This window comes from Salvelinus fontinalis, chromosome 6 (genome assembly GCF_029448725.1).
Source record: "Salvelinus fontinalis isolate EN_2023a chromosome 6, ASM2944872v1, whole genome shotgun sequence".
Classification (NCBI taxonomy): Eukaryota; Metazoa; Chordata; class Actinopteri; order Salmoniformes; family Salmonidae; genus Salvelinus; species Salvelinus fontinalis.
In genome coordinates, this window is record NC_074670.1 from 27158319 (window position 1) to 27301460 (window position 143142).

At 42.4% G+C, this 143142-nt stretch overlaps 9 protein-coding genes and 1 pseudogene across 13 annotated transcripts in view; 5 read left to right on the top strand and 5 right to left on the bottom strand.

Annotated features, from left to right (window-relative positions):
• Positions 1 to 8693: 8693 nt before the first annotated feature.
• LOC129857514 (uncharacterized) lies at positions 8694 to 12237 on the bottom strand. Its single transcript, XM_055925838.1, has 8 exons — positions 12102 to 12237; positions 10708 to 10906; positions 10482 to 10595; positions 10188 to 10244; positions 9769 to 9993; positions 9364 to 9486; positions 9117 to 9214; positions 8694 to 8851 (listed from the first exon to the last, which is right to left on the bottom strand). The coding sequence occupies exons 2-7, from the start codon at positions 10879 to 10881 to the stop codon at positions 9149 to 9151; spliced, it is 759 nt and encodes a 252-aa protein (XP_055781813.1). The 5' UTR covers positions 10882 to 10906; positions 12102 to 12237; the 3' UTR covers positions 8694 to 8851; positions 9117 to 9148.
• A 145-nt stretch (positions 12238 to 12382) lies between these two features.
• On the bottom strand, positions 12383 to 15057 carry LOC129856697 (1-phosphatidylinositol phosphodiesterase-like; annotated as a pseudogene).
• A 3053-nt stretch (positions 15058 to 18110) lies between these two features.
• LOC129857516 (transmembrane protein 176A-like) lies at positions 18111 to 21731 on the bottom strand. 2 transcript variants are annotated; one of them, XM_055925841.1, is made up of 9 exons: positions 21586 to 21731; positions 20887 to 20940; positions 20152 to 20350; positions 19931 to 20044; positions 19615 to 19671; positions 19196 to 19420; positions 18792 to 18914; positions 18534 to 18636; positions 18111 to 18268 (listed from the first exon to the last, which is right to left on the bottom strand). In XM_055925841.1, the coding sequence occupies exons 3-8, from the start codon at positions 20323 to 20325 to the stop codon at positions 18571 to 18573; spliced, it is 759 nt and encodes a 252-aa protein (XP_055781816.1). In that variant the 5' UTR covers positions 20326 to 20350; positions 20887 to 20940; positions 21586 to 21731; the 3' UTR covers positions 18111 to 18268; positions 18534 to 18570. The 2 variants fall into 2 exon arrangements, with proteins under 2 accessions (XP_055781816.1, XP_055781815.1); XM_055925840.1 differs by having other exon boundaries at positions 18111 to 18636.
• Positions 21732 to 25063: 3332 nt separating this feature from the next.
• Positions 25064 to 31261, top strand: LOC129857515 (ubiquilin-4-like). The gene is made up of 11 exons (XM_055925839.1): positions 25064 to 25467; positions 26482 to 26633; positions 26732 to 26883; positions 27017 to 27279; positions 27589 to 27747; positions 27844 to 28069; positions 28234 to 28373; positions 28502 to 28585; positions 28731 to 28846; positions 28950 to 29130; positions 29359 to 31261. The coding sequence occupies exons 1-11, from the start codon at positions 25321 to 25323 to the stop codon at positions 29515 to 29517; spliced, it is 1779 nt and encodes a 592-aa protein (XP_055781814.1). The 5' UTR covers positions 25064 to 25320; the 3' UTR covers positions 29518 to 31261.
• Positions 31262 to 31854: 593 nt separating this feature from the next.
• On the top strand, positions 31855 to 35037 carry LOC129857518 (ragulator complex protein LAMTOR2-like). Its single transcript, XM_055925843.1, has 4 exons — positions 31855 to 32072; positions 32241 to 32403; positions 34246 to 34335; positions 34522 to 35037. Exons 1-4 carry the CDS (start codon positions 32005 to 32007, stop codon positions 34576 to 34578), a joined length of 378 nt encoding a protein of 125 aa, XP_055781818.1. The 5' UTR covers positions 31855 to 32004; the 3' UTR covers positions 34579 to 35037.
• A 104-nt stretch (positions 35038 to 35141) lies between these two features.
• On the top strand, positions 35142 to 41251 carry LOC129857517 (ras-related protein Rab-25-like). The gene is made up of 5 exons (XM_055925842.1): positions 35142 to 35832; positions 38911 to 39106; positions 39822 to 40015; positions 40489 to 40569; positions 40850 to 41251. Exons 1-5 carry the CDS (start codon positions 35796 to 35798, stop codon positions 40975 to 40977), a joined length of 636 nt encoding a protein of 211 aa, XP_055781817.1. The 5' UTR covers positions 35142 to 35795; the 3' UTR covers positions 40978 to 41251.
• A 1510-nt stretch (positions 41252 to 42761) lies between these two features.
• Positions 42762 to 51588, top strand: LOC129857520 (ras-related protein Rab-11A-like). Its single transcript, XM_055925845.1, has 5 exons — positions 42762 to 43096; positions 46250 to 46445; positions 46919 to 47112; positions 48064 to 48144; positions 49863 to 51588. Exons 1-5 carry the CDS (start codon positions 43057 to 43059, stop codon positions 50000 to 50002), a joined length of 651 nt encoding a protein of 216 aa, XP_055781820.1. The 5' UTR covers positions 42762 to 43056; the 3' UTR covers positions 50003 to 51588.
• Positions 51589 to 51748: 160 nt separating this feature from the next.
• Positions 51749 to 64916, bottom strand: LOC129857519 (RNA-binding protein MEX3A-like). Its single transcript, XM_055925844.1, has 2 exons — positions 64399 to 64916; positions 51749 to 60704 (listed from the first exon to the last, which is right to left on the bottom strand). The coding sequence occupies exons 1-2, from the start codon at positions 64820 to 64822 to the stop codon at positions 59575 to 59577; spliced, it is 1554 nt and encodes a 517-aa protein (XP_055781819.1). The 5' UTR covers positions 64823 to 64916; the 3' UTR covers positions 51749 to 59574.
• A 19967-nt stretch (positions 64917 to 84883) lies between these two features.
• LOC129857523 (lamin-A-like) lies at positions 84884 to 110871 on the top strand. Its single transcript, XM_055925850.1, has 13 exons — positions 84884 to 85173; positions 87245 to 87636; positions 104418 to 104574; positions 105027 to 105152; positions 105447 to 105620; positions 105846 to 105971; positions 106166 to 106386; positions 106549 to 106885; positions 107102 to 107209; positions 107392 to 107511; positions 107714 to 107770; positions 108122 to 108325; positions 108574 to 110871. The coding sequence occupies exons 2-13, from the start codon at positions 87281 to 87283 to the stop codon at positions 108607 to 108609; spliced, it is 2022 nt and encodes a 673-aa protein (XP_055781825.1). The 5' UTR covers positions 84884 to 85173; positions 87245 to 87280; the 3' UTR covers positions 108610 to 110871.
• Positions 110872 to 110970: 99 nt separating this feature from the next.
• Positions 110971 to 143142, bottom strand: part of LOC129857522 (platelet endothelial aggregation receptor 1-like) — a 41297-nt gene continuing 9125 nt past the window's right edge. For 3 of the 4 annotated variants that reach the window (XM_055925847.1, XM_055925848.1, XM_055925846.1), the window contains 22 exons: positions 125169 to 125279; positions 124810 to 124911; positions 124608 to 124708; positions 124230 to 124322; positions 120839 to 121085; positions 119327 to 119432; positions 119027 to 119163; positions 118578 to 118790; positions 117941 to 118115; positions 117634 to 117754; positions 117004 to 117167; positions 116547 to 116649; positions 116253 to 116399; positions 115978 to 116109; positions 115701 to 115829; positions 115430 to 115555; positions 114959 to 115168; positions 114664 to 114770; positions 114412 to 114535; positions 114187 to 114249; positions 112274 to 112477; positions 110971 to 111776 (listed from right to left, as the gene is read on the bottom strand). In XM_055925847.1, coding sequence (XP_055781822.1) covers positions 111634 to 111776; positions 112274 to 112477; positions 114187 to 114249; positions 114412 to 114535; positions 114664 to 114770; positions 114959 to 115168; positions 115430 to 115555; positions 115701 to 115829; positions 115978 to 116109; positions 116253 to 116399; positions 116547 to 116649; positions 117004 to 117167; positions 117634 to 117754; positions 117941 to 118115; positions 118578 to 118790; positions 119027 to 119163; positions 119327 to 119432; positions 120839 to 121085; positions 124230 to 124322; positions 124608 to 124708; positions 124810 to 124911; positions 125169 to 125275 — 3054 coding nt within the window. In that variant the 5' untranslated portion in view covers positions 125276 to 125279 and the 3' untranslated portion in view covers positions 110971 to 111633. The remainder of the gene's footprint in view (positions 111777 to 112273; positions 112478 to 114186; positions 114250 to 114411; positions 114536 to 114663; positions 114771 to 114958; positions 115169 to 115429; positions 115556 to 115700; positions 115830 to 115977; positions 116110 to 116252; positions 116400 to 116546; positions 116650 to 117003; positions 117168 to 117633; positions 117755 to 117940; positions 118116 to 118577; positions 118791 to 119026; positions 119164 to 119326; positions 119433 to 120838; positions 121086 to 124229; positions 124323 to 124607; positions 124709 to 124809; positions 124912 to 125168; positions 125280 to 143142) is intronic. The other variant, XM_055925849.1, reaches the window with a different exon arrangement.

Consider the following 143142-nt stretch of genomic DNA (forward strand, 5'->3'; position numbering starts at 1 on the left):
TGATAGTTGAACTAAGATCATGCGGCATAAAATATTATTCAGGAATCAATTTATACCATTCATTCTTAAGTCCAAAAATGTATGTAGCAACTGCGGATTGCCCCTTTAAATATAATATTTTATATATAAAGTATTTGCCCACTTTTTTTCTCAGCATTACAATTTTAGATTTTACAGTATAGGACCAATGATTTACATCTGGGTTTATTTACACAATTGAGTAGCACACATACATTTTGGTCAAATGCAATGACACCCCCACACCACTAGACTTCAACGTTGCAAAGACCTCAGGTAATACTGCTTTCATCTCAGCTTGAGAATCTTGTTAGCTGGTTTTGTGATGTAGCAAAGATTGTTTATTATATTGACAAGATAGTAAAGTGACCGCTATAACAATGGAAATACATGTCCTCAACGATTGAAGGTGGGTGATGCGAGAGCAGGTGGGACCATTCTAGCCAATGAGAGGGCCGACACATGTGAACAACATGCTTGAACGTGTATATGATGAGTCCTCTATCTATCTCTATGACAACAGGCACAATTCTGATATTAAGTCATTTTTTTCAAAGTTGCCAAAATGCCACGTCCGTATGTATGTATATATATATATATATGTTTGTATATAGCAAGCATGAGCTAGCTAACTACGTAACTAGCTAACGTTAGCTTGTGAGTATTTTAGCTACCATGGTTAGAAGTGACTGAAATAGGGGCCTCCCGAGTGGCGCAGTGGTCTAAGGCACTGCATCGCAGTGCTTGCTGTGTCACTAGAGGTTCTGGTTCTGTCGAGTCCAGGCTCTGTCGCAGCCGGCCGCGACCGGGAGATCCATGGGGCGGTGCACAATTGTCGCAGCGTCGTCCGGGTTAGAGGTGGGTTTGGCCTGCAGGGATTTTCTTGTCCCATCGCACACTAGTGACTCATGTGGCGGGCCAGGCGCAGTGCACACTGACACGGTCGCCAGGTGTATGGTGTTTCCTCCGACACATTGGTGCGGCTGGTTACTGGGTTAAGCGGGCAATGTGTCAAGAAGCAGTGCAGCTTGGCTGGGTTGTGTTTCGGAGGACGCACGGCTCTCGACCTTCGCCTCTCCCGAGTCCGTACGGGGGATGCAGCGATGGGACAAGACTGTAACTACTAATTGGATACCATGAGATTGGGGAGAAAAATAAAATCGGCACAAAATCGGGTGTAAAACCCGAACCCATCATTGAAAGATGAGACTCTCACAACAGTGTCGGTTGTTTGACTCTTTGACATCAACAAGCTTTACATCTGAACTCTCTGTCGCAGACGTCCTCATTTCGAAGAGGTCTTCTCACAAAACCGACACTCATGAACACAAAGGTGTCGGTTGTTCTGCTCTATGAGTCACACAAGCTTCAGTGGAGTCATTTGAAGGTAACTCTGTAAAAATGGCAAAAAGTGCATAGGGGGTCAAATGTGCCACGAATAACATGACCAAACATGAGTCTAGATTATTTTATTTATTTGTTTTCCTATATTTCTCAGATATAGGACCACTGGCGTACCGGACACCCCTCCACAGTTACAGAGAGGGTTAAAAAACGCTTTATTGCCATAGCAACATCAGGGAAACTGGGCAGAAGGGAGTGGTTCTTCAAATATAGCAGTTCTGCAACATCTTTAATTGAGTCTCTTATTCTCTTTAATTGTGGTGCAAACACGTTACAGAAAGATATTAACTGTAGAGGATGCTCTGGGACAGGTCATCTGGATACTGGACAGCCAACAAATTGGTAGATGCAAAAAGATTACCATCTTTGTTGAGGGCGTTGAGGGTACAAACTCAAAAATCGGTTTGCGATTTATCTTCATACTGGTGAACCAGTGTTTGAGTTGTGTGGTTGCAATATCAACAGTCCTTTATCTCTGGTATATCTTGGCATGCATCATTCGAGACTAAGTTTCAATATAAGACCAGAGGAGTCTCTCAAGTTGGATTTAATCTAAATGACTTTGATTGCCGTCCATTTGTGAATAATATTAGCCAGACAGATCCTGCTGAGTTCAACAATAAAAAATGGCTACATTTATCCTCAAGCTGAATACTTTTTTCCTCATTGTTAGGCTATTTAATGTGTAATTTTTATAAAAAGTGTATAAATAGCAGCTAAATAATGTATATAGCTATAGAGAGTAGGCTACACTGCTAAATGAAACAATCCATAGTAAACTAGTGTTTTGAGGGTGGACTGACTGTCATTTGGCATTATTAGACTGGTTTTTACACCCAACAACTTTCTATCCAAGCTGGGAGAGAGCACGAGGACTGCTCATGTCATGCGGGTTCAGGTAGGATATACAGGACAGTTGTATGTCTTTTTAAATAAATTGGTTGCTAATTAGTATTCTGTTGTGTCGAAAATAAATTTTACAATCTGCAATGTTTAACCTTTTCACAGTACCAACAAACGGGTGTGATCATTCTATAGTGGTCCCTGTTGGGTACGATCAAACCGGTGTGATTAGAACGCTTAATTAAAATGTTCATTTTCGATTGACGCAACAATCAGCATTTGAGCTGGCAACACTTTTTTTCACAGAAAAATTTTGCACAAACACGGTCTTTACAAAGTTATTTCCAGAATGTGACCAGTTTATTTTTGGATGCAATGTTCAGACATTCACCGAAGTAGCTAGAATATAACACAATCATCCAAACAAGAAAATGTAGGCTACATTTGTCCTAGCGCTAACTGAGGAAAGATTGACATAACACAAGCGGTCATATGTTTATAAGTCTTGGCTGACAGAAACTACAATATGAATTAGCTAATAGCAATTACTATTTAGAATGAATCATATCACGGGTGAGCTCACCATTGACAAGATGAGTTTGGTCTGTTTACAGTATGCATGTTGAAGGGGGTGTGTCGTCTACCATCATTCACTTCCCTTCATTCACTTCCGTAAGTTTACCCGAAAGATGACTGAACCATTCCTTCACCTCATTATAACATCTATGGTCACCCAGAATGCTTTGAATAATGTCAACAATCATGGTAGCTGGCAAATAGCTTATCTCATTATAATCAGTACAACCTTCAAAAAAGTATTTTACACACATCATAGGTGTCCATTACAATACATGCAATAATCGGAATGCATTATTTGTCACCAGTACTTGTGAATAAAACTGAAAATACATCATGCTACATCCATACAAAAACTCAGCAAAAAAAGAAATGTCCTCTCGCTGTCAACTGCGTTTATTTTCAGCAAACTTAACATGTGTAAATATTTGTATGAACATAACAAGATTCAACAACTGAGACATAAACTGAACAACTTCCACAGACATGTGACTAACAGAAATGGAATAATGTGTCCCTGAACAAAGGGGGGGGGGGGGGGTCAAAATCAAAAGTAACAGTCAGTATCTGGTGTGGCCACCAGCTGCATTAAGTACTGCAGTGCATCTCCTCCTCATGGACTGCACCAGATTTGCCCGTTCTTTGCAGTTCTTGCCTGCAATGACAACAAGCTCAGTCCGATGATGCTGTGACACACCGCCCCACACCATGACGGACCCTCCACCTCCAAATCGATCCCGCTCCAGAGTTCAGGCCTTGGTGTAACGCTCATTCCTTCGACGATGATTGTGAATCCGACCATCACCCCTGAAGAGACAAAACCGTGTCTCGTCAGTGAAGAGTATTTTTTGCCAGTCCTGTCTGGATCAACGACGGTGGGTTTGTGCTCATAGACGACGTTGTTTCCGGTGATGTCTGGTGAGGACCTTCCTTACAACAGGCCTACAAGCCCTCAGTCCAGCCTCTCGCAGCCTATTGAGGACAGTCTGAGCACTAATGGAGGGATTGTGCGTTCCTGGTGTAACTCGGGCAGTTGTTGCCATCCTGTACCTGTCCCGCAGGTGTGATGTTCGGATGTACCGATCCTGTGCAGGTGTTGTTACACGTGGTCTGCCACTGCGAGGACGATCAGCTGTCCGTCCTGTCTCCCTGTAGCGCTGTCTTAGGCATCTCACAGTATGGACATTGCAATTTTTTGCCCTGGACACATCCTTGCAGCCTGCCTAAGGCACGTTCACGCAGATGAGCAGGGATCCTGGGCATCTTTCTTTTGGTGTTTTTCAGAGTCAGTAGAAATGCGTCTTTTAGAGTCCTAAGTTTTCATAACTGTGACCTTAATTGCCTACCGTCTGTAAGCTGTTAGTGTCTTAACGACCGTTCCACAGGTGCATGTTCATTAACTGTTTATGGTTCATTGAACAAGCATGGGAAACAGTGTTTAAACCCGTAACAATGAAGATCTGTGAAGTTATTTGGATTTTTACTAATTATCTTTGAAAGACAGGGTCCTGAAAAAGGGACATTTATTTTTTTGCTGAGTTTACATACACACATACTTACATACATACACACAGTTGAAGTCGGAAGTTTAGGTACACTTTAGCCAAATACATTTAGACTCAGTTTTTTCACAATTCCTGACATTTAATCCTAGTAAAGATTCCCTTTCTTAGGTCAGTTAGGATCACCACTTCATTTTATGTCAGAATAAAAGTAGAGAGAGTGATTTATTTCAGCTTTTATTTCTTTCATCACATTCCCAGTGGGTCATAAGTTTACATACACTCAATAAGTATTTGGTAGCATTGCCTTTAAATTGTTTAACTTGGGTCAAACATTTCGGGTAGCCTTCCACAAGCTTCCCACAATAAGTTGGGTGACTTTTGTCCCATTCCTCCTGACAGAGCTGGTTTAACTGAGTCAGGTTTGTAGGCCTCCTTGCTCGCACATGCTTATTCAGTTCTGCCCACAAACGTTCTATAGGATTGAGGTCAGGGCTTTGTGATGGCCACTCCAATACCTTGACTTTGTTGTCCTTAAGCCATTTTGCCACAACTTTGGAAGTATGCTTGGGGTCATTGTCCATTTGGAAGGCCCATTTGCAACCAAGCTTTAACTTCCTGACTGATGTCTTGAGATTGATTCAAAATATACATAATTTTTCTTCTTCATGATGCCATCTATTTTATGAAGTGCACCAGTCCCTCCTGCAGCAAAGCACCCACAACATGATGCTGCCACCCCCGTGCTTCACGGTTTGGATGGTGTTCTTTCACTTGCAAGCCTCCCCCTTTTTCCTCCAAACATAGCGATGGTCATTATGGCCAAACAGTTCTATTTTTGTTTCATCAGACCAGAGGACATTTCTCAAAAAAGTATGTTCTTTGTCCCCATGTGCAGTTGCAAACCATAGTCTGGCTATTTAATGGCAGTTTTGGAGCAGTGGCTGAGGCTGAGCAGCCTTTCAGGTTATGTCGATATAGGATTCGTTTTACTGTGGATATAGATACTTTTGTACCTGTTTCCTCCAGCATCTTCACAAGGTCCTTTCATGTTGTTCTGGGATTTATTTGCACTTTTCGCACCAAAGTACGTTCATCTCTAGGAGACAGAATGCATCTCCTTCCTGAGCGGTGTGACGGCTGCGTGGTCCCATGGTGTTTATACTTGTGTACTATTGTTTGTTCAGATGAACGTGGTACTTTCAGGCGTTTGGAAATTGCTCCCAAGGATGAGCCAGACTTGTGGAGGTCTACAATTGTTTGGATTTCTTTTGATTTCTCCATGATGTCAAGCAACGAGGCACCAAAGTTTGAAGGTAGACCTTGAAACACATCCACAGATACACCTCCAATTGACTCAAATGATATCAAAAAGCTTATCAGAAGCTTCTAAAACCATGACAGAATTTTCTAGAATTTTCCAAGCTGTTTAAAACCTTTCTAGGACACACGTTCCGCTAGCGGAACCCCCCCCAACATTCCGCTGAAAAGGCAGCGCGGGAAATTCAAAAATATATTTTTTAAATATTTAACTTTCACACATTAACAAGTCCAATACAGCAAATGAAAGATAAACACCTTGTTAATCTACCGATCGTGTCCGATTTTTAAAATGTTTTACAGCGAAAACACAACATATATTTATGTTAGATCACCACCAAATCCAAAAAACACACAGCCATTTTTCCCAGCCAAATATAGTCACAAAAGCAGAAATAGAGATAAAATTAATCACTAACCTTTGATAGTCTTCATCAGATGACACTCATAGGACATCATGTTACACAATACATTTCTGTTTTGTTCGATAATGTGCATATTTATATCCACAAATCTCGGTTTACATTGGCGCCATGTTCAGAAATGCCTCCAAAATATCCGGAGTAATTACAGAGAGCCACGTCAAATAACAGAAATACTCATAAACTTTGATGAAAGATACATGTTTTACATTTAATTAAAGATACACTTGTTCTCAATGTAAGCGCTGTGTCAGATTTTTTTTTAAACTTTACGGAAAAAGCATACCATGCAATAATCTGAGACGGCGCTCAGAAATACACAACATTTCTCCGCCATGTTGGAGTCAACAGAAATACGAAATTACATCATAAATATTCCCTTACCTTTGATGATCTTTCATCAGAATGCAGTGCCAGGAATCGTAGTTCCACAATAAATAGTTGTTTTGTTCGATAATGTCCATTACTAGTGTCCAATTAGCTACTTTTGCTAGCACGTTTAGTTCACATGTCCAAACGCTGGCGCCGGTCCAGGCGAACTCGGACGAAAACTTAAAAAAGTTATATTCCAGGTCGAATAAACTGGTCAAATTAAGTAGAGAATCAATCTTCAGGATGTTGTTATCATATATATCCAATAACGTTCCAACCGGAGCATTCGTTTTTGTCTACAGAGTAATGGAATGCATGGCGATATCATGAGTAATGCGCATAACCAGGAACTAGCATTCTGCCAGACCACTGACTTAAATAGCTGCCATCCGGCCCCACATCACACTAGAGGCTTCATTCCACGTTCTACTGACTGTTGACATCTAGTGGAAGGCGTAGGAAGTGCGAGCAGATCCATATCTTACTGGGATGTGAAAAGACGATGGGTTTAACATCAACCAGCCCCAGAATTTCCACTTCCTGTTTGGAAGTTTGCCTGCCATATGAGTTCTGTTATACTCACAGACATAATTCAAACAGTTTTAGAAACTTCAGTCTTTTCTATCCAATAGTAATAATAATATGCATATATTAGCATCTGGAACAGAGTAGGAGGCAGTTCACTATGGGCACGCATTTCATCCAAAAGTGAAAATACTGCCCCCTATCCCTAAAAAGTTTTAAAGGCACAGTCAGCTTAGTTTATGTAAACTTCTGACCCACTGGAATTGTGATACAGTGATTTATAAGAGAAATAATCTGTCTGTAAACAATTGTTGGAAAAATTACTTGTGTCATGCACAACGTAGATGTCCTAACCGACTTGCCAAAGCTATAGTTTGTTAACAAGACATTTGTGGAGTGGTTGAAAAACGAGTTTTAATGACTACAACATAAGTGTATATAAAATTCCGACTTCAAATGTACATGCAGTATGCGCCTACAGTAGAAACGACAACACGATATACAGAGAATAAGGAACTTACTTTGATAGGAACTCACACATGTCCAAAGTTATTATTTGTAAGGAAAACAACAAGTTAGGCAAAGCTAGCACCAGCAAGAAAATGTTCCAATTCCTGCAAGACTGAGCAAATATATGCATACATGATTTGTGCAAACATGAGTGAAGTGCGGTGGGCTCTCCTCGAAGAGAGAAGTTTATCTGGCTCAGTTAAGCCTCAAACATAAATTGTACGCAACACTGAATGTGAATTAATGAGGAGGCTTAACAGACCTCTATTTAAACGGTTGGAAAATACAACTTGTTTGAAAATAATTTGAAACTGACAAGTTGAAACACAGCCTATAGATAGGCAGTGCATGTTAACTGCCCTGTTGCATAATAATCACATTTTGGAACAGTGAGTGCATTCTGACATCACGTGCATAAAACAACTCACGCTGGGGCGACCGTTTCAGACTCACGTGTGAAAAGGTTCAATTTCCAACTTTATTTACATTGTTGCCACAGCCAGAATGTTAAATCATGACAGCCTTGCGGCACTGTGTACAGCTTTGTGAAATGTTAAGCTTAACATGAGAAAATGACAACCAAATAGGCCTACCAATAAACATGTATCCATTTGCTAAAGCAAAGCTATACGCTACATGCCCTGGCACCACAGAAAGCCTATCATCGATCCGATAGGCAACCGCATAGATATGTCCCAATTTCAGCACCATGGACAGTGGTTGGTAGTCTAAACTTTGTGAGTGGCTCTCCGGCTGATGCATTTTATGTTAATTGTAGGGAGTGGGGGGCCCACTCCAACCTTGCGGGGGTCCAGAGAAACTGCATAACGCCAGGGTATAGGACAAATACTTCAAAACATTGATTTATTTTTGGACTGTCTGTTTTGCGAATATTAAATGTGTTAATGTTTCTATGGATTATAGCAGTAAAGGCCAAATTCAATGTTTCATCAAATATATATTTTTTATATACCTACAGGGGTCCTCAAATTCAAGTGGCTAAATTATCAATTTGATGACGACCATCTTAAAACAATTGCATATATTAACTTAGTAGATAATGCAACACTTTATGTTGGTGTTGTCTTTATTTTGGCAGTTACCTATATTTACCTCCAAGAAAACCTATGAGCAACCAATGGTGTATGTTTGTATGGGAATGAATGCCACCTGACAGTACAGTTTCAAAACAGTAAAACTGTTGAGCTAAGAAAGTTTGTTTATTTTTTTTGAGGGGGGGGGGACAACAGAATAAAAGATACAGTAAGAAATTATCAAAATGCAGAAAAAAAATGAATATACAACAGTCAATTCATTGATTAACTTGATATAGTCCCCTTTATAACTGTCCTTTCAGTTCTGGAAAAATGACAAATACAAAAAGCATGAAGACATACAATCAGTGTCAGTTGTCATTTAAATAAAGCAAAATCACAGTAGGCGTTACAGTAAATTAAGGAAGTTAACTATATGTACTACATACTGTATGTATAACAACAAATGTGTGGGTGTGGAGGGGGGTGTATGATGATCAATTTATGTAGAATACATTTCATTCTATTTATTTATGTATTCCATGTGGAAGCAGCATCACTCTTTGATCATGCATGACAAATTTCCCCACCTGGTCAATAAAGTAGATCAGATCAGTGCTCTTTAAGCTGCAGGGTTAGTCGTGACCTCCTCCAGCAGAGGCTTATACTGCTCCAGGTCCCGGATGTTCTGCAACATATCAGAGCAAAGTTACACATTACTTGGCAGGACACAACAAACATTACCTTGGTTGTGTGTGTGTGTATCTACATATCCGTATTCTACTTCCATTTGTATGGCCGTTGTATTCGCTCTGTTCAAGGGTTCTCTGTTCATACCTCTTTTCCCTCCTTTCCATTCTTGTACAAAGCCTTGATACCCAACAACGCAGAGCTTATGGTGACACAAAGCTGAAGGACTGCAAGGACGATGAGCACGATGTCCAAGGCATTCATCAACATCTAATGGTAGAACAAACACATGGAGGATTTGAACATATTGACCGGATTCTTAAGCAAGAGGGCTGTTGGTGAACACTGGAAAATACAGAAACAGACTGGCATACCAGCTATTAGAATGTGCTTTAAACATGGTACCCACTATCTCTCTTTAAGGACACATGCTCGTTGCTAAAGCAGTTTGATCCTTCTAATCAAATGTTCATATATTTGACTTAGAACAGACAAGGGACACCTTCCTCACATGATGGATATCATTAAAAAACTTCATTCAAAAGCATTCACCTGCGCAATCTGCTTGGCATCTTTGCATTTCGTCAAGAGTCTATCCCTCTCCGGATCACTGGGTGGTTTTGTCACCTGGCCGCCATAGTAGTCATCTCGCCAGTTGTAGTTGTCATCATTGCAAATCCACCAGAATTTGTAGTGTGCCAGGTCTATAGCATACAGCACAATTCCAGTAATGGCCAGAGCAGCACCTGACAGGTTCATCAACACACTGATGCCCACCTAAAACACAATCAGGGAATATAAAACCAGTTTGACTCAACTGAGTAAACCACAGAGGTCTAGATATCTCAGATATTCAGTTGATGATTATAATTCAGCTGGATCAGATTGAATGATTGTTCAATGGAGGAAGGGAATGAGGCTAAGGAATGACAGGAAAGAGTTAAAGGTATGTGCATCAGTGAACAACTCACCAAGCAGGGACTGGGGAACTTCTCAGCCAAGATACACATGATGCCAACTGCTATAAACTAAGTAGAAGGCACACATATCAAAATCAAATACGAACAACCTACACATTATTTGTCCTAATAAATAACAAAAACATTCGACTTTAACCCTGCTTTTTTTTTTTTTAAGACTAAGTGTGGGTAGGCCGCTACTTATGTTTCCTGGTTTTGTTTACTGTGGTTATAACTCCAAGTGAAATCACGTGCTTCCATACTAAACATGATGACATGGTAAACGATAACATAAAGTAAGCTTACCACACCACCAAGCCAATAAGGAACCCCAATCCATCGCAGTGAGCTAGAATAATCCGTGCTAACAAGGATTGCTCCCAAACCAATGTTGAGAACTCCCACCATGATCTGTATAGTCTGTGAAAGAAAATAATACATTTTAGAAAACTCTCTCTCACTTCCGATGACAAATGACACCCAGTGATGATAGACATGTATGTTGTGATGTGTGTTATTTTAGTTCACCCACCCCCAGAGCTGTCTGGGAACTTGTTTGGAGCCTCCTCAGTGCCTGGGACACAAAGCATGATGGGCTGTAGCACAAGGTCCCAAGTATTTGACACAGCAGGGGCCAACTGCTTCCTTCTTTAGAGTTCACAGTAAATACAGTCACCCCTCCACCTTTGGTCACAGTCACTGACATGCTGGCCACTCTTGGTTACACAGCTCTAAAACAAAAGGTAGAACAATCACCTTAATGTTAAAATAAGTGTGTATGCCTTATACTGTCATTATGTTAAAAGGTGCACATTCATTCCAATAACATCTGAAAAAGTCTGTGTTGTATCTGCAGGATACAACTTTTTCTTTAAAGGACCAACTATCCTTCCGTTAGAGAATTTATTGCATTGTACAGCACTCTGAATATGACCTAAATAAGGGCTCTCTTACTGTCACTGCTACAGTGTGTATTGGGTCATAGTGACTAACAGGTTCCATCCCACGTGGACAACATTAAAGTGAATCTACCCATTATTTTGTTGCTTTGCTTTCCTTCATTGCGGTAATCTCTTGCCTCATTGAAAGATGATAGGGCATGTCATAAAGTGTGGTGATGAGTGGATATAGAGCCTCTGCTAAACATGAGCAGGAAGTGCACAACATAACTCCCCCCTTCTGGGAAATGACTTGAAACAGCAAATGTATTACCATGTTGCTCAATTAACTTATGAATTCAAGCAAATCAGTACAGCACAACAATTCTGCATCACTTCACCATAAAGCATTTATGCCACTGATTGTTTACTTAGATATGGGGGAAACTCACTCATCCACTTACAATGTATAGCACCCACCTGGGCGATGCCATCAATGGCAGCCATTTTGAATTAGAAAGAACTCCACCCATTTTGTACCAGTAGGCTACAGGTATTTACAAATAGTGTTTATTTTTAGTTAGCAGCAGAAAGTACACATACCATATACTGTCCCAGTAAACCAGATTAAACAGTACTGTAAAATACAGTACTATCCAGAAGTTACACATCCGTGTGTCAGTGGTGGAGTTCGTTTGGCATGTCCCGGTGCCCCGGGTGTGTAGAGATTTCACTTAAAGACCAATGGAATGGTCTAAAATACGCAAACTCCGCCCACCAGGAGCACCAGGCCATGCAAAACAAACTCAACCATTGGGTGTTCTCCAATCAAATCCATCCCCTGACTCACGAATGTAAACCCTAACAAATGTTTGCATAGATTATAACTGCTGAACTTTGCAGTGTGAATTGTTTAATATAATCTATTTATTTACTATTTTGTAATTACATCATTTCATTTTGAGAGCATGAAACTACTACACACAGATTTAAGATTTAAATTCACTCAAAACGTATTATTCAACATGTATTTTAGAGAAAAGCTCACCCGTTCCTGCAATTGAAATGGACACCTCTACAGGTCCTGTTAAATCACAGTGGCACACCAGTCTGCTTGTTGCGCAGTTTGGTTTCCTTACAGGGAAGTAGCTGGTAGGGAGCGCTCAGCCAGTCTCAGCTAGTTCCCAACAGGCCCTCCTCCTCACTTTAAAGAGATCCTGAGAGGTTAACCCTTCCCTCACTGAATAATAAACATATAATGGATTCTTGTCATTTCCTGCCATACTGAAGAACCCCCCCACCACACACACACAAAGCAAGGACTCCATAGTTGTTCTTTGCCATTTTAATGATTTTCTTTGTTTTTAATAGAGCAAGCAGGGGCAAAGTACAAAGACGTGTAGTGCCAAGTCTTCATTATTGTTGTTTAAGAGCGCATGCCAATACTATGTTACAATCACAAAATTCTTTACTTGATCATAGTCCTCTATCTCACTCCTTTTCAATATGAGCACAATCAAGTATAGTATGTATTGTTGCTGGACTTAATCTAATGCTGTCAACTAACATTTCAGAAAGCAATATAATTATGACTTCCATGGGTGAACACTTCACCAACCATTGATCTTAATGACTGTTTGAATGAGGTCGATACCAGGAAAGTCCATGGCAATCACCCCGAAACATGCACTGCTGTGGTCACTGGAGAACTGTCTCAGATACTGATCGAGCCATGGGTCAATCTTTTCAGCCACCTTCTTGGGAGTTAGAAACATGCCCAACAGTGTGCCAATGCCAGTGCCACTGGAGTAGCTCAGAACGATATAATCCCCACCACAATCACCTGAAGCTTGTGTCAAGTGTTTCACAATTTTGTTCTCCTTGTCTGCAATATGCGTAACTTCATAGTCACCCTTGCTGTCTGTTTCCAAGAGAGGAATGCCCAGCTTAAAGCTGGATTTCTGTACAAATATCATCTTTCCTCTTGCCTCAGCCATAGTTGGCATGTCAGACTTCACCCATACATCTGTATCATCAATAATCATTTTTCCAACCAGCTCCTCAACATTCTCTTTATCAAACAAATCAGGCTTTACTCTAATGAGAACCGCCTCACTTCTGAATTCGGACAAAAATGCTCTGATCGTGTCAAGGACCTCATAGAACGACTTGTGTTGGTAGACAACCCCGTGCATGACAGTTTGTTTTCAAAGGCGAATATCCTGACATCCAGATAGCGTATGCCGGCCCTCAGCTGATCCCCCAACTCCCAGGCCTGACACTCTGCCGCTGGGCCTCCATAGAGAGCCATGGTGTAATGGGTACCAGGTATGGTGATGTCAGAGATTAATTTGTCGTCATCAATGGCCTCCATCCAGCCAATCTTGTAGGATTCTGGGAGTAGGAGTCCTTTGTCATTGAAGAAGAGGTCATTTCCTTGGCAAAAACCTCTAAAAGTAAATCATACAACAAAGGATTGACTCATCATTTGTTTGTCATTGAAATATTGGTGTTTGAGGGTTTTGAATGGTGTATAAGCTCACAGTAAAAAAAAGATGTGTCACCTTGCACTTTCCTGACCAGTGTACTCACTTTACCAAAATCAACTTGTTCTGCAACTAATGTCATACCATTTATCAAAGGTCATCAGCTAGATAATAGAGACTGAAAGGTTGAAGAGAGGCTTTACTTAGGTACCATGCTTTTTCATACACAGATGGGAGAATATAATCAGTCAACGGAGCATGGGATTGAGGGTGGTAGTGTTTGTAAAATATTGAAAAGCCAAATAAAGAAACCATGATAAAAAAATATATTAATATATATTTTTTTAAACAATCAGTCCAGACTATGCTTACTTTTTCTTAAATATCTGTGTATCCCTGTGAATTACAACTTGCACCAAAGCCATATGTCACGTACACTCCCTCTCTGGCGTTCAGGGTCGTCAGGCTGCTCATTATTAAGCACACCTGTCATCAGACTCACCTGGACTCAATCACCTGCCTGATTACCTTACATATCACTCCCTTTAGTTCAATCGCAGGCGTCAATGTTTCATGTCGGTACGCCACTCCTGTTTCTTGTTTTGTTCCATATTTATTTATTAAATACACTCCCTGAACTTGTTTCCCGACTCCCAGTTTACACCATATGTATGGTATACCACAAAAACATCAATTGACTCACAGCATTTTGCTCACTTTTCATAAACTTTTTTACTACTTCCATTAAGTTTAAACTAAAAGAAGAAATGTTAGGTTTGATTCAGAGTGGACAATGTAAACCCCTACAATATACATTCTGGAATTAATGGGGACTTATTTTAAATACCTGTAGCCATACTTACACAAAAAGCAGTAACATGTAGAGGTGGCAAAACAAAGCTTTCTCAGTGGTCCTCATGGTCACGTTAAAGGAGGAAAACATTCAACAACCTGCCAAAAAACATGAATAATATAATGCAAATCCAAAAATCATACTCCTGATTTTCTATATAGCCTACCTTTTCTAGATGGCTTTCCTATACCAAGACTGAAATACTGAAATGTTTCACCTGGCTAAAGACTGGGATACTCACATACTGCTCTGGACTAAGGAGTTTCACACAGGTGCTGGTGTTTTGACCTCTGCAGATTGGCAACAGAATTATAGCATACTGATAAAGGATAGGTGTGGCCTCGTAGTGTTTACCTACTGTTTTTCTTTTTCTTTGAGAAAGGTTAACCTGTCTGGCCCAGGCGTTCCGCTAGCGGAACTCCTCCCACATTCCACTGAAAAGGCAGAGCGCGAAATTCAAAAAATATTTTTTAGAAATGTTTAACTTTCACACATTAACAAGTCCAATACAGCAACTGAAAGATACACATCTTGTGAATCCAGTCAACATGTCCGATTTTTTCAATGTTTTACAGCGAAAACAGCACGTATATTTATGTTAGCTCACCACCAAATACGAAGGACAGACATTTTTCACAGCACAGGTAGCATGCACAAAGCCAACCTAACTAACCAAGAACCAACCAAACTAACCAAGAAACAACTTCATCAGATGACAGTCTTATAACATGTTACACAATAAATATATGTTTTGTTCGAAAAATGTGCATATTTGAGGTATAAATCAGTTTTACATTGCAGCTACCATCACAGCTACCGTCAAAAATAGCACCGAAGCAGCCAGAGTAATTATAGAGACCAACGTGGAATACCTAAATACTCATCATAAAACATTTCTGAAAAATGCATCGTGTACAGCAAATGAAAGACAAGCATCTTGTGAATCCAGCCAATATTTCAGATTTTTTAAGTGTTTTACAGCGAAAACACAATATAGCATTATATTAGCTTACTACAATAGCCTACCACACAACCGCATTCATTCATCAAGGCACGTTAGCGATAGCAATAGGCACGTTAGCGTTAGCGAATAAACCAGCAAAAGATATACATTTTCACTAACCTTCATAAACCTTCCTCAGATGACAGTCCTATAACATCAGGTTATACATACACTTATGTTTTGTTCGAAAATGTGCATATTTAGAGCTGAAATCAGTGGTTATCCATTATGCTAACGTCGCTTCCTTTTCCCAGAATGTGCGGATATTTCCTATAGACTCTCACCTATTCTGACCAAATAGCTATTCATAAACATTACAAAAAAATACATGTTGTATAGGAAATGATAGATCCATTAGTTCTTAATGCAATCGCAGTGTTAGAATTCTAAAAATATCTTCATTACGACATAAGGCTTATGTTATAGCGAGAGAGTGGCCAAAACCTGGGCGCAAAAATATATGTATATATGAAATAGCATCATAAAATGTTTCTTACTTTTGGTCATCTTCCATCAGAATGTTGGACAAGGGGTCCTTTGTCCAGAACAGTCGTTGTTTGGATTTAGAACATCGTTTTTCCCTCTTGAATTAGCAAGCACACTGGCCAAGTGGCGCGAAGCTCTCCTTTCTGAACAAAGGCACACAACGCAACACGCCTAACGTCCCGAATAAATTTCAAAAATCTAATAAAACTATATTGAAAAAAACATACTTTACGATGATATTGTGACATGTATCAAATAAAATCAAAGCCGGAGATAGTAGTCGCCTATAACGACGGCTTTTCAGAAGGCAATTCCAGGTCCATCTGCGCGCTTTCCAGAAAACAGGAAATGGATGACTCGTCGTGCCAAGAGGATATATTCCACCTCAGACCAAGATAAACACTTAATTTCTTCTCTCACTTCCTCTTGACATCTAGGGGAAGGTGTATGACGTGCATGTATACTCATACGTATCATGCCCATTTATAGGCAGGCCCTTGAACAGAGCATAATTTTCAGACTTTCCACTTCCTGGTCAGAAAGTGTGCTGCCAAATAAGTTCTGTTATACTCACAGACATAATTCAAACAGTTTTAGAAACGTCCGAGTCTTTTCTATCCAATAGTAATAATAATATGCATATATTAGCATTTGGAACAGAGTAGGAGGCAGTTCACTATGGGCACGCAATTCATCCAAAAGTGAAAATACTGCCCCCTATCCCTAAAAAGTTTTAAAGGCACAGTCAGCTTAGTTTATGTAAACTTCTGACCCACTGGAATTGTGATACAGTGATTTATAAGAGAAATAATCTGTCTGTAAACAATTGTTGGAAAAATTACTTGTGTCATGCACAAAGTAGATGTCCTAACCGACTTGCCAAAGCTATAGTTTGTTAACAAGACATTTGTGGAGTGGTTGAAAAACGAGTTTTAATGACTACAACATAAGTGTATATAAAATTCCGACTTCAAATGTACATGCAGTATGCGCCTACAGTAGAAACGACAACACGATATACAGAGAATAAGGAACTTACTTTGATAGGAACTCACACATGTCCAAAGTTATTATTTGTAAGGAAAACAACAAGTTAGGCAAAGCTAGCACCAGCAAGAAAATGTTCCAATTCCTGCAAGACTGAGCAAATATATGCATACATGATTTGTGCAAACATGAGTGAAGTGCGGTGGGCTCTCCTCGAAGAGAGAAGTTTATCTGGCTCAGTTAAGCCTCAAACATAAATTGTACGCAACACTGAATGTGAATTAATGAGGAGGCTTAACAGACCTCTATTTAAACGGTTGGAAAATACAACTTGTTTGAAAATAATTTGAAACTGATAAGTTGAAACACAGCCTATAGATAGGCAGTGCAGGTTAACTGCCCTGTTGCGTAATAATCACATTTTGGAACAGTGAGTGCATTCTGACATCACGTGTATAAAACAACTAATGCTGGTGCGACCGTTTCAGACTCATGTGTGAAAAGGTTCAATTTCCAACTTTATTTACATTGTTGCCACCAGCCAGAATGTTAAATCATGACAGCCTTGCGGCAATGTGTACAGCTTTGTGAAATGTTAAGCTTAACATGAGAAAATGACAACCAAATAGGCCTACCAATAAACATGTATCCATTTGCTAAAGCAAAGCTATACGCTACATGCCCTGGCACCACAGAAAGCCTATCATCGATCCGATAGGCAACCGCATAGATATGTCCCAATTTCAGCACCATGGACAGTGGTTGGTAGTCTAAACTTTGTAAGTGGCTCTCTGGCTGATGCATTTTATGTTAATTGTAGGGAGTGGGGGGCCCACTCCAACCTTGCGGGGGTCCAGAGAAACTGCATAACGCCAGGGTATAGGACAAATACTTCAAAACATTGATTTATTTTTGGACTGTCTGTTTTGCGAATATTAAATGTGTTAATGTTTCTATGGATTATAGCAGTAAAGGCCAAATTCAATGTTTCATCAAATATATATTTTTATATACCTACAGGGGTCCTCAAATTCAAGTGGCTAAATTATCAATTTGATGACGACCATCTTAAAACAATTGCATATATTAACTTAGTAGATAATGCAACACTTTATGTTGGTGTTGTCTTTATTTTGGCAGTTACCTATATTTACCTCCAAGAAAACCTATGAGCAACCAATGGTGTATGTTTGTATGGGAATGAATGCCACCTGACAGTACAGTTTCAAAACAGTAAAACTGTTGAGCTAAGAAAGTTTGTTTATTTTTTTTGAGGGGGGGGGGACAACAGAATAAAAGATACAGTAAGAAATTATCAAAATGCATAAAAAAAATGAATATACAACAGTCAATTCATTGATTAACTTGATATAGTCCCCTTTATAACTGTCCTTTCAGTTCTGGAAAAATGACAAATACAAAAAGCATGAAGACATACAATCAGTGTCAGTTGTCATTTAAATAAAGCAAAATCACAGTAGGCGTTACAGTAAATTAAGGAAGTTAACTATATGTACTACATACTGCATGTATAACAACAAATGTGTGGGTGTGGAGGGGGGTGTATGATGATCAATTTATGTAGAATACATTTCATTCTATTTATTTATGTATTCCATGTGGAAGCAGCATCACTCTTTAATCATCCATGACAAATTTCCACACCTGGTCAATAAAGTAGATCAGATCAGATCAGTGCTCTTTAAGCTGCAGGGTTAGTGGTGACCTCCTCCAGCAGAGGCTTATACTGCTCCAGGTCCTGGATGTTCTGCAACATATCAGAACAAAGTTACACATTACTTGGCAGGACACAACAAACATTACCTTGGTTGTGTGTGTGTGTGTGTGTATCTACATATCCGTATTCTACTTCCATTTGTATGGCCGTTGTATTCGCTCTGTTCAAGGGTTCTCTGTTCATACCTCTTTTCCCTCCTTTCCATTCTTGTACAAAGCCTTGATACCCAACACCGCAGAGCTTATGGTGACACAAAGCTGAAGGACTGCAAGGACGATGAGCACAATGTCCAAGGCATTCATCAACATCTAATGGTAGAACAAACACATTTGAACATATTGATTGGATTGTTTAGCAAGATAGTGCTGTTGGTGAACACTGGAAAATACAGAAACAGACTGGCATACCAGCTATTAGAATGTGCTTTAAACATGGTACCCACTATCTCTCTTTAAGGACACATGCTCGTTGCTAAATTAAGCAGTTTGATCCTTCTAATCAAATGTTTATATATTTTACTTAAAACAGACAAGGGACACCTTCCTCACATGATGGATATCATTAAAAAACTTCATTGAAAAGCATTCACCTGTGCAATCTGCTTGGCATCTTTGCATTTCGCCAAGAGTCTATCCCTCTCCGGATCACTGGGTGGTTTTGTCACCTGGCCGCCATAGTAGTCATCTCGCCAGTTGTAGTTGTCATCATTGCAAATCCACCAGAAATTGTAGTTTGCCAGGTCTACAGCATACAGCACAATTCCAGTAATGGCCAGAGCAGCACCTGACAGGTTCATCAACACACTGATGCCCACCTAAAACACAATCAGGGAATATAAAACCAGTTTGACTCAACTGAGTAAACCACAGAGGTCTAGATATCTCAGATATTCAGTTGATGATTATAATTCAGCTGGATCAGATTGAATGATTGTTCAATGGAGGAAGGGAATGAGGCTAAGGAATGACAGGAAAGAGTTAAAGGTATGTGCATCAGTGAACAACTCACCAAGCAGGGACTGGGGAACTTCTCAGCCAATATACACATGATGCCAACTGCTATAAACTAAGGAGAAGGCACACATAAATACGAACAACCTACAATCAACACATTATTTGTCCTTATAAATAACAAAAATGTCATAAGAAAAAAACAGATATTTGACTTTAACCCTGTTATTTTATTTTAAAAAGACTAAGTGTGGGTAGGCAGTTACTTATTATTCCTGGTTTTGTTTACTGTGGTTATAACTCCAAGTGAAATCACGTGCTTCCATACTAAACATGATGACATGATAAACGATAACAAAATAAAGTAAGCTTACCACACCACCAAGCCAATAAGGAACCCAATTCCATCGCAGTGAGCTAGAATAATCCGTGCTAACAAGGATTGCTCCCAAGCCAATGTTGAGAACTCCCACCATGATCTGTATAGTCTGTGAAAGAAAATAATAATTTTAGAAATCTCTCTCACTTCCGATGATAAATGCAACTCAGTGATGATAGACATGTATGTTGTGGTGTGTTAATTTAGTTCACCCACCCCCAGAGCTGACTGGGAACTTGCTTGGAGCCTCCTCAGTCCCTGGGACACAGAGCATGATGGGCTGTAGCACAAGGTCCCAAGTATTTGACACAGCAGGGGCCAACTGCTTCCTTCTTTAGAGTTCACAGTAAATACAGTCACCCCTCCACCTTTGGTCACAGTCACTGACATGCTGGCCACTCTTGGTTACACAGCTCTAAAACAAAAGGCAGAACAATCACCTTAATGTTAAAATAAGTGTGTATGCCTTATACTGTCATGATGTTAAAAGGTGCACATTCATTCCAATAACATCTGAAAAAGTCTGTGTTGTATCTGCAGGATACAACTTTTTCTTTAAAGGACCAAGTATCCTTCCGTTAGAGAATGTATTGCATTGTACAGCACTCTGAATATGACCTAAATAAGGGCTCTCTTGTTGTCACTGCTAGAGTGTGTATTGGGCCATAGTGACTAACAGGTTCCATCCCATGTGGACAACATTAAAGTGAATCTACCCATTATTTTGTTGCTTTGCTTTCCTTCATTGCGGTAATCTCTTGCCTCATTGAAACATGATAGGAGATAGGGCATGTCATAAAGTGTGGTGATGAGTGGGTGTAGAGCCTATGCTACACAGGAGCAGGAAGTGCACAACATAAAACCCCCTCTTCTGGGAAATTACTTGAAACAGGGGAAACTCACATCATCCACTTCAAATGTATAGCACCCATCTGGGTGATTTTATTTTACCTTTATTTAACCAGGTAGGGTAGTTGAGAACAAGTTCTCATTTACAACTGCGACCTGGCCAAGAAAAGGAGATATACACATACAACAACACAGAGTTACACATGGAATAAACAAACACACAGTCAATAATACAGTAGAAAAAAAACACCAATGGCAGCCATTTTGAATTAGAAAGCACTCCACCCATTTTGTACCAAATAGGCTACAGGTATTTACAAATAGTGTTTAATTATTTTTAGTTGGCAGCAGAAAGTACACATACCATATAATGTCCCAGTAAACCAGATTAAACAGTACTGTAAAATACATTACTATCCAGGAGTTACACATCCGTCTGTCAGTGGTGGAGTTCGTTTTGCATGTCCCGGTGCCCCGGGTGTGTAGAGATTTCACTTAAGGACCAATGGAATGGTTTAAAATAAGCAAACTCTGCCCACCAGGCCATGCAAAACAAACTCAACCATTGGGTGTTCCAAAACATTCAAATCCCTCCCCCTGACTCACAAAAGAATGTAAACCACGACAAATGTTTGCATAGATTATAACTGCTGAACTTTGAAGTGTGAATTGTTAAATATCAACTATTTATTTACTATTTTGTAATTACATCATTTCTTTTTGAGAGCATGAAACAACTACACACAGATTTAAATTCACTCAAAACGTATTATTCAAAATATATTTTAGAGAAAAGCTCACCCGTTCCTGCAATTCAGATGGACACCTCTACAGGTCCTGTTCAATCACGGTGGCAGACCAGTCTGCTTGTTGCGCAGTTTGGTTTCCTTACAGGGAAGTAACTGGTAGGGAGCGCTCAGCCAGTCTCAGCTAGTTCCCAACAGGCCCTCCTCCTCACTTTAAAGAGATCCTGAGAGGTTAACCCTTCCCTCACTGAAAAATAAACATATAATGGATTCCTGTCATTTCCTGCCCATACTGAGGAACCCCCCCCCCCCCCATCCTCCCCATAAAGACGTGTAGTGCCAATTCTTCCTTATTGTTGTTTAAGAGCGCATGCCAATACTACGTTACAATCACTAAATTCTTTACTTGATCATAGTCTTCTTTCTCGCTCCTTTTCAATATGAGCACAATCAAGTATAGTATGTATTGTTGCTGGACTTAATCTAATGCTGTCAACTAACATTTCAGAAAGCAATAGAATTATGACTTCCATGGGTGAACACTTCACCAATCATTGATCTTAATGACTGTTTGAATGAGGTCGATACCAGGAAAGTCCATGGCAATCACCCCGAAACATGCACTGCTGTGGTCACTGGAGAACTGTCTCAGATACTGATCGAGCCATGGGTCAATCTTTTCAGCCACCTTCTTGGGAGTTAGAAACATGCCCAACAGTGTGCCAATGCCAGTGCCACTGGAGTAGCTCAGAACGATATAATCCCCACCACAATCACCTGAAGCTTGTGTCAAGTGTTTCACAATTTTGTTCTCCTTGTCTGCAATATGCGTAACTTCATAGTCACCCTTGCTGTCTGTTTCCAAGAGAGGAATGCCCAGCTTAAAGCTGGATTTCTGTACAAATATCATCTTTCCTCTTGCCTCAGCCATAGTTGGCATGTCAGACTTCACCCATACATCTGTATCATCAATAATCATTTTTCCAACCAGCTCCTCAACATTCTCTTTATCAAACAAATCAGGCTTTACTCTAATGAGAACCGCCTCACTTCTGAATTCGGGCAAAAATGCTCTGATCGTGTCTAGGACCTCATAGAACGACTTATGTTGGTAGACAACCCAGTGCATGACAGAGTTTGTTTTCAAAGGTGAATATCCTGACATCCAGATAGCGTATGCCGGCCCTCAGCTGATCCCCCCAAATCCCAGGCCTGACACTCTGCCACTGGGCCTCCATGGAAAGCCATGATGTCATGGTTACCAGGTATGGTGATATCAGAGATTATTTCGTCGTCATCAATGGCCTCCATCCAGCCAATCTTGTAGGATTCTGGGAGTAGGATTCCTTTGTCATTGAAGAAGAGGTCATTTCCTTGGCAAAAACCTCTAAAAGTAAATCATACAACAAAGGATTGACTCATCATTTGTTTGTCATCGAAATATTGGTGTTTGAGGGTTATGAATGGTGTATAAACTCACAGTCTAAAAAGACATTGGTGTCAGAGAAAGATAAGCAAACTTTTTTTTAAATCAAATAGTACATTCTCAGCCTTGATCTGCGATCCCCAATGTGAGACGAGCCTCGTTAATAACGTCTATAGCTAGGTTTGCAGCCAATTGGCAACAGATTTTCATAAGAATATTCTCAAATACACATAAAGAAAAATATACACATTTTCCCACCAGTGGTGTTTCCACCAACCATGCTTGTTGTGGATAAAAGTCCATGCGTGAGGATGTAGTGCACACAAAATGTACTTTTTCGCTTAAAGCTGCAATATGTAACTTGTTACTGTCATTCCCATTGAAAGCAAGTCTATGATGTTTTACATGTTAGTCATATCGCAAAGACTTACAGTAGTGAGTGCATTATTTTTCCTACTAAGAAGCGGTAGAACAGTTTTAGGTGGGCTGTGGCTCCCGGTTTAAAGGTTAGTTTTTGAGTCTTTTACTTTCAGTTTTGTAGGCTATACCAGCTTCAAACAGCTGAAAATTCAACATTTTTGCTTATGGAAAATGTATTTTACAGCAGTTTAGATCACGTGTCAAACTCATTCCACGGAGAGCCGAGCTTTCGCTCCACCCTTGTACTTGATTGACTAATTAAGGTTAGTAATTAGTATGAAACTCCCCTCACCTGGTTGTCTAGGTCTTCATTGAAAGGAAAAAACAAATACCCGCAGACACTCTGCCCTCCATGGAATGAGTTTGACACCCCTGGTTTAGATAGTATGCCTACAATCATTATCTACACCAGTGGATCCCAAAACGTTTTCACTCGGGACCCCCTTCCCCCTGCGCGCGCCACATCCAAATGTACTTTCATAAGATAATTATTATATCAAATCAATATTTGCTCATAAAGGCGTTTCCACCGCCATTTCTCGCGTAATTAATTTTACCGACACAAAAAGATCCCGCCATGTCCAATGAACAAATTATCTGTTGGGATTTATAACATTGAAGCCTACCGACACGTCCTGTTTCCATCACAGCTTTCATTAATATTTTTTTATAAGATAGGACTTTAGGTCAAATGCATTAGGGTCGTGCAGTGCTTTGATTTAGTTATTAGGCCTAATAGGCTGTTATTCACCTTCTAAACCTAATTTTCATGTCATTAAAGAATTAAATGAATGCATGTGGGATTTTATGCTCATTACCGCACAAAAACTCCAATAATTTAAAGGGCCAATCTGCAGTTAAAACAATAACAAAGTAGACACCCCAACTCTGTAATGTTATGGTAAAAAAAGCTGAGGGATGGGCCTGGAGAAATGTAACCACTCTCACTTTCATAAACATGACGGTGCAAGGACTGACCATCCACGATATTAACATTTTCTTTTCAACCAAGTTTTTAGAATGCAGTGTCTGTTTGCATTGTTTACAAACATTGTTTTACTCCAATCTTATATTTTGGGTTTTGATAGGGTGTGACAGTTGAACTAAGATCATGAGGCATAAATTATATTCTTCAAGAATCAATTTATATCATTCATTCTTGGGTTTATATACATCATTGAGTAGCACACATACATTTTGGTCAAATGCAATGACACCCCCACACCACTAGACTTCAACGTTGCAAAGACCTCAGGTAATACTGCTTTCATCTCAGCTTGAGAATCTTGTTAGCTGGTTTTGTGAAGTAGCAAAGATTGTTTATTATATTGACAAGATAGTAAAGTGACCGCTATAACAATGGAAATACATGTCCTCAAAGATGGAAGGCGGGCGATGTGAGAGCAGGTGGGAACATTCTAGCGAATGAGAGGGCCGAAATGAGTGGCCCTAGAGATAGATAGAGGACTCATCTTTGTATGTGCGATTATAGTGTCTGTGACAGCGCCTTTGAGGCTATCTCCATTTTAAAGTTGTAAATTATCTTCTTCTTCATCGGCTAAGTGCCTCCAACTCATAGGAATCCCCACCTAGTTGACGGCTTTAATGGTAGAAGCCCTCAATGGCAATGTCCATGCTTGAACGTGTTATATGATGAGTCCTCTATCTAGCTCTATGACAACAGGCACAACTCCGATGTGAAGTCGTGTTTTTCAAAGTTGCCGAAATGCCACGTCCGTACACCATTACGAAACTTCTATTGATAAAATGATCCTCCACATAGCAAATAAAATATACAACATTTTGTCATTGAGTGTCGAACCAAATTCGACACTCAATGACCATACAAACAAATCGTATTTTCGTTGACAGATTTTGGGCTGAGTAAAACCTCTCGCTTCACCTCTTCCTCTCTGGATGTAGTGAATTTGAAGAGGAGTAAAGATGGCGGAGAACAGCGGCACAGATCCCACTGTGGATTCCAACGTTGTTGAAAATGCTGCCTCAGACGGGACTATGATCGTGGTCACGGTAAAAACCCCGAAAGATAAAGAGGAGATAGCGATCTCGGAGGATTCTTCTGTCGCACAGGTATTTGCATTTATTTACACAGTCAGTTATGCAAGTCATGCTGTGGCTAACAAGCATACATCGAAGTTAGCTAGCCAACTATTACCTAGCTAGTTTACGATGATAAGTGGGAAGAATTATCCCAATTTCCCGACTAGTAATCTTTCTTTTCACCTTGTCCATTTCCTTAAATCGGTTCCTAATAGTAGTTTGATTGTGCAAAACACGAATCGGCATTGTATAAAGACATATATAGCAAACATGAGCTAGCTACGTAACTAGCTAACGTTAGCTTGTGAGCAAGCTAGCCAGCTACGTTTTTTCGCTGTCAGGCTCATCTAGCTAGCTAATTTGAGCTGCGATCAGGCTAGCTGATAACCGGCTAGCCAACGGAGGCTCCGGCCATTGCGAAAGCCAATTGGGAAACGGATTGGTATAATTTGTGTAACGTTCCAACAGGAATCTGTTAAAAAAAACTTCGTAAAGTACAACGTTGCCCACAAACAACGCATACAGTAGCATGATCCATTTAACTAGCTGCCGAATAGGCATCAACTCACCACGTAGCTTATTCTTAGTGTTTGTCCACCAGAGTGAGGACAGACATTTTTTGGAGTAAATCTGGTGAGTGAAAATTTTTGTAAAATAGCTCACACCCTACCCGGTATCTTATTCTGCCGATATACAACTTTATATGCGTTGTTTGTTGGCAACTTTCTTATGGAACATATTCATGTTGGAACGTTCCACAAATTATACCCACCCTCGGGAAACTGATCGTAATCTTACGCCTTGCGACATGGTTAATGCTGTATTTGGTGACTTCCTAAACCATTAACATTTGACCTCATGGTTCTTATAAAACTAAAAGCGACAGCTAGCAGATTCACATAGTTAGCTAGCTAACGTTAGATTTCGAAATAGCTAAGCCAAATAGCTAAGCCAATATAACCCACTGAATGATTTTGGTGTGTACCTATCGTCTTTATTTCCATTTGTCTTCACCGGCCACTTCATTCTGTCTCTTGCATACAGTTTAAAGAGGAGATATCCAAGAGGTTTAATGCCAAGCAGGACCAGCTGGTGTTGATTTTTGCTGGCAAAATCTTAAAAGATGGAGACACACTGAACCAACACGGCATCAAGGACGGACTCACTGTTCACCTTGTCATTAAGACTGCTCCCAAGTAAGAATATTTTCTTGTCCACTATTCTATTAACATCATTGTGTAAGTGATACATAATGGGAACATTTAGGTTGTTAATGACCTCGCATTTTCTCCAGGGCCACAGCTGGTGGCACATCCCAGTCCTCTGCATCCAGCTCTGGGACCCCCCAGGCCAACAGCAGCATCAACCCCAGCGCAGTGCCCAATACCAGCACAACACCAGGCACTGGGCCTACCCCAGCCTCCACACAGCCACCCAACTTACTGAGTTAGTGACCCAGTCCCCACTAAACCATCTCACAGAAAGATGACTATATCGCCTTACAACTACTCAACATCCACACAACTAGGCATTAACCTATATCCTTCCAGTAATCCACCGCCCCCTTGTGTCTGCATAGGTGGGTTTGGTGACCTATCTAGCCTGTCAGGCATGGGCATGGGCTCGGCCAACTTCATGGAGATGCAGCAGCAGATGCAGAGACAGCTGATGTCCAACCCGGAGATGCTGTCTCAGATCATGGACAACCCTCTTGTGCAGAACATGATGTCCAACCCAGACCTGATGAGGCAGATGATTGTGACCAACCCTCAGATGCAGCAGCTGATGGAGCGCAACCCTGAGATCTCCCACATGCTCAACAACCCTGAACTTATGAGACAGGTCAGGTCTGGTGCTCAGATGGGTCCTTTGCCCAAGGTGTCATAGACTTGGTTTTGGGGAATCATTGTGTGTCTTGTCTTTATTTGAATCCCTCTATAGAACCGACGCTTGAAGAGCATATTACTCAAACCATTTTGCTTGTTTATGTAGTTAGCTTGCAATGTAGTTTAAGTCTAAAAGGGTGTCTATGTAACATTGCAAATGTACATAGGCTTAAACTAGACTGCACCACTCTCAAAACGGTGGGAGGAATGGATGTGAGGAGGCTCATGCGCAGATGCAGAATGTTAACTCCCTTCCTCTCTTCAGACCATGGAGTTGGCAAGGAACCCAGCCATGATGCAAGAGATGATGCGTAACCAGGACCGGGCGCTTAGCAACCTGGAGAGCATCCCTGGGGGATACAACGCCCTCCGGAGGATGTACACAGACATCCAGGAGCCTATGTTTAGTGCCGCTAGAGAGCAGGTAGCTATTATTCCTGTGAATACCATATGTAGACAATCGTCTTGAATCAAATCCGGTTGTGTGACTTAGTCCACTTTTCTTTTCTTTTTTTCATAGTTTGGAAACAATCCCTTCTCTGCTTTGGGGGGCAACTTAGACTCTGGCGTGCAGCCCTCCAGAACAGAGAACAGGGAACCCTTACCAAACCCCTGGGGACCCCCTGGAACGACCCCCTCAGAGAGCAGGGGGACTGGCGCCTCCACGACAACAACCTCCTCCACTGGCGGGACTGCACCCAGTGCCTCCAACCCCCTGGGCATCAACGCCTCTGGGCTGGGCAACGGTAAGACCACTACCTCAGAAGAAGCACTTTCACCTTTTAGTCAATCTGCAAAACTATATTTCCCCTTACACCTGTATTAACATACCACCCTTGAGTATAACCCATGTTTTGCTGCTTAGCTGATCCGTCTGTTTCTTACATTCCACTCCCTATAATCTGTCCAGGTATGTTCGGTAGCCCTGGCATGCAGAGTTTGATGCAGCAGATCTCTGAGAACCCCCAGCTCATGCAGAACATGCTGTCTGCGCCCTACATGCGCAGTATGATGCAGTCGCTGGCGCAGAACCCTGACCTCGCCTCGCAGGTCTGCACAACTTTATCCCTCTCCGCAGTAGGATTCAGAAGTCCTGAATCCTACTGATAAGATGAATATTCTAGGCTATTTTGTTTGACAAGTAGAATCATTGCTTAATCCTATACTATTTTCCTCAGGCAATGCTGAACAACCCCCTCTTTGCCGGAAACCCCCAGTTACAGGAACAGTTGAGACATCAGATGCCGGTCTTTCTCCAACAGGTCAGATTTCTGTCTCCAGTTATGCACTTTAGTTCCACATAGTGACAAAAAGAAAGACGACAGAGTGTTATGGAAGGCATTGAGTTTCTAACTGTGACTAAATGGAACATCATTTGGATTGACCAAATGGATGGTTATTTTACAGATGCAGAATCCTGAGTCACTGTCCGTGATGACTAACCCCCGGGCCATGCAGGCTCTCATGCAGATCCAGCAGGGCCTGCAGACCCTACAGACGGAAGCCCCCGGGCTCATGCCCAGGTACTGTACCAACTGTTATCCAGTAGATGTTTACTGGAGAGACTCGTGCTTTATACATTTGATTTTCTTGATGATGCCACTTTAACTATGATTCTTCTCCTAGTTTGGCTCCTGGTGAGATCCCAGTGATTCCTCCAACCACAGGAGGCAGTGTGGCCCCAGAAACCCTTCCTCCCCCAACACAGGGCTCGAATCCCACCGCTGCCACTAACCCATCCCAGCAACAGCAGCAGCTCATGCAGCAGATGTTACAGATGTTTGCTGGGGGAGGAGGCGGCTCATCGGTATGTCATTGAGCTGTAAACACAATTTCTGACTTTCTACTTGGTAACTATACTTTGCTATTGTCCAGTGGGTTAGCATTAGCTTTGTGTTTCTACTGGCTTCATTGACCCAAAACAATTAATACTGGCACTGAGACTTGTCTCCTAACAGTCACTCAAATAGGACCCCAGCACCATTTTCCATGCAGGCTCATATAAAAAGGACTTTGGCTATGCTCCCTTTCACAGACCCAGACCGGAACCCCGGAGGTGCGGTTTCAGCAGCAGCTGGACCAGCTCAGCGCCATGGGCTTCATCAACCGCGAGGCCAACTTGCAGGCCCTCATCGCTACTGGGGGAGACATCAATGCTGCCATTGAGAGACTGCTGGGTTCCCAGCCATCCTAACTCCCTTAGCCCCCTGAGATTACCGGGAGAGAAGGGTTAGGAGGGGGGGCTGGAGTGGGAGATTACAAATGAACACAGTCCATCACAGTCTGACAAGCCCCTCAGATAGACTCAATTGAATTCCAATTACTATTCATCTCTTTGGCTGATCTGTGAATCGTAGGAAAGATATGGGGGCAGGAAGTGGGTGTTCAGATTCAAGTTTCTATTGGAGAGACCTCATATCAACCCTGTGGAATGATGACATCGCTGCAAAATGACGCCACCACTAACATGACTACTTCCTCTGTTGACTATGGGAGACTATTTCTGAAATGACTGTGCCCATTTGCTGGAAATGCATGAGGTTGCCAACTTAACCCATCTTAATGGATTGTGTTTAGCCGGTAACAAGTTGAAATTTGGAGGAATATGAGTGTTGAAATCATAGGTCAAAGGAATCCCTCATTCTTTCATTTTCATGAGAGCCTGCTTGTTTTTACTTAATTTCACTCTATCATGCCTGATTGGCTAGTATTTATTACAGGGGCTGTAGAAGTTACCTTCTCTTTTCTTTACCACTCACCTTCAGTTTACCTTCTGCTTTAAGAATTTCTTGACATTTTGATGTGTTCCTTCAAAACTGATACAGGCTGTTGGATTCTCTGTTTGAGCACTATAGAGCCCCTGGTTCAGCTGTTTCCTTACACTTTCAGCTTTTTTGGAAGGGATGATTTTCAGATTGGAAGGTCAAGCAAGGTAGCTCGGTGAGCTCTGTAGTTAATGCTACATTGAGTCAATGAATGCTATTGAGTGTAAATTCTTCAACAGTTTAGGCTCTGATTATGGGTTAAGTGATCAGACCTCAATGGTTTTAATCTGAGCAATGATAAAAATGCAGACACCATTTACGTTAACCATTTTGTCTATTTTCATACAAGCAGTGATGTAGTGCCTGATAAAAATGTATGTATTGTTTTCAGCAATATATTCCAAAAATAATTTGAGTCTATAATGAAAAGGTGTACTAATGGCATAGAGAATTATTTTTCTTAAACCCATACATATTAGTTGCAGTACCTACATTTAAAGTAAATCTGTTCAGCTCTGCCTTTTTCTCGGAGTCCCTTCATTCTGTTATCTATTCTAATAATAACTTTCAAGAAATGTGATCAAGTGTGTGGTGGTGATTCATTTAGTTCAAAAGCATGGTCTACACCAGTAGTCTTCACTCCTGATCCTGGAGGGTTGTACCCTATGTCCTATGATGAATTCAGATTATCAATCCTTCTCAAAATGCACACTTGTTCATCACACCTCAGATTTAAAAGCACTGGACTGGACTGCAGTGAGAAATGTGGTGGAAACTCCATTTAGCCCAAGCTTACGCCAATCCGCACCCTTTTGGCAAAGTAAAATTGGAATTGAGTGTAAGCCCAGCACAAGCACATCTGATTCAGCTTTTCATGATCTTGATGAGTAGGTAGTGTTGTAGACTTAGCCTGTTCACACTGACTGCAACCCTCTAGGACCAGGTGTGATTAACACTAGTCTACATTGTCAATGTTATGGAATTACATGAACTTGATATGGATGATTTGTTCAACTTGTACGGGAATTGTTGTGTGTAGTCTGAGGGGTGGGAAAGTTAGTGGTGACCATGCATATTTGGTAGCTCATTAAAGGACCAAGCTTGAAAATATAAATTGTGAACTGTAATAAACATTGAAGTATCTTAATGGCAATTAAGCTGTTTTAACATTCACCAGAGTGGAGATTGGATTCGTTTATGTTCCTCCATGATGACCAAATTAATAATAAGCATGGATATCTTAGATCTTCAATTTATGATAATTTCATATAACTTTGAAGATCCTAGTCTAAAATGGTGGCTAAAGGAAAGCTGTGTAAGTTATAAACAAATGACTGGGGCTAGTTCAGTCTCATCAATTATGCTTGGGCTGTGACGTTGAAAGCAATGCAAGTGTTAGACTCATCCGGCGTCTCTGCAAAGAGATTACTCGGGGTAGCTATTAAGATTTTTTAACTGATTGGAATCCCATGTCTGAAAATATGATGGGGATATATGCCATTTTGTGCCCTTGATATACCATCTTGTGCCTTTCAATAATGGCAATTAGCCACAGTCAGGATATTGCAGTTAACTCTGTTCTTCTAATACAGATTCCCCCCCAGTCCCCTTACTCAGACAAGTGTTAAACATCTTAGGAGCAACATGAAAAGGATATCAATTCTATAATTGGGGCAGATCTGAGCTGAAGAAGTGCACTTTGAATATATTATTCCAGTGACCGGTTTCAATCGTCTGGAACGCACCCAGTGCCATTCCCATAATGCATTACGATTTGTATCAGGAAGTTGAAGGAGTCAGCTGACTGGATTGTATTTGCGTTGTTGTTGAAGAAGTCACTGAACTGGATGATAAAATACACTTCATAATTTCGCCTAAATTAATTGAGTTGCTGCAAAGTATTGCTCACTCCAACCATGTTGCGGCCAAAAGCATTGACGCAAGTTCTCAGCCAGGCAAATACAAGCGGAGTACAAAGCACACTGTAAGTACTGAGTGGCAGAGGCGCGTGAATATAGCGTTATTTTCTTCTAACTAGCTAAATCGGTTAATTATTTGTTCTTAAGATGACTTGTAACGACAGCTACCTACATGTAGGTAAGTCTTAGCTAACACTCTCCATGGCTAACTTATTTACATGTTCTCCCCGCAGATTGTTAAATAATGAAGGGTCTCTTTTGGCTTACTCTGGCTATGGGGACACTGACGCTCGAGTGACCGCTGCCATCGCAAGCAACATCTGGTCGGCCTATGACAAGAATGGGCATCAAGCTTTTAACGAAGATAAACTGAAATTCATTCTGATGGATTGCATGGTTAGTTTGAACTAAATGGTCTAGTTATTATGCATGAACCAAATGTTTGTTACATAATTCTGCCTTGCGTTGGTTATCCATTGAGTATCAGAGTCAGAGGCTCCAGAGAAAGTATGCTGTATGCCCTATAACGTTAGTTAAAAAGTGGTAGAAAAGGATGACCTAGGCTAGTTGGCAGCTTGGGAGGTAGTATCCCCAAAGGTCAATTGAAATTCAATATACAGTGGGCTCCAAAATTACTGGCACCCCTGACTGGCAATGCACAAACAATACTTAAAAAAATATAAACAATATAATTATAGAGATAAACTCAAATTACCAACATGTGAAAAATACTGTGCTTTATTAATGTTTCAATGGAACCCACCAAAATAATTTATTGATTTAATTAAAAGTCAATGTCCTCCAAATCAAGGTTTCACAATTAATGGCACCCTTAAATATTATTGTAAATAACATCTACCAAAATTAAACCAGGAATTATATTCCACTTATTTAAGTGTATCTAAGTGTTAAGGAACTATATTGAGCCATTACATCACTTCCTTTTTCACTAGGGTATAAAAATGAGGTAACACACATGCGATATCCCTTTGTCATCCAACACCATGAAGAATAGAAAAGAACTGGCAGTTCAAAAGGGGCAGATGGTCGTAGACCTTCATAAATCTGGTAATGGCTACAAGAAGATCCACAAACGATTGAATATATGACTGAGCCCTGTCAGGGCAATTACTAAAACATTCAAAAGATATGGAACAGTTGAAATCCTCACAGGTAGAGGACACAAATGCATTTTTCCCCCTAGGATAGGGAGGAGGATCGTGAGAGAAGCAACAAAATTCCCAAGAATCACAGTGAAAGAATTCCAGGCCTTAGTGGCGTCTTGGGGTCACCAGGTTTTAAAAAGCACCATCAGACGCCACCTCCACAACCACAGGCTCTTTGGAAGGATTGCCAGAAGAAAGCCCTTAATGACCCCAAGACATAGACGCAAGCGCTTGGAGTTTGCCAAACGTCATTTAAATTATGATTGGAAGAAGGTGCTCTGGTCAGATGAGACACAAATTGAACGTTTTTGGTCAGATACAGCATACAAGGAGAGGCACCTCATACCCACGGTGAAATATGGTGGTGGGTCTGTGATGTTTTGGGGCTGTTTTAATTCCAGATGTCCAGAGGAACTAGTTAAGATTGATGGCATAATGAATTCCACCAAGTATCAGGCAATTCTGGCTGACAATCTGGTTGCCTCTGCTAGAAGTCTGGGACTTGGCCGTTTGTGGACTTTGCAACAAGACAATGACCCAAAACAGACCTCAAGATCCACACAGAAATGGTTCTGTGACAACAAAATCAATGTTATGCCATGGCCATCTCAGTCACCGGTCCTCAATTCAATCGAAAACCTGTGGGCTGAGTTGAAGAGGGCAGTTGATAAGCGCAAACCCAAGAATGTGAAGGATCTTGAAAGGATCTGCATAGAGGAATGGTCCAAAATCCCTCCAAATGTGTTCCTTAACCTTGTCAAACATTACAGCAAAAGACCATGCTGTTATCCCTGCCAGAGGTGGTGGCACTAAGTACTAAATGAGGAGTGCCAATAATTAAGAAACCTTGATTTTGGTGAAATGTATTTTGTATTAAATAATTGTATGATTTTGGTGGGTTCCATTGAAACATTAATAAAGTACTGTATTTCTCACATATTGGTATTTTGAGTTTCTCTAGAATTATATTGTTTATATTTTAAGTATTGTTTGTGCATTGCCAGTCAGGGGTGCCAGTAATTTTGGAGCCCACTGCATTTTTATCTATTCCTTTCTTATCTTATCTTTGCAGGAAGGCAGGGTGGCCATCACACGGGTAGCTAACCAACTGCTGTGCATGTATGCCAAAGAGACAGTGGGCTTTGGAATGCTTAAAGCCAAGGTGAGGAAGAATACTTTGAGTGTGGATGACATTGGTGTGCAAATTGTGTTGTATTTGAAAGGACAAAACACCAATGACTATTTCCTGAAGAGAACAAGTATGTATGTCATTTTAAAGAGCCATGAGCACAGACCATGTCTGCATACCATACTAAGCATATATCTCCTGTCTGTATGGTATTTTTAGGCTGAAGCGCTGGTACTGTACCTGGAGGAACCTTTAACCCAAGTTGCTGCATCATAGGGGAAGTCTGGCTGGAGCGTTGTCTTCAATTTTGTCTCCCGTCATAATACATGAACACTTGTTGCTTATGTGAATGCTTCACCTGGTCTTCATGAACCACCGCAGTCTGTGTATGAATGAACTGAGTATTTGTCTTCTGATTACTGTATTTATACTCCGTGTGCTCTAACTTAATGCTTGAGTTTAGTAATTTGTCCATTTGTGGCATGCAGTTCAAATGTCAAGTTCACACATTGTGTAAGGCTAGCTATGTAAATCTTCAATGAATTTCACTGCCTGTAAGAGGACTCCTTTCCCAGCTGCTGAAAATGCTGACACATTAACTTTAAGGCATTCACTGTTCACCCTAGTCAGAATATTACATTTGTCTGTTGTTGCCACGCAATACCATTTGTGATATCCTTTTGTAACAGGCTATCCATAAACTGTATTTTTTTTCAATTAAAAATCTATACTTTTTTTGTCTTCAAAGATATGAAATACATAAAACCATTTATTTGATTCATACATTAGATTTTTAGTTCTAGTGGTACCAAGGAGTTTTTTGCAGAACTGACATTACAGGTTTGCTGAACAGAACTAAGATTGCATTACCTTGTCAGTTGTTTGACAGTATTGTTCTTACTGATATGTATTTGTGTTTGACAATTCAGACCTTTATCAACACTGTTTCTATGTCCCTTTTACTGTTGCTTTGTGTTCCTGGTAACAGAACCAGGGGTTTATTCATTAGTTGCATACCGTAGCAAAACGTTTTGCAATAAATTAGGTTCTATTTGACAGGTAGGTCCCTCCCTGTTTTGTTTGCTTCTGTTTGGTTCGTAGTGAATACACCTCAGAGGAAGCAATGATTGTCTCTCGCCATGTAAAAGGTCAAGGGAAACAGTAATTTCATGAAGACAATCATTTGGTTTGTCCAGCAGGTGGCATGTAGCTATATTTTTTTCATACAGTTGCTCTTGTAGTTGTCCTACCTGTTCAACCTGCCATAGACTTACACCAAGCCACTCCCCCAACCCCCATCATTCCGCAGCAGAACTACCTGATGACACAGTGGAGCAAGTTCCTTGTAAACAATCTAGGTTTCTATTAAACGTAGAGGGGGACAGGTGACTTGCAAAGTGTTTGTGCGGCTCTTTTAAATCTGAAGATTAGGGGAAGTGTCATCTTTCCTTTCTCCCCTCACACTGAGAGCTGGACCACTGAAGGTGTACCTCATGGGTTCAGATGAGGCCTACAACTTTGTCTTTAAGGGTGAGTCCTTGTTCTTTCACATTTAACATATTGATTTCTGAAATCTGTTAAATTCAGTAGTGATTGCATACATTTTCAGACTTTTTTGCTTACTGGTCTTTTATGGGAATTGAAATCACAACCTTGGTGTTGCAAGTGCCATGCTCTACTAACTGAGCCATCATGATGATATAGTGTATATGTCAACAGAGTGACTCTGAAACCTACTTTTTCTGTAGTTAGAGCTAGTGCAGTGTTGCTCAGTACAGACAACCATTGGATTCTCTCACTTGGTGTGTGTATGCTAAGGCTAGAAGATAAGTGCCAGCACAGTATCAAAAGCACACAGTAGATTGTTAGTAACACATCTGCCACACAGATAGGATGCAGGTCACTCCCACCTGTGTTGAAATTACAGAAAAAGTCTAGGGTGTGTCCTGGAACAGGACACCCCCTGTTTCAGAAGCAAGTTGCCTTGCATAGTGCATACACTCAAGAAATATTGGCAATTATGTTTACGTCAGTCCTGTAGTACAGGGCGTCTCAGAGTAGGAGTACTGATCTAGGATCAGTTTAGCATGTTAGATCAAGATGAATATGACTGTATGAACAGATCCTGATCAGCACTCCCAGGTCTAGGAGTTTTATCCAGTACTTTTAAGAATGCATCTAACCTTGAGGTTCATTAATAAGCTACTGTTGGTATTTTACAAGTCAAGACAGTGCTACTTCAAGAATGTTGCTATTTCTATGAACTTGAATGCTATTTCTCTGTAACTGAATACATTCTCGACCTCCAACTGTTATTGTGGTGAGTTTCACAAGCTTGTCAATATCATTCCATGAAAACACACATTCCTGAATATTTGATCCTATCACTCTTTCCATTATGTCTATAGTCACACCAGAGAAGCATGTGTGCTGTTTCACTACATGACTTACTAAGTCCTATATGCTACAGGCATGGAAGAGGAGGTGATGTTGTGCATGATGAGGTGAAGTGATTTGTCGATTAGGGAAACAAGAAAACCCGGTTAGTTGGACCAGGGGATGTTGATGAAGTCAAATTTTGTGTTTTCACTGAACCACATCGAAGTTTCTGCCATTCATTCTGGAACAAAGAACTAGGCTTAATTCTACTATAGCTTTATTTTTAAACCATCCAGACATCATAAAGTAAAATCGAAATGATTCCCTGCTTTGATTGTCTAAAAGTAAATGCAGCTTTTATATGTAAATAAGTTGAGGGAACTGCTCAGTCATAAATCAATTCAAGTAAATCTGATGAGGAGTTTTTCCCGCAACTTACTTAATAGCCTTTTGCCTCAGAACAAAGTCAAACCAGGCCAGTAGAGTGCTTCAAGGCCTCTTATCCTATTTGCCATGGAAACCAGGGATATTGTTTGCATAAGAGGTTACTGAGTATGGGAGGGGAAATGGCAACATTTTCATCTCACCTAATAAAAACCAAAAGCAGAACAATGATCTGCCAATGGAGTGAACAATTACCCAAAACAAACCAAAGTAGAACATCTCGTAAACATTCTTTCCTGCTGCCTGTTTTACACCTCAGGTTAAATCTATACTGGGTTCGGAGACCAGAAACTGGATAGTTGCTTTAGAATGTAAGTCTGGGAACATGAACAGGCATGATCCCAATATTTTTGCTTTTGACAAATATCTTATCGCCTGTTAAAAGCTCTGCAGCATAAATCAGCATGCAGGGAAGATAATCAATACTTGCATATCTTATCCCCACTAGTGTTTTGAAGGGCAATACATAGAATATGTATTAGGTGACCATACTGAATAAACATGTCACTCTTTTTTTTTTAACCTTCTGCACACTGCCGTTTATCACATTCTTGGTTTCCTGGGTACTTACTTCTTAGATCTTTCTTGCTGGTGTGCCATTGGAACTTGGATGCCTATCTTGGTTCAGCTCACATTCTCATGGTTGAGATTAAAGCAGAAATTGGTGTTTGGCTCAGCTCAGTCGGCTGTGTTGAAATCACGGTGTCATTGTGACATGTGGTCAACTTTTCCTATATGTTTGTCAAGTAGGCCAAGGCTGGCTTTCTGAGTCAGCTGCTCACATAGAAGCAAACACATGAGTCACTGAAACATACAGGGGGGCTTCATTGATCCTTGTACCTCATCTGTTTGGACTCAGTATTGCTCACAGCAAGATAGAGTATCAGTGTAAACTGTACCACCTGATTTTATTCGTTGCTCCCTCTTTTGAAGGCCTGTTTCATTACAGGAAATTCCCCAAGAGCAATGCAATAAACCCCCCCCCCCCCCCCCCCCCCCCTCGCTGGTTCTCCTTTGGTTCTCTTCAACAACTGACCCCTCATCACTGTATATACTACATATCTCTTATCTCTTAACCTACACAGCATAATAATAACATATTAGCTCCCATTTCCTGGATGATAATTAACACGAACAAGCATGATAATTTATTTTAAAGACACCTGAGCCATGATTTTGATGCTACTTCTCAGATGGTTTGTGCTACATTCCTCACTTAACATAATTATCCCAGTAACTATTTGCACGGGTGTGGTGCTGTTTCTGTCATAGAACACCGTTGTGAAGAGAGTCCTAATGATACAATGGGAATAATGCACAGCAGACTAAGACTGAGGGTTTAGGGTAGGGTTAGTGATATTAAATGGGCTGTTTGATGACACACCGAGGCCTCACCTAAGAGTTACGCTATGTGCAGGAAGTTCAGGGAGCAGCCTTATTGTAGTTATGAGGTGGTGTTAATCAATGGGATGACATGAGTGAGATTATTACAGTAAAGAAAGAGATACATTGAAGAATTATAGTTTTTGTGTGAAAAAAACATGACTTACTCTCATTATTGTAATTCCATATGTGTTGTGCCCTGAAATGGCACCTTGAGGCTCTACACCTGATACTATTGTGCGTCTGCACTATGGCAATATAAAGTGTTCCCCGTCTAGGATGAAACAACTAGTCCGCTTCATTCACATTATAGAGACTCACTGGGGATGTAAAGCACATATTCAAACATCTTTCTGGTGCACTAGAACTTATGCCCTCCTCTCCCCCTTCTTTCTTCTCCAGTGGTTCTCATAGGTGAGTCCGGCGTTGGCAAGAGCAACCTGCTCTCCCGCTTCACCAAGAACGAGTTCAACCACGACAGCCGCACCACCATCGGGGTGGAGTTCAGCACACGCACAATTCAACTGAAAAGTCTCATCATCAAGGCTCAAATCTGGGACACGGCTGGGCTGGAGCGGTACAGGGCCATCACCTCTGCGTGAGTAATCTGGGTGAAACTGTGGATCCACATACACACACACACACACAAAGGGACCATTTCTCACTATTGTGTGGGCATCTTGGGTGGCATTATAGGCCCAAACACTCCACGTAGAGAGGCACTGGTTTCACATTTTGCCCAGATAGTCTGGAGGAATAAACAGCAGGTTCACTGTTCCAGTCATTTACTACTTGTGCATTTTGGTCTAAATATCCATTATGGCCGGGCATATTCAATACACATCCAGACCCAAACATTTTTCTTCTCTGACTTAATAAGAAATTCCTGACTTGTTTTTTTGTAAAGACTCTGGAAGGGTTAATGGCATGGAAACACGTTTCAAAACAATAAAACTGTGTCCATTCAATTTAATGACATGGAAAATCTGAGAATATGCTATACCACAGCAGGATTAGTTCTTCTCTGTCCAGAGTTTAGTAAATACTTTACTGAATAATTCTCTCATGCACATTTACTTCCCTAGAAATGTCTTTCTGCAATCAAAAACCAAGTCTATTAGAATGTTATAATGCTTTTGTCGGTTCAATGTCTCGTACTATGGAGGCCTACAAGGCATTTCAAGAGAAAAATGGGATATGGATATGGAGGCATCACCTTTCACATACTTTATAAATATGAATAAAAACATCAGGTTACAGGTAAGGTGTTGACTTATCTCACCACCTCTTTCGCTTTCATATTTTCTCCCTAGCTATTATAGAGGGGCTGTCGGAGCACTACTGGTCTATGACATCACCAAGCATCTGACCTATGAGAGTGTGGAGCGCTGGCTTAAGGAGCTATATGACCATGCAGACCCTCACATCGTAGTCATGCTGGTGGGCAACAAAACTGATCTGGGGTCAGAGCGATCAGTGCCCACTGAGGATGCCAAGGACTTTGCAGGTACAGCTGCCAAGACTCTGGCACCATGAATATATCCTAGGATAATAACAATGACTCCATTGTAATAAACATAATAAATTGCATAACTTCAAACTTCAAAATGTTGTTCCCTTATATAGTGAATTGTGGTTTTGCCTAGCTAATATACTAATATTCACAACAGCCAATAGGCCAATAGCCTTTATTGGTCCAAACTTGTGGCTTGAGCAGTGCTTGACTTGGGAGCTGAGTACCGCCACCTCAAATGTTCTACTGCTTGAGCGCCTGTTCCTCTTATAGAATATTAGCTCAAAGGTATTGTTGAGCTCCTGCACCTACTGTAAATATAAACAGTATCGGCACCCAAAATGAGTACCAGAACCTATTTCAGTCCATGTCAAGCACTGGGCTTGAGTCACTAGTTCACCCCAAATTTGACAAACCTACATTTTGAGAAAATACTCAGTAAACACTACCTCTCTTGCTCTATGCAGAAAAGAATGGCCTATTGTTCTTAGAGACATCAGCCTTGGAGTCCACAAACGTTGAGACTGCATTCCAAAATGTCCTTGGAGGTAATTGACTTTTATATATTTACAGTACCAACCCTATTATTGATTTGTTTGTTTTTAGCTCTCTAGCTAACCTTGTTTTTTGGTGTAATAGTAGTGCAATTAATGCTCAGTAATTCATCAGTTAAACTGAGTGGAAAGTTGGCATTGCAGAACAAAATGCTTGTGCCACGTTTATTGTTTTGTGTAAGCAGTTGTGTCACTGGCAGTTTGTGGTCAATGTTTTTTTGTCACTGTTTGTTGCACCAGAATTCACACTGTATCCCTGTGCCTCTTCCATCAGAGATTCACAGGAAGGTGAGCAGTAAAGAGGTGACCCGGGGGTCCATTAGTGCTGTGTCTCTGGCCAGCCCCGTCCCCAGAGCTGCAGGCGACCCTGAAGAGAAGAAGCCCTGCTGTAGTTACCTCTGATGGGACAAACCACCCAGTGATGGGGGGGGGGGGGGGGGTGACTGTGGAGCAGTATGGAGCTGCAAACCCCACCCACCCCCTTATGTGGAATAGAGCACTCCATCTTCCTCTAGTTAGTGTGCCCAAAGGGTGCAAGCTTGATTGAAAAGAATGATGCTGAGCAAGACCACTCTGATGTGACATAGTTAGTTACATGTTGGCAGACAGAATGAGTTTTACATTCCTAAAGATGATGTAATGTGTATGTACATGGCTGTGGGTCCACCCCCCCCCCCCCCCCCCAAAGAATCCAGCAATCATTTGAATATAAAAATATATCAAACAGAAATGTTGTGTAAACTTCTAAGATTCAACGTTGCTTAGAAGTATTATTTTATTTTATTTTTAAAGGTAGTCAACTGATGTACAGAATATTTTTCATTTTTAGTGACTGTGAGGTTTGACAACAGGTGCCAAAACCATGTTTATCACTTTACACAAAGCATGATTAATTCAATTTGCTGATTCTTATTGAGGTGATTTTACAACAATACAGGAATCTTTTTTTGCACTCAAATGCCAGGTTCATTATTACTTGCCTTATAATTATCACTTTTTACATTAGATTTCCTTCACAATAATAGCCAATTCATCATAATAATACATCTAAAAATGCATATGCCAATAAGTATAATACACAAACAGCAACTGATAGACAAGAACATAATGGAATAGCCTACATTTTCCATCTGTGAGGATTACTTTTGAATATAATTAAGTTATCCCATTAATGATCAGACATTGACCATATTGATCTCATAAGTAGCCCTTAGCTAAACCTATAATAATAATGATTCGTTTAATTTGTAAAGTGCTTTTTTCAGACCCAGGGTGCAAAAAAATACAATAAATAGGCCGATAGGCCTACATCCAGACACAAAAGTACAAACTGGGAACTTTCCAGACACAAAAGACAACTGGGAACTTTGAAAGAACGTGGTCAAATCCTGATGTCGGAGCTGTAGAAAGAGGTCCGAGTTCCCGACCTGGAATTCCGAGTTGGATGACCGTTCAAAAAGATTTTTCCCAGTCAGAATTATTTTTTTCAGAGCTTTGTATTTATTATGGATCCCCATTAGCTGCTGCCTACTACTGTGGTCCAGCAAAATTAAGATAGTTATACATTTAAAAACATTACAATACATTCATAACATATTGTGTGCCCTCAGGCCTCTACTCTACTACCACATATATAACACAAAATCCATGTGTATATGTGTGTATAGTGCGTATGTTATCGTGTTTGTATGCACGTGTCTATATTTGTGTTGCTTCACAGTCCCTGCTGTTCCATAAGGTGTATTTATCTGTTTTTTTAATCAAATTTTACTGCTGACCTGAGTTACTTGATGTGGAATAGAGTTCCATGTAGTCATGGCTCTATAGTACTTTGCGCCTCCCATAGTCTGTTCTAGACTTGGGGACTGTGAAGAGACCTCTAGTTGCATGTCTTGTGGGGTATGCATGGGTGTCCGAGCTGTGTGCCAGTAGTTCCCAGTTGTCTTGAACGCACTGAAATCCGAAGTCGGAGATTCCCGAGATCCGAGTTCCCATTTGTTTTGAACGCGGCATCAGCATACCTGGAAAGGCTTGAGACTGAAGACATCACCCAAGAGGCGATGAGTAGGATCAATGGAGGAAAATCATGAATGACAACAAAGTAGACCAATCACAGGAAAGCCAGTGACAGGTATCTGTCGTCGATTGGCCAGTCGAAACTGGGTAAAGGGCGGGGCTAGAAACTCGCTGTTACGTCGCTCACAAATGGCAAATTACAAGTGGTAGGGAAGAGGAGTCGAAAGTTTGTGAAAGGTAGTTTCTTGTCTTTTAAAATTTCACAGTGAAATATGAGACCTATACTCGAATAATATATTAGAGGCGTTGACAATAGTGAGAATTTACCTTTTTGACTCGGTTGTTTGTTCTACCGAAGCGGTCGGTTGCGAGATAAATGGTCAAGAAGTTTTGTCGAATTGAACAGAGAAACCACCACGGGAGGGTTTGAACATTTCACATTCCATAGGTAGAAACGTTGAAGAAATGACGAATAGAGAAGACGAATATGACTATCTTTTCAAAGGTGAGTGTGTTTACGATACTTTACTAGGACATTGCCATTTCGTGAGTGTAGTCATTTCGACCTAGAGTCGGTTCAGCACCACACCGATTTCAATATAATACATTTCATTTGTCGCCGCTTCCGCCCTGTCAAAAGTAATCGGACTGTGTTGCTGCAACTACGTAACGAGCGCTGCCAAAATCAATTCTCGATAACATGAGGTAATGCGTAGCAGTACCAGTTACAACTTCACTCTGAATTTCTGCAACTATTGTTTCAATCCAGTAGAAATATGGATACAACTGTGTAGTAGGCTAGTTGATTGCAACAGCACTGCACACTGACATTTAATAAGCACCAAGTAGCTATCCAAAGTGATATCTGTTTAGTCATCTTGTGGTGGGCCTATGACGCAATCATCAGGAGAGGAAGTATTGGTAAACAGGAGTCATATAGCGCACTGACTATGGCAGGATGACACCTCAAAATACATTTACTCAAACCGATTGCCCCAAGGTGACCAGGGACCACATGGTTTAGCCTTTAAGCACCATTCTGTTTGTAGGGATTCCATTGATTTGGTGTAGTGGTGGGTCACTCTGGGTTTAGAGAAAGCGGTCATCTCCACGATCTGTTTACATCTGAATGAAGTGGAGTAAAGATGACCTTGGCCAAATGAAATCTAATTCATCTAACAGATAGCATAGAGTGAAAGCTTATTGGCCCCTTCTCAACATGACTTGTCAGGACCTTGTGTTCTATGTTGTCTAGTCGTACCTTTCCCAGACTTTTCTGTGCATATGCACTGTACCTATTGTTAGGCCTACACATGAGAATGTGTAGGCCTAAATTTGTAAGAATACAGCAACAATTGGTATGTTACAATGATAGTGGATACTTACTGCTCCCCTGTACTCACTTACACGAACTACTTCCATTGTGGGTTGTTTTGTCCTGGACAAGGGAAATAAAGTGCACAGCATCCTTTGTTTGGGGTTCTACATTTGAACATGCATTGTCAAACTGGAAAGACCTGCATGAATCAAGTGAGTGTGTGTTTGTCTGTGTGTGTCCCTATACAGAAGGGCTCTGACAGTAAGGAAGATAAGCATAACTTCACTTTCAGATAAAATACCTTGGTGCTGGCCAAATAGCACAATTATCTGAATTTAGTGGTACACAGCTAGAACGCACTGCCCCATAGAGCCTAAAATGAGGACTGTCAGTAGGTCACATAACCACTAGGTTCCTCTTCCTCCAGTTTCGTGTGTTAAGTTGCTTTCTTTACTGCACCCTCACTGTTTAGGCATGAGTCAGTCAGGTGAGTGGTTGAATCACTGCTCCTGACTAGGAGCCTGTAAATGTTGCACAGCAAGTTGACCAGCTTTCTTGTTTAAATGACTGTGTACTTTTTAAACTGAGTGCTCTCTTTACAGATAATGAAATGCTTTCTTGTTGATTCGACTTCTAGATAAGATGGACCTAGTTAAAATAACTTCCTTATACTGTATTGGGAAATAGAATTTAGATATATATATTTTTTTACCCTGTTATCTCCCTCATTTTGTGGTATCCAATTGGTAGTTAGTCTTGACTCATCGCTGCAACTCCCGTATGGACACGGGAGAGGTGAAGGTCGAGAGCCGTGCATCCTCCGAAACACAACCCAACCAAGCCCCACTGCTTCTTGACACAATGCCCACTTAACCCGGAAGCCAGCCGCACCAATGTGTCGGGAAGAAACACCGTGCACCTGGTGACCGTGTCAGCGTGCACGGCGCCCGGCCCGCCACAGGAGTTGCTAGTGCGTGATGGGACAAGGACTTCCCTGCTGGCCAAACCCTCCCATAACCCGGACAACGCTGGGCCAATTGTGCGACGCCCCATGGGTCTCCCGGTTGCGGCTGGCTGCGACAGAGCCTGCACTCAAACCTAGAATCTCTAGTGGCACAGCTAGCACTGCGAAGCAGTGCCTTAGACCACTGTGCCACTCAAGAGGCCAGAATTTAGATTTTTAAGGAAGAGCGACTAGACTGTTTAGGCCTAAATTATGTGATGATGGCGTCCAATAATGAAACAATGGTTGTAGCATTAGAACTCTGGAATGCAGCTTACACAATACCGTAGCCTAAATTGGTGATCTTATGTTTCTGGTGACAAGTCCACTGAAAGTTGCATGATGCTTTTGTTCCTTCCTCAGCCACCGTATTATCACGGTTACCAGATAGGCTAGTCTAATGGAATTGTAGTTCAGAGTTTTTCTTGACAAGGATATTCTTGGAACTACAAAGTCACAGTTCTCATGTTACTAACTTTTAAATGGAGAGTTGCCGATGAATTGCCTGGGGAACAAGGTAACTTTTGTTTGGTTCTCCTAGCTTGAGTCAGTCGGCGCAATCGTCAATTGGTAGGCAGGTTTCTACCTGTGTCTGTTGCACCACTAGTATTTTCATGTGATGAGCTTTGCCTACGTTCTGTGGGAGATGTGTCAATAAGGCCTCGTCAACACACAACCAGTTCCTATTTCCTAATAACAGGGTGGTGAGCTTATGAGTTAGGATTTTCCTCCTGACTCACCTGGATTTCAGTCATTGTAAAATCCTCTTTCCCAACACACCCCCATTTGTGTTTGGAAATGAATGGGTGTCAAAACGGGAACATGTGCCAAATGTTTCATTGCTACATAATGGCAGGGTTCAGAGGTGGTGCCGCTAAGTGAATAGGCTAAACTTCACAAGGCATCATCTTCTTGGTCAATTAAATCAATCTTTGGTCATTCATGACAATACTTAGCCTAGGCGCTACCTCACAAAGTTTGAAACTTCGCCTCATGGGTCTTTTGTCTATAGCAAAAACAAGCCAGATGGCCTGTGTTTTGCACAAATATTGTTTATTGAACTACAGTCAAGTACAGTCAGGCCCTCTCAGTAGACCGTTAATCACTAACAGAGCAGCAGACACATGGCGCAATGCTCTTAGACCCAATCAGGAGCTGTCGTCTCTTCTACCATGATTTTTCTTTGTCAGACCTGTTTTACCCCCACTGAGTGTTCCTGTTCCTACATCGTAGAAAACAAGTTGATTGTCGACCCCTGTACAGTGGGTAACATACTGTATTGTTATTCTGGTGGTGTCTGTCTGACTCATGCCCTCGCTCCTCTCTCTGTGCTCCAGTGGTGCTGATTGGGGACTCTGGAGTGGGGAAGAGTAACCTGCTGTCCCGCTTCACCCGTAACGAGTTCAACCTGGAGAGCAAGAGCACCATTGGGGTGGAGTTTGCCACGCGCAGCATCCATGTGGAGGGCAAGACCGTCAAGGCCCAGATCTGGGACACGGCAGGACAGGAGCGCTACAGAGCCATCACCTCCGCGTGAGTATTAACACAGCTAGAGATTTGTTTGTTCTGTCTGCCAGGCATCTTTTGACATATTTGCAGCATTTAGACAGGCAGCCCAATTCTGATCTTTATTTAACAAATTGGTCATTTGACCAATCCGTCAGATCCTTTCACAAATGAGCTCTGAATGATCTTATGTATAAAGATCTGATGGGATTGGTCAAATGACTGACTAATAGAAAAAATATCAGACTTGGGTTTCCTGTGTAAACCCAGCCATTGAGGATGTTTGTTCATACAGAACATTCCAGCCTACTTCTGCAAATTTACTAATGTTCTCATCTTGTTGACAACTTTGAGTCCTTTGCTTATGATGTATGCAATAGCATTTCATGTAGGGAACGACAAACTAAATCTACCACTCTATTGACTCAGCCAATGCTCAGGTGTTCTGTCCACCGCTGCTCCCAGTAACACTTAGTTCCCTCCTCCTGTCCTCTGTGTAGGTACTACCGTGGGGCAGTGGGGGCTCTGCTGGTGTACGACATCGCCAAGCACCTGACGTACGAAAACGCTGAACGCTGGCTGAAGGAGCTGCAGGACCACGCTGACAGCAACATCGTCATCATGCTGGTGGGCAACAAGAGTGACCTGCGCCACCTCAGGGCCGTGCCCATGGACGAGGCCAAGGCCTTGGCAGGTACCCTCACATCAACTAGTTTTTATAGCTACTTGATCTGTTTGTGTTGATTCTACTACAGTATTACAAGCCAAGGAGACAGTACAGGAGAGTTGTTTCTCCCTCAATAATTTTCACTTTTATTCTCAATAGCAGTGGACATAAAGCGATGCGGAAAGTTGAACAACACAATACAATTTTTTTTGATAAGTATTACCATAATCTTGCTTTCAAAATTGGAACAAGGGCATTTCAAACACATTTCAAAAAGAATCTGGGCCTGGGGAAAGTGATGCACCTGAGCTTCGCAGTGGACAAGGGAATGCTCTTCACTCTCTGTCACTGTCTACTTCCCCCTTAGGGCTGCTCTTTGATGTGGAGACAACAGAGCTCCTATCAGGCTGCCACTGTCAGTGATTAACAGCCCATGGTTCTGAATGCACATCCCCAGCAATTGGGGAAAAAAGCCAGTTGAGTTGGCTCCATTATGACTTGTGATTTTAGCTTCTCTACACACTCCAATGTGACATTTCCAGCTTATCACACTTCTCCTTTGTAGCTCTGCATAATGTTTCAAGTGTTTACTTATGACCTTGAGTCTTATTTCATGCATGGAATACACTTTGACTCGTAAATTGCTCTTGATAAGAGTGGCTATATATGAATGAATGGAATTGTTCTAGAAGACATCATTGTGTAGAGTAAACAAGCATGCCATGTGATACCACAGGCTCTCGTTCAATTTCTGCTATTGATTTGTCACCAGGGTTGGCTCATGCAGCACGACTACAAAAGGTCATCGACATCATGTCATTTTTATCAGTTAGCCTATTCTGTGGTGGCTGTTGCAAATAGCCTCATTGGTGACGTATAATGACTGGATGGCTGTTTTATGAAGTGCCTACTTGTACGGACACTGAATAATGCCTGTGAGTGTTTTTTATTTTTTATTTTTTTCTCCACTTTCCACAGAGAAGCATGGACTGTCTTTCCTGGAGACCTCGGCGTTAGACTCCTCTAATGTGGAGCTGGCTTTCCAGACCATTCTCACAGGTTAGTGTACACTGCCTACCATATACACTAGAACTGCTTGTGATTTTAACAAGGGGCGATTCCATCGTTACGGAATTACACTGTGACTCCGATTTTTCACTTTAAAATGGATGCCAAACTAAAACCATTGATTTAAAAATGTTGAAGTAAATTATTGGAAAAACTGCAGAATTACGGTAAAATCTCCCGCAGTTTTATTCTGTTACCAAACTTTGTATCTGCGCAGTTCTTCCTGTAAATGTGTTTTTGTAGAATTGCCGGTGGAAATTATTACATTTAGTCTTTATGTATAGGGTTCTATGTTTTGTTCAACTTTGAAATCAATGTTTTTTGTTTGGTATACATTTTAAAGTGAAATTGCCCCAAAGCAACTTGTATTCACCCTGTAGTGCACACAGAATCATGCCATCTTGTGAAAGAGCTGGCCTACTCTCACTTAAAAGGCTTAAAGAGTCACTTGTCCACGTAAAGGCCTCCCCGTCACACATTTTATATTAACGGCCATACCAAACGTTCCTTTAGTGTATGTTTATTTATTTATTTGTACTCTTGAGAGCTTTGTAATCCATTTGTTCAGCGGTGACTCATCTTCCACCAATAGATGGCAGCAAAATCCAGGTTATTACGAGGCCTCTACTGTAAGATTACTCTGCAGTAAATTGAACAGTACCTGACATTTTTCTATTAAGGTCAAATGCATCTGTAATTGGCAGGCTCAAAGGACACTCAGACAATCACACTTTGTGTGATTCTCAATCAGATCTGATGTTTGACAGAGAACCACAAGCATTTATTTTGGGTCTGGCCGCAATATGTACATTGGAATGCAAATATGAGCTTTCCAGATGTCTCATCGTTTTAGGAAGACACAACTCACATTAAGTACCTCTACAAGAGCAACTTACTGACGTATTAGCCACACCTTAGAAAGGCCCTTGTTAATGCGTGGCCGCTATAACATAGAAAATGAGCAACGGACAACTCAAAAACCCAAGAGTGTCTGAGGAACAAGCCTCTCACTGAGCGAGGCCTTCAAATCAGTTGATAAAGTGCTGTCCGCATGCTCCCTGCTATTTGTGTCCTGCTTTCCCCCTCCACATACAATTCCCACTGCCTGCATTTGTACAATTAGTAATTCTACTCTTCAACAAATTTTTCATTCATAGAAACTTGCGCTAATGATAGTTCTAATTAGCTAATTTAAGAGAGGAGAACAGAGTGCATAGCAGTGCTCAAACACAGCCATGTAGGAATTGAACTAGAGACTCCCTGACCCGGGAAGCATGCTGACTGTAGCTAGTCGTTGAAATACCAGATCAAGGGTTAGTTGAGGTCATCTTGTCTGCTTGTTTTCAAGCTCTTGCTAACTTAGAGGCAGGGAAGTGACTTGGGGATTCACCATCAGTCAGTGGCATGTATGAGTCAGTCTGAAGTTAGTTTTGCGTGCCAGACTCGAGTAATCCTAGGGAAGGTGCAGAACTTCAGGAGCCACAGGGTGCTGCTGGTTTCTATGACAACTTGTCTCCATTTTATGTTTGTTTTGATATTTATTTACACAACCCTGGAAAGTGAAATGCTGTTAGGTCCCCATTGCATTACCATCTTGTTCTGAGTTTTGTATCCACTGTAGTCTTTGACGAAACACGCTCCCTTTCTCATCACCTAACAACCCAACAGCGACTGTTGTGTTCTCACTTGCCTCTGTCCATCTCCTGCAGCCATCTACAACATCGTGTCCCAGAGGCAAATGACGGGCCGCAGCGACACCGACTTCTCGCCCAACTCCAATGTGGTGCCGATCACGGTGCAGCCCACGCAGAACGCTGCCAAGTCGAGTGCCTGCTGCCAGAACAACTGAGGCCTCACCACCGCCAGGGAGAGTCAGGGACAGACAGGTAGACGGGGAGGGAGGACTGGGAGATGAAGAGAAACCTAGAGACAAGGATACAGGCAGACAGAAACAAGGGGAGAGATACAAAGGGGGGCAACCAAGTGTTTCTGTAGCCTCTTTGCATTGTTTCTTCTGTGAAGTCTGTCCCCATCTAGTTCAATAAGCTTTATGGTTATGCCTTGGCTTGATCGGTTTTAAATATGAAAGAGGACATGATTTGAATTCATTTACATGAATTGAGAAATTGAGCATGTTAGGGTATGGTCCGCCATGTCTTTACACAGTTTTTGTCTCACTCATTGTGAACTGATCCCCCATTGTCAGCTCAATTTAATAAGCCTGTGAACACACCCAATTCCATAGCACAGAAAAAGGGCAATAAGATTCGGCAGTGAAGACCTGGCTTCACTGAAGTGTAATCGCCCCTCTCTCCATTGTCAGTCAGCTCCTCCCAAACGTATTTGAGTTTGTCCCAATGATATTTATTTAACACTATATTGAGGTCTTGTTTGACCAAAGGGTTTGTGCTAACATGCAACACTGGGTGGGTTTGATCTGAAGCTGCTTACTATATATGAAGGGTGTCTATCTTTTTGTTCTTGATTTCACTGGTAATTAAATCCTTTTATGATGGAGTTGTTAAATGTAACTACCCTTGGCTAATGGGAAACGAGGAGTTAAGCCATCTCTTCCCAAATGTACCTGGTCGAATGTCAGGCCAATCTAAACTGCACAAAATGGGGGTCCGTGGAGAACTTTTCATGTCCATTTTATCAGTGCACTTGGACTTCCCTTTGTCTTTACACAGAATAAAGTTTGCTCTTCTGATGAAACCCATTACAAAGTACTTTGTGCACAGCAATTTTTCTCACATAGGCCTATGTCTTCATTGCTAACAAACCAGTCTTGCTCCTTTACTGCCGTGAACCATCTTTTTTTTCTGGTTTAACTGAATTGCTCTCGTTTTCCCCGTGGCTGTGGAGATATGGAAGGGTGATGAGGGGATAGTGTTTGTAGTGGTGGTGGTCATATACCATGGTCTCAGTGGAGCCCTCCCTGCTGTCCTGGATGGGTGGACAGCTCATGTTTCAAGAGATGGGTAGTAAGGGCAATCAGCCTTGCCCGCTGCTGGGTCTCTGATGTACACAAGACGGCTTGTTTTACTGTAAATGAACTCCATTGTAACTGGAACAGTATCATGCTTTCTGGGATATCCCATAAGAGTATCCCAGGTCTCTTTGTATGGTTTTATTTTCTCTTTTTTCTGGGTGTGTTTAGTTCTGTCAGGTTGGTTAGAGTAAGCACTATGGAGGATGCTAGCCCTTATAGATCTGCTAGTTTGGCAAAAGAAGGGAGGTGTGGGGAAAGTTTCAGGGTGCCATTACCACGGCCAAAAGGTCAAGTGTAAACAGTCATTATCCTGCTGAGTTTTTTTTTTCCCTCACTTGTGGCATTCCCAATAGTAAATTGGGTAGTAAAGGTTAGGTTTTTAAAATGTTAATTCTCATGTGTATATTTAGATTGCATATGTATAAATAAATGTAATTTCTTAAGTCTTGCTCCTTATTTTATGCCTTAACCATATACCTTATTTGTGCCTACTTTTCATTGAAAAATGGCATACTGTGGAGTTACTGTATGGTACTTGTTTGCCATTTCACAACTGCAACTTTTTTTAAACTCATGCGACAAAGCAGAGCATCCATCTGGAAATTATTTCATTTTTGTTTTATTAGAAACATTTACAATACATCTTGAATCTTAAAAAAACAAAAAAAAAAACAGAAACAAACTAATATGGCGCAGATACAATAATAAAATATCAAATTATTCACAAAAACATGTGCTAAGAAATAAACCTGCAATATCACATGCCTCTTGCGGGCATGACACACTGTAACAGTTCAAAAAAGACTTTATTTTATCAAAGTGACGGCCAGCCACATGGCAAACCCTCTCTCACTGATCACAGAGAAACCAGAAACTAAAGCCAGGAGATGCTGACTCAACTAATGCACTAAGACCACTATAAGACCGGTATGAAACACTTCTACGGTGCCGGGAGAATCTGAAGAAACACTACCAAAGACAAACTGTCAGACTGCGGTGGTCCCTTCAGAAGAGGACGACGTGAAGGCCGGAAGGTCATTTCAGTCCCCGTGCTTCAGTCAGTTGTGGCGGAAAATATGCCGTCCTGACATGTTGAAATGTACGACAAATATTAACTTAACTACCTAGTTTTGAGATTAAATAAATGCATTTTAGGTTCATCCATATGAGAAGGAATGACAATCAAGCTTTCCTTCCCTTTTTATAGAACTGGGATGAGAAAATGAAAAGGGTAAAATACTGAGTGTCACATGGGGACAGAAACGGCCTCTCTTTGCTTCACCTGAAACACTTGACCTTTTCTGTTTTCTGAAGGGGCGCCAACTATGAAAATCTACAAGGAACAACCAGCCCCAGACCCCTTGTGTTAAAACCAAACACATAGGATCTGTGGTGTTTATCCAGTCTAGGTGACCATACAAGATACATGCAAACTAGTACGGTTATGAATGTGTTGGTGTGTGTGTGTGGCTGGTTACCATAGATCTACTACACAGTGTGCCTATGTGCTAAACTATTGATCACTCAGCTCAGTTCTCACCCTGTCATGTTTTCACAAAGAAACTTGAGCCCAATTTTCAGGTAATCATTCATTAAGGCTTTGATGATGTCCTCTCTTGCCTTACCAATCACAAAGGGTCCCAAGTAGTAGACATATGAATGTGTTTATCTGAATGTGTTTAACATGTGCCCCTGCGGGACACCTGAATCACTCATTCTCAGCATTGCAATCACAACTGAAGCTGTGTTAGCATAAAAAGTTAGAGATTAATAAAAGCAAGTTAAGACTCCAGAGGAAATGTGTAATGGGGCCAGTCAGTATGGGGTTAGTCAAAGGGGAAAAGGTAAGCAAGCAGCATAGAGAGAGTGCTGATGCAAGAAATAAATGTGTAATTGAGGCACAATATTGATGCTCAGTGACTAAAATACCTCCAAATCCTAAAAATATTATATTATTTTCTGTCATAATTCCACTGTGAATGCACTGATGTTCTTTGAAATAGTGCATATCGGAAGTTAAAATATAAGCTATGGGGAACCCACATCAGCTCTTATTTCATTTACAATGAAATACAGTGGAGGTGAGTCCATAACTTTCATAAATAAAACGTATTTAATTTTTTTAACTGTTAGTAGAAACCAACTTCCCTGTGTTTAGAAATATATTAACTTCTTGTATTTTTATTTAAAAACAAATTTCTTGAGGTTACTCATAAATATGTTTTCTTCATTTTAAGATTTTCATAAATAACATCCTGAAACTGACTTAATCCTCGTCTTTCTATGAAATAATAACCCATGTTAGCAAAATAGATTTAAGAAACTGTAATAATATTCATTTTTTAAAGTTGCTTTCTATAAATGTATGTGGAAGAACTCTATAGACTGCGGTGAAACCTTCTCACAAATTCTTTCCAGCTCACTTTAAAATGTATAAACCAAAAGGTAAAAAGAGTGCAATGGTAATTTATTTTACATTCAAATGCAATACTTGCTCATCTTGTGATTATGATAGGTCAGAATAATTGCTTAAGTGCATCAATATAAAGGATTTCCTATCACTCCTTGAAAGGGGTGCTATTATTGTTATACATGATGCATAAAGAGTTGTACATTTGTTAAAGAGAAGAAAACTGTTCAGAGTTTCTATGGTTACTTTAATATATTATAAAGAACACTAACAATTGAAAGAAATAGTTAATGAAATAGACACCCCCCTAAGAGTTCTCACCGCCATCTTTGTTTCGCCACTAAAGGAAGTGGAGTACTTCATATACTGGGTGCATATATCAAGCTATACCTCATCTTATAAGACAGTCATTATTTGAATATCTATATCAATTACACCTCAAGGTAAATATATGGAATGAAATAAGTCCATCTTAATTTCTTTAAAGCTTTTTATACACCTTGTGGTTATGTTGATGAAATATGTTAATGCCATGGGATCTTCATTTTACTGTTACTCTTATTTACTGTACTAAACTTCAGCTACCATACTTCGACATGGAGAATAGAGTTAACTAGAAACAATATTAAATTAAAACCGAAGTATTATTTTTGAACGCTAACAAAGGTACTGCAGGGTATTTGTGTAATCTTAACAACTTTCTTATGCATTATTCAACTATTGTTCAGTCTGGGGTCTTTGAGACAAATCTAGCACTTCAGCTGAAGTTCGAGACAAATCTCGAACCCTTATTTTTCTCATTTAGTATGTGTTCCTGCCCCATTCTGAAGAAACATAAACTTCCCAAGACAAGTCTAGCGTTTTCATATTAAGAGCTGTGATGAGGAAACAAAACTTATTGACATCATTATTCATAAATCTAAGTTGGCAATAATACCAATATAAATAAAACTTAAGAGGGTGATGCATTAGGACTGGTGTCTTTGGGCAGTGATTGGGTACTCGATCACTGAAGCTACTGTAGCATTAAAAAAAGACCAAACTGAAACAGGATGTCTTTATTGAGACAAGCTCCATTTCACAGATATTGACTGAAGCTTGTATGCTGTATGACTTTTGACAAAACTATCACTAGCGGGTTATTAAAAATGAAAGCTGATTGTTATTGTATTGACCTCAGCCACCTTCATCAATAAATCCAAACTATGATAAGGTCGAAATGTGTTAACATTCGTAGAATTGTAAGCTTACGATTCGCAATATCATTCCTATAGATGTCCTCGAACCTCTTCCAAGGTTTTGTTCTTTGGCTACCTTTTGACCTTTTATTTTAAATCAGCTAAATGCTGGATAATGACAACTACTTATAACGGACAGCATAAAGAAATAATTAATTTGTGCCATCAAATTAGCTACAAAATATGTTTTGGAACCAATCTAAAAACTGAAATATATTCTCATGATATGCTTATGGTAACTATAAACGTTTCTCCCTAAACATGAATAAATACAGAGTAATACATGTTAAATAAATGCTACTTTCCCAAGTGATGAAAATGTTTGGCTCAATGCATTGGGCATCAGAATACGTTCATATGGAAGAGGTCTTCGACAGATCCTATGGAAATAATCCAACCTTCTGTCTTACCATTGTGTCTACTTTAGTGTGTGATTTAACTTGTTATGAGTTCCTGCTTTCGACAGACAGGAAATGCCTCAATTGTTCATGTTATGTTTCTGAAAAGCATTGTATGTTTACACTGAAAAGCTTACTTGTACAATGCAATTGGTTTCTTCCAAATAATAGGTATTGTGATCTCAAAATTCCACATATACTAAGAGGAGGAAATCTTGAGGTTGCACTGGTGTTGGCACACCCTGTATTTGAGGTATACTTGCAGTCTTATTAATATTCAATGTGAAAAAGACGGGATTAAGCAGTCAAAAATTACTAAAAGCAAGACGTAGGAAAGCAACAAAAACATGCTATTGTGCCTAAAACTGTTACTAATTAATTACATTTCTCATCCTACATTGGCATAAATCCATATGCATTTTTAGAAGATATTAGACCAAAAATGGAATAATATTCAAATGAATCAAGGTTGCGTTATGGATAGTGCTGAATTCTATGAACTTACTAAACTGGCTCTTTTGTTTACTGTTGCAGTATTGACATTATTGCTTTTCATCCTAATGTACATAAAACCTGATTCATCCAAAAGGATCTAGGAATATTTTAGAACACATGTCTTTACATATTTGAGAGAATGTATCGGTATCTGTCAGTGGAAACATCAATACAGCCCTGTATTCATCATTACAGTATGTGGTATTGTGGTATTCTTATCTATATATTTGACTTGATGAAATGCTTAAGTTTATTAGATCCATACATATAAGTAGCCTATCAATATATGTCTTTATGTTTAAGGATGAGGGGACATTATATATATATATAAATCAAAGTGATCTTAAAAGTCCATAAACAAACAAATTCAAAAGGATATTTTCACCTTGTAAAAATAATCAAAATCCCACTTATATAGCAGGCATTTGACTGGATGTAAATTACTGATATATATATATACACACAGATGCGCAGAATCCTTTCTCATAAAGCACAATGCAAATTTCTCCCACAGCCTCTAAAATAGTGAGACTCTCTAAAAAGCCCTCTACATTAAACCAGTGCAAACTCAACCAAGTCATCAGTACTGACTGAATGGATGAGAGGTCTCCCATAATACCACTACTACAAGGAATAACAATAATTATATTATAAAAACATGATAGGGAAACCTTATGTGCATGTCTTTCAAAATCTATGAAGAAATATTCACCATCAGTGGTCGGTTTGGTATTAATTATATGTGTTTTCTTACAATAAGGTGCTTTACTCTATATGTTAATGTAAAGGGTTTAAGAGCCTAATTTCCCAATTCCATTTAATCCCACCCAACCCGGTTGATTCACGTTCTTTTCTGACAAATAGTTACGTGAAAGTTTTTTTTAAGGGGCAATACTATTGAAGGCCTACTGTATGTCACTAAACTTTCATGCCAAAGTGAAAGCAATATTTATCTTTTAATACAAAATATTAAGGCTTAAAACAAAATAAAAAAGAATAGAAAATACTATATTCAGTTAACAGCGTTATACTGCCTTGAAATTGTCATTGACAGTTCAGACCAAACCACTGTGCAGTTCTCCCCATTAATAAATAGTCAATTGATTTCTAAATATGTAATAGAATTTAGATACTCTGAAAGTACAGTTCTATTTCTTCACAGTCCATGGACAACAGGAGTGGTCTGCTGACAATACAATGGGGGAAAGGGGGGCTCTGTTGCTGCCTAGACTAGGGACAACAGTCTATTGTAACTATTCATCATATTTTGATGGACAAAAGTTGAGCAAAAGAGTTCTCCTGAAAAAACAACTTAATAGAGCGATCTGATGCAGTGTTAGTGGGAGACCAGCTGAATCACCAGCATGTCCTTGTTCACCTGCCACAACCAGCAAACATGATGCAGCAGCCTTCTAACTACCCCTCTCACAAAGACTAGATCTGCTGGTTCTCTTTTCTTTGGGAGCAGCCTTCTCTCTCTCTCCACCCCAAAAAGCCCCCCTCTTATCCTCCAACGGCTCTAATCCCCCCTCCCTCCCTCTGAAATCCCCAGGCTGGGGCTAAGGCAGAGGCAAAGGGTGTGTAATTTGATTCAGCATGAGTGGTGGCTAAATGGGGCGTTTCCTCCGCTTTCCTGTCAATTACAATCGTCTGATTTCATTCTGAAGGCCCAGTGCTAGCCTGCCATTGGCTAAGCGTGTGTGTCTGTGGTGAGTGGGCAGCTGCAGGATGTCCCATACAGACAGGAGATAAAGGGGGGCGGTGGGGCTCTCTATGGAAACTTCGATCTGCACTCGCTCTCTGTCACAAAGGCCTCCATCCAAATTGGGGGGGCGATGAACTCCAAGTGATCAGACTCCTCGTACTCTTAAATGATATATGTCTGCATGTTTTCATACCCTTATCTTATTGAGAACACATGGAGACATCTAGTTCAGTGGGGCATTTCAAAGAATTGGATCTGTGTGTCAGAATTGTACACTAGGTAATTACTGTATCTACTGACACTGTAGATATCCTTTCTTTCTCCAAAGTCCCCTCACTCTCATTTCAGAGCTGGCAGCCTGTTCAGTTGGTCTCTTTCTTTCATATGCTGCTTTTTTCCTGAGTGTTGGGACAAAGGAGGCCCCTCTCCCCAGTAGGGATAGCTCAGAGCAGCAGAGAAGGAAAGAGGGAGGGGGATATGGAAGGAGGGGTCCCATTCGCCCAGCTGCACCCAGACTGGACCTTCTGTGCCTGTGACAGAGGGGTGGGGCGGTCAGCAGCCCACGCCGGGACTCTGTCTCACCCACCATTCAGCACCAGGGTCGCCACACGGTCCGCACCTGGACCGAACAATTTGCCTAATTATCAATGAGTCTCTCCGGGCCGTGTCCGAGCACTCCGGGCCCACGCCACCGCTGGGCCCAGACAATACGCCCCACTCAGGGAGGCAATGCATTGTGGGTCAGCTGCAGTCATTACTACCTTCAACAGCCAACGATCGAACAGTAAGCGAGGGGGGGTAAGCCACTCCCAAAGAAAATAGAAAAAGAGGGGGCTATTAAACACCTGCTTCTGCACAGCTCTGATAATTATAGGCCTCTGAGCTAAAATACAAAGCTGCTGGACGGGGGTGGCGAGGGAGCGTTGTGGATGGTGGTACTGTATTCTAGGAGCTTTTCGCCCATTTAGGCACACTCTATTACCAATTCAGAGAACAGCTCAGTGTTTTCCTCAGCTTCTGTCCACTCTAATGGCTGACGCTCTAACTGCGCAAACCTCAGAGAGATGCCTGTCAAAAGTGGCTCTCATTTTTGTCCTACATCGTTCAGATAACAGCTAAATTACCACATAAGACAATAAAATGGGTATAAGTTGGCTTTGAAACAAGTCCGCCGGGGAGACGGATCTCCCAAATTAGCCAACTGGATGAATTCCAAGGCTTTTGGCCTCACAAATTAAATCAGTGCTTAACACCGGCGAAAGAAACATGCTTTTCAAGTGCCACGAGGAACAGGCATTGCTGAAACTTTTCACCAAACTACAGTGATATTTCAGCAATACAATGTGTTGCATTCATTCACCTCTTTGTGAAAAAGGAAATCTGTAAGACATATCTGCATAAAGAAAGGCGTTTGTCTGCTATTCTGTCCCATATTGTTACCATTCTAACAGGTGTTTAGGGAGGACTACCAGGTATAACAAAGAGCTTGTAAAGGGACACAAATGTCAGAAAGATGACAATGATGGAATAGTCTATCCTTCGATTGGAACAAATTGAGACTTTCAATGACAATATCAAAGCTTGTTCCATTTTTTCGAGCCACATTGAGGGATTTAACTTTTCATCAGCTACGTCATTTTTCTGGATGATTGACAATCATTCATCTGACTATCCGAAACTAAGACGATTATAAGGTGCAATGAAAGATTCAATATTTTTCCTTCTGTTTGATTTTGACTTCCCATATCATTCAGGTACAGATAAGATACCAGGGAGTTAAACTGAACCTCATTTATCACCTCCTTCCTTTTCTCCATATAAAACCACTTCATGGTAAAATAAATCTGAATCGTAAAATGTTCACGTTCCTACTACTCCGCCCATACTGTGATTCGTGAATGAAAAACAGCAGCAGTAAAAAAACTGAAAAAATGCTAGGTACTATACTTTTCTTATAAACAAAACTTTTATAAAATATATATGTATATATATAAAAGAAAAAATTCAAAATATTTCTTATACTTTTTAGTAAAGCAAGCAGTGCCTTCTAAAATATCTGCTTGTTTGTTTTAACATTTTCTGAGAAAAGAAAAGTATAATAATAATCATAATAATAATAATAGTAAATAATTGTCGAACAAACACTGTGATAAAACGAATGATAAAAACTGACGTGGTGTTTTTTAGGAGAATATTCGGATAGCCTGAGAGACCAGGGTGTGGCACACCGGGCACTCTGGATGGTTGAGCTCACAGATACGGATGGCACACTCCATGCAGAAGAGGTTGTGGCCGCAGGGCACCAGGGCGGCCGTCACTTTGCTCTCGAAGCAGGTCATGCAGTCCCGGAGGATGGCCGGTGGCGAGTCCGGTACAGGGAGGCGTCCAGGGAACCCCGCTCCCGAGGTTGGCTCGCTGTGGGCACGGCGGGCCTGGGCATGAGGAGAGCCAGACAGAATAGTGATGCTGGTGCCCGAGGAGTTGCCGTTGTTCCCTCCACAGGGGTCAGGAAGGCCTGGAGAGAGTCTGGTCAGGGGCAGGGGCAGGCCTCCAAAGCTCTTGGAGCGCTGCTGGGCATAGAAGGCCACCTGTTTTGGGTAGTCTGGGTCTCCCCAACTCTGGGTGCCCTCTGAGCCAAAGTAGGAGCAGGGCTTCTCTCCAGGGCTGTTGAAGTTGCCCTTGCTGTAGATTACCCCACCTCCTTCTCCTCCTCCAACCATGGCATCTGAGAAGTTCTGGCGGAAGCTGCTGGTCAACGGCTTGCGCTGGCCCCCCTGCAGACCCCACACCTGCTGCAGGCGGCTCTCCAGACCCCCGGAGCCTACTGGGCTGCCGCCATCCGGCCCCAAGCAGTCATTCTCATTGTTGTGGTCATGCAGACCTCCCGTTCGGAATGCGATGTGTGCCTCGATCTCCTCACGGGCCCTCTCGGCGTTGCTAGGTGATCCCGTGATCTCGAAGACGGGGTCACGGTCTCGGCTAGGGGTGACGATGTAGGTGCAGGTTTGCTGTTGGATGCGTTTGATGGTGGAACCCTTGGGCCCCACCACCAGCCCCACCACGCGGTAGGGCACCCTCACCTGGATGGTGGTCTGGCCCGGCAGAGGCGCAGGCGGGGAACCGCTGAACGACACACCCAGCTTGTTGCGGGAAGCTCGGAGCATGGAGAAGTGCTCGGCGGCAGAGATGATCTCGCGCCGGGCCAGGGCCACATCCTCCTTTCGGCCCGTGATGAGAAACACAGGCTCCTCGCCCCTCACGGGAGTCTTGATGTAGGTGTTGGTCTTGGCCCGCAAGGCTTTGATCTTGCAACCTGCAGAAACAAAAGACAAAGTTTTTTAAAAGCCAAGGACACCATTTTTATTCAATTTTCTGATACACTCATCAAAGATGAGGAATTTGGAATAGCGAAGAGTGTTACTACTACATGGTAATACAAAGCTATTTTTTATGTTTTTTTCTTCTTCTATGGAAATAAAGACAGAATTGATAGTTGACCTTTGACATACCTTTTTAAAAGATGGCAAATTTTGGTCTAAAATGCTCACAACTTCAGAGTTTTTAGACAGTCCAGCAATGGTCACTAGTCTTTATCCCCTTTACAACATTTTATAGTATTACACTTTTTTTCCATTTCTGCCAAGATTATCATTACTAAGTCACATGTTTTCACATGGCATCAAGTCTCAATCTGCTGTACAATCGGAAATAATTGAAGATACTGTAGACCTCAAAGTATTTTTAGAACACCCCATTATTTGATTTCCTATATCTAACATTGCTAAACAGATGAGTTATTGTACACATTTCCAAAGGACATCAGAACTATTCTGTGCTATGGCTACAGTTATGGATGCATTCAACAGTGTTGCCACGAACAACCAGCCCCTCTCCTTGAACTGACAAGTCTGGTACCTCCGGCCCACACATACATCATTTTTGGGTAATTTATTGCAGTGCATATGTTCTGTTTTTGATCAGTGTGTAAAAGCTGACAATATTAAGTGCTTTTAGCGAGAGTCTAGATTTGAGAGAGTACAGGCTAATGCTATATCATGTCAAATTACCTTCGGCTCTAATACTGAGACGAGATAATAATACAAGAGGGGAATAAAAAATGAGTAATTGTAGAGTAGGGTGGTTAAGAGCACTTGAGGTCAAGAGGGATATGGTAAACACAGCCGTACAGTGTATATTACACCCAACAGGAAACGGCATGCAACGCACCACTACGGCAGCCTGTGGTGACATATACGCAGGTGTGCAGCTACCGTTCTCATTCTGAAATGCAAGTTTATGTTCCAACCCTAAGAATCCCTGAGTGTCTCCCCTTAGCAGTGTATTTAAGAGGCTTATGTATGTCTGTGGTCTGGTAACAATAACTAGCAATTTATTCAATGGTCAGGTCTCAGCTCGTTTTTCTGAGTAGCACTACAAATCACAGCACACCATTACATCAGTAGCCTAAATACGCTTTACTTTACTTACTTTATTAAATGTCGTTTTACCAGGGACAGTGCACATTAATCAACATTACTATAAAAGTGCCAGTTTTAGCCAGCCTACTTATTTTCAACTGCAGTCCCTGGGCAGGGACTTTAGTGGTGTGGATCAAATGTCTGAACACCTCTAACCAAGGGAGATGTGCTTCCCTAATGCTACTAAATAGCCCCACTTACTAGGGCACAAACTTCAGAAGCCTAGATGGCACTGACTGAGTGACTCAGTGAGGCTCTGAGGGCTAAAGAGTTCAAACTACAATTATTATTTATTTATTGAGGATGATGGCGGTGATGATATTAGTTGGGGTTCAAGCATGATGGTGTGAGATGGAACACTCAAGCTTTATAATATGTATGATAGTTATTTAATATGTATAATAGTTATAACTCATGCAATATCCACAATGTTATTATATTAAACCATGTGTTAACTTAGGCTAGATGTAAGGTTTTGTGATCCTTTGTAGCAGGAAGGTGAATGGGTATTTAAGTTGAGACCAATAGGCGACATAAAACGTAAAACTATGAACAGAGGAGACAAAGAAAAGTACTCCACTGGAACCTTTACAATTTCCTTCAGGCAAATGACAAAGATCATTCTAAATCATTCCACAACTGTATGTCATTTCTTTCACTTGGAAAGCATGCTTTCCAGTACTGTGTGCATTGTTAGTGGCGCATGCAAAGCACACCCACCCTTGACCTAAAGTCGTAATAATATAGCCCTAGACGACACAAAAGTATCCTCCGGAATCAGTTCAAATGACTTTGACAAAGGAGAAAATGATAACATTCGCCTCTCCAGGGCGGGACATTAACTTGCCAGATTCACCAGGCAGTAGTCGTCCCTGGGAAGGAGGGCGTTGAATGTGAACTAACTAACGAGGCCCTGAATCAAAAAGAGCTCATCCCAAATCCCCCAAATCAGCACTTCTCAGTCAACACAAAGCCCTCTGCTGCACTTGTGCTCACTGGATCCACCCTCCGGCTGTCTTCAGTTACCCCATTAAAATGCGAAGCTTACACTTCAGAGTAATGAACAGGAGACGCACAGGAAGATGAGGGCACTTAACGGCACAACAAAAACCAGATCCCCACATCTGTAGAAAAAATGGAGTTGAAGCAAATGGTCTCTGCTGCCTTGGACCCAGTTGACATTGTGGGGACCTGTGGATTTGTGTAACCCCAAAAACATGAATTAGGATCCACTGGCCAAATTGGTTTCCCTTGCCCCCCCCCCCCCCCCCCCATTAGGTAAGGGAGCGCTTGGTTTGGGTGTGACTCCCTTTTAATACCCAGTGCCTCTGACCCACCAACCATCCACCCACCCATTTATCCCTGCTTGTCTAACCAACCCCTCTGTATTGTTTGGACTCATCACAACAATAGGTGCAGTCAAAGAAAACAACCATGTAGCACAAAGCAATAAGTTGCTGGTTCTGAAAGTCATACAGGGTTACAAGCAATCTGGAGAATCAATATATTACAGTCTGATAAATAGCCAATTTTAGTTGATCACAATAACAATATGGGCAATAGGTTTTAAAAAGGCAACATATTTTGTTATTATTTGTTCTTATTTTATATTAGAAAATAGAAGAACCACACAACATTCAACTCGACACGTTGGTCCAACTTCTGGCTGAGTCACGCTTCGATTCCTATGATCATCCCAAGTGTCTACTGGTAACACTGCCTAATAAGGTACCCCTCCCCTCACTTTCACACCTTTGTTTGACAGCTGCTGTCATTCAAGTTCATGTCGAGGTCTTCGATAATTACTCAATACACAGATATATCCATCTTAAATCTGTGAATTCACTTTTAAACTGCTCAAGAAAAGAGAATATAGAGAAACACACTTGCCATTGTCTAATTGTGTCACTGGGGCAGTCAGCAACAAAAACAATTAACATAATTAGAATTTACGAAACCGAAAACAACAGCTTGAAAACATCAATCGTCACTCAAATACAAGTTCTATTCACAATAAAGAGAATAAATAATTTGTAAACATTTCAGGGCGAACGAGATTCCTCCGTTACCAGCAGCACGTTGCGTTTTTTTTTTAACAGTCTCGCGCGTTCAGACGACAAAGGAAGCAAGTGCTATCCCTGCCTGAAGTGTGCGTCTGTGAGCTGACATTGATGGCTGGATGTAGAATAATGCGCCCATGAGGTAACGGTTACAGTCCTGCTTTGTGTCTCCCCACGTTTGAAATCCACTAGACAGACAATAGAACAGAGCCTAGTTGCAACAATGTTGCAGTTTCTGCCACTGTATGTTAACTTGAAACAGATTTGTTACCATTGCCAAAGAGTGGTAAGGAAGCCTGTGTAGAAGAATACAACAAAAAATAACACCACTCCCTTTTCTATATCAATAACACCAGCTAACGTAACAGTTATAGAGCATTATCAAAACACCCTACAAACTACAGGGACACACATTAAGCTCAGTACTGCAACATAACTTTCAATAGGAACATTTGGTTGGAATCTTTACCTTGTCTCCCCACTATTTCGGCCACATGTTCTGAGCTGGGCACGGGGACGCATTCTGTTATGTTGCAGCCTCGTCCTTTCGTCTCACTTGAAGAACCCTCGTACAGGACACATAACTTGTTCTTCCCTTGCAAAAGCCCTGTGTCACCAATACCTCCGCCAATATTATTGGTATGGTTGTGATGGTTATTGTTATTGTTACTCCGATCCTGTACTCCCGTTCCAGGAGCCCCGCCACCGTCCTCGCCTTCACCAAGCCCCAGTAGAGACAGCTGGCCCAGCGCGACCCTCAGGGCACGGGAGTCGTCTTCTTCCTCGTCGGGTGGCACTAGGAGACCTTCGCTTCCGAACCCGGAGCCGGCTAGATCCCCGCCGTAGCCCCCATTTTTCTCCATGATCCCTGCTAGAACCAGCAGGCTAGGCATGGCTAACAAAAGAGTGTGAGACAAAGACAGGGGAAAGAGACTGGAGAAACAGCACCCGTGCCGCCTCCCCGCCCCCTCCTCCTTCCAATTTTCCCTCTGCGCTAGTCCCTCCCATAGACCTGCCCCTCTCTCTGTCTGCTATAGGCCTACTTGCAATACAGTAGTCTCCCAGCGCTAGGCAAACGGGACACAAGGCCGTCTACACGGAGAGGGGCTAGGCGATGCATCACTCCACCCCGTCTGGTACACAGTCCCCTCCTTGCTGAGACAAACGAACCGCCCTCCCGTTATACCATTCCGTCTCAGGTTCCCAAGCCTGTGGCATCTCAGAAACCAACCCCCGCGTTTTTCCTCACGTATGGAAAAAAAAAATATTCCCTCCACCTTTCCTTTGTCCATATCAGCCATGCGTTAGATCCAAGCAACGCTACTCATTCCCCATCCCTGCAATGCAAGACCGAAACGGTCTTTTTACTGTAGGCTACTTACACAAGGATGCATGGGCTATAGTTTAACAATTCCCCCTCAATAAAATGTCAAAAGTGGATGCATTTAGGATTGTTTCCCGATTCAAGTTACTATTTGGGCAACAGAGCGTACTGTTTTGGTATATTGCCAATGTTGTATTATCTATGGTGGGACGCAGTAGCCTACTGAGGGATAGATGAACTTTGGATGGAGTTTATTTGTGAAATCTTAACGACTTCGTTCACTGTCTTGGGGAGGATTTGCGTTATTCTGTCTATCGAGAATGAAGGAGTTAAGTGACATATTTCGGGGTTCCGCCCACCCCACTCGTCGTGGGTTGCGGCAGGTCACCGCGTTGTTGTTTCGGGCGCCGTTGCGCATGGGGGCTGTAACGTAGGAGGAGGGGTGAGGAGGAGAGGAGAAAGGGAGTTGTCAGACAGGCGTTGCAGACCCTGTGCAGCAGGGATCTTTAAAAAAAAATGTCCTTACATATTTCCCGTAAGCAGAGCTCTTGCTTGCAGCATTTCTTGCCTGGCGCGAACAAAGAACCGCGTTTGCCTCGCGAAATCTACATACCAAAATGTCCTCTAGAGAAGCCACGCCTGGCGGCATGGTCGTATAATAACACAAAGACACATGTGCTTAGTAGTAATAATAATAATACAAATAATAGTACAATTGAATAATACAATCTATCTCCAGTGTTTTAAGTTAAAAGGTCTCCAATGTCTCATTTCACAAGTGAACAATACAAACTCTCAATAGTGAATTGGTGCGGAGCAGTAGTCTATCTCTAATGTAGCCTATAGTGCCTGTCGCGGGCTCAGTGTGGGTGCGCATGGCAGTGTTGTGGCAAACTGTGGGGGGCATCACTGCTTGCTCTCTTACCAACGACGATACGGTTCATTTGATCGGTAATTTACCGTTTCCATTACTTCTTACTGTGCACTTCGCATAAGCAATTATGTTATCTTGCTGTTTCTGGTGTCCTTCGAACTAACTGTGGAAACCTTGACGTTTGTCACCAAAGCCACCCTCAAATGGGTGATATGTTCAGCACTGACACAACTATAGTTAGCCTAACCGATTATGAATATCATCGGATGATCTGATGCTTTCTTTGTATTTGATGCTCTCTTTGTATTATTATAAGGGGATATGGTTTGGATGGACTTGTTTAACCAGATTATCTGAGGTCTTGAAGCCCACTGAGTGAGTTCAATTAATCACTTGTCACCATATACTGTATGTGGCCTTGTCATGCATTACATTACTGATAACAACAACAACTCTCCTTCATTTTGGGATGTGACAGACTGGGTATGTGATCAGACAGTCTGCCACTCATTTCATGGGCACAAATCCCTATACAATAACTATACCTAATAATGTGGTAATACAGCAGTAATACATGTTCATCATGAATGCTTAGCCTAATATGTTGATAAAAACACTAATTTATAACCATGATGATGTTTACGCCATCATTGTTTTTACAACCATTACAATCTGAGTATGTATGAAACTGAGAAGCAATTACTCAATAAATCATTATTTAATTAATGATATATTTAGTTGTATCCCATTTATTTTACAGGGATAGTTCACATGAGTCAGTAAACGTTCCAGTGTTCACATTAATGTACTGTAAATGTGCCAGAGTCTGCAGATGAGCAAATTTTTTCATCCATAATCTCTGTAATTCATTTGTAAATAGTTAAATGAATCCTGTGTAAAGACATTTGATTGAAATCCCTCAACTTTCTCTTCTGGTCACATGAGACACTGACTGAGTCACTACAGATGAGTAGGCTATGTCATGTGTTGAAAGACACTGTCACAACAAAGGTCAGTTCAGGTGTACCTGTGCATAATCATAGTCTAGAGAGTCTAGACTCTGACACCTGCCCTGGGTGCTAATCAGAAAGGAGTGCTCTCCCAAGGCTGGCCCATGAGGAGAGGGGAACTAATATGTACAAAGGAATACAGGATTAAAAACCCTGTATTAGTCCACCTAACCCCAAGGCATCTATGACAACAACAGCACCAACAGCCTGATTGCTGGGGATGAATAAAGGACTGGGGGATGGGGTCTGTATCCCTCTAACTCAGCAAAGAGGCTTGAGGGCTTGGGAGAGTGTGAGGATGGGGAAGAGGGTTTGGGGCAGACGCTGGAGAAGGAACAGCTTCTCAGTGACACACAGAGCCAGTGTTGTCCAAGAGGTCATCTGCCTCCATTAATGGGGTCTGCAGGGAGCCCAAGCCCAATCAATAAAGAGGACAGATCAGGGATAATCTTTCCCCCCCACCCCAGTCTGTCTGGGTGTCTGGGGCTCCGGGTTATGGGCCTGTTTGTGATGATACTGTATTCCTTACTTAATTTCTCTCTATAAACCTACATTTAGGGACCCCACCCCAGTACAAGTTTCACACAGTATGCCGCTAAAAGTTCAGACACAGCAGGCCTGGTTTACATCCAGATGTTATTACCTAGTAGTTTGAGTGTACAAACTCATCAGCTGTGCGTGTATGGAGGATGCTTGATAAAACCCAGAGTGCTGAGGTCATGTTACATGCCCACATAAAAAACTCTCAATGATCTTGACCATCTGGCTGTTTGATTATGCCTGTCTCCCTTCTGCACCCTCTGAAAGGGAAGCTGCATCTGTGGGGAGGTGCTTTGGTTTACTGTGCCACAGAGACAGACAACAATCTCTTTGTCCAACAACTCATGCAAACACCGTATCCACCTATGGACAGTGTCTGTCTTTCAAAGTGGACTTAATGGAGTGTAAATACATCTTTAAGAAACCCCCAAGGGGCATCCCTTTGATTTTCATGTCCAGATGTCCTTTCACGACATGTTTGGTGCCCCGCTGTCGCCTGAATGATGCTATGAGCACAATGGAGATGTTGGCCTGGCGCCAAATGCTGATGTCATACAGTGAACCAGCACATGTGGATGACTTAACTCCTCCTGCATATGATGTCACCATGTCATATCTTGCACTAATATCTCATTCTAAGCCGAATATAGCCTAAAATGCCATGCATTGCATCAGCTTTGCGCAGACAAGACGGCAATAGAATCCTCTGTAAGAGGATCAGTTTAATATTGCAGATTATTTCACATAAACCATAATCAGTTAGCTTGACTTAGACAAACATGACACTTATCAATATGTTATTCACTTAAACCTGGTCCTTGCTGGTTTCATTTGCCTCTTTGACTTTATCCAATTGATTGTGTTTTTTCCCTGAACACTGTAGAAGTTGTCAATGAAACGGCAGCATTTTCTCAATGAACGGCAATCCATAAATACAGCCCCATAAAACTTCTTTGTGCGTGAGGCTGTTAATGTGTTTCTCTCACTACAAGGCAAGCTCCATTTACTGTATGTTAGGGAATGTGTTTGTAACAGGAGAGTGGTAGGATTGGTGTGACAAACATATCCACACCAAGGTTTATTCAACACCCTCTTTCGCTATTAAAGGCATGATCCTCCCCAACAACTCCCTGGACAGGCATACACTCACTCACTTTCTCTCTTGCATGCACTGACACACACACACACACACACACACACACACACACACACACACACACACACACACACACACACACACACACACACACACACACACACACACACACACACACACACACACACACACACACACACACACTCACACTCACACTCACACAGGCTTATGGAGATTGGGAAAACTGGTCTCAGCTGGGAATATGAGTCAGGTGGCTATGACTTCATTGCTTTTCTTGGGAATTAGGTCATCCCCCCTCTCTCTCTTAGCAAACTGATCACATCAATGCTCAGCAGGTAGTGACACACCTAGTGATGAGTACGGTTCAACTCACCTCATGTTTTCCGCTCTCTAATGATATCACCCATAAGAGACTGAAGTCAGATTTATATCAAATATGGCCTATAATTAATTACAATATGTGTAAAATTGTTTTCCTTTCAAAAAACAGTAATGAAGTATGTTAAAAAGCTTTTCTGTGTTTTTTGTATACGTATTTTTTTCACTGGCTCTATGCACACTCACTAGACTCCACCGACACACTCACACATACTACACTGACACTCCAACAAACACGCGCGCACACACACACACACACACACACACACACACACACACACACACACACACACACACACACACACACACACACATGCATATTGACGCCAAACACACACACTCACACAGACAGTCTTTTATACCCTTTCACACTCTTCACATGCGCTGCTGCTACTCTGTTTATTATCTATCCTGATTGCCTATTCACTTTTCTCCCTACCTACATGTACATATTACCTCAATTAACTCAACTACCTCATACCCCTGCACATTGACTCGGTACCGGTACTCCTTGTATATAGCCTCGTTATTGTTATTTTATTGTGTTACTATTTTCCTTGTTTTATTTAGCACATTTTTATTTTATTATTATTTATACATTTTTCTTACTTTTAACTCTGCATTGTTGGGAAAGGGCTCGTAAATAAGCATTTCACAGTAAAGTCTACACGTGTTGTATTCGGCTCTTGTGACAAATACAATTTGATTAGATTTGGAATGTTTCGGGAGTACCTCAACAACAGAATGGTGTGGGCATATACGGACCATAAAAAATATTAATGACAGTAGACCGCTGATTGGCCAGCTCATCCTCCTCGGGAGGATGACATCATCCTCTATGAGAAACTAGCAAGCATTTTTTGAAATGGTCTGTTTGAAATACAAGTGGGTTTTTTTCCCACTTTATGCTTTCATTATTTGGGGTATGAGTTAACAGAATATAAACTTTTAAAATGGAGACTTTCACTGGACAGTTACCAGTGGTGGAAAAAGTACCCAACTGTCATACTCGAGTAAAAGTTATAGATACCTTAATAGAAAATGAATCAAGTAAAAGTAAAAGTCACCCAGTAAAATTCTACTTGAGTAAAAGTCTAAAAGTATTTGGTTTCAAATATACTTAAGTATTGAAAGTAAAAGTATAAATAATTTCAAATTCCTTATATTAAGCAAACCAGATGGCATGTGGGCCACACCAATACTCAGACATCATTTACAAACAAAGCATGTTGGTTTATTGAGTCCGCCAGATCAGAGGCAGTAGGGATGACATAGGATGTTCGGTTGAAAAGGGCGTGAATTTGACTTTTTCCTGTCCTGCTAAGCACTCAAAATGTAAAGAGTACTTTTGGCTGTCAAGGAAAATGTATGGAGTAAAAAGTACAATATTTTCTTCAGGAATGTAGTGAAGTAAAAGTAGTCAAAATATAAATAGTAAAGTACAGATACCCCAAAAAACTGCTTAAGTAGTACTTTAAAGTTTTTGTACTTAAGTACTTTACACCACTGACAGTTACTTTAATCTCTTGTACTTTTTCTGGTCTTTTTGTGTGTTTATTCTAGGTGAACAAAGTCATAATGTCTAACAAAGCAGTGTACATACATAGAACGTTGGGTTACAGATGTAACCTTGGTTCTCTGAGTAGAATAAGGAGCCGCCAAATGACCTATGGGAACTCCTTCCCCTTCACGGGATGTGATTTAGATGCTTAATATCAAATATGTATACATCTACAGTCACACCACACCCTTACTCTACCTACGTGACCTGTCACTATAAAAGACGGTGTGACATACTGTCTATCACATCACTTGAACTCCACGGAGGTGGAGCAACGACATGAAAGCTTGGTGACCCATTACTCCACTCAGAGAACCAAGGTTACATCCATAATCCACCGTTCTCTTTCATTTTCGTAACTGGTCACCAAACAACCTATGGGAAAGGCTGTACCAAAGAGATCTTTCGAACAACAGAGAGGGATGACTCACCATTTAACTTATTCCAGATGAGTCCCTGGGATGTCCTTATATCCCCCACAGGATGCAACATAATATAATTACTCAACAGGGTAACACAAAATTTCAACTGTGGTATACAACCGTATACACACGCAAGCTGAAAGCTAGAACTTACAACATGAGGCTTCAATTGGGTGCAACAGCACCAAGACTAGACGACCTCTGTATAGAACATCCATCTCACTGATGGTTGATAAGTACAAGGTTCACGGTATGCTCACTTATCTGTGTTGAAAGAGCGTGCAGTGTCCAGAACCACAGACGCCACTGATAGTGTGGACATAACATTGAGTCTTTAGTTCCTCATGAAAGTCATGGTTGTTGCCCAACTTGCAGCAGCACAGATAGAGTCCAGTGAGGCCCCTCTGAACAGGGCCCATGAAGTGTCCATACCCCTGGTGGATTGTGCTACCACGCTGTCTGGAGTTGGTCTACTTGCTGCAGCGTATGATTTTGACACTGCATTGGTAATCCAATGTGCCAGTCTCTGCTTCCCCTTTGGGAAGCTGTTCTGTTTGACGAACAGTTCTTGTTGCAGCAAGATAGGCACTCAATGCCCTAACCGGGCAAAGTGAATGCAACTCACAAGTCTCCTGTGAGAAGTGGGGAGGCGGGTGAAATGCTGCTATGATTAAGGGCTGGTTAGCATGTGATGATGAAAGCACCTTAGGTAATAATACTGGCTTTGGCCAAAGGATTGCCTTAGATCCATCTTCTGCTAAAGTGAGGCATGAAGGATGGGTAGAAAGCTCATGTAATTCTCCAACACGCTTTGCTGAAACAATAGCCATTAGAAAGGCAGTCTTGACTGAGAGCTCACATAGCTCAAGTGAAGAGTGGCTCAAATGGTGGGCTCATAAGTGACAGTAGGACAACATCTGACTCCCATGAGGGTACTGAAGGAGCTTGGGTGGCCGTAGCCTGTGGGCACCTTTCATGAATTGCGATACTAGAGGGTGTGCCCATGATGATGCAACCGCAATCTGGTCATGACCCATAGAGATGGCTTCCATATACACCTTCAATATAGATGGGGACTTCCCTGCAGTCATAAGCTCCTGGAGGAAAGTCAAAATGACAGAAATTGGGCAGGACGATGGCGATTCTGTATGGTCGACACACCACCTCCTGAACACGTTCCACTTTTAGGAATACAGGGTTCGCGTAGAGCAGGCCTGGGCAATTCCAGTCCTTCGGGGGCCTGATTGGTGTTACATTTTTCCCCCATCCCTAGCAAACACAGCTGATTTAAACTAATTGCATTTTTAACTGAAGATCATTATTAGTTGATTATTGGAGTCAGGTGTGTTAGCTGGGGCTAGGGTAAAAGTGTGACACCAATCAGGACCCCAAGGACTGAAGTTGCCCAGGCTTGGCGTAGAGGATGCTCTGGCTGCCTGAATTGTATCAATTACCAAGGAGGGCAACACTGCAGCTACAAGGCGGTCACGTTTGGAGGCCACACCCACAACTTCAGTATGCTGGGTTTGGGGTGCCATAGCTTGCCGTTCGCTTGTGACAGAAGGTCCGCTCGAAGAGGGAGTTCCCATGGTTGGGAGGTTGTCAGCTATACAAGGTCTGAAAACCAGTGCTGCTGTGGCCAATGTGGAGCAACAAGTATAGCTGACTCGCTCATGAGACTGATCTTTCTCAAGACCTGAGGGAGCAAGAGAATTGGTGGAAACGCATACAGCAGCCCCCTTGGCCATCTGTGTGGCCGAGGTGGCCTGATTGACCCTTTATTGAGAACCAAATAGGACAATAGGTTGAGTCTTGCGATGCGAGCAGATCGACGATGGCTCTTCTGAATCGCACCCAGATCTTCTCCACTACTGTGGGATGTATCTTCTAGTCTGAAGGAAGAGGGCCTCCTCTGGAGAGAAGGTCTGCTGCCTGATTCACCGTTGCTGCCTGATTCACCTTTCATCACCTTTGTTATCTGGTGCAGTGCCATTGACCTCAGTCTGCCCTGGTGGTTGATGTGTGCAACCACGGATGTGTTGTCTGTCCGTATCAGTACATGTTGTCCTCTCAGTACTGGGAGGAAGTGCCAGAGTGCAAGGTGAACCGCATTGAGCTCCAGTACGTTGATGTGAGGCATTGTCCATGGTGCTGACCATACATCATGGACCACTGACTAGTTCAAGACTGCTCCCCATCCCTGTAGGGAGGCATCTGTGGTCATAGTCATCCGGTGTCATGTCTACTCCGGTGCTCGACATTGCCGGTCTACTAACTACCGGTCCTGGCAACTCATCATTACGCACACCTGTGCCCCATCATTAGGCACACCTGGACTTCATCACTACCCTGATTACTTCCCCTTTATCTAGCACTTCGTTGTATCACCCATCAGGCAGTATTGTTTCTGTTTTCATGTTCAGACGCTACTCCTGTTTTTGTATTCTCTCTATGTTCATTCTGGTTAAACTCACCGACTGCACCTGCTTCCTGACTCCCTGCGTCTTTGTCACATCTGGTTGTGAACTGCGCCTAGGAGAACTCCACTGGGAGTTTGAAGTGCTAGGGGCCACCATTGTATTGCTCTCCAGCAACTCATTGAAATTGTCAGCTTTTTGTGTTTGTCCCTTCTGTTATACCAACGCTGTATTGGCCGCATGTGGAGCAAGCCTAATGGTACAAAATGGACTGCAGCAGCTAGGCGTCCTAGGAGCCTCTGACTCTCTAGCGCTGTCACCTGTTTTCTCAGTTTGAATGTTGAAAAACAATTTGTCAAAGATACCACTCTTTCTGGAGAGTGTTTCTCGCATGATTTGATTGTCCAATGTCAAGCCCAGAAAGTGCACACATTGAGTGGGGACTAGATAACTATTTTCCAAGTGAATTGTTAATCCCAACTCAGAGAGGTGATGTGAGACCATGGATGTGTGTGCCAAGGCTTTGTGACCCTGCACATATTACACATCGTGTGCAGTTCCTATAGGTTGTTTGGCGACCCGTTACGAAAACAAAAGAAAACCACAGAAAAATGTAGGTAATAAAGTAATCAATATAGCCTACAGTATCAATATTAATGCAGATTCTGTATTCATACATTTTTTTCTTTCAATTCTATGATCATGGTCATTATTTTCTGGCAATTAGATTAGGTATATTAAATAATCCAGACCCTTGGTTCAAACAACATTATGGATAGATTTCAGTTATTGCATTTTATGGAAATCTGATGACACCAAATGCTGTTATATGCAAATTGATCAGTGCAATGGGAAAAAGTGAAAATGTCATCTCACCTCCTCTGTGTGGCCTTGCCCTTGACCCATGGTAGATATGGGCCCGGTTTCCAAAAAGCATCTTAAGGCTAAATTAATCTTAGAATCATAGGATCTTATGGTTCTAACGATGAGCTTAGCCTTAAGATGCTCTTTGGAAACCGTGCCCAGATCTACCATGGGATTTCGGGCCCAGATCAGAAACCAAACCCAGATCCCGTAGCCTACTACGTTGGCTGATCATTTAAGAAAAGTGTCAACTTAAACTAAGAAACACATAGAGCTTGCCTACAGATAATTTGCCTCATATTTAGCCCCATTTTCTATTAACAACAAACTGTTCTACTGTGACATTATCGACAATTCAGTCAGGGTGCTCGCCTCTTGAATTGGAATTTGAAATAGTTACAAAGTATTTTTACATAACCTGCCACTTCAGGGACCAGTGGGAGGAAAGTTTTTGGAGAAAGTGGATCCCTGCCTTTTGGCTGATCCATATGTAGCCTTAGGCTGGGTAGAAAATAAGTTGGGTACTTTTAAATAGGTGAAGGTGTGAAGACAGATGCTGGGAGACGAGAAGCAAGTACATGGAGTGAAGATTTAATGGATAAACGGACATATATCAAAACAAGAACAGCGTCTGGACGGGGAACAAAACAACATTAATGCAGACACGGGGAAGAAACTGAGGAAGTGACAGATATAGGGGAGGCAATCAATAAAGTAATAGAGTCCAGGTGAGTCCCATGAAGCGCTGGTGCGCGTAACGATGGTGACAGGTGTGCGTAATGATGGGCGGCATGGCGCCCTTGAGCGCCAGAGAGGAGAACGGGAGCAGGAGCAGGCGTGACAGTACCTGGCGTCCAACCTGGGTGAGCCTGATGGGCTGGCCCGCAGCGTGGAAGCCCGACAAGCCAGCTGAAGCGCGGAATCCCGACGAACCGGCTGAGGCGTGGGAGCCCGATGAGCCGGCTGAGGCTTGGGAGCCCGATGAGCCGGCTGAGGCGTGGTAGCCCGACGAGCCTGCTGTGGCATGCGGTGGGAAAGGAGTCTGATGAGCCGGCTGAGGCATGACATGGGATGGTAGCCTGCCGAGCCAACCGAGGCAAGAAAACCTCTAGAGCCAGCTAAGGCATGGAAGCCTGACGAGCCGGCTGAGGCACCCCTGGTTCCTTCGGCAGCGGCACCCGGAACCGACGTCACCAACCCCCCCAAAAAATAAAAAAACTCCCTGATGCTTGCAATATTGGTTTTTGCATTCTGTGTGGACAGACGCTGGGAGACGAGAAGCAAGTACAGGGAGTGAAGATTTTATGGATAAACGGACATAGAACAAAATAAGAACAGCGTCTGGACAGGGGGAACAAAACAACATTAATGCAGACACGGGGAAGAAACTGAGGAAGTGACAGATATAGGGGAGGCAATCAATAAAGTAATAGAGTCCAGGTGAGTCCCATGAAGTGCTGATGCACGTAACGATGGTGACAGGTGTGTGTAATGATGGGCCGCCTGGCACCCTCGAGCGCCAGAGAGGGGAGCGGGAGTAGACGTGACACAAGGTTGCTCGAAGTGGATGTGATGATTTTCTGTGTTTCTTCCGTCCAGAGGAAGCAGGCGCTTCACGTCACGTGACTAGGGCCAAGACCCGTGACTTGCTTTGCTCTCCGGAACAGTACACCTTTGAAAGGAGTGATTACTGGGGTGGCATTAATTGTTGAGATTAGGCAACTGAAATTGAAAATTCCCTGTTTCTGTGATGCCCACCGTTTTTGTGAGATCCGGTCCTTGTGGTGAAACTGAGAAGACATTACATTGTCTGTCCTTTTGAGTTTTGAAGCAGACCTGATAAAGTAATGTAAAGATATGTAGTTATCCAGTGAGAGCTTTTGTGCCGAACACATTAAGGTGTTAGAGATGCCAAGCTTATGATCATGTTGCAGCAGTGTGTAGGAGGGAGATTCCAAGATGTGAGAAGTGTGTAGGAGGGCATGGGACAAAGGAATGTGTATTATCGGTGTAAAAAACTTTGTGTGTCAATTGTCGGGGTGCCCATGTTGCTGGGCTCAGAAGTGCCCGGTGCGAGAGAGACAGGTTGAGGTTGCCAGGGTTAGAGTAGAACAGAAAGTGTTATATGCTGAGACAGTGAAAAGAGTAGAGGATGATGGGTCAAGTGTGAGTAGTAGGCCTAGGGTCAATACAGAGTGATATGAATTTGTGCTTCAGTAAGGTTGGCTTCTTAGTGTACATTGTCATGGTTATCAACTGTACTGCAGAAATGGAACGTAAATCCCAGAAAATAGATGTTGTGGTGGCACCTGCAGAGAAGTACTTGGGTGTCGAGGTTTTACTGCAGAAGAGTTTGTTGAACGTAAGAGTCCCGTCCTACCTGGCCATTGGCCTGGTGTAGGATCAGTTAGATGATAATCCTTCACGTTTTACTGGTGAAACTGCATCTGCACATCAATCATTTGATTGATCTCAACCAGTTTCATGGGAATAGCCTATGCATTTCGATCTTCTTGAATTACTGTTTCGTGAGTGAATTAGAGTAGATGGTGTCATCAAACTATTAGCCTCTCTTGTATTTTGTTTCAATGAAAGCATATATCCTTCCTAGTGGCTCTGTTGAGTTTTGGCTTTTTTGTTGTTGTACTACTTTTTTGATTTTTTGTTGTTGTACTATTCAGCTTCAGCTAACCATCCTAAAATCTATTTTGAAATAAGGAGGTGTTTTTGGTGTAACAGTAACGTTGTAGACATGCTATGCTATTATATTCGGTTCTGTTTTGTGATCTTGCGAGACATTGATTCAGCTTTGATCTAATTTTACTCAACGAGCACCATTGTGAAAAGTGATAATCTTCTATTCGTAATAATATAACAAGTGATGAGTAGGACTATCAGGTATAGCCAACAGATAATGATGATTGTTATTTTAAATGATTGGAGCGCCCTTGGTAGTTCTAAAATAACAACGCTAAATTAACTTTGATTTAATTAGCTTGAACACATGGTTACAATATACCCTATTACAGAATAAAAGAAAACAGAGGTGAATTATCAATTCATAGAATGTATTTGCATAGATTTAATCATCAAATAAATTGACCAAGTATTGAACATCATTTGCAGGCAATTCATTTTAAAACGGCCATAGAATCAAGCTTTTGGTGTGGTGTAGCTTATTCATGCATCTCAATGAACTATAATCTAAATCCATTATTACCTCCAACTTGGCCCGATTCACATTTCCAATTTCCCACCCTGACATACCAAGCTAGAACAGGCCCTTCACAAGAGGGGGTCGTGGAATTTTATGAACATCAAGCTGAATTTAGATTTTTTTTCAACGGGCCTTCACAGTACACACATGTAGCCTACAGTTTTTCATCATTCTCACCACCAAGAGAAGATAGGGAAGAAACCATAACTCACACTACCTACTTCTAGCCTGCTGTAGCCTACATATTTACAGTGCATTCGAAAATTATTCAGACCCCTTCCCTTTTTCCACCTTTTGTTACGTTACAGCCTTATTCTAAATAGATTTTTTTTTAAATGTCCTCGTTAATCTACACACAATATACCATAATTACAAAGCGTAAACGTTTTTCTTTTTTTCTTTTAGCAAATGTATTAAAAATAACAAACAGAAATACCTGATTTACATAAGTATTTAGACCCTTTGCTATGAGACACGAAATTGAGCTCAGGTACATCCTGTTTCCATTGATCTTCTTTGAGATGTTTCTACAACTTGATTGGAGTACACCTGTGGTAAATTCAATTAATTTCACATGATTTGGAAAGGCACACACCTGTCTATATAAGGTTCCACAGTTGACAGTGCATGTCAGAGCAAAAAAACAAGCCATGAGGTTGAAGGAATTGTCCGTAGAGCTCCGAGACAGAATTGTGTCGAGGCACAGATCTGGGGAAGAGTACCAAAAAATGTCTGCAGCATTGAAGGTCCCAAAGAACCCAGTGGCCTCCATCAGTCTTAAATGGAAGAAGTTTGGAACCACCAAGATTCTTCCTAGAGCTGGCTGCCCGACCAAACTGAGCAATCGGTGGAGAAGGGCCTTGGTCAGAGAGCTCCACAATTCCTCTGTGGAGAACCTTCCAGAAGGACAACCATCTCTGCAGCACTCCACCAATCAGGCCTTTTGGTAGAGTGGCCAGACAGAAGCCACTAATCAGTAAAAGGCACATAACAGCCTGCTTGGAGTTTGCCAAAAGGAACCTAAAGAACTCTCAGACCATGAGAAACAAGATTCTTTGGCCTGAATGCCAAGCATCATGTGTGAAGGGAACCTGGCACCATCCCTACGGTGAAGCATGGTGGTGGCAGCATCATGCAGTGGGGATGTTTTTCAGCGGTTTTGATAACCGTGTATATATTTGTTGTCTTGCATGATGTCTACATTGATGCTAATTAACATTTTTGAATCTGACAGTAAAGAGAGCTGAAAATATTGGTAAACATCACCTTGTTTGAGAGAGATTTACATGGTTATCAAAAATTCACGCCAGGGTAAGACTACATGAAATAAAGCCCTTTTTTAAGTGTTTCTAAAATTCCCTATGGGAAAAATGAACACTGAAAAAACTATTGGAACTATTTCCATGTTTGAAACCAAGATTTTATGGGTATTATGACACCTCCACTGTGGATCTCTATTTGGTTTGTCATTCTATTATTTTTGTGGTAATTAAATATAATTGATTCAGAATTTATAAGAATTAATTTCCTGTCTATTCTCAACATGAAAAAGCTTCCTCAGCACTACACACCTGTATATAGGTGTAGGGTTAGTGGTGCCATTTTTTTCCTTTTCCCCCTTCCTTTTGTATTTTTGTGTCACAAAATGAATATAACGTGATTGACCACACGCTACCGCACAGCAGGTGGCGGCATGCACAAAAAAATGAGCGAACGCCATGATACCAAAGAAGAAGAAGACGTTAGCGGGCGCAGCAATGTAATTAATCAAATTTGCAGATGGCTGTGACACCGTATGCCAGGTAGTTTACAATTAGGCTACATCAGTATTTCAAACAAATTGTAGGCTATTTAAATTTCACTTACGGGTGACAAATACGTATGTTTTTGAAGTGACTTTCTTTCATCAGTCAACAAACCAAAAAGTCCCCAACTGGTTGTGGTAAGTTTTATCAAAGAAGCCAATACGGCCATATTCTGTTGAGGTGAAATGGTTTGCTGTTTTCAATCAGCATTTTTCCGTCACAATTTTTCCTTCTATAATATGTTTCCTAAAATGTAATTCCTGCACTTCACGTCAGTCAGAGTTCTCATCAACAGTTGGCCGGTGGGTGGCGCCTATGCCTTTGTTTCTGCCTGTGTTTACTGAAGGAGGAATAATTGTCTTGACTGGATGGATAACAGAAGGCAGGGGGCGCGGCCACGTGTGTCTCAAACGTCAAGTACTACCTACCAAAATGTCCATTCCAAACGAATGGAATGATGAGATGAATTACTTTTTGGGGAATTATGAGAGATGAATTACATTAAATTCCCAACCTATATTTTGGGCCTGCTCATCAGCCTCAGTAGTCACTCACTAGATATTCAGCCAGCCGTATAAACAAGTGATTAGGAAGAGACACATTGGAGCTCTTTTCCATTTTGAGCCCTATACCCTCTTTATCTGTTCCTATGGGACACTTCATAATCACATCATGTTCCTAATTATGCTAAATGGGACCTTGGGCTTGATCCTTCGTCCCTTGTGGTCCTGTATCTTTTGGACCCACCCAAAGGGAGGATGCCTGTACAAAACAAAGTTAGTACATCGTCTGCCAATGTAGTCCTACTGTACTCTGCTGATACATTTTGTAAATCAGGAGCAGAAGAGTAGAGCATATGAAGTGAAGCCTGCCATTCTTCCCCTGAGGGTAAAGCATTTACAGTTAATACCAGTTGGACAATGCATCAAAAGCCATTCATACAACATAGAGTATAAACCATCTTAGCATACACTGAAACTTTAATACAAAGTAGGCTAATGTATCTTTACATTTATTTTTGTTGAACTTTGTAGAGATTGATCCTGGTCACACAAATTCACACTCAATTAACTGAGACAGATAGATGGGCACGCTAGGTACACCAAAGCAAACAGCCTATAGCAACCTGTCTCAACTGCATGTCAAAAATTATTTTCTGTAGCTATTTATTAATTTTTCAAGCTAACACAAAATAAACCAAGGTGGAATTATGAAATAAATTATGATATGCCTTGCAGTGAGAAATGTAACAAGTGATACTACTGTTAAGGGTAACATAAAATGGTACTGTAATTATGATTTGGGTGAATATTCCATACTTTGACTACTATTTGCAGTTTTACTGTGGCCTTAGATGATATGTGACTCACCACCTGGATTCGGTCTTATGTAGCAAAATTTGAAATTGTGTTTTTTACTTTGGATAAAAGTAGAGACTCGGCGCTACAAAATTATTTATCATACACAGCATTTTTGAGGAACAATGGGAAACTAATTCTGCTTTGAATGTTATATGCTTGTAAAATCACTTTTGAGAAAAGGGCCTTTGAATGTTTTGGTACCTACTGGAGATCTTTCCTTTGTCTACACCCATTCAGTATTGTTCACACCCTCTTAAGCCAGGCCCACCCATCTCTTTAAGGATTCACATGAGGTCATATGCTAAAGTGAGTAGTGTAGTAAAGATTAAGACTAAAAGTGGTAGTAGCCTACAATAAGGAAAAGTTCCAGGTCCGCAAAGTGTCCAGATAAAAATATTTAATAAATATTAGATGAAGCTTACCCAGACACACTTGTCTAAATTGATGGGTCATGTGAAAGAAATGATATAACCCCAGCCACATCCTGTACGTAGTGCATCAGCATTCAATAGAGTATCTCATTCGTAAAAAAAGAAAACATTTAGATTGCTCAACAGAGTGCCTTGTTTTTTGCTGCCCTCTTGGAATGCTATAGGGGAATGAAAAAGAAAGGGCTGACTGCAGAGTTAACATGCCCTTTGTTGCCTGTCATGTCTCGTAAGTTACATCACAGGCTGTCATTCCTGCTCCTGCCTGTTGACTGGATGAGTGCCTCAGAGAGTTAGAGCATTCACTCCTGACCCTGGATTTCAGCAGACCCACTTTGTGTGTTGGTTTTACATCAAGCAACAGCCTTCATCCAAAAGTCCCATCTCTCTGTTTAGGGCTGTGAGGATACCTGTATCATAATATTTTTTTACATGGCAAAAATGAGAACATGAAGCAGACCAAAGTCTTTGGTCCTTTAAAACCTGATATACAGTTGAAGTCGGAAGTTTACATACACCTTAGCCAAGTACATTTAAACTCAGTTTTTCACAATTCCTGACATTTAATCCTAGTAAAAATTCCCCGTCTTAGGTCAGTTAGGATCACCACTTTATTTTACGAATGTGAAATGTCAGAATAATAGTAGAGAATTATTTATTTCAGCTTGTATTTCTTTCATCACATTCCCAGTGGTTCAGGAGTTTACACACACTCAATTAGTATTTGGTAGGATTGCCTTTAAATTGTTTAACTTGGGTTAAACGTTTCGGGTAGCCTTCCACAAGCTTTCCACAGTAAGTTGAGTGAAATTTGGCCCATTCCTCCTGACAGAGCTGATGTAACTGAGTCAGGTTTGTAGGCCTCCTTGCTCGCACACACCTTTTCAGTTCTGCCCACAAATTTTCTATAGGATTGAGGTCAGGGCTTTGTGATGGCCACTCCAATACCTTGACTTTGTTGTCCTTAAGCCATTTTGCCACAACTTTGGAAGTATGCTTGGGGTCATTGTCCATTTGGAAGACCCATTTGCGACCAAGCTTTAACTTCCTGACTGATGTCTTGAGACGTTGCTTCAATATATCCACATAACTTTTCTTCCTCATGATGCCATTTATTTTGTGAAGTGTACCAGTCCCTCCTGCAGCAAAGCACCCCCCACAACATGAGGCTGCCACCCCCATGCTTCATGGTTGGGATGGTATTCTTCAGCTTACAAGCCTCCCCCTTTTTCCTCCAAACATAACGATGGTCATTATGGCCAAACAGTTCTATTTTTGTTTCATCAGACCAGAGGACATTTCTCCAAAAAGTACGATCTTTGTCCCCATGTGCAGTTGCAAACCATAGTCTGACTTTTTTTATGGCTGGTTTGGAGCAGTGGCTTCTTCCTTGCTCAGCAACCTTTCAGGTTATGTCGATATAGGACTCGTTTTACTGTGGATATAGATACATTTGTACCTGTTTCCTCCAGCATCTTCACAAGGTCCTTTGCTGTTGTTCTGGGATTGATTTGCACTTTTTGCACCAAAGTACGTTCATCTCTAGGAGACGGAACGCGTCTCCTTCCTGAGCGGTATGACGACTGCGTGGTCCCATGGTGTTTATACTTGCGTTCTATTGTTTGTACAGATGAACGTGGTAGCTTCAGGTGTTTGGAAATTGCTCCCAAGGATGAACCAGACTTGTGGACGTCTACAATTGTTTTTCTGAGGTCTTGGCCGATTTTCTTTAGATTTGACCATGATGTCAAGCAAAGAGGCACTGAGTTTGAAGGTAGGCCTTGAAATACGTCCACAGGTACACCTCCAATTGACTCGAATTATGTCAATTAGCCTATCAGAAGCTTCTAAAGCCATGACATCATTTTCTGGAATTTTCCAAGCTGTTTAAAGGCACAGTCAACTTAGTGTATGTAAACTTCTGACCCACTGGAATTGTGATAAACAGCTTGTGTGTAAACAATTGTTAGAAAAATTACTTGTCATGCACAAAGTAGATGTCCTAACCGACTTGCCAAAACTATAGTTTGTTAACAAGACATTTGTGTAGTGGTTGAATAACGAGTTTTAATGACTCCAACCTAAGTGTATGTTAACTTCCGACTTCAACTGTATGTAAAATATTGTGTGCTATAGTTTGGAAAATAAGTAAATGTTACTCTGGATGACATAATGTTTGTTTCCAAAATTAGGGCTGTTTTCCTAAAGACGTAAAATCCACTTTGTTTGGTTTCCTTGCCACGATACTAATGAGTATTGTGATTCTGGTATCGTCCCGGTCATACTATTGTTAATCCAAAGGGTTTTATGGCTATGTTATTTGTGCAGGTACCAAAATGAAGTGAATTTTTATTTAACCTTTTATTTGACTAGGCAAGTCACTTAAGAACAAATTCTTATTTACAATGACAGCCTAGGAACAGGCCGTCAGTTGCTCAGGGGCAGAATGACAGATTTTTACCTTGTCAGTTCGGGGATTCGATCTAGCAACCTTTTGGTTACTGGCCCAACGCTCAAACCACTAGGCTACCTGCCGCCCCAATTTGAAGCAAACCCAGTAGTGGCTTCTTAGTACTAGGTTTTTTGAGTCCTTTATGGTTCAGGCACAGATGCAGTCCACCCAAAGAGTTGGCTATTTGCTGCTTTTTAGTTTAGTCCAATGTCCAGTATATGAGGTTGGGGTAAATACTTCATTTGGAACAAGCTTGTTGTTTGTTAGGGGCAGTGGTGTAAAGTACTTAAGTAAAAATACTTTTAAGTAGTTTTTTGGGGTGTCTTTACATTACTTTACTATTTATATAGTACTCAAGTATGACAATTAGGTACTTTTTCCACCACTTGTTAGGGGGAATGCCTAGGGAGCAAGAACAGTGAGCGGGAGGGAGGGAGAGAAATGGGAGAGAGGGAGGGGTAAAAAACGGGGGCACCGCTGAACACAGTGAGCTGTTTGTGCTGGGATATGTGACTCAGCGAGAGAAGGCCACAAAATTACAGGTCCGTTCCACTGCTAGGGCTTCGCCAGGGTACTCCCATAGCTACTGGGCCTGTCCAATGCCATGCCCACACTCTCCATAAACAACGCACACACACACACACACACACATACCAGAATAACTATCCTCTCCTGACATTGGACTTGATTGGACCTGTTCTTTCATTAACTCCACCCCGAGGCAATAAATACAAGATCCATCTTCGAGCAGAGATGATAAAGAGACCTGGGAGCTTGAAGATGACCTATGGGAATTACCGTATTGGTGTACTGTGCTGTACCCTTCATTGGAAATATAGCAGTAACATAGACTATTTTCTTTGGGATTTTTGGTCTTTTGATAAAATGGTGCAAACACAATCTTTTTTCGTGAGCTGACAGTAAGGTGATGATTTGCAAATACAGACTAGACTAATTTGTACAGCTCCGTACAGTTAAAGAATGGATAAGGGTGTATTTTCCATCCATTTCTCTGTTTGCACTTGAAAGTGGATCTTTCACTGACAGGCCACATGTCCAAGCAGTTGGGCTCACTGTGTCTGTGAGCCCACTGTGAATGAAAGAGAAAGGAAAAGAGAGTAAGAGAGAGACACCAGGGAGCTGAGTAGTTGCTGTGCTGTGTGTGGGCTCTATCTGTATTAGTCCAGCCTGGCTCCTCCTTGCCCCACCCTCTCCCTCCTTCCCGCTCTCTTTCTCTCTTCAGCAATACATGTGCAGGGAGAGACTGTGACGCAGCCATTCCAGAGCGTGAGCCAAAGGCACACAGACAGCACTGATCCTCCTCCCTATACTCCACAGGGGCACCCCAGACCCAGAGAAGAACATCTATCTACAACACACAGCGGCAGCTGAACTTCCAGAGAGGTCCGGCTGTGCAGACACACACACTGCTCCATCAGGAGGCTTCCACTCACAACCTCACACTCTCACTAAGGTAAGATAAAGACGTTTTGGCTCTGGTTGCACTTTAACTGACAGTTGTGAATGTCAGCCCACACAAACATAGATGTGAGAATGGGTTCCTGCTTGTACTTTGATCTTGACGGCTACAGTGTACAGTTCAAATTTCATTTCACTTTCGTTGTTGACCGGTTGGGGGCGTAGGATAACAATTCGGCTGTGACCTTTTTAAAGTATATAAGTCATTCAGTGTAAGTTATTCTAATGCATGGTTATTGGGGAAAGTAATGTAGTAGTTACTCTTTCCAAAAGTACCTCATTATCTATGGAAAGGGCTTGACACATGTACATTATAGGGAGTGCTAAGGTGTTCACATTCATCAGTTACTTATTTATCATATATGCTGTATCATTGCATGAGTAATGAAATAGATTACATCTATCTGTTATTGATTGATTCCTCACAAAACCCAGACAAAAAAGACCATGATTTTGGGGATTTTCTCAAAATGTAATTCATACAACAGTCCTTTGGAAGAAGGATTGTTGACATACAATGAGTGTACAAAACATTAGGAACACCTGCTCTTTCCATGACCGACTGACCCGGTGAAAGCTATGATCCATTGATGAAACCTGTTAAATCCACTTCAATCAGTGTAGTTGAAGGGGAGAAGATGATTTAAAGAAGGATTTTTAAGCCTAGAGACATTTTAGGTATGTATTGTGTATGAGTGCCATTCAGAGGGTGAATGGGCAAGAAAAAATGATTTAAGTTCCTTTGAACATGGTATGGTAGTAGGTGCCAGGCGCACCGGTTTAAGTGTGTCAAACTGCAACGCTGCTGGGCTTTTCACGCTCAAGTTTCCCGTGTGTATCAAGAACGGCCCACCAACCAAAGGACATCCAGCCAACTTGACACAACTGTCGGAACCATTGGAGTCGACATGGGCCAGCATCCCTGTGGAACGCTTTCAACACCTTGTAGAGTCTGTGCCCCGATGATTTGAGGCTGTTCTGAGGGTTAAAGGGGTGGAATATTAGGAAGGTGTTCCTAATGTTTGGTACATTCAGTGTGTATTTGAAATTTGTATCTAAAAGCATAAATTGAGAAATAATTAATCAAAGTTGGCATATTTATGACATTTTGGGCATATCAAGGCCTCCTTTAAGACTCCATAATGTTTAATCTGTAGATGCTACAAAGCAAGAATTGGTGGCATATGAAGCTTTACAGCTTGCTCTGTAATATGAGTAGTATTTAGATTTCAATATTTATTTTTTACATTAATTTATGAATATTGAAAAATATATAAACATGGATATTGAAAATATAACATTTTTTTTATATTGCTAATTGTCAATTTATTGTGGTAAACATAATTTACTCTACTGCCATATCAAAGTTCCAGAGTGGAATTTCAGCTAGTTTTTTGGGCTTCGAAAGCCTTTCATCCAGTACTTTATGACAGTCATTTCACTGCTGCCTCTGCCCGTTTAAACATTGAGAAAGTGGTTCTTCATCTCCTAATCAGGGCATCCTGCGGTGTTTGTTTATGTAGTGAGTCAAGGCCATGGTATAATGACTGAGATTTAGGCAACCCGAATGTTAGTGGAGGGAGACAACCATCGTACAGATTTCTCCGAATTAGTGACTCTGGCATAATTAGCAGGCTGTTAGTACTTCTTCACTCTGTCTCAACAAGCAGTTGGCCGACAAGGGAGATGATGCAGATATTCTTTGCTTGTATAATGTTTGTTCATGGTTTTGTATGCTTCTGGAGTTCTTGAATACATATTTTGTGTATATTATCAAAATTGTCTAATTGCCTGTTCACTGTGCAGACGCCAGACGGTGGGAATTAGACTTGCTCAGGAGAGAGCTAAAGTTGCTTAACCACCCAAACAGCAATTTTAGTAGGGCTTCTCTGATGGTGAGAGAGATGCGTAGCTGTTATACGCCTAAGCCCCAACCCCCTCCTCCTTTACTATTTTATTTTTTGACACATGCTAACTCACATGGTTCCTCCCTCAGGCTTCGCTATACTTGTTCTAACATTTGCTGTATCAGATGTTGATTAATTAATGAATCCTTCCCTCCACAGCCTGTCTCCCAGCCAACCACCTGACCCACCTGCTGGATGTCCACTATGGAATCTCCAGGTCAGAAACGAGCCAGCCGCGGTGGGACTGCCACCCCACTCTCCCCAACCCGTATCTCCCGCCTGCAGGAGAAGGATGACCTGTGCAACCTCAACGACCGGCTGGCCGTCTACATCGACAAGGTGCGCTCGCTGGAGATGGAGAATGCTGGGCTGCGGCTGCGCATCACCGAGTCCGAGACCGAGATCAGCCGTGAGGTGACGGGCATGAAGGCGGCCTATGAGACGGAGCTTGCCGACGCCCGCAAGACCCTCGACTCGGTGGCCAAGGAGCGCGCCCGACTGCAGCTGGAGCTAGGCAAAGTCAAGGAGGAGTACAAGGAGCTCAAAGTCAGGTAGGACACATTGGGTTGGCAGGGTTTAGGTAATTTTTTTTCGTAGGCGGCATACAAAGACCGCAAACACAAATGTTCAGTTGAATTGAGGCCAAATGTTCTAGGTAGGGGGCAAGAGAGCTAGCAAAGATGGGTTGGCAGGAGTATTATTAGGGGAAACCCTGGGATGGGGACAGAAAGGCTGGAGGTTTATGGGTAATCCTGTAATGAATGTGGTGTCATAAATTTAGTCTATTGCCATGCTCCCTGTTGTAAGTTTCTGGCCGAGGGACTAATTAATTTAGTCTAAATTTGAAAGTGATTGTGATTCAGCATGTAATCTCACTGACACACATTTACCTGCCTACAACCTCCTATATAATGACAGGGAGGGGCATATTCAAATCAGAGGACGAGACACCATCTCATTTCATTATACCTAATTTGTGGTGACGATATTTCCCTGTACTGGCTCTGACTCATCAACCAGTGCAGGTCTGCTCTTACTCCAGTCCTTCACTACAGTCATTCTCAATGAAGTAGATTTCCACTACTACATCATGTTCCTCTTTCTCTTGCAAACCATAAGTACACCAGCCCTGAAACTATTTTCACCCTGGACTGGATACCTAGTATGCTGGCACATTTGTCAGAGCGTTGGTCAGATAAGCCTTTACTAATAAATAATTGAATTTAACCCATTGCAACCTTTAATTCCAAGGCAGTTTGCCACTGAGGATGTGAGTGGTAGTGCTTCTAATCCACACCTGGGTGATGCAACATCCATTTTGCACCAGAATGCACACCACCTATTAGTTAAACTCCGACTTGTAAAATCCTTTAGAAAGAGGTGTGGAGAGCGACATGCCTGACATTAGTTGTGTACATTCCTGGTGGTTTTCAGCAGGTTAGGTAGTAATACTGTATTCCCCCACATGGTAATGACAAAGGGCCCAGACACGGGGCCACGCCCTGACAAACCGCTCGCTCTGTTTAGCTTGACTTATGAGTGTAATGACAGTCAACACTCCCACAATCACATGCATGGAATGCGTTATTACGCAACGCATTTCAATCGAAGCCTGTAAGCAGGTTTCCAGGTTAAGATAAAATATGCTTTAATCCAAACTCTGGTGTTAGCACCATTCTCCAATCAACTGAGCCATCTGAACTGGCTGGGTAGGTTAGACTTAGACCTTTGGGACAATCTTAAAGGGATCTGTCTACCAGAGTTAAGTGGGTAAATGTGCCCACAGACAGAAAATAGCTCACATCTCTCGCTCTCTCTCTCTCCTACTAGCAGGCAACGGCCTGCAATGACTCCACAGGAATGTTTGAATGTCTTGGCAAAGTGCAAATCGGGTTGCAGTGCGTCTGAGAAAATGAAAGACAGTTGAAAGTGTTAGTTGTATTTACTTGTTATTTTACAATTTTTTAACTTTGTTTCTTTAACGTACCCTCGTTTATGCATGGGGCTTCCCTCCGCAGGGAGTAGCAAACAGAGAATAGGAATATTTTAAGCTATGCAAACACTGTCTTCAACAGCTTCTCATTGGCATGACTCTGGTTTTCAACACCGTGCAATTGCAATGTTGAAGCAATGGCGTCTGTACAGAGACGTGAGGTTGGAGTCTTACTTGTCCAACCATAGTGCCATTGTGTTTTCACTGGGTTAATGTTTCAATTAATGTTTGCAGTGTATCCGGCGAGATGGAATGTACAGTATTTGGTGTGCCCAATGTTGCAGGTGAGGGTGTGGCTCTAGGGTGGGTTTGTGTTTGAGTGCCAACCTTGGTCAGGGTGTGGACTTCTGGGTCTTGACTTGAGGGTGTTGAGTGAGGGTGTTGAGTGAGTTAGGCTGTCTGAGGAGTAGTGACTCTCTTTAAAATCCAAGTCTGTTTGGTGAGTGAATGGAATTTTACAGTTCACTTAAATTCTCTTTCCCATTGTGCCGTAAGGTCCCTAGCTGAGTGAAGAATAGCAACAGCGCCTATAACTGTTTTGGTTTCCTTTGGAAACCAATCATTTGTCACACGTGTGGTGGAAATGTATCACTCAGGCCTGCGTGGGCAGCCTCGGTCTCTTACGCTGCAGCCGGTGTGTTTGCCAGTGTTTGGTTGCTATGGCAGCTGGGGAGTCTTGGCATGAGCGTGTGACAGGGTGGTGACTCAGAGGTTTTTCAGGGCCTTGATTGTGGGAAGGGAGCTGCTGGCTGTGGCCTCTCTAGGTCTGGACCTCTGGGGTAGAGCAGTGAGCCATCTTTATTAATAGTTAATACGTATCATCTAGTTCCCTATCAACACCATGTTATTACCTTTGGCTGATGCCCTATGAGGACTTGCAAGTAAATGTAACTTTCTTATCAGAGACAGAGCAGAACACTGCCCCAACAAATAAACAGTGTGCATGTCCCTTTCAACAATATTCTTAGTCATTCAAATATTATAATATTGCCTTACTGTAGGCCCTACATTATACAGTGCCAAGCCCTCTAGCCCTGTTTTGATGTGGGCTGCAGCAGATGTATATGTCACTTACCACAGCCTGGGACTGTACACACCTGTTCTTAGACATGCCATTGGGCCACGCCACACAGTCGTCTTTGTGTCGCAACAGACACATGCAACTCCCCTGAGGGCAGACCATCGCCATTGGGCTACAAGGATGTAAACTGCTCGTCTACAACCCAGTCTAGCTTGTAAATGATTTGCATGGGGGGATAACAACAAACCTTGTTTGGCTAAAGCATGTTCCACTGTTAGGATAGAGTAAGAATCTCTAGGCTAGAACACAAGCGGGCTAGCCTAAAAATATTGACTGCTCACCTAAGACGCTGCAATATGATTTGCTAAGCTTCAACATGAGCCCCAAGGCTTGGCCCACACTCCCACATTCGTCAAGGTCTAGTTATCCACTGTGGATGCTCCTCCTCTGGAACATAAGAGGGGTGGCGGACGCTAGTCTCATAGAGGACAATACGTTGTCTACCCACCCAGATGATGAATAGTCTGCTTTGTGTTGACAATATACATGGAGACCCATGCAAGCTCTGCAGATACGGTGTTCTCTTTAGATCTTATTGTTGGTTCACCTATTGAAAAATGCCACTTTGAATTCTGCCCAGTTTACAATGCGAATGATATTGTCAAAACCTATTGCTTTTTGACTTTCACTCCCTGGAAGTAAAGATGGTTCGCTAATCTATTGCAAACTGTAAAACAATGATTTTTATTGTCGGAGTTGTAGGCATTTGGGATCAAAGGTGGTGGAATAGGCTAGATCATTGAGGGATTTCAAAAGTCAACACCCGCTCCCATTTCCAGACTCTTTTCCAAGGTTGCTGCGTGCAACACCTGTTGGCAAAGAGTAACAGATAAGCGTAGCTAATGGTGGGCCAGGACAGATAACATCTAGCACAATGGATCATTTGATAAGATCTAACACATGTAGGCCAATGATGTTTTGTCTGTTTATTGAGGGTACGGTATGCAGGATAAATGTTCATTTAGAATTAATATGTTTGCAGTGTGAAGTATCCCAACGTATTTCCTTTTTTAATCGTCATTTCATTCCAATGACCTGAATGATGGAAAATCTGATGTGAAGTTGTTTGACTTCTTTATGTACTGTAATGTATTTTGTGCTGGAGTGGCTGCCATGTCATCTTGTAGCACTTTGGGGCTATCAGAGAACACAGCAGGAAGTACACTTATCATATAGCATGAACACATTTCCTTCATTAAGAAAGTTTGTTCTCAGTTTCATTTCTGCGCTCGCGCGCACACACAGCATATGTTTTACTATATTTGTGGGGACCTAAAATAGATTTCCATTCAAAATCCTATTTTCTCTAAACCTAACCTTAACCCGCAACCCTAAACCTAACCCATAAGCTTCAAATAGCCTTTGTCCTGGTGGGGAGAATTTTCCTTGTCTTACTGTCCTTTAGGGGATTTCCGGTACCCACAAGGATGGTAATACAAGGAGGCTAAGTGGTCTATTTGTAGGCCCAAATATTTTATAAACACATAGTTTGGTTACCACTAGTAACCAAGGACTGTACTGCTACTTTTAGCTCAGGGAAACTCTAAACAATTCGCTGACGTGTACTGCACTCTACTTCCATTTGATCATGTGAATGTTCTGCCGGGCTGACACACAGCTGGACAACAGGAGGAACCCATTGAAGTTCATTTGTTATGCTAAAGTATTTGAATTAAGTCACTCTCCCTTAAAATGGACAAGAGCAAACATCCTCTCCCCACCAATGAATGATGATGTATCAAGCTGTTCAAATACTGTGGTTCTGCACTCAAACAACCTCTCAATAAAGACTTTTGGCTCAATCCCTCAGGATATGAATGTCTAAAGTTCACAGTAGAAGTACACCTCAGAGAAAGAAATAGTTGGTGCACATCCCTAATTGTGCAGAACATAACTTGAAGTGAATATAAGAAGATAAATGTCTTATTCAACATAGAATCCATCTTTGCTACAGTTCGTGAGGCACAAAGAATCAATATTTGGTTTCTAAAGCACTCGCTCTTCATGGAGCAGATAGAAACTCAGCAGTGTGTGCAGCCTTTTCCCCACTCATTTTCCTCAGGGAAGAAATGTGTACCATGACAGTTTATTATACTACAGCTTCTCCCAGGAGGTTTGGATCACCACTCTCTCTATTCTCTCACTAAACTCCCTCGAGGGCATCGTCATTCTACCAGCATGACCTCAGCCTGTATCATGTGACAGTGTGACCTTCTCAAGTTATACAGAACCAAGTCTGTCTGGACCGCAGGCCTCCTGGATTTGGGTGACACTTTATTTTAGCCACAAAGGTGTGTAGGCCACAAATGAAACCTGTTCTGTGACCTGCTATTAGAGAGACCGGTTCAGGCTTATTGAAAATGTTTAAGTATATTTAAAAAATATGTTATAGCAAAATTGTTTGTCTTCATGAACAGCCAGTTTTCATGTCGTTGATTATTTTAATTTAAAAAATGTGACCTTTTATTTAACTAGGCAAGTTAAGTTAAGAACAAATTCTTATTTACAATGACGGCCTAGGAACAGTGGGTTAACGGCCTTGTTCAGGGGCAGAATGACGTTTTTTCACCTTGTCAGCTCGGGGATTCCATCCAGCAAACTTTTGGTTACTGGCCCAACGCTCTAACCACTAGGCTATCCTGCCGTCTCTACGCTCTAACCACTAGGCTATCCTACCGTCCCATTTAGAGCATTTTACAGGTGTTTACTGTGTCATTAGTAGTTAGTTCAGCAGCTGTTCAACTAGTTTATTGACTAGTAATGCATAGGGAGCTTGAAGGCTGACTGTTCCAGTGGCTGTAGTTATACAACATGGAATGTTGTTAATAGTAAGTCTGTTATGAAGGTTCTACAATTGATGGCTATTCTCATACATTGTTTTGTCTTTCAACTTAGTGTCCCCTAGGCTCTAGGGCTTTCCAAAGGCATGAGTGGGGCAAGTAGGAGTATACCTAGCCTAGTCTCGTGGCTACTTGCTCCACTGGCCCTAACAAAGTACATGGCGATGGAAAACAGATGTGCTAAGACTGTACATGTGATGTCTGCTATATAGAGCTCTCTTTGTTGGGCTGAGTTTTGATAATTAAAGAGTAGTGTTTGGCCTTTCAGTAGACCAGTACTGTGTTCGGAGAAAGCATTGGCGGGCTGGAACGAGTGTGTGTGTGTGTGGATCAGAGTTTCCATAGCACTTTGATTCTTTTCACGACCCAGCCAAGTTGAATGAGTCATCCGCTCGCTAACAGGGTAAATCACTTTAAGATGCTGGGCCTCTGCACACATGCTCACTCCACACGAACACACATCATACTTAGACACACACATTGCATGTACACAAATTAAAACACACACCTCGAACTAAGTTACACACACACTCAACATACTGGGAAGTTCCCATTTGGTAGTGGATGAAGTGGGTGCGACCCCCAAATGTTCTAATCTGATCAGTAATGTTACTGCCAGTGGATTACCACAACTCTGAAAGCTCAAAGTACATTTGAGATGATCAATATGTCTGAAGCGTTTTCATTTCCTTCAACAGAGTTTGATGTTTGCATGGAGCATTTTGAACATTCAGGAATACCTCCAGATGTTTAGCATTTTGTGTCACTAAACATCACTCTTGTTTACTGGAGCCTATACAAGCCAAGCTTTAAAAGGATTGTGATGGTTAACCAGATGCAAGCCAATGTTGTCCAATGCACTGTTATAGACTGCTCCTCAATGCAAGTGCTCACTAGGGAAATGTTTACATTCCGTAATGCAGAAGGGAACTAATCTTTACCTATTAAAGATTGATTATGTAACTTTTTGGGCGACCTGACCAAGTTCACATAGAAATGTGGTGGGTTATAGATCTGTCATTCTCGTTGAAAGTAAGTCTAAGAAACGGTAGATCTGTTCTGTGTGCACTACTTCTATGCTTCCTGTTCTTAAGTTGAGTTTTTGCATCGTTTACTTTTCGGTTTCGCACATCAGCTTTATATAGTGCATCTAACAGTTGGGTGCTGTTACAGACTTATTCCCATTGGCTAGAATAGGCTAAAGAATGTTCGCTTTAACACTGCTCCTCCTCATCGGCGCCACACAGTCTGCTGTATTAGTTCCATAATGCTAACGTTAGCATCACTCCCCATCTATTCACATGGCACCACAGCAGAGCTTTCATTGTAACTCAATGCAGCTGCATGGGGTAATAGGCCTCAGATCAGTTAAGCTCTGACTCTGTTCAGTGGCGTGTCCAGAACATTTTGAATGGGGTGGCCAAGGTGGAACACAGACCCAGTTTAGGGGGACAATACCATTTTGAACCAAATTATTATTATTTTTTTGTACAAATTTAAATTACAATGGTTCAACACATTAAATGCTTAAGTTTGGTACATTTCCCTGTTCAAATAAATCAATTCCAAAAGTGTTGTTTGCATTTGAGGTCAGGATTTTATAGGGTATTAGCATACAGCAGTAAATTCACTTGAAAGTGACATCCAGAGAGCAATTTATACTGTGACATTCAGGGGGGGGGATTTTTTTTTTTCTTACGCGACCTCCTATGTGTGCTTGCGCGTGCACAAATGTATTTTTATCGACTTTATAGTAAATTCATGTAATTTAACTGTAAAAATATTCCCTTTTTAATGTGTTATGAACACAACCAGTCTCATGATGTTATCATCTGATTGGTAAACAAATCACTTCAAAAAGTAGGTCAAGTAGGTTACCGGCACACGTTTGTCTACTCCAAAATAAGTCCAGCATCCGAACAGTCCACTGTGCAGACACCATTTGAATGGAAAGGGATATTACAAATGCCTTAAGTGTAATAACATTCCGCCTATAAAATCTCCAACAATTAAAAAAAGTAACACTTATGAAATGATTTTGCATTTGTGTCTAACTATCTTATATAATTTTCCTTCAATTCACCAGAGAAAGTGTCGAAAGCGAGGCGAACAGCGCCCCTCTGTCTTGTTCTCAACTAGCTTACCTGGTTAAATAAAGGTGAAATAATAAAATCAAATAAAGTATTTGTAGCCCATGTATCTGATGCTGTATGGACATGTCATACTCTTTTTGGCCAGACAAGACCAGATACATGGGCTACACATACTAAGACAGAGGGGTGCTGTTTTGCTCGCTCGGATGCTTTTCCGGTGAGATGCTCGGTGAGTGTCATATCAATAGGTCTTCTCTGAATATATATCAGATCTCTGGGGGGGCCATTGGAGTTTTATTTTTTTACCAGATGTATTATTTATTTTTTTTTGGGGGGGGGGGGGGCTCTGTTTGCTCTGTCTGCTCTGTCAAAGCCAGTCACACACTGTTTGTTGTTCATCTACATGGAGCGTATGTTCTACCAAGGTTAAAATGTATGCAGTAGTTTGATTTCATGCAATCTCAATTCATTTCATTAGTGTTATTGTCTGAAATTTGACTAAAGCTCATAAGTGATACAGGCTACTACAGGTTTAAAATACATTTAGAGGTGTAATAATTGATTTACATAGCTACATCATTTTCTATGTGTAGGTAACACTCCTGACAGTTGAAGTATTATAAAGCGAGTGTTACAAGTGGTAAAAGACGAGGACAAACTGGCTAACCTGTGTTCTCTAGTTATCTACCTTTTTATCAGGGCTAGATAATCAAATCAAACAACAATAGCTAGCTCTTATGCCAACATGCTGAATGAAAGGGCACCAGGCTTCTGACTCGTGTCATGGTGAGTCACTAACTAATCATTAAAAGCGGAACCAGGCCTGTGCCGCGTAAACACAGAACCAGAGCTACATAAAAGGCTTTATCTGTGGGAGAGACGCTTTCTTTTGGTCATTGCTGGCCATGTTTGAATGGGTATATTATGGGAGGCAAAAGCAGGGTCATGTTCAATAGACATGACAAGGGGATTTTTTTTTTTTAAATGGTGGGGGGTGGGGGGGTTCTGTTTCAAAATGTTTTGTACCTACTGAGCACGACCCATGTGTAGGCTGTTTATGTGCCATAAAATGGCGGCGTCCCCCCCCGCTGCTTGTCTATTTGAAACACAAAGGAAGATAGCAGTCTCGAGCACCATGATGTTGGTGGTGAAACACTAGGAACTCTATTCCCATCTGCCCATATGGATGTGGTGAGTGGGTGGCTTCTGGCTATGGCTGGGTTGTTTTCCCCTTGGGATTTATCTCTCTTTCTCACACACACACACACATACACACACGGAATGAATACAATCCCTTCCATTGTGTTTTGATCCCAGAAGAGACATGATCATGTGCCAGCCTGTACTTTGGATTGTATTATTTTCTTTTAATGTCAGATCTCCATGTCCTCTTAACAGTGCTTCTAAATGATGTTCACATAAACAACCTTTAGTTGAAATAATACTATGACATACTTAAACATTTTGTTGAATCAATACAGAAGTAAGTTGAACCAATCCATGTTCTGAATACTTAACTTAAAATACGAACTGCACATTTTTCATTTAATCAATGCTGTTTTCAGAGTTCTCCTGAAATTCTGACACATTGTGTAGTCTGGCTGTTGGTCTTGGAAAAACTCTCTACTGCTATTTCTGGACCTTGTTTGCACTAAGACCCCATTATTCAACAGCCTTTTCCCATCTGTGTCCTCTGTATCCTAAACTTACCACTTTGGTATTGGGAAAATGGGATTGTGAAGGATGGCTATTAATCTTGCCACTATAAGGGGTGCTGTTTCGCATTAGCATAATTTGCTCTACAGATTAAACTGCCTAGTACTCAAGTCTTGCTCGTACAATATGCATATTATTGTTATTATTGGATAGAAAACACTCTCTAGTTTCTATAGCCGTTTGAATTATGTCTCTGAGTGGAACAGAACTCATTCTACAGCACTTTTCCTGATATGGAGTGAGATTTCAGAAATCTTGGCTTCTGGTCCCAGGTCAGTTTTAATGTCCCTGTAAATGCTATGAGGATACAAACACTGCCCACGCCTTCCTCTAGATGTCAGTAAGTGGTGACAATTTTAATGGAGTCGATTGCGCAATCAGGGCCTGTATAAAAGGCCAAAGACCGGATGTACCGTTCTTTTGCTCCCTGCGCCTGACGCACGATGGACGTCGGACCTGCTCTCTTTCCAAGCTGTTGTTTAGCCAGTAATATATCGCCGGTCATGTTTTTACTCGTTATAGGTGTTAAAAACATCATACGGTAGTTAATTTAAACTGTTTTATAGCAATTTATATCCGTTTAGTGCGATTTGAGGCATTGCTTTGTGATGCACTTTGAAGCGCCGGGCACGTTTCGGGGTCCCGGTCGAACGTTAGTGGGCATTTCGACGGACAAGAGGACATCTTTCGACCAAAAGATGATTAGACCCAAGAAAGGATACATTGCCCAAGATTCTGATGGAAGATCACCTCATAGTAAGAAATATTTAAGATGATAAATCGTTGTTCTGTCGAAAAATGTTAAACGCATATTCCGCCATTTTTTTTGGTATAGCTTCGCTTGGCGAACCCTGTATTGCACAGTAAGGATAATTTTAGAAATGTAATTCAGCGATTGCATTAAGAACTAATTTGTCTTTCGATAGCTGTCCAACTTATATTTTTTTTGTCAAGTTTATGAATAGTTATTCATGAGACAAGATCACTGTCAAATATGGCGCCCGACATTTTCAGGCTAGTTTTGCTAGTATTGTCATTGTATAACCACGTTTTTTTGTGGCTAAATATGCACATTTTCGAACAAACTCTATATGTATGTTGTAATATGATGTTACAGGAGTGTCATCGGAAGAATTCTGAGAAGGTTAGTGAAAAAATTAATATATTTTGTCGATGATTACGTTATCGCTCTCTTTGGCTTGAATCAATGCTCGGGTAACGTTTGCACATGTGGTATGCTAATATAACGATTTATTGTGTTTTCGCTGTAAAACACTTAGAACATCTGAAATATTGTCTGAATTCACAAGATCTGTGTCTTTCCATTGCTGTGTATTTTTAAGAAATGTTTTATGATTAGTAATTAGGTAATACACGTTGCTCTCTGTATTTATTCTAGTCGAGTTGTGATGGTGGGTGCAATTGTAAACTATGATTTATACCTGAAATATGCACATTTTTCTAACAAAACCTATCCTATACAATAAATATGTTATCAGACTGTCATCTGATGAGGTTTTTTCTTGGTTAGTGGCTATCAATATCTTTATTTGGCCGAATTGGTGATAGCACCTGATGGAGTAAGAAACTGATGGAGTTAGAAAAGTGTTGTCTTTTGCTAACGTGGTTAGCTAATAGATTTACATATATTTTGTCTTCCCTGTAAAACATTTCAAAAATCTGAAATGGTGGCTTTATTCACAAGATCTGTATCTTTCATTTGGTGTCTTGGACTTGTGATTTAATGATATTTAGATGCTACTATTTAATTGTGACGCTATGCTAGCGATGCTAATCAGTGTGGGGGGGGTGGGGGGTGATCCCGGATCCGGGGTTGAGAGGCGGTAAAAGTTAATAGGGATGGGAGCCCAAAGATCATCTTTAGGGGTGAAGGACCCCTGGTCATTTCCAACCTCCAAGGAAACCCACCCACACGTGTTCACACATGCCAGCCAGACGGGCGGGTGTCTTTCCTTAGTAGCGCACCGTACCAATAAGATCAATCAACCATTACAACTCTGTGCACTGGAAGACTGTAGTAACACCGGAAAGGGAGGGGAGGGGATTACATTCTCATTCCTAACAGACCCTCTAATAGCACAGAGAGGCCAGAGGGCTTTTTGCACTGCCTGATTGACTGTGTGACTCCATTGAGATTTGGCCTTTCCCATTAGTGGGGTGATTTAGCATTGACTGCCTCACTACAGTGCACTGTTAGCCCGTTAGCCTGCACTGATGGGGAAATGGCTGTGTTTACAAGGTCAGGGAACTGAGCAAGTAATTTACTGTGCGTAACAGAGTGATAGTCAGAAAGTGGGTGTGGTAGTATGAGGGGACCAGAGGATGGGTGCGCACGCACACGCAGTATAGGAGCGTTCATAGTTGTCTATAATCATGCCGCTGTAGTAGTTATGTGTAAAAAGTCATTTGGATGTGAACTATATGTATCCCTGGTTAAAATGAAGTGTCTAGTATTGTTCATATGCTTCCTACCCTTTAAAATATGATATAGAGTGCATACAATGAATGATCTGTTTAACATCAACTTCATGGGAAACAGACACGGTCTCTGGTTTCTGGCTGGTCTTCATAGTGAATCATTATTTAGGCATTACTGCTGCCAGGACATTAAAGGACTTTAAGACTTTGTGGGTATTCCCGCATGATGCATCTGTCATATTGTAGTAATTATAGGCTAGATTTTCCACCAGGAGCCTAACAGGAAAGCTTTTACAAATAGGCCTATGAGGGAGGAAACTTTTTCGACAGAGTTTAGCTCTGAAATATGCTCAAAGTAAGCATCGGCAGTGAAATTCTACGTGTTTATCCATTTCCATTCAAAATGTGGGGAAATGCCATACTTTAGATGAGTAGGCCTCTGTTGTCATAGCAACGGCACAGCAAAATAGCCAGGATTGTGGGTTTTCCGTTGTTTTTTGGGGGGGGGTGGGCTCGCTCCATTGTCGTCAATGAGGTGGACAAAGATAGCAGTGAGTCACCCAAGAGTGAAGGAATGAGGTGGACAAAGATAGCAGTGAGTCACCCAAGAGTGGAGGCTGAACCAACACATTCCTCTGTTTTATTATTCCTCCCCTTTTCTCCCTCTCCCTCTCTCTCACACACTCACTAAACTGTCATTCAGCAGTAGCTCTGCTGCTCACTATGTATACTGGAAAACGTTTCGAGACAGCTCTTTGTCCTTTGCCCTTTTTTTAAAGTCGTGTGAGCTTTGATATAACACTGTTGTCACAACAGTAATCTCTTGTGGACAGATGAAACAGTGTGAATCTGTCAAGGCTCACAGAATTATTTGCTTACGAGCAGCAGTAGTTCCTGGTTTGGGGTTTTTGTCGTTGATTACTTGGACGAATCAGGATAGGGCGAAGGCGGTGCTTAAACTGGTGTGGTCGATTTTCAAGCCCATGTGTGGACGATAGACGGTTTCCACTAGATTACACAGCCACAAAGTCAAAATTGTCTCTACGTAAAAATTCCTGAACTAAAATGTGCATTTTGGCCATGATAAACACTGGGGAAATTAGCGGAAGGCAGGGGTTTGGCCGAGGGTTTCCGTTTCCGAGGGAGGAAACTTCACTTCCTTCCTTTGCACAAAGATAATCACAATTGTTAACGCCATTCCCCCCAGAAGTAACACAGGAATTGAAAACTTTCGCAAGAGAATTTTACTTCTGGGTAACCAAGATTATCACAACAGTAATGTGCACAGGAGAAAGTCGGGCTACAGTGTGTTCAAAGCATCATCGACTATTTCTCTAATCTAAATCAGACTGTTAACTGTAGACTTCTTTAACTCCTTTTCTTTACATGGTCTCTAGATGCCCGGATCAATATCCTATGAGTAATTGTGACAATAAAACACATCACACCCTATATGCTATAAATACAGTACACTGGTTAGGTTCTTTTATCCCCTAAAATTCAGTTGCATAAACTGTCCACATCCAACACATGCTGTTTTGATAAACAGACTTCCATCCACACCGGTTTCTGAGGTATGGTCCAAGTTTGGATGGATTCAAATGTAAACTTAATTCGAAATACATTTTGCTCTATAAATGTATTCAGTTTGCACACACACATTCACCCACTCAGGCATGACGTTCAACCATGTCCACCCAAACAGGTCATGCGTTCCGTTAAGTCAACATCCTGGAGCAAACAAACGCATTGCAGGCTTACTGGCAGTCATGGATACACAGGCATCCATATCCTCAACACTAGAGCGGATCAACAATGCCATTCATATTCATTATCACCTATATCCTCAGCACTACAGCTGATGAACAAAGTTACTGACACACATCACACCCAATATTGCCATACTCAGGTCATTCACATTCTATGTCATCACAGCCTGTATTACTATGTCCTGTATCATCTTAAAGCCATTCGATGTTACTTTTTTATTACATTTTTTTATTTAACTAGGCAGTTAAGAACAAATTCTTATTTACAATGACGGCCTACCCCGGCCAAACCCTAACCCGGACGACACTGGGCCAATTGTGCGCCGCCCTATGGGACTCCCAATTACGACCGGGTTGTGATACAGCCTGGAATCGAACCAGGATCTGTAGTGATGCCTCTATCGCTGAGATGCAGTGCCATAGACCGCTGCGCCACTCGGGAGCTACCAGCCATTCATGAGAGAATATCATATACATGCTTATTATTTACATTCTATATCACCATAGGTTCAGTACCAGAGCTGATCCACATAGCCCATTTAGTCATAATAAATGGCCCACCACCCACACACAAGCTACAGTTCTGGAGGCATTAATGGAGCCCCAGCACAAAATGTTGACATGTCTTATTTAAACACTGAATGTCTGGACAAGTGCTTTACTGTTCCAACTCAGTGTGCAAGTTGGGCTAAACACACATGCAGACACACAAACTCACACTCATGCCTAATAACACAGGACTAACAGCCCTACGTTGGGTTATTCTGGGTTCTCCCATGTCTATTATATTTGAATGACTATTATAAAATAACAGTGAAACAGTGAACAGTAAACTTCATTAGGGCCACAGTTAGGCTATAAGCCAGAGGGAACTTGGCCCCACCAAAGGTGGTTAAACGTAACAAATATTGTTGAACGTAGGTTGTAAAAAAAACAATAACAGTAGAGTAACTGCTGTTTCGTTTGCCCCCAGTCACTAAGCTGTCCATCTTGATTCGCTTGTTTTTGGTTGAGAGGTTGCTATTTAGTGGGACATGTCTTCACACTACCTTGTCTTATGCCCTCCAAGTACCTGGGTGTATGAGGGCCTGTGTATGTGTGAGCATCTGTGACATAAGAGCTAGGCCTATCTAAAAGAGTGGCTCTTGTTGCAGTTCAGTGGAAATATTTCAGCACAGGAGCCGACCGGAAATAATTCCTTTTTTCTTATCCCTCTCTTCCAGAAAAAAAACCTTCCATCTCTCTTCACTTCTGCCTGGCCTTGTCCGACGACAGTACCAGCACATTCCTCACATGACTTCTTGTTCACATCCCACTGAGCTCTCCTGTGTTTCTCTGTCAGTCAGGCTTATCAGTACAAGCTGTTAGACTGGTCCTCTCTATCCACGCAGGCGGAAAATAAGCTAAATATGACCCCAGTGTCTGTCAAAGTCTAACGAGTAGAGCCCAATCAAATCTAGACCAGGGTAGAGTTAAGCCTCTAGAAATCAAGAATAATGGTTGAATTCATTCAGATCAGAGTAGGCAGTGTACTGCCACATGTATAGCTAAGCTATTATTGATTAAATATGCAGACAATGTAGATTTTAATTGCTGGATCTTGTCCATTATCACTGTAGTATATGTATGGGTGTTTGTGTTCCTGTGCATGAAGGATGTTGTTGGGTCTTTGTTTTCATGCAAATGGTGGGGGCTGTCTGGGTGGCTGGTGCCGGTAAATGTGGTTGGATGCCAACTGTTAATCCATCAATCACTCACCCTGCTGAACATTAGTGCTCTCTGGGCCTTTGTGAAATCTGAGATGGGACAAGGGCTAGTCTGTATGTGGCAGAGCGTATTTCTACTCCATTGTAGATTTTATGTGTGTTCTTGTACTGGTGTAGGCGTGTACATATGGTTCCGATTTTGTGTGTGTCTTTTATTGAATTCATGCATACATTTGGAAGTAGAGAGGGTTGTTGTAGGCTGGCAGTGGCTGGGGGAGCATGAGTGGTGGGTTAGTGGTCTGGAAGCCATCTCCCAAGCAGATGGACGTCATTAGTGATCATGAACATTGAAATGCAAGGGCCAAATGTAATAACGGGGAATCTATTTCCTGTTTGGCTTTCAATGAGCGCCTTTGCCAAACTGGTATGAAGCTCAAGCTACCACTTTCCCATCCTCTTCTGTTTGGCTATATAGTTTTTCCACGGTCTAGGTTTCAGTTTTTTACCACTACTGCAAATTGATGCCTGCTTTAGAGGTTGGACACAAAAAACACACACATACAAACAACAAATGTGAACGTTTTTGATTTAAGCCGTGGCTGCGGTCCAAATTTCCGGAAAGTCTGGAAGCTTCTGCGCATGTTTATTTTCAACTTTTCGCATCTCTGCTCTACTCGTAGAGAACAGGCTACTATTGCGAATAGTGCTCGTCTTAATAAAGTTAGACCAAAGCTGATTTAATGGCTGCAAGATCACATAATGATAGTATTCTACATAACCGAATACAATAGCATAGTATAACGTTACTGTAAGGACAAAACACCAGCGCCAAAACTAAAAAGCGACTAGGCAAAATACACAAGTAAGCTATGCTACAGTTTAACACCATCTGCTCTCGAATCTGCTCACTGTTTATCATTCAAAACAACACTGTAGACAACTTCATAACTCAAGATCTAATTGCATATCCCCATGAAGTACGTTGGGCCAGTAACCGACGGGTAGCTGGTTCGAATCCCTGAGCTGACTAGGTTAAAAATCTGATGTCCTTTTGAGCAAGGCACTTAACCCTAATTGATCCTGTTATGTCGCCCTGGATAAGAGCATCTGCTAAATGACTCAAATGTAAATATTTAACTGATTGAGCTCAAATGGTTGGAATGCAGATGCTGCATGGGCATTTCAGCATTAACACTTGAATTACCATGTGAAGGGAAGGAGACCACAAAAATGTGTGTAAAGTAGAGGTAAAGAAACACATGCGCAGAATGTGGTCGAGATATGCGCTGAGGGGAAAAGTTGGATCTGCAGCCACTATGTTTGATTTAACTGGGATTCCCTCAGGAGTGCCTATGTTGGCCTTTTATTTAGAACACGTGAGTTTGATTTAAATTATGTTCCTGTCAATTAATTTATTCAGTATGATGGGAGTTCAGTTAAGGACAGCTCAAGGCATTCATGAGTCTTTCATAGATAGTGGTAGTGAGTATGTTATCCCAGAATCGGAACCTATGTGGATAATGTTTGTCAATGGGAAGTTTGTGTACAGGGGTTACTAAACAGTTTGACTCTTTTTAAGAGCCTAAATGCATAACAGCTTTTATTGTAATCATACTGTATTAGACACAAGTTGCTCAAACACAGACTGTGTTAGTGAAACAGGGAACTGATATATTTGTCTACTGGTCTCAACAGAAATGGGAAGAAGGAGTCGGACCTGGAGGCAGCTCTGGCCCGGCTGAGGGATCTAGAGGCTCTGTTGAACTCTAAAGATGCCTCTCTGTCCACTGCCCTGGGGGAGAAACGCTCTCTAGATGCTGAGATCAGGGACCTGAAGGCCCAGCTAGCCAAGGTAAGAGACCAGTGGTAAAGGCCTAATGGACATCTCTGAATTCTACACATACTACATACTCTCTCCTCAGGTCCAGGGTTCAAACTGCATATTATTGATCCAAAAAATGTAATAATCTTCCAGTGTATATATAAAAAAAAAAATACTTTTAAAGAACTATCAATTGTGAATATGACTTTTGGGTTAGTGCTGTAACAAGGTCAGTGCATCACCATGGATTGTTTTCAATGAACTCTGAAATGAATAATATTCCTACGCCACCTTCTGGTCACATAAGTGAACTATAGTTTCACCCAGTCATGCTTTCACATCTTACATGCAGCTCCTCTATTCCTCCTCACTAAAGCGATTTGATAACTAGAGTGATTTCAGATCAACAAATGATTCATTATTGATCTAATCTAACAGAACCCTAAAGATAAACATCAAACTTTAAACTCTCTGTCCCTTAGCTGGAGACCGGTTTGAGCGATGCTAAGAAGCAGCTTCAGGATGAGATGCTGAGGAGAGTGGACGCTGAGAACCGCCTGCAGACCCTCAAGGAAGAACTGCAGTTCCAGAAGAACATCTACGGAGAGGTCAGACTCTCTCTCTTACATTACACTCTTACACTATCTCTCCTTTTCTCCCTTGACCTCTCTCTCTTTTTACCTCAGACTTTCTTTTTTCTCTAACTTTTTCTTTTCCTCTGATCTGCTCCTCCTTATCCATCTCACTCTTTTTCTCTCCCTTCTTTTGTTTCCTCATCTGTCCACTTCACTAGCCTTGTAAACTAGACTGATGGAACACCGAGATCAGTCTGTTTTATGAGGTTACCTCTTCACACCCTCTTCTATAACTCAAGTATGCCTGTACCGTCTATCTCCCTGCAGGAGCTGAGGGAGTCCAAGCGCAGGCACGAGTCTCGCATGGTGGAGATTGACAGTGCAGGAACAAAGCAGGATTATGAGAGTAAGCTGGCCGAGGCCCTGATGGAGCTGAGAGCCCAGCATGAGGAGCAGGTCCGCATCTACAAGGAGGAGATCGAAAAGACCTACACCTCCAAGGTAGGGAGCACAACCCACGGGTCCACACTGCCAGCTCAAACGTGGACTAGAAGTAAATCCGTTCAAATCGGTAGTGCTATTTCATTTTAATTTCACTAAGCTGTCCATCCAGTTGAAATCGGTAGTACTGTCCATGCATCATTCAACATCCTTTCATTTGCCCAGTGCCAACCTAGCACAGACACATGTTTCGTTCTGACCTCTCTGGCCCTGTGTGTGTCTCAGCTGGAGAACGCACGTCACTCCGCAGACAGGAACAGTACCCTGGTGGGAGCGGCCCACGAGGAGCTGCAGCAGACTCGCGTGCGGATGGAGGGCATGTCCTCCCAGCTCAGCCAGCTGCAGAAACAGGTACGGCTGCACCCTGTCCACCTGTCAATCACAGAAGTCTCTTACCATATATCTCCATACTGTGGAGCTCTGACAGCTGTTATCTTAGCTTTAGTGTTGGCTCTAATACAAAGTATTAGCGTAGTTCATCTCATCTCTGTCAAATATGGCCCTTTTGGTTGGTCTAACCGGGGTATCAACCCTCTGTGTGTTAGCTGGCGGCGAGGGAGGCCAGGGTGCGTGAGCTGGAGGAGTCCCTGGCCCGGGAGCGGGACATGATGCGCCGGCGCCTGGAAGACAAGGAGAGGGAGATGGGAGACATGCGCATGCGGATGCAGCAACAGCTGGATGAATACCAGGAGCTGCTGGACATCAAACTGGCCCTGGACATGGAGATCAGCGCCTACCGTAAACTGCTGGAGGGAGAGGAGGAGAGGTGAGGAGACATTACAGATATGTACAATACACATCATGCATACACGAACACTGAAAGCCACACACAGACATTTACACACAGACTGAAGTAAATAAACTCATGTAACCTACACACCCACACTAGATTTGTATCAACAATCTTCTTCTCTGCCACCCCCCCCAGACTGCGTCTGTCCCCCAGCCCTCCCCCAACCCGAGTCACCGTGTCCCGTACCACCGGCTCGGGCTCAGCACACACCCATACCACCCGTACCTCGGGCTCAGGACACAGCCACAGCGCCCGAGTGGTCCAGTCCACCAGCAGCACCCGCAACTCCTCAGGCACGGCCAGCGCCAAGAAGAGACGGCTCAATGACAACGACAGCGAGACCTCCAGCCTGGCGGGGGGCGCCGTGACGCGTACACGCATCGCCCAGCAGGCCTCCGCTAGCGGCCGCGTCACCGTGGACGAGGTGGACCTGGAGGGGAAGTACGTCCGCCTCAGCAACAAGGCCAACGAGGTATGGAGTTAATCGGTCAGCTTGACATACAATGGCTGCTTTCTGCTACGATGCGTCACATTCTTTCTGTTATGGTCAAATGCACAGGTTTTGTAAGGAAGCTACTGTAGTAAAACACCATGTTAGGTTGATGTTGTAAAAGGACAATCTCTTCTACCTAGTGATTTTAGTTGACGTTGGCTGAAACAGACTTGATGCTTATCTGTTCTCCTTCAGGACCAGCTTCTGGGCCACTGGCAGGTGAAGAGACAGGTGGGAACCAGCACCCCCATCATCTACAAGTTCCCCCCCAAATTCAACCTCAAGGCAGGACAAACCGTCACCGTGAGTAAAACCTTCGTCATGTCTGCACTGTCATCAACTATGCTTGTGTTCAGTTTTTAGTACACCATGTTGAGAGAAGTGTGTATTCTAACAGAGAGCAGCATGTTTGTCACAATGTGGGCTTGTGTGTAAAGTATGTGATGAGGTCATAACAGACAGTCCTGTACCTCTTCCCTCTGTAGATTTGGGCTTCAGGAGCAGGCGGCACCCACAACCCCCCCTCAGACCTGGTGTGGAAGACCCAGAACTCATGGGGCAGCGGAGACCTGTTTCAAACCACCCTGGTCAGCGCCAATGGAGAGGTGGGAGACACACGTCACATGCACATGCACATGTTTGTAGTTGTACCTTCCCATTGTCCCGTTGACTGTTCAGTCTTTCTTTTGGCAACATCATCCCACTTCCTATCCTACATATTTGAATACATGTGAGATTTGGTAAAATACCTTACTCACGTCATAGCCGGTTGACAAACTGACTGTTCTGTGCCTCTATTTCCCATAGGAAATGGCACAGAGGAAAGTTACACGCACCCTGTTCCAGGAAGATGATGACGATGACGTGAGTCTCACTGTTTATGAAAGACACAGGCTCAGGATGATAAATATATTACTCAAACTATACTTGCACTGTGAGGAAGGCTATTGAGCCAAAACGTTGTTCAGGATACCCTGTTTCAGATGAAAATAGGTTAATTTATGTAGAGTACTTATTTAGTCACCGAACAATGCCAGGGGTGTGCGATGATGCGCTTAAATACTTCTCTAAAGGGTGACAAGAAAAATGGAAAGACTTGTATTTACCGTTACTGGGTCCCAGTGCTAAAAAATGTAGGAACCACTGCCTCACAGTGGCTACAGTTAGTTTTTACCAGTAATGTTGGAACCTTCTGTTCTCTGTCTCCCTCTGCAGGGCAACCACAGTGCGTGTGGTGTGGACAGTGAGTACAACCTGCGGAGCCGCACGGTGGTCTGTGGCTCGTGTGGCCAGCCGTCTGATAAGAGCTGTGCCACCTCAGGGGTGTCCAGTGGCTCCTGCTCCATCAGCAGTGGAGGAGGTCTGCCTGAGGGCCTGATGTCTCCCCTCTTTATAATGGGTAGCAACTCACCCAGACAGGTACTGTAGGACTCCATCTGTTTGATCATGTATATCGTTTCAACACACATTTTAAGACACTTAACACACACTATTTCTGTTTCAAAGCACAAACACCCCTCATTCTCTCTCTCTCTGACACATGTATGCTCATGCGCACAGCAACACTGTTATCCCAGTTTTCCTGTTTCTCCTGCTGTTATGACAACAGACCCTTCCTGTCCCCTCACTTCCTCTAACGCCCCTATGTCACTTCCTGTCTTTCTCAGGGAGGTCCCAGACCGGAGAACTGCTCCATCATGTAAAGCCAGGCAGGCACCACCTCACCTGGACAAGTACCTCCCACACCACACATGGATGGGAGACGCCTTTTTTTAAATTACTTTTTTATTTCCTTTGTTTCATATATGATCTGTCTTATTTTGTATGACATAATCTGCAGGTTAGATTGCCTTTGGTGTTTGGCTTAGGAGCTGTGTATTCACTTCAGATATATGAGCTTGTATATTCTAGTTATTGCATGTGGGCTGGGCAGATGCTTTCACTGTTTAGGGCCATATCTAGGGAGAGAGGCACAGAAAGCACCTTTAACCATTACAGTGGACTTTGCTCCATAGTGGGCTTTTGCGTCATGTCTAAACTGTCAACACTAAACACGCACAGCAGCAAACCCTGCTATGAATCAGTGGACATGGGGGCTGGAACCAGGGATCTCTGGCCTGGTATTCCAAATACACTACCATAGAATGTCCTGAATGTCACTAAATGGAGATGGAGTTAACCCCCCCTGACCGCTAGAGGACTATGGGGGTTTGTATTAGACTGAGCGAGGGGATTGGTCATTCTAAAGCCATAGTTACAAAGAGGGGCTCAAACTTGACACTGCCATCAAGTGGTTTATATTTCTGAACACAAGACAGTAGTTTATGGAATGACTCATGAAACAATCAGACAACTATGGTAATATGGATATAGGTTCCAAATTGTGACTTGTTTTCACAGGCTTGAAAGAGGTATGTAGCTGTTAAAGAAAGGAAACCCAAACCAGATGAGCACACAGATATGGGGAAGACAAAGTACTACTGTATTGTAAAGTTGAGTATGGTCTTGTTTGACCTCTGACCTCACCTTTGTCTTGTATGACAAAACAGTTATGCCACGCTTTTTTGTTTACGTAGTTGTACTGTAGGGCAACTCATCAGATCTAGACACAAAAATATGATTTGTATGATTTGTAGGGATTCTTTTGCTTATCTGAGATAATTGCCAGATGGATTATAGTAATGTTACTGTAACCTTCTAATATTGATTTTCCATTTTTAGGTTTGAGGGAATGTGGCATCTTGAGAAATAGATGTTCTAATAGATGTCAGACTCTAAAGACAGAAATTGTCTGAGTTGGAAGTGTGTTGATTTAAATGAAAGTACAATGCTTACCTTCTCGTGACAGTAGTGCAACAATGTGTACATTCTGTAACTTTGTTTGTATCAGGTGTAGTGTCAGAAAGAATGGGTACAGATAGAAAGTAAACCTTGGACAAGTATGCCTGAGCCTGAATGGCCCGTAGGGGTAGTTGGACTATATGGTATTATCTGGCCAAAAGTTTACTTTATTAATGAACTACACAGTAGGTTGCATTGGCAAACATGTTGGTGCCATATTTTCAGTGTTATCAATTATCAAGGTGTCACTTTGACAAGGTCAGAAAGAGTATTTAACTTGAGAAGGAAACCTAAATGAAACTTAAACCATCTATTCCTCATATGATACCAATTTTACATTGACATTCTCTGTATTCATGTATTGTAGACTTGAAACTATTGTCCAGAGGCCTCTCTCCCACTAAAGGATTATAATGGCTGTGTTTTTCTGAGCTTAGTGGCTTTTCTTTTGGGCATGTTTATTTTTTTTTGTGGGGGGGGGGGCTTCTTATTTCTTTACAACTATGTCAAAAATGAGCTACAATCATCTACAAATATTTATCCACTGCATATTAATAGAGGCATGTACAGTCGTCTGGCAGCCTTTTTATAGGATGTATAAGCAGTAAAGATTTTCTGAGAATACTTGATACTTTTTGAAACATTTAGTTTTTTTTGTACTTCATACACATTTCTATCACTACCAATTTGGAGAAAATGTGATTATTCTCACTGCCCCAGACATACCTTAGAGAAGCTCAATAATACTTTTTTACTAGACATATATATATAATTACTTTTGTCACTTTTCAATATTTCTTTTCTCATCATGCCTCAAGTGCCTTATTGATACCTGCTAGTGACCATTGGAAATGATGTATTTTTTTTTGTTGCATTATGAGGTGTCGATTCCAAAGATATGCGATATTTTGTCTTTAAAGACAATGGAATTTATAGATTTTACAGAGTATGTTGGCTATAGTTGCATATTTGTACGGAAATTGTCCTATAATGCTCAATTAATTTAGTAAGAAATGATTATACCTAATATGGAAAAACCATGCAATCCAGGTAGAATGTATTAGTGATGATTTACCAGCCTTTTCTGTTTGAGACGACACAAGTAAAAATATTTTCCCAACAAAGGCCGTCTTGTGGTTGACTTCTTAATAAAATGTAATCTGTGGTTTGATGTGTGATTTTAGAGTAGCTACCTGAGCACAAAATACTTCTGAACATGTGCATACAATGTTAAGCCATTTAATGTACATTATATACAACATATTGCATGATTACATTGAAAAACATTCTGAGGTGCTAGCTGTACAAATGTGCTCTGGATTTCCCCTAATTGGAAGCTGACATTCTATTGTCTATAGGGGAGGGGACAAGGGGCTTGAGAGGACATCATACTAAACTACTGACATCATGGAGATATAAAAATGCCTTTCAATTTCCGTCCCGGTTTATGTAATTCTGGTCAAAAGGCTTGTATGCCAAATCATGTGCTCCAAAAGCCTAGTCCCTTTATCCGCAATATGAAAATAACATTTGAAGGAATTCCAAGTTTGGTCAAACTCGAATGCATGCATGTATGTCCTCAAACTGCGATACTGGCATTCTCAAAGCCTATCCCCACATGCCTTGGCCCTTGAGTCTGGATCACAAGAGTGTAACGGTGGATAAAATGCCACCTTAATCCACCAGGGGGCAGTGTTACTATGTAAACCCACTGACAGAAGCATTGGCATAATCTGCTGTCTGTCAGGTTGCCCTGACTGTCACTGCTGCAACTGACTGTTTTGTAGCCTTGAATAACCCCAAGACAACTTCCTACCAATGTTTTTGAATGGCAGTAAAGTTTAAAGTAGTTCTTCTGCGTTGTGATGTTCAGAGTAGGGCTGGTGTCATTGGGCCAGTCTCCTGCGTACGGGAGAGGGTGGGCGTCGGACAGGTGGCAGGTCATAGTGTCCTGGGATGTGGCTGTTCACAGGTAGGTCATAGTGATTATGGGGCTCCTGCTCCGGGACCTGCCCAAGGGAACGGCGCTCTGAAAAATTTGAAATAAACATAAGTGTAATTGTCATCTGTCTACTAGAGTTTATATATCTGATTGTCTTTATGTTTACTCAAATAATGTGAATGGTAAATTAAGGATCATACTATAAAATATACAGTATGGTTCTCCTGGCCTAGGAATGAGGTTATTGCTATGGTCAACCCTTTCTCCAGCCCTCATACTGAGACTCCAATCCATTCCTGTGGTTTCCTCCCCTCTCCCTTTCCTCACATGACCTCCTTTCATTTCCATGAAAACAGTACTGCCCATTCAACCATGTGTTACGGAAACCCATCCATCTCATTTGTCTATTTGCACAGTCTAACATTTATTCATTTTTTTCTGAGTATGCTATGTGAAACCTAAACATTTTACATAGTGATAGAGAATTGTCTGTTTTGTTGTTTAACATGCTAGCATAGCCAGATATTCCGTGTATACTACTGATATAAATTTGAAGGGTCCTGAACAACAGTATAGTAACCCACCTCTGCGTAATGTTGCTGTGCTGAATGGTGGAGGGCTGATCTCGGTGTAGGACCTCTCATGGGGCATAGCCGTCCTCATCTCCATGTAGCTGCTCTCAGGAGGGCCGAAGGGTAGGCCGGGCAGGTCTTTAATGGTGGCGTAGGGGTTCTCACTGTTCAGAGAACTGCTGCTAGCTGCCACCCCAGTGTCCTTTAGTTCTGTCACTAACAAGGGGCAGAGTGTAAAAGTTAACAGAGGAGCTGACTGGCTCTGGGTCAGCCAGGTCACATGTAGTTTGTCATCTGGTGATGGGTCAACAGTTCAGGCATGTTTTATGTTAAATATGCCACAAAAGGAAGGCATGTGTGAAAATGGATTGATGGAAATGTTGCCTAGAGTAGTTCTAGAGAAAAGCAAGCATATTTCATGTTAAAAACTTCTTATGGCTGCAAGGGGCAGTATTGAGTAGCCAGTTAAATCGTGCCAATTTCAAACGGCGTCGTACTCAATTCTTGCTCGTACAATATGCATATTATTATTGCAATTGGATAGAAAACACTCTCTAGTTTCTAAAACAGTTTGAATTATTTCTCTGAGTGAAACAGAACTCCTTCTGCAGCACTTTTCCTGACCAGGAAGTGAAATGTCAGAAATCGATGCTCTGTTCAACTGCATGCCTATACATGGGCGTGATACGTAGGAGTCTACAAACACTTCCTACGCCTTCCCCTGGTTGTCAAGATGCGGTGAGAGAAGAAATTTCGTGTCTATCTTGGTCTGAGGTGGAATAAAAGGTCTTTGTTTGACGTGACCGTCCATATCCTGTTTCTGGAGCGTGCGAAAGAGGACATGGATATGGCTTCTGTTTATCTGTCGTTATGAACGACGAACATCTCCGTCTTAGATTTTATTTGATACATGTCACCATATCATCGTAACGTATGTTTTTTCAATATAGTTTAATCAGATTATTGAAATTTTTTCGGGAGTTTTGCCGTGTTCCGTTCTCTGACTTTGTTTACGTTGGAGAGATATGTAGCACTTGGCAAGTGTCCATGCTAAATGAAGAGGGATATTTGCCGTTCCAGATCAAAACAACGACTCTTCTGGACAAAGGACACCTTATCCAACATTCTGACGGAAGATCACCAAAAGTAAGAAACATTTTATGATGCTATTTCTAATATCTGTCGTGCATGTTGACTGGTCGTGGGCGCCCAAGTGTTTCTGGCTATTGTGGCTATGCTAATATCACGCTACATTTTGTTTGCGCTGTAAAACATTTAATAAATCGGAAATATTGTCTAGAATCACAAGATGCCTGTCTTTCAATTGCTGTACACTATGTATTTTTCAAAAATGTTTTATGATGATTAATTAGGTATTTGACGTTGGTGTCTGTAAATATTATGGCTGCTTTCGGTGCAATTTCGGATTGTAGCTGAAATGTAAACTATGATTTATACATGAAATATGCAAATGTTTTGAAAAGAACATATGCTATACAATAAATATGTTATCAGACTGTCATCTGATGAGGTTGTTTCTTGGTTAGTGGCTATTTTTATCTTTATTTGGCCAAATTTGCGATAGCTACTGATGGAGTAAAAAACTGATGGAGTAAGAAAAGTGGTGTCTTTTGCTAACGTGGTTAGCTAATAGATTTACATATTGTGTCTTCCCTGTAAAACATTTTAAAAATCGGACATGTTGGCTTGATTCACAAGATGTGCACCTTTCATCTGGTGTCTTGGACTTGTTAATGTGTGAAAGTTAAATATTTAAAAAAAAATATCTTTTGAATTTCGCGCCCTGCACTTGAGCTGGATGTTGTCATAAGTGTACCGACGTCGGGCTTGCAGCCCAAACAGGTTTTAACTTGGAGTTGCTGGAAATGAAAGAGAAAAGGGATAGAGGAAGCATGGAAAACTACCTTTGTTGTAATATTTCCCAAGGCTGGCACTGTAGCTATAACTGCGGTCAATGCTGAAAGCTCCTGTAAACATTAAAAAACATTTTGCATAATCTATTTTATTTATAGCAAACTCATAAAAGACAAATATCCTGTCTTGGTATTAAATCAACACCAGGTGATGAAATGGAGGATGAAAGTTGGCGAAGAACGGGCAGTTTGAGACAAGCAGTAAAAAAGACAGACCTGGTTCTTTGCGAGCCTCATGGTGTTTCCAGTCTGCAGGCAAAGTGGCATTGCTCTCCACCCCGAACAGGCCTCTCTCCCTCTCTATGTTCTTCACGTCACAGAAGAGCTGGTTATTGGTGTTCTGTTTGAAAGACACCAATATTAACCAATCAGAAATCATACAGCTCCTCTCAAACGAGCATATCCTGTATAAAGGACACGGGTGTAACAGAGTTGACTCGAGATGGAGGTGATGGTAATGACACTTGCCTTGATGGCGCGGTCCTGGTTGTTGGGGACGTGTGGTAGAGGGGGTCTGCTCCCAGTCAATGTGTGATAGCTGGGGTTGTAGTAGTGGTGGTAGCTGTGAGGAACATCTGAGGAGCAAGAAGGGACATGACATCAATAACAAGCACTGTATATAAAATACCTTACTGTGTATGAATCCTAACCGAAACTGTAACCTAGCCAGCGCTATAGTATGGACACATTATGTGGTCAAACTATTCGCAAACATTTGTTTTTTAACGTAATCTTTTAAACCAAAGCTGTATCAATACAGTACCTGGTATTGCGTATTCGGAGTTGACGGTGCGTGAGGTGGAGAAGGAGACTGTTGGTGTGTTGGCTTGCTTGTCTTTCTGCCGGCGGCGGTAGAGCAGTAGCAGGGCCAGCAGCAGCACCACCAGCATAACCAGCAGCACGATGCCTGCGATGGCCCCCCACGAGTCCCTCTCCCCCGGGGACACGGGCACCATTATACTCACAAAGCGTTCTGTGGAGCACAGAGAACAAGGGGCATCACCGTCACAGGCCCTCCAGTCATCACTGTAACAATGCTTAATGCTGAATAGCCTTAGGTAGATAATAACCAAAGTTTCATTACCATCTTATTTAACTGGATTGTAGCAGATTCAATAGACAACTCAATAGACAACTATTATAGTCTGGTAGCTATGGGCAACAGTATGTCATTACTAGCTTGTAAACTGATGTATGGTTAGTAACTGTTCATTGGGTAAAGGGGAGACCATACCTTTTTTGCAGTCGGTCCCTGGTCCTGATTCACACACACACTCCCCTGTCTGTGGGTCGCAGTAGAAGTTGGGTGGGCAGGAGCAGACTTGGGCACAGTTAAGGCCAAACATCCCATGGTGGCATTCTAGAGACACAGGCAGAGATTCACTCGTGAAAGTATGACTCGTGAATTTGAACTCTTTAAAAAAAGAAGTAATTGATTTTAATCAGCAAAGGTCAAGTTTGGCATATGTTGTGATACAGTAAAAAATCAATTGAGCCAGACTTACGTAGAGTACAGTCAGGGCCTGTCCATCCTGGGGGGCAGAGGCAGGACCCATCCTGATGGTTGCACGATGAGTTGTGGGCACATCTACACACTCCAGTACATTGCTTACCATAGAGACCCACTGGACAGGCTAGGAATTACACCAAAACACACGTCAAGGTTAAATATAATACACACATTAAAAAAATGAACATGTAAAGCACTAAAGTATGCCAAGATGCTGCGGGTCTTCTATATATATGCTAGTTTGACTATAGGTGAGATGGTTTAGTGCTGACCTTGTTCACAAAGGGCTCCAGTGTACCCGGGGGTACACACACACTGGCCTGTGACATGGTGGCAGGAGGAGGAGTGGGCACAGGACGGGCATGTTATACTGCACTGGTCCCCATACACACCTGCACTGCACACTGAGAGAAAAAGAGAGATTATGGTGATTCATAACAATTTAGAAACTTGACACATAATTTAGCATACGAATGAGATTGATGGTGATAGTGACATTTTGTACTTATTTATACAGGCATCAATATCAAGCATTTTCTGTACTCACTATGTTGACAGGTGGGTCCCCAGTAACCGGGGAGACAAACGCAGGCACCGCTGTGTGGCAGACAGGTGGCGCTGTTCTGACAGAAGCAGCTCTGGTTACAGTGACGTCCCCATGTACCCTCTGGGCATGTCTGGGCACAGCGGGCACCTAGGAGAGAAAAGCAGACACAAGACAGACAGAGAGAGAGAGACAGAGAGACACAGAGAGAGTTAAAACCTGTAGATCACATTGGACTGACTAATTTCCAGATCTATCCCAAGCTGACACAAACTCAACGGGGGCGTCGGTGCTTACCAGTCCACCCTGGCAGACACTGGCACTGCCCGCTGGTACCCTGGCAGCCGTCTGCGTTTAGGCAGTCACACCTCTTCAGGCAGCCTGGCCCGAACGTGCCCATCTGTACAGCAAACACATGCCAACCACGAAAGCATCGTCAAGGGAATCCCTGAACCATTTGGCCAGCACAGTCAGAGTCAAGCAAACTGTACTTTGGCAAGATACACTGTAAATACATCATAGTTGGCAGATTATCCTCATTGAGGAAAAGGAGGACTGAAGATAAGGGGTAGTCCAGAATATAGGCTTATGGATGCACAGAATGAGCTACAGTAAAGAGATAAAGACAGTGATTATAGTATGAGTAACATTACTAATCTATGCAATGAAAAAAAATCACATCAGGCCTATGTTATGTTAAGATTATGTTACCTTTTAACAAACGTTATAGCTACAGTATTATACTGGCACTTACGGAGCATGGTTGGTTGCACAGGGGCCCCTGCCAGCCTGGAGAGCAAGTGCAGGATCCGTCTGCTGAGTTACACAATGCCCCATTGGCGCACTGGCATGTGGCGTTGCAACCCGGGCCCCAGGTGCCCTTAGAACAGTGTATGGAGCAGTACCGCCCTCGCCAGCCTGGAGAGAGACAGAGAGGGGCATTTTGTAAAGGAATCATACATGTCTGTGTCCGTCAGCCTGTATGTTTGTCTCAGCGTCTTTCTGTAAAGAGGAGCAGCCGCTTTGGAACAAAACACAGGTCTGCTTCTGATACCTATGGCTAGATTCCAACGGTATCGCGATAATTCAGCGTTACAGCGTGATTGAACTTTAAAGGCAATGTTCCCACGTTAGCGGTGACTGCATTCACGGTAAACGCTGCATATGTCGGCTCAAAAGGAAATCCTGTTTAAATTTAGATCGCCCAATCTGTAACGCTTCAGCGACACAGATGGAATCGCGCCCTAACTGACTGGTTCATACAATAAGGTAGCCACAGACATACTCACACCGTTGAGTATGTCTGTGTGTTTGTTTGTCCCATCAGAGTAGAGATGTTATGACTATTCTCTCTCAGTCAGACTGTCTCTTATCAGTGACTCACCCTCTTTGCAGAAGCAGGTCCCATCAATGGGAGAGCAGTACACTGAGTTGGAGCAGGAGCACTCCAGAGAACAGTTCTTCCCATAGGTACCACTCTTACAGGGACTCTCACAGTGAACACCCTACGCAACAGACATAAGCAGGTTGTAACAGCTCACAACAACAGAAAAGCAGAATATATGCAATATGAATATACATTTCTGCATGCATGTTTATTATCTCAAGAAAATAACCCAAATAAATGTTACTTTAGTTATTGTCAGTGCCATCCTGTGCCCCATTCAGTGTTGCCTGTCCTAATCGCTCACCGTGTACCCAGGGGCACAGTGGCAGCGCCCGCTCACACTGTCACACACCCCTCCGTTGACACACAGGCAGGGCTCCAGGCAACCATGGCTGTAGTAACCACGGGCGCAGGTCTCGTTGCAGTAAAGCCCCGCCCAGCCTGGCTGGCACGTGCACTCGCCTTTCAGTGGGTGACAGCTAGCCAATGGACAGAGGAAAACATGGTCACATGGGTGAGCACAATTAACACAGAATTTAACAAATCTAAGAATTATAAACAACAAAATCATGTAAAAACTATTATGTGTGTGTGTGTGTGTGTGTGTGTGTGTGTGTGTGTGTGTGTGTGTGTGTGTGTGTGTGTGTGTGTGTGTGTGTGTGTGTGTGTGTGTGTGTGTGTGTGAATTGTCATGTGTGGCAGTGTGTGTGTGTACCCTTTCTTGATCCATACCTGAGTGTGTGTGTGTGTGTGTGTGTGTGTGTGTGTGTGTGTGTGTGTGTGTGTGTGTACCCTTTCTTGATCCATACCTGTGTGTGTGTGTGTGTGTGTGTGTGTGTGTGTGTGTGTGTGTGTGTGTGTGTGTGTGTACCCTTTCTTGATCCATACCTGTGTGTGTGTGTGTGTGTGTGTGTGTGTGTGTACCCTTTCTTGATCCATACCTGAGTGTGTGTGTGTCGTGGCAGAGGCAGGTGCGTTCACATTGAAGGCCGTAGGTGCCGTGTCTACACATCCTCTCTCTGCACTGAGGTCCACTGAAGCCAGGCTCACACAGACAGCCTCCGTCTATGTTATAGCAGCGAGACCCGTTGGCACAGTCGCACACACCCTTACAGTCCCGCCCGTAACTACCCACCTGACACTCCTCACTGCACCTGTGGAGATACAACACATACATACAAATCAGGACAAGCTCCGAAACCAAAGTGGAATAACATATCTCTGGCTTGAACTGAATCAGAAACTATTCTATTTGTATCCTATTTGATATCCTGCATGAAAGACACATGAACTGTATGATATAAACAACTTCTACCCAACCATGGGCGCAGGTTGAGTATACGGCACATGTAACTGTCTCTACTGCAGCGAGTTAGAAAAACACACACACCTGTTCCCAGTGAAGCCTTCAGCACACTGGCAATGGCCTGTCTCAGGGTCGCAGTGGCCCCGGTTGTGACACACACACTCGTGGACACAGTTAGGACCAAACCTGCCCTCTGCACAGCGCTCTGTACACACCTCACCCTGAGGAAGAGAGAGAAAGAGAGAAAAAGAGAGGAGAAAAAGAGAGCGAGTGTACATGGTATGATGACATTAAAAGAGTGATCTGATTGATAACCTCAAAAGACAAAGATTTCCATGTTGACCCACTGATGCTGTTTGTCAATGTAGGGATCAGGAAACGTACCGTCCACCCAGGGGGGCATGCACAGATCCCCTTCCCCTGGCAGATGCCCCCATTCTGGCACGGGCATCGCAGCAGGCATCGACTCCTTGGACATGCCTTCTCACAGCTGAGGAACATGGAGGAAAGAATTATGAGTGGCAGCTCAACTCAGATTGTGTAGAGATGGAAATGTAGGGTACAAGTTAACGTGTTCCTATCTTTTTCCATTTAGTAGAATCTCTTTGCGATTCAGTGTATAAACATACAGAGAACGTTGTTGAAGGACAAATAAAATGACTGCACTTGCAACAAATACTCAAGCAACAAATACTCAAATAGCGGTACATTGCCAAACACTTCTACTAGTGCTTATAGTCAAAGGGACTGCCACCAAAAAAGGCTTCAGAAAAGGCATTCCGTGACCCAGGAAACAAAACTGCAAAGTTTCAACGTCATTACGTAGATCATTTTATGAATATGAGGACTGTGTGGTTCAAAACTTGTAAAAGTTGCACGTTGCTTAAATATTATAAATCAAAGATACAATTTCAAAATCATAGCATTTTGGGTCATTTCCTCTAGCAATGAGGTTGGCATGTTACACCTTGGTTACATTTGTTACACACTTTCCGTTGTCCATGCTTGCAGAAAGCAACTTGTGTACCGGACCGGAGAAATCCCGGAATAATAGGAGATAAGAAGCTGTTGAAAGGTGCTAAATAGATTTTTTATCAGATTTCAGAAAAGCGCATTATGTAGCTTTCGGGACCTTGAATGTTTTGAGAGCTGTGTTAGCTGGCAAATGTGCTGTCTTTAGTTTGGCTAGAAGGCAAAAGCATTGATGGCCCTTGTAAGCTAAATACAGCTGACAAAACATCTTATACGGGTTCATCTGGATCAGTGAAGGACCGGTAACGTGTTGCTTGAGTTTATTCATAGAAGAACACCAAACGCACAAATAGTTCTGTGCACCAGTGTGCAACGAAAGTAACCAAGGTGAAACATAGCAACGTCATAACGTTGCTAGGGATATTATCCAAGATGCGCTATGATTTTGATGCTAAAGACGTAACTTTGATTAAAAATAACAAATTAATATGCACCTTTTACAAGTTTTTAACCACACAGTGTTCATATTCACAAGATTATCTACCTAGTTGCTGACATTTTGCAGTTTTGTTTCCTGGGTCATGGATCAACACTTTTTTGTGGTTGGACTATTAGAATGCTGTGCTGTTTTCTGACATTGGCAGCTGCCTCATATAAATAGTTTCCACTAATTCCTAGTGGTTCTCTACTCATCCTCAGGGGCATCTAAAACACAGGTTGTAACTAATGACTCATGCTCTAACCTAGTGTTTCAAGAGGGGCTCTTTTCCTGCATTAGTAGGATGAAATAAGGCCATGGGATATGGTATAACAATTAGTCTACTGCCTCTGCATTTTGTCTTTCCAACCTTAAAATTCTATTTATTTTATATCAATACATACTGTTGTAGGCCTATTTGAGAGAACGTTAGTTCTACAACTCACAATGTCCCAGTGAAATTGTCTCGACACAGGCACTCTCCGGTCACTTTACCGCAGGAACCCCCAGTTCCACACCGGCACTTCTGAAGACAGCCCTTGCCAAAGGTGCCTGGTGGGCAGGGGTCCTCGCAGCGGCGTCCAATGTAGCCTGGAGGACACTGGCAGGTACCGGTCACAGGATTGCACAGGCCACCGTTCTCACACTTACACAGCTGACCACAACCTGGACCCCAGTGTTTGTCATCGCAGGCTGGAAGATGCACACAGACACATGACACAGATGACAGACACAATGACAGACACATAAAAAAAGAAACCCCATACAACAAAATATATGTAATAATTTAAATGTATGCATAAACCAGTGGACTAGTGGGCCAGTGTACAACGTTTTCCATCTGATATCTCTGAAAAGGTTTTCTTTATATTAACTTAACCTGATGTAGTTGTATGGTGTTACACTGTATGCTATATGTGATGTCATTGCAATGCACATTAACAAAAACAAATCCCAATTAAATTCCATTTGGACCACTGGGACTGTCATGTTTCAACCCAACAACAACAGCACAGGAACCTGAGTAGAAGACAATGGTAAAGATCACTCCCCCAGGGACAATGTATCTATCCATGTATAGTCATGAATTTCCAACAAACAGAGACATAGTCTATGTCCAACTTTAGCCCTAATAGCTCCAGAATCTTATGTTACAGACTTGTGATTCATGATTGAAAGGGCGATTTGCATGGAGCCAACAAGATGGATGAGGTTAAAATTGAGAATTTGACCGCGGCCTTTCGGGATGGCTCCGGCTGTTATCGCCAACCGGTGATTCGCACAGGGTTTGGATTTCAATCAGAGTTAAGGAGCGTCAGGGGGGATCATTCCTGATTCCACGAGAACCAGGATCCCACATGGACACACACTGACTCCTCCAATGTCTCATCAATAATGCAGACTGACCGGGGCACAAACCCTATTCAAAGGAAAAAACATATCCAATACAGGTGATGTAACTGATGCTTTGCACACAAGTGATGATCTCACTAACTATCATGATGACAACCATTCAATGATAGATTGATACTTGTCTCACTGAGGTTATTGGGGAATGATCACAAACAAATCATAGGGTTCTAAATGGATTCTAGTGTGCTTGCTTCATTCACCACTACTACTGCAGTAGAAACTACTACTACTTGTTCTACTATGAGAAAAATACTTTGAGACAGCTGAAGCAAGCACACACATTTTCTACAGGAACGGTATCTTTTCTATGTAGTTAATCATGAGATCTTCCACCCACCTCTCTTTCCTTCAGTCACATACAGTATGTACTGTCACAGTTTCAAGCAGAACTTCTTTGACAATGAAATGGAGGGGACAGTATGGCCAAACTAGAGTTTGGAGCGTAAACTACCACATAGCAGAGAAATGTTTATTACTCTAACGCAGAACAAGACGTTTTTCTCTTTTCTTTGTTTAAATGAATCAAACGTTTACTCATTCCCTGTGTGGGCATGCGAGAGACGCTGAGAGGCTGCAGTTAGAGTGTGTGTCACATTGAGTTATGGGAAGCTCAGCTGGAGCAGCAATAATGTTTACACAGGCGTTCTCCAGGACGCCAATGGAGATTTAGGACCTGCAGGGTACTAGGCCTTCTACTATCTGCTATCATAGTCCAGGCCTGACAAGGTCAGCCATGAGTGTGGGTGAGTGAAACATGATGGATTGGACACCTAGGCTTTGAAGAGCTGTGCTAGGACCAGCTGGATGTGCCCAAGCCTCTGCACTTACCCAACTTATAACAGAACCCAGACCTGTTCTCACAGAAATTGTCGATATGTTTGTTTACATCTGATCAGGGTTCAAAAGTGACATTTTTTCGATTTATGCGCTCTTTAAAAATGGCAAGTCTCCATTGTACTGTAAATGGAATGCATTAAGATAAGGTGGGACACTTATCTTCTTTCCCGAAGTGTATTGTCCAAGTGGTGGTGGAGGTCACGTCTGCATCCAACCACAGCATTATCTCCCACATATCTAACTGAACCACGTCCAGTCCTTCTTTTCCCCATACCCTTCTTTCTCACAACACCCTTCTAGAGTATATCACTCTATTCTTAAGTATCAAAACTCAACCAGTCTTCTTTTCTGTATCCAAACCCCCTAACCTCACCAAATAGGAATTATTCCATCACAATCGCTCTTCCCAAAACAATATCTTATTAAACTACATTTATTTATTTATTTCTCTCTCTTTCTTCCTCTCCCCTTCTCTTTGTCCACTTCTCTCTCTCGCGCTCTCTCTGGCTGCCTCTGCCCCCCCCCTTCTCCCCCTCTCTCTTGGTATCTCTCTCTCCCTCTTCCTCCGTTTTTCCCTCAGCTCCCAGTGCTAAACCTTAGCCTTTCTCTCTCATTTCCCACAGCTAGCTCAACACACAAGAATCTATTCCAGGAAGTGTCAGCTCTCATTTTGCCAGTGGGCTTTATTATAGGACTCAGCAGTATGGTGCCGAGGCCAGCACTCGTTTGCCCAGAGAGAGAAGGAGAGAGAGACAAAGTGGGAGAGGGGTAACATTTTCCATTTCCCCTTCCCATCAGCCCCTCTGAAGGCATCATACACCACCAGCTTAAGTTAAGCCCTCCATTCAGCACTGTACTTGTGACCTGGTTGAGTTCAGAAGAACACTGGCATTGATTAACTAGAAGTTTCTGGGTTAATAAAATGTAAAACATTAATCCTGTGCTGTGATAAAGCTTTTTTAATGAATATGCAAACTATACATTTTTTAGCATAGGATTCCAAAAGTGTATACTTACAGAATAAGGAAAATATTGATTTACATCCCGGGCCCTGGGTCTAAGCATGCAGTATAAGCTTTGGGGATGTTATATACTTGATGTAGCATAAAATGGCAGGTGAAAGGAAGCCTTTCTAGGGAGTTTTTCCTAGCCACCGTGCTTCTACATCTGCATTACTAGCTGTTTGGGGTTTTAGGCTGGGTTTCTGTACAGCACTTCGAGATATTAGCTGATGTACGAAGGGCTATATAAAATAAACTTGATTGATTGAGTGGAACATAGTGTCCTCCTGGTCTAATAAACTGTTTTCTGGGCTGTGACTTACTTCAATGACGCATCACTGTTTATTTGGTCCCTTGCTGTTTCCATTGGAATGCCCTATGTGTGATTGAGTGTTGTGTGTGAGGATCAGTTTTTGAGTAATGGTCATATGTCATTTCCTGCAGTGTGTGTGTGTGTGTGTGTGTGTGTGTGTGTGTGTGTGTGTGTGTGTGTGTGTGTGTGTGTGTGTGTGTGTGTGTGTGTGTGTGTGTGTGTGTGTGTGTGTGTGTGTGTGTGTGTGTGCGTGTGTGTGTTGATGTAACGCACCACTGGAGCAGTCGTCGCCACGCCAGCCTCCCTCACACTGGCAGCGGTCTGGAGCAACACATCTCCCATGGACACACTCCTTAGTACAGCGGGCTAGTGATGAAAAGCACACACAAACACACTCTTAAGTAGACTAGAAGGTTGGTGGAGAGTGAGTATAAAGAACAGTATAAAGAAATATAGATTATGTAAGCCATGCATGTCAACTCTGCAGAATGTAACCAACTCAGCAACCAAGCACAAAATTGGATGAATTCTAGAAATCGATGGCAAAATATGTAGAAATGTAATCAATTGAAATGCTACTGATGAAACCAAGTGAATCTTCTAAGTTTGTTTTGATATGCTAAGAAAGAAAAGCCATGGCGTTAAACTTACGGACACATTTGTCTCTGCTCTCGTAGTAGCCAGGGCAACACTGGTACCTCCGGCGGTAGTCCATCTTCACCGCCTGTCTGTATGCTGTCTTATAGGTGATCCTGGCCAACACAAAGTCAAATAGAGAATACTTCCTGTTACCCTCTGACCTCATGGACACAACCAGGAAGTAAACATGAAGTGAGTTGGCAGACTGTGTTACCTGTGACGGGTGCATCTGTAGGAGGTGCGTGGCTCAGAGCAAGGTTCCTCTGTCACCTGGTCATAAGGGTGGGCGTACGACTCCTTCACTGAGGTTGTGAAGCTGCATGAAAGGACAAAATGTACTCAGACATAATAATACTTTGACAGAACGGACCCATCATGGTCTGGAGTTGAGACAACCTGAAGTTCATATTTTGTGCTACATATTCAATGATAAGTGCAACAATGAACAACAAGTTAGCTACAATGAAACCTGCTGCTACTTCTATTTCTTTCTCACACACTAAACAGTGTAAACAAAAAATGTGCTCCCTTCTATTCTGGTACAATGAAATGAGATGAGCTACTCTGACTTACCTCTCCCATAGGCTACACACGTTGGGGTCCCTGGGGTTCAAAGACCAGGACAGGCCAATCAGAATGCTCAGAACCAGCAGGACGGTACAGGTCTGCAGTGACTGCATGGTCCTGAGGAGAGAAAGGGAGGAAATGGGTTATGGAGGATATTTATAATGCCTATCTATGGGGGCAATAGCAGTGACAACAGGCTACAGATCGAAAGCATGAGGATCAACATTTGAGGAAAGGGTTAGTTTTAAGGATCAGGTTATTAGCAGGAAAGGGGATAATCAAATATCTATATTTTTTATTTTCTCATTAAACAGCAAATCAAATCATACTGGCTTTGATAAACTGATACTTGTCCGTTTTTTGTTTGGCACTGCTTTTAGCCCGCCATCTGAATTACAAAGATATCAAACACTTCACAATGTAAAGAATATGAACATTTATCTGAAACCTTCCCGTAGTTTCACTCCAAGGGGAATCTAATGATATTTTCAGCACCTATAAAGCATGGTAACTATTACCCCTTGTAAAAGAGTTCATTAAACACTAAGCAGAGGTAAAGCAGCGGGCCAGCATTGAACCGTTTACCCAAACCCTCCCTGTCGTGCTCCCTACTCTCCCCATATGGCAACTAAGAACAGGGAATCTGAGCAGCGGTATAGAGTACTTAAGTAAAAATACTTTAGGGTACAACTTAAGTCATTTTTTCAGGAATCTGTACTACACTATTTATAGTTTTGACAGCTTTTACTTTTACTTCACTACGTTCCTAAAGACAATTATGTACTTTTTACTCCATACATTTTCCCTGACACCCAAAAGGACTTACATTTTGAATGCTTAGAAGGACAGGAAAATTGTCCAATTCACACACTAATCAAGATCCCTGGTCATCCCTACTGCCTCTGATCTGGCGGACTCAGTAAACACAAATGCTTAGTTTGTAAATGATGTCTGAGTGTTGGATTGTGCCCCTGGCTATCCGTAAAAATGAAATAAAAAACATTGTGCCGTCTGGTTTGCTTAATATAAAGAATTTGAAATGATAGTATATTTAAGCAATTACATTTACTTTCGATACTTAAGCATATTTAAAACCAAATACATTTAGACTTTTACTCAAGTAGTATTTACCTGGGTGACTTTCACTTTTTCTAGAGACATTTTCTGTGAAGGAATCTTTACTTTTACTCAAGTATGACAATTTGATACTTTTTCTACCACTGAATCTGTGAGAGAGCGAGAAAGAGCAAGTGAGCGAGTGAGCGAGCGAGCGAGACAGACAGAAATGGATTGCGGGGAGGAATGCCATCCTAGCTATTATCAATCAGAGCTGGAGAGAAGACTCCACACTCTTCTGCCATGTCCCCTTCCACACTCACACCATCTGGATCCAATCACAACGCAGACCCAGGGGAACGCCTAGTGATGGGGACCGGAGAAGGCTCTCAGGGAGCGGTAGGGAGGCCGGCACAGAGAAAGTGGTCTTTTTCCCCAAAAACTCCCATGGACATTTTGGGAAGTTCAGGAACACTATAGCATGGGTCGACTGAAGGGCCAGTCCCCTCAGTACTATAGCTTCTCATGTCACCAACGAGCATGAAATAAAGAGCTTGGGGTATTCAACTACTTCTATGATTATTCCAAAGGAGATATTTAGTATTGTTGTTCAGTCAAGCAAAGAGAGGAATAACAAGCCACTTAAATAAGTCTAGGTCTAGCCCTTCACAAGGTCTCTTTCTCCCCCCACAATGTAAGGGTGTGGTTCTTCAACAATGCCATGCTAGGATCCCTTTTAGGGGCTTCAGCCCAAGCATTTTCCTAATCAGAGTAACAAACAAACAGCCACACCACAGCAGTCACACGAAACCTACAGCTGTAGATATGAGTTGATTTGGCACAATTCTCCCTGTAACATAAATCAAGTACATTCACTGATCTGCTGCTTTTGATATATCACCCCTCACAACCCTCCTGTCCTCTGTGTCAGGAGATAATACACATTCTGGCACACACTCTAACGCCTTAAAAAGCTGCACCACAAAAACAGAATTTTATAAGAACAGGCATATGGTTTTTATTAAGAGGAGCAATCGACTTTAGCAGCCACTTCATTGGACTGGAGTAAATATTTTTCATTACCTTTTTTCTTTTTAATTGAGCTTCATTAGACAAAGTATTGAAACCGCATGGGAATGCTTAAGAGCTGAGAAAGAGAATGTAGGTTTAATGAGTGCAGACGTGAAGAGAGACAGCTCTGACTGAAAGGAAAGTCAGCGCAGTTCACATGACATGTTTGGGTTACCTTTAAATTGAACGGTAGGTCGGTAGACATAACTGCTAAGTAGGTAGCAGACCCCTGCTCAGAGAGGTAAAATGGTTCAGGCCCCCCCCCCCCAAAAGTAGTCTTTTATTTGCAACTCCACCCATACATGTGGGTTGATTATTGATTCCTGCCCAAGCCTTTGCTGCTGAGAGTACACTTATAAAATTCAACTTACAGTTCTTTAGCTTTATCCTCATCATCTTTTTTCCCCTGTGTTGCTTCATGTATTCAACGTAAGATAAATACATACACAGATGGCGAAATATATTTATTATTATTATTTATTATGTTACAAGTGCAGATGGGCACCAGATTTGGCTCTACATATGTATTAGGTCCGGGGTGTAATCTGGACCAGAGGTACATCTCTACATCTCTACCTTGAATGGTACAGAGGTGGTTCTGGACCTCTAAAGTTAAACAATTTAAAGGCAATTCTACCAAATACTAATTGAGTGTATGTAAACTTCTGACCCTCTGGGAATGTGATGAAAGAAATAAAAGCTGAAATAATTCATTCTCTACTATTATTCTGACATTTCACATTCTTAAAATAAAGTGGTGATCCTAACTGACCTAAGACAGGGAATTTTTTACTATGATTAAATGTCAGGAATTGTGAAAAACTGAGTTTAAATGTATTTGGCTAAGGTGGATGTAAACTTCCGACTTCAACTGCGCACACACACACACACACACACACACACACACACACACACACACACACACACACACACACACACACACACACACACACACACACACACACACACACACTTTCTAATACTTTCATCGACAGCTCATTTGTTTTTCATGTTCTTAAAACGTTCCATGCACAAAATGAGTCCCATACATTGAAACGAGTACAGAGAGACTATTTATAGTATCTGAGTGTATTCGCAAATTCATTGGACTCGTCTTGGCTCACAATGTCAAGCGCCACAGAACTAAACAAGTGGCCCACGCGTGTGCAGATCGTACCAACTGGAGAATGTCCTAATGTTTAAAAGGGCCCCACAATGCTCTTTCCAGAACTGCACAGGGACTTCAATGAAAACAAGGCCCAAATGAAAACAGATGTACTCGTGTCACATTAATCTTGCAAAACCGAGACACTCTTATGCATGTTATTACCATTAAATTTCAGTCACGAGTCTTGCAAAAGCCTTAGAAATGAGACTAAGGAAAAATATTGGATTTGGTTTCACACAGATTGCGTTCACAGTTTTCATTTAATAACAGCTCAGGAGGCTACTCATACATATTTACTGAAACTATTTTATTATTATTGTTCTTATTTCATCTTTACCATCATTTAAACCATGAAATATGCATGCAACAGTGATTAATTCCATTTACTGAGCATCCAAAAGCTTCTTGTCTTCCAAGACGGTCCAGTCCTGAGTGGGGTGGGGTCTTAATGGTCGCTATTAGATAACAAGCTCCTTAAATAAGAGTAGAGAGTTTTTTAAATGTATTTTATATAATTTTTTTATTTTATTTTTTATTTATTGAATATTCGAAACATACAATATACTTGCAGTGAAGCCGCTCAACAGCTACATCATACCAGTCATCCAACAGATTCCCATTCAAAGCGACACACAGAAGCATCCAGGGTCAATGCCCTGCTCAAGGGCACGTTGACCGATCTACCACCAGGCCAAAAAACGTGAACCCGAACCCTTCAAGATCCCCCCCCCAGTTCCCTAATAGTTGTCCCTCAACCATTTGAGATCCCTCCCACAGTCCCCCCAGGAAGAAAAATAAAAAATACAATTAATTCCATTCCCCACCCCCAAGAACCCCCCCAATGCACCAACAACCAAGAGAATGAACTAAAGAGAAAAAAGGAAAAGACTGAAGAAAACAGCAAACAACAATGCAAAAAATGTATAAACAAATTTAAAACAAAGGACATCAAGGACAACTAAAATCATAACAGCAATGCCAACTGTATATGTTTGTGTGCATGTCTGGCACTATTACATGTATGTGTGTGTGTTCTTGTATGTGCTTATTTGAATGAGAGTGTGTGTATATGCATGTGTACAAACACCTGCATGGCATCAGCCTCAGGCAAACCGGCATTAGTTGTAAAAACACTGCCACTTAGTGTCATTCAAATGTACTTTAGAGTAGAGAGTTGTTTTTATACTGTCAGTATATGGTGAAATTCTAGACACTGCACATGGCACTGTTTAAAATGTTGCTTGGTTTTTTCCCTCCCCTCTACTCCTTTCTCTCTTTGGGGTTGAAATGTTAATTGAGGTAGAAAATATTAGTCACTCTTTGGAACAGAGCGTCGCAAAGGAAAATAAAATTGAGAGAAAAACATTGGCTGTGGATTGGTGACAGGTCAAGTGGGAAAGAGAAAATAGAAAATGAGAAAAGAGAGAGAGAGAGAGAGAGAGCGAGCGAGAGCGAGAGCGAGAGCGAGAGAGAGAGAGAGAGAGAGAGAAAAAAAGAGAAAAGAGAAAAGAGAGAGGGAGGAAAGGAGGGAGGAGAGAGGGATGCCAAGAACAACTCGATTTTCATATAGAGGGGTGCAATATCTAAGCCAGACTAAGAAACTAAGCTACACAATATGAAGTCTCAAGTTCACAGTAATTCCTCAAAGTTACTCCTGGGAATCTCCTGGTATTGTAAAATGCTATAATAGTGTTACATGATCAATAATATGAATGCATTTCTAAATGTCCAAATGTTCCAAATTATTGAAGCCAAAGAGAGAAAATTACACAGGAAAACCGTTTATTCACTTCAGTATTGCATTCGCCACGTCTGCACTGCGCAAAAACGATGGGCTAAGCGTCAACACTTTGTAATGAGGTTGATATCCATTCAACAGCCAACTCCTATATATGATTCTATGATACTTCTAAGGTAACAACAACCAATCAAAGGTCAATGTCACCAGCTGCACTGTTTTCGTGATAAATGACATTCAGAAGCTGAACATTATACATTATAGTTGAACATTAAAAATGCTTGAGCTTCATATATGCATATCACTTAGGTAACGTAACAACCAAAACGTATCAACATGATATAATTGGCTGAACGCTTCTGAATGTCAATTCCCCTGATTAGTGGTATCAAGAGCCTTTTTAGGAAAAATATAACCATTTCAAGCTTTAGACTTTGTGTCATCAATTTACATTTGAACTGTAAGAATAACAAATCCATAAAAGTGCTCTCAAGCTGACAGGCATTGCCAGTATGAGTGATTAAGATGGAGAGCTTGATGTGTCACTCTAACCACAGCCTATAGTCCCGACTCTACAGCATTAGCCCCCCCCCCCCCCCCCCCCCCCCCTATACCCTCCAATAAAACACAGTTACTGCAAACTAGATATATCATCCCATAATCCTTGGGATTTCTTCATGACGCGCATGAGAGATTCGGCTCCTTCGACCACAGCTAGGCTGGCACACACGCCCTAGTCGCTGTAATGCCACATGTTAGGTGGATGGGTGTGGGGGCAAAGGGAGTAGGCACCATCAACAACCCTTTGGGAGAATGGGGACTTGATGGAACAACTACACACCACCCCACACCCAATCTTTCAAATTCATACTTTGTGAAACATGAACGTTTTTTGCAAATCAGAAATATATGTGGTGAGTAACTGTTGATTTGGTCAATTTCTCGCATTTATCCATTACATCTTTTATTGTTTCTTGAACATGACACATTTTGGGGGTATTCACAGTGAGGCTTTGTACATTAAGGGTGGTACTGGACCACAAGTCTCATCCCCCACACACTGGAACATTCTGAGTGGAAAGTCTTGTCTTGGCAGCTCATATGCTGTTGATGGTTGTCGTAGGATTTGCGTGACAAAGGGATGATACTTAGGGAAAGAGGAGGGGTTCGTCTTTTGGGAAGTTACTTCTCGGAAGGCTATATTTTGCTGAGTGAGCTTGGAGCTGCAGAGTGTGCTGTCTTCTGTAGGATTCATGCGAATTAACTATGAGTTCTTGAACTTTGACCTTTGACCTGAGAAAAAAAAGACACCTTTTTATTTATTTATTTATTTTACCGTTATTTTACCAGGTAAGTTGACTGAGAACACGTTCTCATTTGCAGCAACACCTTTAACTTTTGGGTGTCTGCTTCTTTTTTCTTCCTTTTACAGAATTGTTATTGTATCTCAGCAGATCTGTTTGATGCTTTCGTTTTGCTGAATGTTCTGGAAAAAGCCCAGACGGAAACATTTTGGATGCGATTCAACCCAACACAGTCTCTCCAATACAGTGGCATATGCTTAATGGTGGCTAGTCTATGCTAGGGTTGAGTCATAGAACATCTCTCTAATTCTACGTTAAATCAGGGTAGTTGCTATTGAAAAACAAATAAAATGGTCCCTATGTCAACTGTACGTCATCCCTATGTCAACTGTACGTCATCCCTATGTCTAATTCCCTCAATCATAATGTTGTACTTCTTATTTTCTTCATGACTCTTCAACTCAACTTCTGTCTTGTTTTGGGACCAGAGGATTGTGGGAACCTCTTGAGTGAAGTATTCTAGATGATGTGTATCGTCCTCGGCTGATCTTCTCATGACACTGCCAGACATAACACCCAGCTTTTACACAACAAGGCCGAGAGGTCAGAAGTCTTTGAAATCTTTAGTGGACCATCAGAAAACAAAAACAACCCCAGCTAAACACTGTGATGACCAATGATGAACAACTGACAAAAGCATTCACGCCTAAGTCAGTGATGGGCAACTAGTGGCCCGTTTATGTAGACCCACGGAGCAACCTAAAAAAAAACGAATAATGTATATTTTAAACTCAGTCGGGGTCTCAGCTTACTGTTGAGAGTGAGAATAGTGGAATACACAAGGTGCAATTTCGAAATTTGGTCGTGCATCAGCTGTTTTTCTCTTGTTATGTCAGTCACTGACAGTCACTCATTTCGCCCATGTCATCCCCCAAAAATTTGATTGGTAAATTAGTCTAGCCAGCTATCTAAACCAGTAGTAACCATGGTCTAATTACAGACCCGGGGGGGGGGGGGCATTGATTTTATTAGTCACTCTCACTCTGATATCATATTAAAAACTGCAAACATTTCTCTCCATCCTACGGCTAAAAATGTCACTTAGGGCCCCAATAACATGGCACTTAGGGCCGCAAAAAGGCTAGGGCTGGCTCTGACTGCATGTGTGAGTATGGATGTGGGTACGCAGGAGCCACTGCGGCCCCTCATGATGAGTTCAGATGGTGGCCCCCAGCCCCATCACAGTTGCCCATCCCTGGTTTAAGTTTATCAACTGGCCACTAGTTCAACTTTTATGGCAAAAGATAAAAGACCAAAAATAATTTGTTGAACTTGACCTGTTCTTAACTTTTGATATATCACTTTTGGAAGTCTGTTTCTTTAAAAATGTTGTTGAACCTCAGGAAATCTGTTTGATTCGGTCAACATTTTGGATATGATTCAACACAACCCTTCTCAGCAACAGCCTCTTCAATACAGTAACATTCTGTATACTTAATGATGTCTGCCAATCTATGCTACGGTTTGAGTCATAAAACACTTCTCTAACGCTTTGTTAAATCAGAGTAGTTGCTATGGAAAAAGAAAACAGAACCTACGTCTGTATGTCAACTCTATTGCCTCACACTTCTCTTCTTCTGCCTCACATACAGGGCCGGACTACCGCATTTGGGGCCCTGGGCCACCGACCTCCAGGGGAAATAAGCCATGGTGCAGAGAGAAAAATGTGTGATTCTACAAATTCTGTCATAAGGCTGAGAGAACATTTTGCAGCTTTAAAGCTAATTTCCAGCAATTCTACACATTTTGCTATCATATGCTATCTAGGGGAAAGGAGGGACACGCACCATATTATTGGACCCGTTACCGAACGGGCATGCAGGGCACACATACTGCTAACATAGGAAAAAGGTTGGGGGGTTGGGTCCCCAAATACCAGATGATTGGGTCAGGAGGTCTACGTGATGGCCACACCTTTTCCTCTACTCCTAGAGAGCAGCTTAGCAGTCTGATAAACCAGAGTTGGGGTGTATGTGTTAGACTCTATCCCTGTAATGTTGGTCATATGGTTCTGGTGTAGAAAGCTTATGTCATAGGCACTGTCGATAGGGCGACACTGAACAGACTGAAATAGATAACAGAGGGAGAGTTGATAAGGATACCATGGCAATGATGTTGTTTTGGGCCTTATGAGAACATCAACATGAGCTCTACACATGGTGTCACGCCCTGGCCTTAGTATTCTTTGTTTTCTTTATTATTTTAGTTAGGTCAGGGTGTGACATGGGGAATGTTTGTGTTTTGTTGGTTTTGGGTGATTCTATGGTAAAGGGGGTGTTGGGTGTAGTATATGGGTTTGTGTTGAGTACAGGTGTCTAGCGTTGTCTATGTATGTTTAGTTGTCTAGGAGAGTCTATGGTTGCCTGAATGAGTTCCCAATTAGAGACAGCTGATTTCTGTTGTCTCTGATTGGGAGCCATATTTAGGGTAGCCATAGGCTTTCATTTGATGTGAGTAGTTGTCTATGTTAAACGTTTGTAGCCTGTGTGTGTACATCGTTTATTTAGCTTCACGATCGTTTATTGTTTTGGTTAGTTCGTAAGTGTGTTTGTTTCGTTTTGCCTTCTTCATCAATAAAAGGAGATGGCTTATTTTCCTAATGCTGCGTTTTGGTCCGTCAATCCTCCACACGATCGTGACAGAACTACTCACCAATACAGGACCAAGCGGCATGTAAAGCGGCAACAGGACCCACCTACACAGGATTCTTGGACATGGGAGGAGATACTGGATGGTAAGGGGCCTTGGGCACAACCGGGAGAATATCGCCTTCCTCGTGAAGAGCTGGATGCAGCTAAAGCCGAGAGGAGGCGATATGAGGAGGCAGCACGGAGACAAGGCTGGAAGCCCGTGAGTACAACCCAAAAATTTCTTGGGGGGGGCCTTAAAGGGAGTGTGGCGAAGTCAGGTAGGAAACCTGCGCCTACTCCCTGTACTTACCGTGGAGAGCGAGAGTACGGGCAGACACCGTGTTACGCAGTAGAGCACACGGTGTCTCCTGTACGCGTGCATAGCCCGGTTCGGTACATTTCAGCTCCACGTATCGGCCGGGCTAGACTGAGCGTTGAGCCGTATGTCATGAAGCCGGCCCAACGCATCTGGTCACCAGTGCGTCTCCTCGGGCCGGCGTACATGGCACCAGCCTTATGCATGGTGTCCCCGGTTCGCCTACATAGGCCGGTGCGGGTTATTCCACCTCCCCGCACTGGTCAGGCGACGGGGAGCATACAACCAGGTAAGGTTGGGCAGGCTCGGCGCTCAAGGGGGCCAGTAGGCATGCACGGTCCGGTATTTCCGGCGCCACCTCCCCGCCCCTACCCAGTACCACCAGTGCCTCCTCCACGCACTAGCCCTATGGTGCGTGTCTCCAGCCCTTTACCACCAGTGCATAAACCACGCACCAAGCCTCCTGTGTGTCCCCAGAGTCCTGTGCGTCCTGTTGCTGCTCCCCGCACTAGCCCTGAGATGCGTGTCCCCAGTCCGGTACCACCAGTTCCGGCACCACGCACTAGGCCTAATGTGCGCTCCCAAGGTCCAGTATGCCCTGTTCCTGCTCCCCGCACTAGCCCTGAGATGCGTGTCCCCAGCCCGGTACCACCAGTCCCGGCACCACGCACCAGGCCTACAGTGCGCCTCAGCCGGCAAGAGTCTGTCGTCTGCACAGCGATGCCTGAACTGCCCGTCTGCCAAGCGCCATCTGAGCCATCCGTCTACCCAGCGCCATCTGAGCCATCCGTCTACCCAGCGCCAACTGAGCCATCCGTCTGCCCCGAGCCATTAGAGCCGCCCGTCTGTCCCGAGCCGTCAGAGCCGCCCGTCAGTCAGGAGCCGCTAGAGCCATTCGTCAGACAGGATCTGCCAGAGCCGCCAACCAGACAGGATCTGCCAGAGCCGCCAACCAGACAGGATCTGCCAGAGCCGCCAACCAGACAGGATCTGCCAGAGCCGCCAACCAGACAGGATCTGCCAGAGCCGCCAACCAGACAGGATCTGCCAGAGCCGCCAACCAGACAGGATCTGCCAGAGCCGCCAACCAGCCATGAGCAGCCAGATCCGCCAGCCAGCCATGAGCAGCCAGATCCGCCAGCTAGCCATGAGCAGCCAGATCCGTCAGCTAGCCATGAGCAGCCAGATCCGTCAGCCAGCCATGAGCAGCCAGATCCGTCAGCCAGCCATGAGCAGCCAGATCCGTCAGCCAGCCATGAGCAGCCAGATCCGTCAGCCAGCCATGAGCAGCCAGATCCGTCAGCCAGCCATGAGCAGCCAGATCCGTCAGCCAGCCATGAGCAGCCAGATCCGTCAGCCAGCCATGAGCAGCCAGATCCGTCAGCCAGCCATGGGCCGTCCCTCAGTCCGGAGCTGCAGTCCCTCAGTCCGGAGCTGCAGTCCCTCAGTCCGGAGCTGCAGTCCCTCAGTCCGGAGCTGCAGTCCCTCAGTCCGGAGCTGCAGTCCCTCAGTCCGGAGCTGCCATTCCTCAGTCCGGAGCTGCCATTCCTCAGTCCGGAGCTGCCATTCCTCAGTCCGGAGCTGCCATTCCTCAGTCCGGAGCTGCCATTCCTCAGTCCGGAGCTGCCATTCCTCAGTCCGGAGCTGCCATTCCTCAGTCCGGAGCTGCCATTCCTCAGTCCGGAGCTGCCCCTTACCCTGGTGCTGCCCCTTACCCTGGTGCTGCCCCTTAGTCCGGAGCTGCCCCTTAGTCCGGAACTGCCCCTTAATGCAGTGGGGTTAATGAGGAGGGGTGTCAATTGGAGGAAGCTAAGGAGGCGGTTAGGGACTGTGGTGACGTGGGGACCACGACCAGTGCCGGAGCCGCCACCGTGGATGGAAGCCCACCCAGACCCTCCCCTAGACTGTGTAATGGTGCGCCCGGAGTTCGCACCTTAAGGGGGGGGTTATGTCACGCCCTGGCCTTAGTATTCTTTGTTTTCTTTATTATTTTAGTTAGGTCAGGGTGTGACATGGGGAATGTTTGTTTTGTTGGTTTTGGGTGATTCTATGGTAAAGGGGGTGTTGGGTGTAGTATATGGGTTTGTGTTGAGTACAGGTGTCTAGCGTTGTCTATGTATGTTTAGTTGTCTAGGAGAGTCTATGGTTGCCTGAATGAGTTCCCAATTAGAGACAGCTGATTTCTGTTGTCTCTGATTGGGAGCCATATTTAGGGTAGCCATAGGCTTTCATTTGATGTGAGTAGTTGTCTATGTTAAACGTTTGTAGCCTGTGTGTGCACATCGTTTATTTAGCTTCACGATCGTTTATTGTTTTGGTTAGTTCGTAAGTGTGTTTGTTTCGTTTTGCCTTCTTCATCAATAAAAGGAGATGGCTTATTTTCCTAATGCTGCGTTTTGGTCCGTCAATCCTCCACACGATCGTGACACATGGCCAAACAGTCAGCCATGGAATATGTGACTTATGGTGTTGTTAAGCTAATACTTGAAGCTAGTTCATGCATGATCATTCAGACCTAATATATCCAAATTAAATCAAATCAAACTTTATTTGTCACATGCCCCGAATACAACAAGTGTAGACCTTACAGTGAAATGCTTACTTACAAGCCCTTAACCAACAGCGCAGTTCAAGGAGAGTTAAGAAAATATTTACCAAATAAACTAAAGTAAAAAATAATACAAAGTAACACAATAAAATAACAATAACGAGGCTATATACAGAGGGTACCGGTGCCGAGTCAGAGTGTGTGGGAGTACAGGTTAATTGAGGTAATTTGTACATGTACAGTAGGTAGGGGTGAAGTGACTATGCATAGATAATAAACAGTGAGTAGCAGCAGTGTACAAAACAAATGGATGTGCTAGACTTGGCGCTCCGGTACCGCTGCCATGCGGTAGCAGAGAAAACAGTCTATGACTTGGGTGACTGGAGTCTTTGACAATTTCATGGGCTTTCCTCTGACACCGCCTATTATATAGGTCCTGGATGGCAGGAACCTTGGCCCCAGTGATGTACTGGGGCGTACGCACCACCCTGTCAGGAAGTTCAGAATCCAGTTGCAGAGGGAGGTGTTTAGTACCAGGGTCCTTAGCTTAGTGATGAGGTTTGAGGGCACTATGGTGTTGAACGCTGAGCTGTAGTCAATGAACAGCATTCTCACATAGGTGTTCCTTTTGTCCAGGTGGGAAAGGGCAGTGTGGCGTAAGATTGAGATTGCGTCATCTGTGGGTCTAGGGTATCTGGGAGGATGCTGTTGATGTGAGCCATGACCAGCCTTTCAAAGCACCTCATGGTTACCGCCGTGAGTGCTACGGGGCGCTAATCATTTAGGCAGGTTACCTTCGCTTCCTTGGGCACAGGGACTTTGCCGCTCTGCTTGAAACATGTAGGTATTACAGACTTGGTCAGGGAGAGGTTGAAAATGTCAGTGAAGACACTTGCCAGTTGGTCCGCGCATGCTTTGAGTACACGCCCTGGTAATCCATCTCGCCCCACGGCTTTGTGAATGTTGACCTGTTTAAAGGTCTTGCTCACATTGGCTACGGAGAGTGTTATCACACAGAACAGCTGGTGCTCTCATGCATGCTTCAGTGTTGCTTGCCTCGAAGCGAGCATATAAGGCATTTAGCTCGTCTGGTAGGCTCGTATCACTGGGCAGCTCACTTCTGGGATTCCCTTTGTAGTCCGTAGTAGTTTTCAAGCCCTGCCACATCTGACGAGCGTCAGAGCCGGTGTAGTAGGATTCAATCTTAATCCTGTATTGACGCTTTGCTTGTTTGATGGTTCGTCTGAGGGCATAGCGGGATTTCTTAAAAGCGGCTGGATTAGTGTCCTGCTCCTTGAAAGTGGCAGCTCTAGCCTTTAGCTCGATGCAGATGTTGCCTGTAATCCATGGCTTCTAGTTGGGATATGTACGTACCGTCACGGTGGGGACGACGTCCTCGATGCACTTTTTGATGAAGCCGATGACTGAGGTGGTATACTCCTCAATGCCATTGGATGAATCCCGGAACATATTCCAGTCTGTGCTAGAAAAACAGTCCTGTAGTGTAGCATCTGCGTTATCTGACCACTTCCGTATTGACCGAGTCACTGGTACTTCCTGCTTAAGTTTTTGCTTGTAAGTAGGAATCAGGAGGATAGAATTACGGTCAGATTTGCCAAACGAGAGAGCTTCGTATTCATCTCTGTGTGTGGAGTAAAGGTGGTCTAGAGTTTTTATTCCTCTGGTTGCACAAAATTTTGTAAAACTGATTTAAGTTTGCCTGCATTAAATTCCCGGCCACTAGGAGCGCCGCTTCTGGATGAGCGTTTTCTTGTTCGCTTACGCCCTTATAGAGTTGGTTGAGTGCGGTCTTGCCAGCATCGGTCTGTGGTGGTAAATAGATGGCTACGAATAATATAGATGAGAACTCTCTTGGTAGATAGTATGGTCTACAGCTTATCATAAGGTACTCAGGCGAGCAATACCTCGAGACTTCTTTAATATTAGACATCGCGCACCAGCTGTTATTGACAAAAAGACACACACCCCCACTCCTCGTCTTACCAAACGTAGCTTCTTCTCTGTTCTGCCGGTGCATGGAAAATCCCGCCAGCTCTATATTATCCGTGACGTCGTTCAGCTACGACTCTGTGAAACATAAGATATTACCGTTTTTAATGTCGTTGGTAGGATAATCGTAATCATAGGTCATCAATTTTATTTTCCAATGATTGCATGTTAGCAAGTAGAACGGATGGCAGTGGGAGTTTACTCGCTCGCCTACGGATTCTCCGAAGGCAGCCCAGCCTGCGCCCTCTTTTCCTCTGTCTTTTCTTCACGCAAATGACGGGGATTTGGGCCTGTTGCTCCTGGGAAAGCAGTATATCCTTCTCATCGGACTCATTAAAGGAAAAAGCTTCTTCCAGTTTGTGGTGAGTAATCTCTGTTCTGATGTCCATGTAAAACGTCAGCCATCCTCTTCGGCGTCATCTTATAGATAAGGTTGTTATCAATGCCTGGCCAATTGAAACGTGTTGTACTGACACTCTGGGAACATATTCTCTCTTGTTGTGTTGGGCGTTTGGCCAAGTTGAGTCCATCCCTGCGGCATTGCTCCACAGTGAGGGCTTGTGTGTTCTCGTCTGCAACCAGCTAGCCACACAGTGTAAACTACCTCTAGGGCTGGCACACTCCAGACCATAACCACAGGCAGAGTGACTGTGGTTTCGTCGGTCAGAGAAAGTGTAGGGGTCCTCACAAACACAAACACTGCAGAGTACTCTAGCCAGAATAAAAACACATGCATATGTACATGTTCAGTACACCCCAAAACACTCACCTCAGGGATTTAACCGAAGTGTCGGTTGTTTTTCAGTTTTTAAAAAGCACTGTTCAGGGTATTAATAGTATTTTATATGCAAGCTTAACTATATGAAATGGTGGAAAACCTAAAATGGAGGCCCTGGCTGAGGTTTTGGAGGGACATGACCATACAGAGCAGTAATTATACGCGCCGTAATGTACTGGGGATAATAATGTGTGCAGAGACACTTGGGCTTCTTGTAAAAAAGAAAGCCTTTCCACAAACCATAAGCAGAAAACACAGGCTTGAAGAACACGGTAGAAAGACCACACCGTTGGCATTATCGTGAGACCATCGCTTAGAAGGCTGCAGTAACAGTTCAGGATTCTGAACATGTAATTACCATAGAATAAAGTGATATTATTTTAGAGACCATATGTAATTACCATAGAATCAAGTGGTATTATTCTAGAGACCACATGCGTGTACAGTGAGCTTTCATATTGAATGAACCTCCATGCTGGAGACAAGCTGTTTAGTATAGTTTAGTTGGTATAAAAGAACAATTCACTAATGGTACAACCCCATTCATAACCGAATCCTCAGCTGTAGATTAATATTTACCATAATTACCCTCAATAAATACTGTAACATCCTGACATACAGGTCTTGAATTACGAAACAATAAATTACTACAAAATTTGAGATTTTCACAATTACACAATTTGTGTTATGACTTCTAGACATCCTGATAATCATGACCAGTGAAACATTCACAGGAATGTTGATTTTTCTGGTGTTGCAGCATGAATCATCATCAGTAGCTTGCTTGTTCAGAACTACCCCTTCCTTTGCTCTTCCTGCCATACCCCGTAGTAAAATCCGCTCTGCTACTACAATATGGTGGTGACATTACAACAGGAAGTTCCCTATAGTCTGAAGGTCTCTGTGAGTCACCCTGTGGTGCCCTGGACCCCACAATCCTATTGTTATACTACCCCTTGAATCACTTCACACATGATGCCATGATCATGATGCTCATCCAAGTCATTGGATGAAAGTTAGAAAAAGGCCTTGGCGCCTGACAGTGAAAAAGGCCTTGGCGCCTGACAGTGAAAAAGGCCTTGGCGCCTGACAGTGAAAAAGGCCTTGGCGCCTGACAGTGAAGAGATATGAGTCTGTAAGGTGTGTACGAGAAAAAGGGTTATAAAGTCAGATATCAGTCATACCTCTACACATCCCCCTCCTCATGATGTCGGACTACTCATGCACTACCGTTCAAAAATTTGGGTTCACTTAGAAATGTCCTTGTTTTTGAAAGAAAAGCACATTTTCTGTCCATTAAAATAACATAAAATTGAGTGTAGACATTGTTCATGTTGTAAATCACTATTGTAGCTGGAAACAGCAGATTTTTTATGGAATATCTACATAGGCGTACAGAGGCCCCTTATCAGCAACCATCACTCCTGTGTCCCAATGGCACGTTGTGTTAGCTAATCCAAGTTTGTCATTTTAAAAGGCTAATTGATCATTAGAAAACCCTTTTGCAGTTATGTTAGCACAGCTGAAAACTGTTGTGCTGATTAAAGAAGCAATAAAGGTACCCGCAAAACACCAGTCTCAACGTCAACAGTAAAGAGGCGACTCCGGGGTGCTGGCCTTATAGGCAGTGTTCCTCTGTCCAGTGTCTGTGTTCTTTTGCCCATCTTAATCTTTTATTTTTATTGGCCAGTCTGCGATATGGCTTTTTCTTTGCAACTCTGACTAGAAGGCCAGCATCCCGGAGTTGCCTCTTCACTGTTGACATTGAGACTGGTGTTTTGCGGGTACTATTTAATGAAGCTGCCAGTTGAGGACTTGTGAGGGGTCTGTTTCTCAAACTAAACACTCTAATGTACTTGTTCTCTTGCTCAGTTGTGCACCGGGGCCTCCCCCTCCTCTTTCTATTCTGGTTAGAGCCAGTTTGCGCTGTTCTGTGAAGGGAGTACATTTACATTTAGATGTTAGTCATTTAGCAGACGCTCTTATCCAGAGCGACTTACAGTAGAGTGCATACATTTTATTACATTTTTACATACTGAGACAAGGATATCCCTACCGGCCAAACCCTCCCTAACCCGGACGACGCTATGCCAATTGTGCGTCGCCCCACGGACCTCCCGGTTGCGGCCGGCTGCGACAGAGCCTGGGCGCGAACCCAGAGACTCTGGTGGCGCAGCTAGCACTGCGATGCAGTGCCCTAGACCACTGCGCCACCCGGGAGGCCGGGAGTAGTACACAGCGCTGTACGAGATCTTCAGTTTCTTGTAAATTTCTCGCATGGAATAGCCTTCATTTCTCAGAACAAGAATAGACTGATGAGTTTCAGAAGAAAGTACTTTGTTTCTGACCATTTTGAGCCTGTAATCGAACCAACAAATGCTGATGCTCCACATACTCAACTACTCTAAAGGTCAGTTATAGTTATGCTAACATAATTGAAAAAGGGTTTTCTAATTGTCACGTGTGCTCCCTCTCCGGCCTCTAGGTCACCAGGCTGCTCATTATGGCGCACCTCTGTCACAATCGTTACACGCACCTGCGCGTCATCACTCACCTGGACTCACTTCCTTGATTACCTGCCCTATATATGTCACTCCCTTTGGTTCCTTCCCCAGGTGTCATTGTTTCTGTTTCTTGTCTGTGCGTTGTTCGTGTTTCTTGTTTTGTATTATGTTTAATTTATTTAGTAAAACACTCACTCCCTGAACTTGCTTCCCGACTCTCAGCGCACATCGTTACACTAATGATCAATTAGCCTTTTAAAATTATAAACTTGGATTAGCTAACACAACGTGCCATTGGAACACGGGAGTGATGGTTGCTGATAATGGGCCTCTGTACGCCTACGTAGATATTCCATAAAAAATCTGCTGTTTCCAGCTACAATAGTCATTTACAACATGAACAATGTCTACACTGTATTTCTGATCAATTTGATGTTATTTTAATGGACAGAAAATAGCTTTTCTTTCAAAAACAAGGACATTTTTAAGTGACCCCAAACTTTTGAACGGTAGTGTATAAATGTATGTAATTCCATAAACAAAAGTGGACTTCATCATAAAGAATGCTTATGGTACTTTATAAACACAAGTGATTGTTGTATACACAAGGCCGGACGTCAAGCATAGACAAAGAACAGCTTAAAATACTTACAAAAACACACGGGATGGACAGCCAGTGACAAACCCACCGCCAATTTGAGCTTGACACTGCAGATTGCAGTCTTTCATTATTATTCGAAAATATCCTCTACCACTCTGATGTGTCCCACATCATATCTATTTTTCTAACATTTACA

Coding starts and splice junctions, on each gene's coding strand:
- LOC129857523 (XM_055925850.1), top strand. CDS start 87,281: ATGTCCACTATGGAATCTCCAGGTCAGAAACGAGCCAGCCGCGGTGGG. Junction 104,575..105,026: donor TGAAGGCCCAGCTAGCCAAG/GTAAGAGACCAG, acceptor TCTGTCCCTTAG/CTGGAGACCGGTTTGAGCGA. Junction 107,512..107,713: donor TGGTCAGCGCCAATGGAGAG/GTGGGAGACACA, acceptor TATTTCCCATAG/GAAATGGCACAGAGGAAAGT.
- LOC129857519 (XM_055925844.1), bottom strand. CDS start 64,822: ATGCCTAGCCTGCTGGTTCTAGCAGGGATCATGGAGAAAAATGGGGGC. Junction 60,705..64,398: donor CGAAATAGTGGGGAGACAAG/GTAAAGATTCCA, acceptor TTGTTTCTGCAG/GTTGCAAGATCAAAGCCTTG.
- LOC129857516 (XM_055925841.1), bottom strand. CDS start 20,325: ATGTCAGTGACTGTGACCAAAGGTGGAGGGGTGACTGTATTTACTGTG. Junction 20,045..20,151: donor GTTCCCAGTCAGCTCTGGGG/GTGGGTGAACTA, acceptor TTTCTTTCACAG/ACTATACAGATCATGGTGGG. Junction 19,421..19,614: donor AGTTCCCCAGTCCCTGCTTG/GTGAGTTGTTCA, acceptor ATTGTGTTTTAG/GTGGGCATCAGTGTGTTGAT.
- LOC129857517 (XM_055925842.1), top strand. CDS start 35,796: ATGGGTTCAGATGAGGCCTACAACTTTGTCTTTAAGG. Junction 35,833..38,910: donor CTACAACTTTGTCTTTAAGG/GTGAGTCCTTGT, acceptor TTTCTTCTCCAG/TGGTTCTCATAGGTGAGTCC. Junction 40,016..40,488: donor GGATGCCAAGGACTTTGCAG/GTACAGCTGCCA, acceptor TGCTCTATGCAG/AAAAGAATGGCCTATTGTTC.
- LOC129857520 (XM_055925845.1), top strand. CDS start 43,057: ATGACGAATAGAGAAGACGAATATGACTATCTTTTCAAAG. Junction 46,446..46,918: donor TACAGAGCCATCACCTCCGC/GTGAGTATTAAC, acceptor TCCTCTGTGTAG/GTACTACCGTGGGGCAGTGG. Junction 48,145..49,862: donor TTTCCAGACCATTCTCACAG/GTTAGTGTACAC, acceptor CATCTCCTGCAG/CCATCTACAACATCGTGTCC.
- LOC129857515 (XM_055925839.1), top strand. CDS start 25,321: ATGGCGGAGAACAGCGGCACAGATCCCACTGTGGATTCCAACGTTGTT. Junction 25,468..26,481: donor AGGATTCTTCTGTCGCACAG/GTATTTGCATTT, acceptor TCTTGCATACAG/TTTAAAGAGGAGATATCCAA. Junction 28,070..28,233: donor CGCCTCTGGGCTGGGCAACG/GTAAGACCACTA, acceptor TAATCTGTCCAG/GTATGTTCGGTAGCCCTGGC.
- LOC129857518 (XM_055925843.1), top strand. CDS start 32,005: ATGTTGCGGCCAAAAGCATTGACGCAAGTTCTCAGCCAGGCAAATACA. Junction 32,073..32,240: donor AGCGGAGTACAAAGCACACT/GTAAGTACTGAG, acceptor TTCTCCCCGCAG/ATTGTTAAATAATGAAGGGT. Junction 34,336..34,521: donor TTGGAATGCTTAAAGCCAAG/GTGAGGAAGAAT, acceptor TGGTATTTTTAG/GCTGAAGCGCTGGTACTGTA.
- LOC129857514 (XM_055925838.1), bottom strand. CDS start 10,881: ATGTCAGTGACTGTGACCAAAGGTGGAGGGGTGACTGTATTTACTGTG. Junction 10,245..10,481: donor CTTATTGGCTTGGTGGTGTG/GTAAGCTTACTT, acceptor CCTTCTACTTAG/TTTATAGCAGTTGGCATCAT. Junction 9,215..9,363: donor ATGGAAAGGAGGGAAAAGAG/GTATGAACAGAG, acceptor GATATGTTGCAG/AACATCCGGGACCTGGAGCA.